Here is a 144179-nt window from a genome sequence, read left to right on the forward strand (position 1 = left end):
GAGGTATCTTTATCAACCAAGAGTGACTGGCTCACAGAAAGGTTCAAATTATGACAGTACACAAGGAAGAAGCGATTTGATATACTTAGCTTAGGGAAGCAGGATCTATTTTTTGTTTTGTTTGTTTTGGTTTGTATTTTGGGTTCTTTTTTTATACAGACTGGAAAATTGAAGGTTTAAAATAATGATCAGGCAGAAGAAACCAAATTGGAGGGCCCAAGATAGATCAGGTCCTAGGAGGGAGAAAGATTCCCAACCTTTGTATTTCATTTGGCATCAGATCAGATAAGTATTTCCATACTTCTCTGTAGTCATATTTGTCATTTCTCAGAGTAAAGAAATATGACTTTACAGTCATGTAGCACAATTTGTTTAGTCATTCCACTATGACTGGTGGACATTTATGTTGTTTCTAGTTGTTTGCTACCACAAAAAGTGAAGCTAAAACATTTTGGTTTGTATGGGGCCTTTCTTTTTATCAATGATCTCCTTGGGGGGTACATCCCTAATAGTTCAACCTCTAGTTCAAAGGATATGAACCTAGTTACTTTATTTAAATAATTCCAAATTGCTTTCCAAAAATGGTTGTACTAATTCACAAGTTCCACCAACAATGAATTAGTATGCCTATCCCCACTTTTTTACTGACGGGCTAACTATGTTGAATTGTCATGCCAGTCCCCCAAGAAGATAATTCTTGATCCCAAATCAGCTCCGTTGGCCTCCCATTATTTCCTCTCTCTCATGAATTCCTTCCTTTGTTGTCAACCCTTTTTCACCTGAGTTCTGAAGTCATAGATTCAAAGTATAACTAGAAGTTTTTGTATTTGGGGAATATTAAGTTGGGAGAGGGTGCAAAGAGTGGTGCAAAGAAAAGTTCACATGAAAATTCAGGTGCACTAGAAAAAGGGTATATAGAGAATATAGCTTCTGCATCTGTATGGGTTGAGATACACATAGGCCTTCAGAGAATGGAGTCAGGATGACTAGACACTAAAAGAGGTGGTCTGAAGGTAGTTACATTGTGTGGTATAGACCAGAGGAAGACTACAAGGTGAGGTTCTTGGATGACATTCATTATACGAGGAATCATGTCGCTCTCACCTTTGCCTCTCCCCAACCCCAGATGTTAACACCTTAGGATAATGCCCTAGTCAGCCCATACTAGTTACAGCTTTACACAGAATCACAGGATGCAGAACTAAAAAGGAATCTTAGAGATGCTTTAGTTCTACCCTCTCATTCTATAGAGGAAGAAAATGCAGTCCAGAATGATTAGATGCTTTGCCTAAGGTCACATAAGAGATCATTAGCAGATCATGAATCTGAATCCAAGTCCTTTGATGTCAAATTCTTTCCACTATACCACCCTCTGTATGGAAAAAGACAAAAGTTTCCATCTTTCCCCCTATTCTGAAACAAGCACATAACTTTTCCCAAAGTTTTCTCAGTATTTTTTTGTAATAGAAACAATAGCGATCAGATGAGGATAATTCAAATTCAAGCCACTCAATCTATTAGCTGAGGTTAAATGGAAGTAGAGTTAATTCACTAATAATCCCTGTACGTGCTTAGACCAAAACTCTGGCCACACCTACTTGTATTGTATTCTTCTGATGGAATGTAAACTTCTTGAAGTCAGAAACTATCTACCTGTCCTCAGCTAGTAGTGGTAGTAAGTGCTTAAAAGATTCAAGTTAATTGATCAGCTTTCAGTCTCAGTGAAACAATGGCTTACGAATTAAGAATCAGAATTTCTCTCCACTTAGCAGATCAAAAGGTTGAGGTGGCAGGTGTTCAAATTTTCTAGGAGGAAATAGATACAGATCAAGTACCAGGGGTAGCTAGGTGGTAGATAGAGTGCCAGGCCTGGAGTCAGGAAAGCCTGAAGTCAAATCTGGCCTGTCTGTGTGACCCTGGGCAAGTCACTTAACCTCTGTTCACCTCAGTTTCCTCATCTGTAAAATGGGACAATAATAACACCTACCTTCCAAGATTGTTGTGAGGGTAAAATGAGATAATAATTATAAAAGGCCTATCACAGTGCCTGACATATAGTAAGTACTATATAAATGTTATTTTTATTACTATTATTGTTATTATTCATTCACCCAATACACAACACATTCATAACAAAGCAAAGCTATTTTTTTTTTTGCAGGCTATACATTGACTCCAGGCTTCTCAAGGAATGAGTACTTAGACTGCCATGAGAATTACTGAAGTTTTTCCTACAGGGCTTACCAATTTTGCAGCTTCACTATAAAATATGCTTATGTATTTTGTGTTCATCCAAAACTGTAGGGGGGAGTGATATTATTTAAATATCTAGTTTGCAAACTACTATTTACATATCACAAGAGATATGTATTACCTCATTATTGCTGAGATTGGACAGACCATTTGCAAAAATCCTACTACTGATCCTTTACAATGTCCCCTCCAAAAAAATCCAAAGAAGACAATTGTATGTGATTGGAACCATCTAGGAAATGACTCAAGTTAGTAAAAAGGTCATTGTTGTGGTTGGGTTGTTTTTAAATGGTTAGTTCATTTTTGAAGGGGAATTTGTATTGTTGTTTGATTTCAGTTTTAAATCCTCCTTCAATACTTCATCATGGCAGAGGAATGACTTGGCTCTCAAAGCCCATCTCAGAGGAGATCAAGCTCTGGAAGATCTGGTCAAAGCTCTGGCTTATTGGCCCAGAGTCTGTTGTCCAAGAACTAGCCCAGCTAAGCTCAGAAAGCTTCATTGTGAGGTTGGCTCCAGGTTGATAACATTTGTAGCCTTAGTAATTTTCCTAGACTGTCTACTAAGGTGTAGGGGGAGATAGGTAGGGGCTGAAACCTGTTTCAGTGAACAAAAGACTCACATAGTGATAAATTGCAAATCTTTGATATAAATCAAAATAATGGGTTCCGGAACTGAACACAGTACCCCAGATGAATGAGGCCTAAAAGGGAAGAATCCAAAGAAACAATTCTCTTTTTTTAATCACTTTTTTAGCAGCCCAAGATCACATTTGCCTTGCTGGCTGTGGCAACACATGGCTGACTCATACTGAGCTTGCAATCCATTAAAACCCTCAAAACTCTTTTAGACAATCTGCCAGCTAACCATGCTTCCTCATCTTAATCTTGGGAAGTTGATTTTTTTGAACCCAAGTATAGAACTCTACATTTATCTCCTGAACATCATCTAACTAGATTTATCCCAAGGCTCTAATGGCTTCTCAGGATATGTTTGGATCCTAATTCTGTCATCCAATGTGTTGACTGTCCCTCCAAGCTTAGTATCTCTCCTTAGGTACAGCCAACTGATGAATTAACATTCCCCACTTCCCTGATCTGCTTTTCCTAATAATTGCCAAAGGTCCTTTTTTCTTTTCTCTCCCTGCCTTCCCCAACTCCTTTTTTTCTTTCTTTCTTTTCTTTTGCAGTTCGCAGACATGCTCCTTTGAGCTCCTTTGAGGTGTTCACTATCCCTTGATTAAATCAGCACAGCCTTCTGGAGTCTATCTGCAACATATGCAAGATGTGTTCTTTCCTCCACATATCTGGAGCCACAGTACCATGGCTGCTTTACAAAAAGGGAGTCAATAATAAAGATGAAACCAGCAATCCATTTGGTTCATTACTTCTCAACTGAGTGTCCAAGTGGTAAAGGAAAAAAAGGCTAGATTTAGAGTCACAGGACAGTCAGTGTGGGGAGATCTCAATACATATACCAATGGTTGTGCAGTGAGCTGTAGCCCTGACAATGAGGGCCAACAGCAACAGTGTGACAAGTTCGATTCATAGCAGGGCTTCATGCCCAGAACTTGGGTATTTGTCTAAGCTTGTCCAAGCTCAGAGAACACCTGGTGCGGATGAAAGCAATATAGTAATTATGTGATTTTGCCAGAGGGTGAGATCATTCAGAGGGTAAGTGCAAAGGACTGCTGTTATGCTAAACTCAGGGCACAGCTTACTTGCTTGCCCTTAACTCTGGAAAATTGAGTGTCTCCTAATATCTTGACATTGGCTTAAATCCCCAGTTGGTTCATCCACCAGCCCACCAATGCCTTTCTGCCTTGGCCATTAATAAACTCCTTTTTATCTTTCTCTTGCTGAGTTTTGGCTCTTAAATCAACATAGAATGTTCCTTTTAACAATAGCTTCTGGTACTTCCTCTTAAATCTAGGGTACTGGGCCTATTAGACATAATTGCTAGCATTCACATAGTGCTTTGGGGCTGCTAAGTAGGGCAGTGGATACCACACTAGGGCTGGAGTCAGGAAAACCTGAGTTCAAATTCAGCCTTAGATACTTACTAGCTGTGTGACCCTGGGCAAGTCACTTAACTCTGGCTGAGTTTCTTCATCTGTAAAATGAGCTGGAGAAGGAAATGGCAGACCACTCCAATATTTGTGCCAAGAATACCCCAAATGGGGTCAAAAAGAGTTGGAAACAACTGAATGACAACAATAAGTCTTGATTCTAATATTCCATTCTAGTTCTAGGGGCATAGATTTGTATGATCAGAGCTTCCTTTCTCTCTAGAATCTGCTTCTCCATTACTTTGGTCATAGAGTTCAGGAGTGTGGAGCTCAGGCAGTACTTTTCACTTACCCCAACTTTCACCCCCCACAAATTCTTTCTGTGAGATTTCTTATCCTGTCTTGACTAAGACCAGAGAAGGATCAAATGCCCTATAAAAGTGCCATTAGGAGAGGACCCTTCCTTTCCAAAGCTACCTTCAGTGGTGATAGAGTCCACACCACAGGCAAGTAAGTACTTCTTGCTCACATTTTCAACATCCTCACACCAATCTTACTTTTCTTTGGGATTCTTTGACCAAATTAAGTAGTCTGGAGGCTTTGAGAGATATATTTTTTCAGTTATCATCATTTTCCAGGTGAAGGTTTTCCACATTGGTCCTTTTAAAAGCCTTTCTCTGTTGCTTAAACCAGTCTTTTCTTATTTCAAGTTACCTTTTTACTTAACCCTCTTAAACAGACTTTGCTAACTGGACCTTTCTAGCGAGGGCTGCCCTTGTTAAGGATGGGCCTGCTTCAGGGTGGTAGCTGTTAATTCAAGTTCAATGTTGAAAAGAAATAAGGCACTCATAGGTCTTTAAACAGTCAACAAAGGGAGGTTTACTTGGATATGGAATTTTTAAAAAGGATATTCAACAAGGATGCTCCACACCTAGCTTAGATGGTTCAGACCTTCTTTTACTCACCTTGTCTCTATATGAAAATGCATCTGGTAAGCAGGACAAGGTGTGAAACTCCAGTGGTCCTGGCACATCTGCCAAGTCTGAAGGGCCCAGACTCTACATAGGTGGATCTTTTTATGCCCTTAGATGACCAGGAAGCTATGGTCAATACAGTCAGAGGCTACTAGGAAGCTAAATCAAGAGAGGTCCTAGTCCAGTCAAGTACTAGGGATAGCTTTTCAGGGAAAAACTAGCCCAACTATGCTGTGGGGGAAGTACTAGCTCCCACTGAGTGTGCTAGGGAGCAATTAGAATGGCTGCCCCTTAGTGGTTGACCAGGTGTTGCTGTTACTCCACCTTTGATATAGAATCTACATTTTAGTGAATTCCCACGAATGGGGATATGTCAACCAATATTCAACAGCACCCTAGGACTGGGTATTACCCCTATCATTGTGTTCCCGGGGAGGAAAATGGCTATTTCCAAATAGACTTTCTCTCAACTTCTATCCTATTCACAACTTCTCCTAAAGTAATCCCTTTTGGCCTCTTCAGGCCATGCCTATGGGATTGCTTTCCCTTTTAACCCCTGCCCCCAAATCTCTCTCCTGTCTGGGTGAGTAAATACAAAGTAAAGATAACATATTTTTGTGAGGGGGAGGAACCACCAGCTGAGGTAGGAGTGGAGAATCCTCATGTTGATTTTTGGAGAAAAGTAGAAATACTACAAGGTAGAGATGAGGACAGAGTACAAAGACACTGAGGGGAGAGTGGAGAGAGATGGGATGTTGCATGTGGTGGGTGACCAGCAACCAGGCCTGAGTGTAGAGCATATAAAGGGGAGTTATGTGTGTGATAGTTTTAAAGTTAAGTGGAAGCCAGATTGCAAAGGCCAAATGAATAGGAGGCCTGAATTTAGGGCAGCTGATATTTACTCTCCATCCTGTTCACAAAGGCTTGCTCTCTGCATGCAGCCCTCGGCCCATCTGTGTTAACGGTAACCAGAGGGAAGCAAGAACCTGCCTTTGACTCATGCAAAGACAGAGCTGCTGGGATTACTTCACAAATATTCTGGTAACTTGATAATAGGCAATAGCCACAAGGGCATAAAAATACCAAATGTTAGTGCAAGCAGGCAACTGTAACCAGATGGGAAGGAATGACCTGAGAATACTGGGCAGGGGAAGAGCAAGTAAGAGGTATGTGTAAGTCACAGAAGAAAGGGCCATGCTATTACTAGAGTTCAGGGGAAAGTAACATTTCACAAAAATGGGCAGCAAAGGGAACACCAGTAAGCAGGATGCTGAGGTCACCTTCATCAACACTAGCCCAAGGATGATCTTTGTATGTGCTTCCCTTGGATGTGGATTTAGAGGCCATCTAGTCCAGGGGTTCTTAATATATATAAAATATTATTAATATAACATATATGAGAGAGAGAGAGAGACAGAGAAAGAGGGAGATGTATTCCAATATAATAGAGTACCAGGCCTGGAGTCAGGAAGACCTGAGTTCAAATCTAATCTCAGACACTTACCAGCTGTATGATCCTGGACAAGTCACTTAACCCCTGTTTGCTTCAGTCTACTTATCTATAAAATGGGGATAATAACAACATCTACCTTCCAGGGTTGTTGTAAGGACCAAATAAGATAATAATCATAAAGTTCCTAGCATAGCGCTTGGCACATAGTAAGCACTATATAAATGTTAGCTATTATTATTATTCTTTTATAATACTATGTATTTTATTTTATGCATTTTAAAGCTTTATTCTGAGAAGAGGTCCATAGACTTACTAGAGTGCCAAAGGGGTCTATGACACCAAAAAAAGGCTAAGAATCCTTGATCTAGTTCATACTCCTCATTTTACGGTTAGGGGGCTCAGAGAAGTTAAGGAATGACTTACTCAAGATTAGCCAGGTCCTAAGTGACAGACGCAGGATGTGAACCCCTATCGTCACCAGGACTGCAAATCTAGGGCCTTTTCCACTGTTCCACTCTGTCTCCAGAGTCTGCAGGTGAGAGCAAGAAGGTAAGTGAATCTGCCTGGAAAATGAGAGCTAGGAGGTTAAAAACTGAAGGCCTTACTCATTCTACTCTGGGAGACAGTTGTCCACTATGGGTGTGGTTGGTAAATCAAAGGAAAGAGCTCTGGAGAAACAAACACAGCTGATGGAAAAAGGAGGGAAAGCATCATTTAATCATTATATTCAAAACCTGCTGCAGTTTGAGAACACAACCTTATTGTCTTATTGTTTATTAGCATCACACTGCTGGTGTTATTTGAGGATTTTATTAATGTTTTGAATAATCCATAAATTATTCTTTATATATTCTCATATGTAAAGTACAACCTTAAAGAACTATATAAATGCTAGCTATTAGTAGCAGTTAACAGTAATAATAAGATAGAACTGGAAAAGACCTTAGCTTAAAAAGGCCAAGATCTCCCACTGCATCCTGGGCGAGAAGGCCCAGAAGGCTCAGAAGGCCCACAGTCATCCTGATCCACATCAGACCTGCAGATGACTCTGGAGGAGAAAGTGAGGCTGGTGACTTTGCACAGTTCTCCCTCACTCAAATCCAATGCAATTGTAAGTCATGGCTTCACCTTCCTGATGTCACAGTCCTCTTTGAGAACAAAGGATAAACCATAGCATTATTCTTCATTGGTAGCTATTAGTAGCATTAATAGTAATAACAATTAGGTAGTGGGCAGATAGTAGCAAAATCCTGACTTCCAAAGAGGAGAAAAGGTTTTTTTGTTTGTTTGTTTATTTGCTTGATTTGTTTTGTTTTGTTTTGTTTTTGCCACACTAGGATATAATTTGGACCAAAGGGTATGGTGGGTTCTTGGCTCAAAATAGAACATGCCATTTTTATTAACCCAGCCATCATAACAAAAATGATAGTAAATCTTCGATGGAGTGGGAAAGAAAATGCCGCATAATAACAATAACAGTTGGCTTTATTAAAATGCTTGAAAGTTGACAATATTATTTGACCTGTGAACCCCAAAAATTCCACAAACCCCAATTTTGAAATAAAGTCAGCTCTAAGAAAGACACAACAAAATTGAGGTGTGTATATCCACTATTTTAGTTCTCTCAAGCTGGCTTGATATGCATTGCATGGGAGTTCAGTCCAAAATGGGGTATCCCTAAGGGAACCAGTTCAGAACTGGCTGGAATTGGGATTTTAGGGGTTCAGCCTTATATGCCCTTCGAAGAGTAGGTGTTCCCAAGGGATGCCAATCCACTCGGGGAGGTGGGCCATGTTAACATGAGGGTCTTTCAGTGCTTGACCCAGGTCACTCAATCCTGGTCAAAGAGACATCAATTTCCGTATCACCTGTCCTGACATTAGGGAAAAATCAACATTCTCCCAGACCTGTCTAGGCAACATAATGAGCAGGAACAGACCCATTTACATTACATATTAACATCCTTCTTCAGAAGGACTGAACTTTGAAAGAAAGGAGGATGGGGAATCTCTGAGTTTCCAAAATAATGATTACTAAGAAAAATCATCTTTCACAGAGCCTTACAACAGCCCTGTGAAATAGATAGTATTGTTATTACCATTTTGCAGATAAGAACCACAAGTTGAGAGCTATGAAGTGACTTGCCAGAGTCATAAATATGTGAGGTTACATTCAAACCCATTTCCTCCTGAATCAAATCTATTGCTTCATCCAAGCACCATGATGCTCTGTTGTTAATGCAGAGCCACTGAGCTTAGCTTCTTATTGACTACAATTTAATATGTAAGTGGGGAAAGATGCTTTCAAATTGATTGTGTCATCTTACTGCAGCTTCACTAAAAAAATCATTCCAGTTTCATAGGCTTACCTGAGGATAACAGAGTCCTTTCCTAGCCAATTATAGATTTTTTTCTGAGGAACAGAATTAGTGTCATAATGAATCCTCCTTCCTGTTTCCTTTTTGATTCAAACCATAAACCAGACTATTTTTCAGAACAGATAAACAGTATTGCTAAAGAGATTTTTTTTTGAAAAGGTGAACCATCACCAAGAAATTATACATAATCTTGCCATGACAGTCATGATGCAACTTTTAATTTTACTTTTGCCCGGAATTGTGTTCAAAAGTAACTTTTAAGGAGTATTTGGAGAGAATTGTGGCCTGGTGTCTTCTTTGAAGAAGAATCATCTTTTTGTGGTGAAGAATGTGGAGGTTTTAGAATGGTCTCAAACTCCCAGCAACAGAATAGTGAGACTGAAGAGTGGGTGCCAGTTAACAAAGACTGTTGTCCCCCTTTCTAATGAGGTAGAAGTAATAGATGTTAATTTTTGTATCCCCCACACTTAGCATGGTGGCTGACCCATACTAGGCACTTAATAAATGTTTATTGATTGATATGCAACTGACAAATCATAGGATTTAGAAATTGAAAGGATCTTGGAGATCATCTAGGACAAACCCTTCATTTTACAGAGGTTTAGAAGAAGTGAGGTGACTTACCAAATGGTCACACATGTAGTAAGTAGGACATTGTTAGCAACAGAGAAGAAAATAATTTTCTGAAAGATGAGAGAATCATTTGGCTTTTTTGTTGTTGTTCAGACATTTCCAACTCTTCTTGATCCCATTTGGGGTTTTCTTGGCAAAGACACTGGAGTGGTTTACCATTTCCTTCTCCAGCTCATTTTACAGATGGAGAAACTGAGGCTAACAGGGTTAAGTGACTTACCCAGAATCACTCAGCCGGTAAATATCTGAGACTGGATTTGAACTCAGGGAGATAAGTTTTTCTGACTCCAGGCCCTGTGCTCTATCCACTGTCTGCCACCTCCAGCTGCCTCCTATGATTATTCATTTCACTGTTAGGTCACAATGCCACACTTTGAGGAGTTCCTAAAACTATGTATTTTTACTTCACCATTATGAGAAAATGTTAAATGACCAAAAGGCAAGTAGATATTGAGGCTATTTTTCAAGAAAGTGAGTTTTAGGGTATTTTCTGTGGTTGTTAGGGGGTATAGGCCCTATAAACCCCTCCCCCCTGAACTTCCCCTGAACTCTTTCACATGGCCCTGGCATTTGCCTGAAGCTCATTTCGGTATAATCCTTTCGATTGTCCTTGCATTGTGACTTTGACCCAGCCTCAATCTCCAATTCTCTTTTACCTCTAACCCAGCCCAGCCCTCATTATCTGCACCTGGCCCCATCCTAGACCACCACTCCTTCATTCCATCTAGACCCTTCCCAAGCGACCCAGGTCCCTGGTATTTGCCTGGGGCATCTGGCCCTTCTAAGTCCTTCTCTGTTACCTGACAGTCACCCTGAAATGGACGGGCCGAGAGTAACCAGACACACGCCAAATTAGAAAATAGAGAGCATTTACTGGAGCCGGCCGGCGACTGTCCCCTGGATGCAATCCTAGGAGAGCAGTCCCAAGCAAGGGAAATAACAAAACTTTATACCCAGCAGTTTACAGTTGTGGATTTAGCAATCCTTTGAGGTAGGGGAATTTACAATTGTAGATTAGCGATCCTTTGAGGTAGAGCAGTTTACAATTGGGATTAGCGATCCTTTGAAGTAGAAACTGAGGAGGTTAGGCTAGGGGGTTGTTTTTTTTTTTTGTGACAACTCAGTCCACTTCACAGACTACTTGGTCACTCCTAAGTCACATCCAGATCTTCCCATAGTCTTTCTGTATATATGTCCATCTTGCCCCCATTAAATTGCTCAGATTCCTTAAGAGTCTGGCCCAGTTGTATTCTCTTTACAAAACTCCTATTCTTAAAATCTGGCCAATAACATGGATTCTTAAAATTTTGCCCACCTCAACCCATGTTTTAATAAGCCTTGTCTCTAACTGAAAGAAGGCTTGAGTCAAATTCATTCAAGGTGGGACTCGTGTCTTCTGCCCTTGACTTTTGGGATTCCCAGCATCTATACCCCCATCAATTGGTATCCATTGTGAACCCCAAGAACAACACAAACCCCATGAACCCCAATTTAAAGACAGTCTTCTCTAAGAAAGAGACAGACAAAATCAGGGTGCGTGTGTCCATGGAGGTGTAGATGCTAGAGGTGATGGGACCCCAAAATCACAACATGTAGGTCCTGCCACAATGAATTCGACCGAAGTCTTCTTGATTAGAGATGAACCATACAGGCCAGACTCTTAAGGAATCTGAACATTTGTGATGCTGGTAAGGACAAGTGGGCACAAGAAAGTCTCAGCCCTTAAATGCAGGCCAGGATAGATTTTATATACAGCCAAGTAATTTGAGGTGACCAGAGGAAGGGCTGAGAGGAGAATCTTGAAGCTGGGGTGACTGGGGGAGGAGTTTAGGGAGAATCCTGATGAGAGTGTCTGGGAGGTTGAATAGAGTAGAATAGACAATGGAGGGCTAGGCTTTATTAGAGTAACAAAGAACTGGAAGATAGGGAAGAAAGAGGATGAATGGGCTCCTGGGTGGGAAATAAAACCCAGGGCTATAGACAAAGAGGACTAGGCTTTATTAGGGTATCAAAGGGAGAAAAGGCCTAGGATATCCCTAGATAAGGGAGAGATTGTTGCTTAGGAATAACAATCAGGAGACTGCTAGACTTCCTTGACCAGGTAAGTGAGTTCAAAGAAAATTTAAGGGTTTTCTGGGGCCCATAGACAAATGTGATCCAAATTCTTTTTGGGGTGAGGGGCAAAGGTCTCAGCTTGGGCCCATACCCCATCATGTCCACAGTTTAATATCTCTCAAGCTGACTTGACATGCATTGCATGAGAGTTCAGTCCCAAACTGAGCCCCCTAAGGGAGCCAGTTCAGAAGTGGTTCAAATTGAGATTTTGGGGGTATAGTCTTATATGTCCTTCAAGGAGTCAATGTTCCCAAGGGATGCCAATCAACTCGGGGAGGTAGGCTATATTAAAATGAGGGTCTTTCAGTATAGGACCCAGGTCATTCAATCCTGGTCAAAGAGACATCAATTTCCATATTGCCTGTCTTGACAATAGGGAGAAATCAACATTCTCCTAGACCTATCTAGGCAAAATAATGAGCAGGAATAGATCCATTTAGATTATATCTTAATGTCCTTCTGAAGAAGCACTGAACTTTGAAAGAAAAGGGGATGGGGAAGCTCTGAGTTTCCAAGATAATGATTACTAAGAAAAATCATTTTTCACACCATTCATTCACAAAGTCTTTTACAGCCACATCCACAGAACTACATTGTAAATGCATTTCACATTGATGACTTTGAATCATTCAGAAAAGATTTATCTATGATACACCGCATTCAAGTATCAAAATATGTTTTAGAAAGAAAAATAGTTATAATAAATGGACAGCAAGCAGAATGACAGTGAAAATACTACTAGATATAGAGTTAGAGGACTTGGGTTAGAATCCCACTTCTGAAGAGTATTATCTATATGACCTCGAGCAAATCATTAACCTCCTTTGACCTTAGTTTCTTCATCGATAAATATTTGGGGTTGCATTAGACGGCCTCTGAGGTGCTTTCTTCCTCTAGATCTATAATCCTGTTCTAACTGCTGGGGGGACCTTGCAAAAGTCATTTAACTTCCCCTAGCCTATGTTTCCTCATCTGTAAAATAATGATGTTGGCCTCAATGGCCTCTGGGATTTCTTTCAACTGAAAGAGTTCTGAAAAGTTCCCTTAATCTGAACATCTCCTTTCTCAATGTTTTCTGATAACTAATACTGTGGTTGGCAAAGTTAACTTCTGTCCTCTATCTGCTCAACATAATCAGGTCTCTAAGTGTCAGTTATAGCTCTATGAGGATAAGGTCACAAAGGAAAACTAGCTGTAGAGGAAGGAGAAGAAAGTTCACTCAAATTTCTGTTCCTCTCTGGGATTGAAATGGCTGAGCCTTGTCCTGACACCCTGGCTAATAATCAATGTATATGCAGGTTTGCTCTCATTTTTCATTTCCCCGCAATCCCAATATCTTCCTTGGTCAACATTTCTTTTATTTTTTTTTCTTGTCTTCCCCTATCACAGGCTTAATAAGAGCTCAAAATATGATTAAAATCTTCACCAAGGTTGGGTCTGGTGGTCCAGGCATGTGAAATCTTCCCAGAACACTCTCCTTCCTCAATGCTACTTTTATTGATTTCCCTGGCTTTCTTTAGGTCCCAACTAAAGCCTATATTTTCAGGAAGCATTTCTCAGCCCCTCTTAATTCTAGTACCCTCCCTCCCTTATTAATTATTTCCTATTTATCCTATTATATAACTTGGTTTGTATATATTTATTTGTATGTTGTCTTCCCCCATTACAAGGTAAGATCCTCGAGAGCAGGGGACTGTCTTTGTCAATTTTTGTAATTCCAATACAGTGTAATACCTGACATATAGTAGATGCTTAATAAATGTTGACTAATTGGTCTCTACTAGTGGGGAGTATGAGGTTGGCAGATTGTTTGAGTTAGAAATACTTTGAGGTAGGTGGGATTTGGTGCTCAGCACTAATTGAAATGATTCTCACTCTTCTTTCCCCTTGATTTGATTGTGCTTTAGGAAAAAAAGAAGAGGAGTTGGAAGAATTTAAATGATTCCAAAGTACAAGAGCTGTTTTACTATGTTTGGAACTAGAATTCAGGGAAGTTGGTGAGAGATCTGAAGAGGCTGGGACAGCAGCAGCCATCCATCTTCATAATACCTTATCCCCACTTGCCAATATCCCTACTTTGGCCAAATTCCAGAAGACTGGACAAGCTCTAGGTCTATATTTCTTTGGCTGTGGGACTATGACATTCTGGCAGACAGCACTGTTTCTGGCTACAGTGACAATTGCAGTGAAAGCCAAGAATATCTTGACAAATTATCAGGATATCTTAAAGACAAAGAACCACAGGCACTAAATTTTGCCATGAATAAATACAACCAGGCAAATAACCAAAAAGACTCCTTCAAGGTGGTAAAGGTCATAAAAGCTCAGGAAAAGGCCCATCTACAGTTCCCTCCTCTATATTCACTTCTGCTACCAAAGTAAAGATGGGAGGAATCTTTTTCTATTGATAGTCATTGACCCTCCCCACTCCTCTGTCCCCAACTCTCTCCCATACACTCAACAAATTAATTGAGAGTTATATTCAGATGAAAAGCAACTTAATGGACTTGGTTGGAGAATAAAAATACAAAGTTCAATTCATTTGATTTTAAAATTAAGAATTAGCAAAAGATATCAAGCTGAGGGTCAGGTTAGATCTGTCGCTAGCAGGAAAGTTCTCTACTCTTTTACTAAAGGGAAGTTATAGGACTATATGGCCTCCTATATGGCCTCCCTTAGAAATACTTCTGGACTAGATTCCTTAACCCACATTTTTTCTAAGAGCCTCAAAGCTTGGACCTATTTCCCTTAGTCCACTTACACTTTCTTCCTTTCCTTCTTAGTTATTTTCTATGCACATGCCTTATGGAAAGAAAGATCAGTTTCCAGATGTACCATTTCCTTGTTGTATCTAAAACCATTCAGTCAACAGTCATTTGTTAAATATCTACTATGCCAGTCACTGTGCTGAGTACTAAGGATACAAAGGTAAAAATGAAACACTTCTCCTTCTTTATATAAGTGTTTTTACTTTTAGAAACTATAGGGAAACTGTAATGAAACTATGAAGTATATCGATAAGATGCATTTTTATTTCAAAGAAATGATGGGGAGATAGGGAGGAAGCAATAGAGTAACCCTAAACTAGCCCCTTAAGTGACTCATTATTGACTCAAGGATCAAATATATATTCCTCTGTTTGGCATTCAAAACTCTTCACAATAATTCAGAGTAAATGAATTCTCTCATTGGGAAAAAGATAACTTTACTTAACCAAGAGAGAGTTTCACATCTCACCCAAGGGGAAATTCCCCCAAGTCTCTAGTATAGTATGTTGGAGATAGAAATTGCCAGTTCCTTTACATGTTGGCTTCTTCCCATTGTTTCTCCCTCCAAAGTGCTGAAGAAAGGTTGGAAAGGCACATCTCTTGATGCTAAAATCCAGAAGGGCTTGGATCTCTCTCTTTTTCTGCCCTCATCAACTCTGCACATTCTTGATACAGGCTCAGGATATTGAGTAATCAATCTCTGTCAACAAGGAAAGAGTCCCATAAAATTGGCCCTTTGAGCCAAGTGCTACAAATTTACATATATTTTGTAGACATATATGTATGTGTTATATTTCCCTCTATAGAATGTAAGCTCCTTGAGGTTAGGGACTTTTCAGTTTTGTCTTATATCTACAATGCTTGTCACATAGGAGGTACTTAATAAATGCCTATTGATTTATTCTTCTCCTACAACACCCAACTCATTGCTTTCCTTCACTTTAAGCACATACCGTCAAGTTCCCTTGAAATTTCCTCACTAGGAGGGGTGAAAGGTGAAAAAAAAAAAGATGAAAGGTATTGAAGCCCTGCTAAGGGGAACTCCCAGGATGAAGAGTTTTATACCTCTCTCAAAGAGGCATCAAGCAGAGTACCCTAAATTGAACTCCATTTTGGACTAACATGATTACTGACTTCAACCTGGGTATCAGATGATAAATGCACCTCATTTGGTTTCTACTTTCTATCACAACTCAGCTAGCACCTTCTAAAGTCATCTAAACTCTGTGTAACAGGGTAGTAGACCAGAAAGGACACATAACTTCCTTTCTGAGTGCTCAAAATGATCTATTAAATAATCCATTTGGGGAATTTGTTCCTGGAAATATCAACTTCATTAATCTATTGTTTCTAAAATCCAAATTTCTCCCCTTTTTCTTCTTAAATAGTATTTTTTCTAATTACATGTAAAGACAATTTTTGACATTTATTTTTTAATGAAATTTTGAGTTCCAAATTTTTTCCTTTCCTCCCTCCACTCACCCCTTTCTAAGATAGTAAGCAATTTGATACAGATTATATATGTGTAGTCATATAAAACACATTTCTATATTAGTCATGTTGTGAAAGAAGAGAAAGAACAAAAGGTAAAAACTATGAAAAAATAAAGAAAGTGGAAATAGTATGCTTTGATCTACATTCAGACTCCATCAGTTCTTTCTCTGGTTGTTCCCCCCCCCCCTTTTTTTTTTTAAACTTAGATATTTGCCTGCCAAAAATCTTTCAACATTTCTCCCATTCTTCATAGTTGACATATCTGTGACAGTGGTCTGATAATTACACTGGAAAGTTCTTTACATACCTTGATATGAAATTTGCCTAAGCCAAGAGACTTGAATTCTTTTAAGGTCAGGTTCTCCCTTATAATCTCCTCACCTATCTTGGGTTTAAATTCCATGCTAAACAAGGTTATGAGAAGCAGCTTGGCATAATGGATAGAGAGAGCTGACCTCAGAGTTGGGAAAACTTGAACTCAAGTCCTATCTATGACCCACACAGGCTATATGACCCTGGGCAAATCACTTAACCTCTAGGTAACTAAGATTAAAAGATATTGACCTGAATTGCTAGAGGAAATTTTTTTCATTGGAAAGGTCCCTATAATCAATGCAGTCCTAGGTCCATTCCCTATTCTTTAATTCTATTTAATCATGTCTGACCTTTTGTTACCCTATTTGGGGTTTTCTTGACAGATATGCTGGAGTGATTTGCCTTTGCCTTCTCCAAGACATTTTACCAATGAGGAAACCGAGGCAAGCAGGGTTAAATGACTTGCCTAGGGTCACACAGATAGTGTCTGAGGCTAGATTTTAACTCAGGAATATGTCTTCCTGACTCTGGGCTCAATACCCTATCCACTGTACCACCTAGTTGTCCTGTCCCTCTTAACTATCCTTATTTCTGTTATTGTTATAGCTTTGAAGACAGTACTCTTTGATATGGAAGATTGCTGAAAATCGGGTGTTGAATAATTCCATTTTTTTTTCTTGGTTGGCTACTAAGATCAACAGCTCTGTGCAGATCCAGGCTAATTGTTTTAGATGCCTCTCTTTGTTTTCTCCTTACTGCCATGATTCAAAATTGTTTTGTTAAAATTTAACTTTTAAAAACCTCCTGTTGATGGCAAAACCAAGATATAGGAGAAAAGGCAATGATTCTCCTGAGCTCTTCCCCAAACTCCCTTGAACACCTTTACACAATGCCTTAAAACAATTTCTGGAGCAGCAGAACCCACAAAAGGATGATGTGAAATTATTTTTCGGGCAAAAACAACTTAGAAGATCAGCAGGAAATGTCTGTCATACCTGAGTGAGAGTGGAGCATAGTTCAGTACAGGCAGTACTAGCACAGACCAAGCCCTAGTAAACCAGGAGCAGCCAATGGAAAGCACTGAATCAGCAGCAGCTGCAGCTACTTCTATAGCCCACACCAGGGTTGAACAACTGATCAGAAGAAGATTACAGGGGTCTCTTTTCTGGCACCAGGGGCAGGACTCTGTTGTTTTGTCCATGCTCAGATGTGGGTCACAGTCCTGGATGGCAATCCCAGCATGAGGAGGCGCACCAGCACACCAGGGCTTGTAACCACAGCAGAGCAGGGACCCTCATCATATTTCCAGGACAGAAAAGAGTGCAGGCCAGGAGAGTAGCAAACACCTCTCCTTAGATCATACCACCTTGGAAGAACTGAAAACTTATAGGTCCCTAGAAGCAGCTCTGAAAACAGCTGCACAAAACCCCTGAAGCTTAGGAGTGTGCACTCTCTGCCTCGGAAGCAGAGACCCACTTTAATGAAGAGCTAAAAGTCAAGAAATGGACTAGAAAAATGAGCAAATAGCAGAAAAAATTCTGACCATAGAAAGTTACTATGGTGACAAGAAAAATTAAAACACAAACTCATAAGAAGATAACAAAGTCAAAGCTACAATATCCAAAACCTGCAAGAAAAAATGAAGTGGACTTAGGCCATGAAAGAGCTCAAAAAGGATTTTAAAAATCAAGTGAGGTATAGGAAAAATTTGGAAGAAAAATGAGAGTGATGCAAGAAAATCATGAAAGAAGAGTCAACAGCTTTCACACACATACACACACACACACACACACACACACACACACCTAAAGAAAATAACACCTTAAAAAACAGAATAGGCCAAATGGTAAAAGAGGTACAAAAAGCCAATGAGGAGAAGAATGCCTTAAAAAGTAGAATTCCACATAGAAAAGGAGGTACAAAAGCTCACTGAAGAAAATAATTCCTTAAAAATTAGAATGGAGCAAATGGAAGCTAATGACTTTATGAGAAATCAAGAAACAATAAAATAAAACAAAAAGAATGAAAAAATAGATGACAACATGAAAAATCTCATTGGAAAAACAACTGACCTGGAAAATAGATCCAAGAGAGGTAATTTTAAAATTACTGGACTACCTAAAAGTCATGTTTTGTGTAAATACATATATATACATATATAAAATAAAAGGCTCCCCCCAAAAACCAAACTAGATGGTATCCTTTACCTGAATCACCAGGAACAGTGATTCATTCTCATTCTTCGTTACTATTTGCCACTTAGGCTTTTAGTTTCTCAGGTAAAGCAGTCATGCCTCTGTTGTTTTCCTCTTTTTCCAATGTGGGGATGAGGTTTTTTAGTCCATATTTAACTTGATTTACAACTTTCGGATCAGGGCTTTGGCAGAGATAAGAAAGAATAATAACACCCTGATTAATTCCTGCCCAGATCTTCAATTTCTTGACATCAACATGCTCTACCAATGTTTTTGCAAAAGAACCTTCTTTTCCATTTTCTTTCCTTTTTTCATCTTGTTCTACTAACCATTTCAGAACCAGATGTCCAGTTGGATATTCTGCCATGTGGAGCTCTCCATCCTTGCCACCAGAAATCATTTCAGGAGCAGCTAATTTGGCAATGGTATTCATATCGGGCTGAATATCCACGAGACCAGATCCCAGAACATTAATAACAAATGCACATGTCAATTTGTCTGTCACCAATTTCTGGACATGCTCCTGCACGTAGCTTAACAGGATTGGGGAAATAGATTCCAAGAACTTACAGCGGATTGTACTGTCTTTCTCACTATGTGCATTTCCATCACCCCTCTGTAGAACTTCAATGATTTCAGGTACAAGGTGTGCAGGACCTCTAGGGCTTAGTAAATACAACAGAACTTTTCTTCCATATTTATTATTCACTTTATTTGGCAGGGAATTAATGACTTCTGACATAACGGTTTGTTTCAAAAGCTTAATATCATCAACACAATCAAAAGCTGCCAGCAAAACCAAATGAGAATATTCGCCATTGGCTACTTTTTCAACATAAGTCTTCATTGTTTTAATAATAACTTTTCTGTCCTTTGGTGCACCATGCCACAGACAGTCCATGGCTACTCTAGCCCTGTCATGTGTATGTGCAAGGCATATTACAGCTTCTCTGATTGCTTCAATCATTTCTGATCTGAGTTTGGGGAGTGCTTAGGTAAAAAAGTCCAAGAATGCTTTATATACCAGTGAATGTTTAATTACAGGGTTGTTGTTGTTGTTGTTGTTTTTTTTTGAGCCATTGGTGTAAGAATCTGTTTCATTTCATCCATAATAGCCTCTTGCTTATCAGGCTGTACCTCTAACACTTTTTCCAGAGTTAGGTGAATTGCAGACTTATAAAACTGGAATGTACTCCCATAGAGCTCTTCTATGAGCATATTCCGCTGTTTCAAAATCACTTTATTGTGGTAAGCATATTCCACAACTGCTAATGCTTCTACATGGCACAACATCTTCCACACTTGGCCTTTAAAACTTTTTATTATTTCTGCAATTTGTGATTTATTTCTATACATGAAAAATTTCTTAAAAACATTTCTGCAATATTTGGCCTTACTCAATTCAACCCAATTCTCTTTTAATTCTTCAAATGCCTTTTTCCTTTGTTCCTTATTACCACGTTGAATGTAACACTGAATAATACAGGTTGAATCATGTGCAAATGCAATACTTTTAATCTCGTCCTGAATCAACTTCTGTAATTTACTCATCAACTTGGTTCTTTCTTCTGTCACAATTTTTTCTTCTTAGGTATTCCAAAATTTGCTTTGCCTTGAAAATGGTGTCATAGTTGCTTTTATCTTTGAGTTGTCTGCTCTGCCTTAGTTCTTTCTTTTTCTTTTTCAAGTCATCCCACTTAGGTTTCTTAACTGCTGTCTCTTCACCTCTGCCCTCAGGTTGGAACTTTCTTTTCTTCTGCAAAATGTTTCCTTCTTGTTTATTCTTAAACTGTTTCTGGCTAGTTTTCTAGGGTAACAAGTCCCCCTCCTGTTTATTCTTTTTTTTTTTCGTTAGGCAATTGGGGTTAAGTGACTTGCCCAGGGTCACACAGCTGGTAAGTGTCAAGTGTTTGGTCTTAGGTCGAATTTGAGCTCAGGTCCTCCTGACTTCATAGCCGGTGCTCTATCCACTGCTTCACCTTGCTGCCCACTCCTCCTGTTTATTCTTGAACTGTTTTGCACCATTTTTCTTGGGTGACATGTCTCACTTTTGTTTGCTCTTCAACTGTTTTGTGCCAGTTTTCTTGGGCAACATGCCCCCCCCCCGTTTATTCTTTAGCTGTTTCAGGCCAGTTTTCTTGGGCAACACGTCTCCTTCCTGCTTATTCTTGAACTGTTTTGTACCAGTTTTCTTTGGCAACATGTCCCCTTGCTGCTTACTCTTGAATTGTTTTAGGCCTATTTTACCAAGCTTGGTGTTGTTTTTCTCAAACTTCTTGGAGCTGCATTTAGGTCCTACTCCTTTATCACCTTTACTCGGAAACTTCTTTGGAGATTTAGAATCATTGTCCTTTTTAAATCTTGTGATGTCTTTCCACCCCTTCCTGTGAATTTTTTTTTACCTTTGACTTCCATAGTAGCAATTCGCTCATGTGCCACCACCACCACTAGTACTAATTACTCTTGTTGATTAGAATTAAGCAAAGTTGTTTTCTTCAATCTCCCTCTCCCTTCTAAGAAATGTAGTTGTCTAAAAGGCAAGCCAAGAATTTATCAGATATTTTACTCCTAGAAATTTGACTTAAACAGTTGTCTGCAGGGTTGAAAGCTCTCCCTTTGCCTTCTCATACCATGTCTATACCTTACTTTTCTAACAGCTTTTAGAATTGTAAAAGAAAAGCATCATCCATATTCTCTATCTGGTCAAGCAGGTTGTATAATACTGGCACAAAATAGATCTAGAGATGAAATGGACCCCAGAGGCCATCTAGTCCAAGACTCTTGTTTTATAGATGAGGAAACTAAAGCTTAAAAAAGTCTAGTGTCTTGCCTGAGATCATACAACTAATAAGTAGCAGAGCTGGAATTTGAATGTAGATTTTCTTACTTCATATCCAGTGCTTTCCCCACCTCAGCACAGTGCATTAATATTTCTATTTCTCTCTGTTTTTATCTTCACTCAATTTCTCTTCCTCATGCTCCCAGTTTTATATTCATGACTTTCTTATAAATGTTTTTATATACACCACTACTCTGTCATGCCTTCTATTAAAAAAATAGCTTTGCTTTGTTCTATTTGCACAAGGCACGTGTTAAACTAATTAGTGAAACCTTGATTTAGTTGGAAAAGTTGTGGAAGAGACTGTTTTCAGTGTAAATTTTGTAGAAAAGGCCCCATTGGGCCCCCATGAGACATATGCCCCACCAATGTTTCCCCTATAGCACTTAACAATTTGACATATTTGACTTTTCCACTATGAAGTAGGCCTAAAGACTTTGAAGACCTAAAACTACAATAGGATACTTTTATTTTTAATCTAACTGTAATTTCTCATTAACAGAATATGAGTAGCTTATATTATTTTATTACTCTCAAGATTGGTCTTACCATTTGCAAAAAGCCTGTTATTGACCTTGAAAACTGTCCCCTCCAAGAAAAGTCTAAGAGGAAAATGTTATGTGACTGAAACCAGATAAAGGGATGCTTTTAATGGATGAGTTCTCTTGGTTTTTTGACTATGAAAAGCTGTTGTCTGTGTACACTACCCTATTCTCCAACTGGAAATTTACCTGATGTAATGCTAAATGATTTTAAGATATCTTTCCCATCCAAGGGAGAAAAGGGCTGCTTTTAATCAGCCATAGATTTACAAAGTGGAGGCATGGGGAGCCTGTCCTTTGTTTCTCTCTTTTTCTGAAGGGCTCTGGGGAGAGGTTTACTTTCCTCTTCTCTCACATTCTCCCCTCCCTTCCTCCCACTCACCTCATTCACTCATTTTTAAGGGAGGGCTTTATAATTGTCTGCTGAGAAGGTGTAATTCTGTCCTCAGGTGGATATGTTCAGCATCATCTGACCATCCCCTACTTATCGTTTTGGGGAGCCCAGAAAAGTGTCTCTGTACTCTCAGTCCAGGGACTATAAGGGGAAAGATGGTTGAGGACAGAGATGCCATCCCCAGCGGGGTACCTCGATATGCAATTATAATTGGCTCCACTCTGAAGTCGAGCTATGCAGTGGGAGGAAGAGGCTAAAACCCCTGCAGTGCAGCTGCTCCCACCCTCCCAAACTTTAGCTTTGCTGGAGGTAGCAATTTCTAGCAGGCAGAGTTTAGAGCTGCTAACTCCATGTTACACAGTCTAAATAATTCCTGGGTGAATTCCTTTTGAGAAAATAAAAGCATAACCCCCAAATTACCGAGATTGGTTGAAGTGGGTGGTAATTTGCAAAGGCTACCACTAATTAATAGGTGATTCAAACCCAGGCTCCGGAGAGGAAAGTCACTATAGCAAAACTAGGCAATGACAACCTTGAATCATGGTCTCATCTTAATATGTACCAAAGAGTAGTTGTTGTTTTCTCCCTCTGTCTTTTCCCCTCAACACACTGATTGTTCTTTTTCCTTCCAATAGCTGATCCTGTGCTCCTTTGAAGTGTCTGCTGTTCCTTGATTAAACCAGTACACCAGTACACCTTCCTGAAAACTGACTGCAACAGTTCTCAAGTGGGCTTCCACACATATTTGCAGTCCCAGTAGCACTGGTTCCTTATTAAAAGATCAATAATGTAGGACATTAATATACAGTTGATAGAATTGTAAACTGATCCAACCATTTTGGAGAGCAATCTGGGATTATGCCCAAAGAATTATAAAACTGTGTATACTTTTTGACCCAGCAATACCACTATTAGATCTGTTTCCCAAGGCGAGCAGGACAAAAAGAAAAGAGTCTATATATTCTAAAATATTTACAGCAATATTTTTGTGGTGGTAAAGAACTAGAATTTGAGGGGATGTCCATCAACAGGGGAAGGGCCAAATAAGTTATGGTATATGGTTATGATGGAATAATACTGTGCTATAAGAAATGATGAGCTGATTTATTTTAGAAAAAATGGAAAGATTTGCATGAAATAATGAAGAGTAAAATGAGCAAAACCAAAAGAAAGTTGCATATAATAACAGCAACATTGTTCAAACGAGAACTGTGAACAACTAGGTTATTTTGAGAAATACTCAAATCAACTACAAAGGACCCATGAAGGAACCTCCAGAGAAAGACCTGATAAATAGATGTATAGTATGTATGTATGTATGTATATATGTACATATGCATGTATGTATGTATTATATACACACACGCACCTGTGTCTAATGGTGGCCTTCTTTAGTGCAAAGTGGAGAGGGAAGGAGAAAAAAAGTGCACAGCAGAGAACAAAACAAAAAAGCAACTTAGAAGAAAGCACAGAAAAGCAGGGTAGCTTTGAAAATGATGTGTAGTATTTGTTACACAGTTTTTCAAAAAAGTTTTTAAAAAATGGAGATTCATGGTTTTATATTGAATCCTCTTTTTGTATTGTGTTGTGTATATGGAAATGGTTTTTTGTCTTTTTTATTTAAGTTCAAAATGAATAAAAATATTTTTAAAAATTCTTGGTTAAAAAATTATGAACTTAATCATCAATAAACACAAAATATTTCAATACACAAAGGAAAAAAGATCAATAATGAAGGCAATATAAATAATTGATCCATTTGTCTTATTACTTCTTAACCCTGATTTATCTTTATCATGCTACACAGGACAATTATGAAATTTCTTCTGATTAATCTAGAATATCACTTTCCCAATAAAAAAGTACCTACTAGGTACCCTGGGAGTACTTGCAATCTCTTCCATCAAGGCCCTAGGGACAATGCTCCTGTCTTCACTTAAGCTGATCCCTGGGCTCCTGGCTATACTTGGGATGTCAGTTGGCTGGCTAGGTCAGTCAACAAGTCATTTATTGGCATTTATTATTTTGCAGGCACATTGCTAAGTGTAGATGATGAAAAGAAAGGTTAAAACAATAGCTGCCTTTCAGGACATTATATTATTTTTTTAAATTAATTTATTTTGAATTATCGACAATCACTTCCATAAGCTTTTGAGTTTTTAATTTTTCTCCCCCTACCTCCCCACCTCCCTCCCTAAGATGGCGTGCAATCTGATATAGGCTATATATATACATTCCTATTAAACATATTTTCACATTAGTGATGTTGTGAGAATTAGAAGCAATATGAGAAACCACCAGAAAGAGGAAACAAAACACAGTAGAAGAAAAATAATAGCAAATAGTATGCTTCGATCTGCATTCAAACTCCATAGTTCTTTCCTCGGATGTGGATAGCATTTTCCATTGTGAGGCCTTTGGAGATGCAGGACATTACATTCTAACAGGAGAGATAACATGTAAATAAATAGATACATGAATGATATATGCAGAGTAGGTAATCAGAGTACAGCAAACTGCAGCCCATAGGCTAGATAATGTCTGGTTTTTTGTTTTTTTTGTTTTTTGTAGACCACAAGGTAAGAATGGGATGGAACTCTGTAGAGCAAACTGAGGTAGTCTAGAAAATGGGAGTCTATAATTAAAGGAGGTACTGAGATGTGTATGAGTGTAAGCCATAAGGCAAAAGCAGAAAAATTATCAGGGAACACCAAGATTTCTGCTGAATCACTACTAGGTCTATTTCCAAAGGTGATTAGAGAAAAAGGAAAAGAACCTATATGTTCTAAAATATTTACAGCAGCTCTCCTTGTGATGGTAAGAATTTCTTGTAATTCATCAAAAACAATGCAGGCCACCAATGTCCTTTGGAAATGGGCATTTAAATATATATATATATATACATATATATTTATATATACGTATATATATATTTATATATATGTATATATATATTTATATATATATGTGTGTGTATACACACACACACACACATACATGGATGAGAAAATGTAGAACCCTTGGTCGATTCACCATTGAAAGTTTGCAATGTATAGGAATCTCAGTACCACCTGGATGTTGGTAGGCCATAGTGCACATTCAGAAATAGCAGTTCCCTCAGGGCCCCACCTTTAGTATGTGAAAGGAGATATAATATAGCTGAAAAATTCAGGTTTTTCTCAGCAAACATACAGTTGTCTAATTTTATGTAGAGACAGTATTCTCAGAAGCATTTGAGGATTAAACAAACATGGGTATGCTCTGCCAGTTTCATGGATGAGATCAAGATGCTCTCTAGCTAGGCAACCACAAAATGACTGGGAAATCCTGAAGCATGCTGTTAAAATTTATTGAACGGTGTTGCCACAGATTGAAAATACTGTACCAGGTTTTACAGGGCTACTTTCATTTTGAGCTCATCTAGACCCTGAATTTTCCAGTTAACCTAAGCATCCCATGGTCAGTCTATACCCACAATCTGACCATTGAATGGAAACAGAACGTGGTCCTTCATGATTCAAAGTCATTTACCCATAAATAAAAGACAAATGGTTCAGAGAAAGTGGCCCTAAAATAGAAAGTCTGAGATACAAAAGCAAGGATCCATCAGTTCCTTCTACCAAAGGTCATCCTGTGTTTTCTGTGTTTGTCCTCCACTCAAACCCTCACTAGTTCACATATCTGAAGCATATCTAATTTTATAAGCAGCAGAGCACCGTAAAGAAAGCAGGATTCTATTTAATCTCTTTCAACAAGACTTGAGCAGCTCTTAAGCTGAAGGAGACTTACATGATCTATGCAATTCCGAATGTCTGAAATTGAATGTGAACCTGGATGCAATATGGTCAATAAGCAGTATCATTTGCCTATAGCCAGTGTGTGTGTGTGTGTGTGTGTGTGTGTGTGTGTGTGTATGTGTGTGTGTGTGTGTGTGTGTGAGAGAGAGAGAGAGAGAGAGAGAGAGAAAATGCTTGTACATACTTTGGGCAAATCCATCAATTTGACCTAGCCTGGTCAAGCTAAATACAGACATGCCTATCTAGGTGAACTTGTCCTTTCCAGACATGAAAATTCTGTGTTTTTCTGTTCCCCAGGGTATTTGCACCATGACAGTGAAATTGAACTGCATTTTGGCAACCAGGCACCTTTCCTGAATGACTTGCAGGAATAGATTCTTGTGTTCAAGAACAGAAAACAGGTTATTAATAGAAGAACTTTATTTAATAATCTTTTATCACAACAAAGCTGTTATGTTTTAGTTCCCTTCCAGAAATTATTACAGCATACTGTAGGAATCTCCAAAAAGCAAAACATTGAAAAGACCACAAGAGGAATAAAACCATTAATACTGCACCCTTCCTTAATCTGCACTTCCATTACAAAACATTATGCCTTTCTGTAAGTGAAGTATACTAGCTCACCAGTCCCCCATTACATTAGATTAGAGGATTTATATTGAGAAAGGATGCAAAATAAAGTTGGATAGGTAGGGTAAAAACAGATTATGTAAAGACTTCAAAGACTACAGAAGGTTTAGATAGGGAAAAAGAGATTATGAAGGGTGGGAGGGGATATTTCAGGTAAAGGGTATCAGCATGAGTAAAGGCCCAGAGTTAGAAATGAGTTTGCAATATGTTGGGAGCATTGAGTAAACTGTCTTTCCTAGAATAGTGATTCTAGACTTCTGGGGACAGAGCCAAGATGGCAGATTAGAGAAAGCACTCAGCTGAGGTCTCCTAGGTGGCACAGTGGATAAAGTACTGGGCCTGGAATCAGGAAGAATCCTATTCCTAAATTCAAATCCAGCCTCACTTACTAGCTATGTCACCCTGGGCAAGTCACTTAACTCTGTTTGCCTCAGTCTGTATGAGCAGGAAAGGGAAATGGAAAACTACTCTAGAATCTGTGCCAAGAAAATTCCAAAAAGGGTCACAAAGAGTTGGCCACGACTGAAAAATGACCAGATAAGATTTTCCCAACATTCTCTTGCAAACAACTTTAAAATAACACTTCCAATCAAACTCTGGAGTGGCAGAAATAACAGAAGATCAAAGTGAGACATTCTTCCAGCCTAAGACAGTATAGGAGGTCAGACAGAGATATCTGTAGTGGTAGAGGAGTGGGGGGGCAGCTGACCAAGAGCCCACATGGTGGAGGGACTAAATGGTGGTGACAAAAGCAGCAGTAGCAGCTTTGGGAGCTCTCAAGCCAGAGACTGTAAGGGGACCTGGTCACTTGTCAAAAAGAGATTACAAAGTACCCAGGGCTAGCACTGGACAGAGACCCAGATTCTGTGTGGCAACTCAAAAAAAAGCATTTTCAGTCAAGAGGAAATGGAAACAATATTGCTTCCAGTCTTAAGGGACAGGAGGCCCTGAGGAGCAGTATCAAGTGCAATTCCAAGGGATAGGGGCCCTTCCTGGGTAAAAACCAGAGTGCAGACCAAGAGAGTAGTGACCACACCTCTCCCCAAATTACACCACCTTGGAAGCACTGAAAACTTCCAAACCCCCAGAACTGGCTCTAAAAGCAGCAGTGCAAAAAAGCCTGAAGCTGAATTTTAAAAATTAACTTCAAAATACAAGACTCAAGCATAAAATGGTAAACACAAAAGAGAAATCATAAGGGACTCAATAAGGTTAAACTGTTTATCTTTTTACGTACTTAAGATGATACATGTATCTTCCAAGAACTCATTATTATTATTATTAGTTAGAAGGATTCTACATAGAAAGAGGGTGCAGGAATGAGTCAATTATGTTGGAATATTTTTTTTAAAATGGATAGGTGAGAAAGAGGGACGTCCTGGGAGAAGGAGGAAGAGAGAGGAAGAATGGGAAAATTATCTCACATAAAGAGGTGTGCAAAGAAGAACTTTTACAATGGAGGAGAAAATGGGGGCAGGGGTAGAGGCAAGGCTTGATCCTCACTCACATCTAAATTAGTTCAAAGAGGGAAAATATATATACATAGAAATCTAACTTACCCAATAGGAAAGTAGGAGGGAAAGGAGACAAAAGAAGGGGGAGGGGTGATAAAAGGGAAGGCAGACAAAAAAAGAGCAGTGGTCAGAAGCAAAACAGATTTTAGAGGAGGAGCAAGACATAAAGAGGATAAGCAGATAAAAAAAGGATAAGCAGAAGACAATAGGATGGAGGGAAATACACAGTTAGTAATCATAAAAGTGAATGTGAAAGAGATGAATTCATACCTAAAATGGAAGTGAATAGCAGAATGGCTTAAAAACCAGAATCCAACAATATATTGTTACAATAAACACACTTGAAATGGAGAGATATATACAAAGTAAAAATAAGGGGCTGGAAAAAAATTTTTTTTAAATAAAAAATTAAAAAAAGGGGCAGCTAGATGGCGCAGTAGATAGAGCACCGGCCTTACCGTCAGGAGGACCTGAGTTCAAATCCGGCCTCAGACACATAACACTCACTAGCTATATGACCCTGGGCAAGTCACTTAACCCCATCGCCTGGCCAAAAAAAGGGGGGGGAGGGGCTGGACCAGATGCTATTATTCTTTAGCTGAGGTTAAAAAAAGACAGGGGTAGCAATCATGATCTCAGAAAAAGCAAAAGCAAAAATAAGCCTAATTAAAAGAGATAAGCGGAGAAACTATATTTTGCTAAAAGGTACCTTAGACTAAACATATATGCACCAAATGGCATAGAATCCAAATTCTTGAAGGAAAAGTTAAATGAGATAAAGGAGGAAATAGACAGTAAAACTATGCTAGTAGGGAACCTCAACTTCCCCTTCTCAGAACTAGATAAATCTAACCATAAAATAAATAATAAAGATGTTAAAAGATAAAAAAAAATAAGAAAAGTTAGATATTATAGACCACTGGACAAAATTGAATGGAAATAGAAAAAAAATATTCCTTTTTCTCAACTGTACATGGCACCTTCACAAAAATGGACTGCATATTAGGGCATCAAAAACATCACAAACAAATGCAGAAAAGCAGAAACATTAAATGCAGCATTTTCATACCATTATTGCATTATGGGCTGAAACATAAATTAAAAATTAATTGGAAACTAAATAATCTAATTCTAAAGAATTAGTATGCTAAAGAACAAATCATAGAAACAATAAATAATTTCAGTAAGGAAAATGACAACAATGGAACAATATGACAAAATTTATGGGATACAGCCAAAGCAGTACTTAAGGGAAAACATGTATCTCTAAATGCTTACATAAATAAAATAGAGAAAGAGAAGATCAATGAATTGGGAATGCAACTAAAAAAAATCTAGAAAAAGAGCAAATAAAAAATCCCCAATTAAACATCAAGTAAGAAGTCCTGAAAATGAAAGGAGAGATTAATAAAATTGAAAGAAAACCATTGAACTGATAATCAAAACTAAAAACTGGTTTTATGAAAAAAAAATGATAAAACAAACCATTAGTTATTTTGATGTTTAAAAACAAAGGAAACCAAATTACCAGTATCAAAAATGAAAAAGGTGAATTCACCACAAATGAAGAGGAAATTAAAGCACTTATTAGAAGCTATTTTGCCCAACTATCCGCCAATAAATCTGACAATCTAAGTAAAATGGAAGAATATTTACAAAAATATAAATTGTCCAGATTAACAAAAGAAGAGATACAATACTTAAGTAACCCTATCTTAGGAAAAGAAATTGAATGAGTCATAAATGAGTTCCCTAAGAAAAAATCCCCCAGGACCAGATGGATTTATGAGTGAATTCTAACAAACATTTAAAGAACCATTAATTCCATTGCTATATAAACTATTTGCAAGATAGGCAAAGAAGGAGTACTACCAAATTTCTTTGATGACACAAATATGATTTTGATACCTAAACCAAGGAAAGCAAAAACAAAGAAAGAAAACCATAGACTAATTTCATCAATGAATATCAATGCAAAAATTTTAAATAAGGATATTATGTCAATATATCACAAAGATTATACACTATGAGTAAGTGGGATTTATACCAGTAATGCAGAGATGGTTCAATACTAGGAAAACTATCAGAATAATCATATCAATAACAAAATAGCTCCTAATAATTGCTTTAATTTCTTCTTCATTTGTGATGAATTCACCTTTTTCATTTTTGATACTAGTAATTTGGTTTTGTTCTTTTTTTAAAATCAAAGTAACCAATAGTTTATCTATTTTATTGTTTTTTTTCATAAAATTAGTTCCTAGTTTTATTTATTAGTTCAATGGCTTACTTACTTTCAATTTTATTAATCTCTCCTTTGATTTTCAGGATTTCCAGTTCCAAACAACAAAAATCATAGAACAGTGATTCTCTTGCCTTATTCTCCCAGAATGAGGTCAACTATGTCTCTCACTCAGGGTTGTAGAGGTATGCTTGAGTTTTGAGTTGGAGTTGTCTCTTCTTTAATACTATCTGCTCAAACCTCCAATTTTGGTGTGTTCTGCCACTATTAATCAGCAATGATTAGCACTCTAGTTTCATTACCCAATTAGCATCAATTGGCTTTTACAAAGGGAAATATACTTTGAAGATCTAACAAGAACATAAGTACAAATATTCCCCTCCAACTCCCCACAACATCTAGGAACATATTATTCTCTTGATCCCTGAGAAGAGTGAGATCAATCAACATTTATTAAACACCTCTGTGTACCAGGCATTGTGCTAAGACTTAATACTTTTTTCTACATAACATTGGTCCCACTAAGTCCACACCTTGCAGCATAGGGGTTGAATGAATACAGCTCTCAGCTACTGCTGAGACAGATCTCAAAAATCATTCCTTGGGGCATTGATACTGGACAGGCTAGCCAGTAAACCCAGCATAGACTTCATTTCTGATCTTCTTGGTAGCTTGCTTCTTAGATAATATAAAAGCTGACAAGATCATGGCAATCTCCAATCTCCTTCATCTAAAAGAAAGAATGGACACAGCAGAGACAGAAACCCCAGCAGAGTCATGAATTCTCAACTCATGTTGGTTTTGAGAAAGGGCACAAGGCTTCTTCCCCACCTGGAGACTTTTAGCATCTCATCGTTCTTATCCAACGCCACGAAGTATGAAAGAGCCTTTGCCAAGAAAATGAGCTCTGGCTAACGAGTGTCTTTTTTTTTTTTTTTTTTTAATACATCCTAAGTCCTATTCCATAGTCACCCAATCAAAGAGCCTTCTCATCATAACATGGTTAACAGACTCGTACCAGTTACAGAATATAACTGCTCCAAATTTCTCCAAGGCACTTAAACTACATATCAGCATGTCTTTCTGGAAGCTAAGCACTCTTGCTTACCAATTCCCCATCAAATTAGAATAGAGGATTTATATTAAGGAAGAAGGCAAAAATAAAGTTGAATAGGTAGAGTGAAACTAAATTATGGAAACAATTGAATGCCAAGAAGGGAAGTCTAGGCAATAGAGTGCTATTATAGATTCTTGTCAGAGTAGTGACAGTAAAAGTGGTATTACAGGAAAATAATTTAGCAGTTACATGACTGCAAGATATGGAATTCAACAGCTCAAGGAATGAGAAAATAATACCATTTGAGGGCAATGATGAGATTTATGGTGTGTCTGAGCAGGCTACATCATAATAAATAAGGAACTTTGAAAAGCTAGAATAAATTTATTGATTTATCAGGGAATTTATGATCAAAAAGAGGTGATCATGTGGTGAAAGAGACGAGAAGTGGACTACCTGACTGCTCTACTGGTATCCTTATGATAACAAGATAAAATAAGAATGTCTCCCAGCAAGTTGGGTAGACCCCTCCTCTCTTTCTTCATAACCCCTCCCTTCAATTTATAAGGACATAGATAAGAGTAGCAAAAGGTAGCTAAGCAGGCATGAGATTGGCATTGTTATAGGGAATATCCAAATTGATGAGTGCAATAATCCATTTGAATATTTTAATATAATCTGGCAGTGATGTGAGAGGTTGGGGCATGAAAATCAGAGGATTCTTACACTAATTTAAACATCTATGAAAGGTACTGGGATAGAGTTATTAGGACTGAAGAGAAAGGGATAGATACAAGAAACATTTTTTTTAAATTTTCTTATTCCAAAACCTTTTTTCCCCTATCTTTTGGGTCTTCTTGACCTTTAATTCTCTCCCTATACACTATGATCCAGCCACATTGACCTTTTTGGTGGTTCCTCACACATGACTCTTTGCCTTTTCACTGATTGTCCCCCATGCCTAGAATTCTCCCACTCTTCATTTCTGCCTCATCCTGCTGGCTTCATTCAAGACCTATTCCACATTTTACCTTCTGCAAGAAAACTTTCCCAGTCTCCTTTTTCCTTTTTTTGGGGGGGGGCAATTGGGGTTAAGTGACTTGCCCAGGGTCACACAGCTAGTAAGTGTCAAGTGTTTGGTCTGAGGCCAGATTTGAACTCACGTCCTCCTGACTTCAAGGCTGGTGCTCCACCCACTGTGCCACCTAGCTGCCCCGGGTCCCCTTTTTTCTATACCAATTCTGGCCACTGATAATGTGTCTCTCTAAGTTTATCTTTCACTTACTTTCAGTTATCTTATACGTACAGAGTTATTTGTTATCTCCTCTATTAGAATATGAGCTCCTTGAGGGCAGAGACCATCTTTTTGCCTTTATTTTTATCTCCAGAACTTAATATAGTTCTTCAAACATAGTAAGTGCTAAATAAATGCTTGGTGACTGATTTTTGGTTTCTTGGTTGATTTTCTTTTTTAACCAGTTTTATCCTTTGCTCATTTTCTTATTTTATTTTATATATTTTTATTCTATTTTATATCATGTTCTCATTTTTATCTCTATTTTCATGTTTTCCTTCTATGTGTAAAAAAGGATAATTGTGAACAAATTTTATTTGGCATTCCAGAAACATAATACAGGCACATTTCAGAATGACTTTTGATTTTAATGTCAACATATCTGATATTAAAGTATGGGATTAAGAACAGCTGCTTATATACAATCCTGATGTGCAATATGGAGAGTTATTTTGAGTTGAGTCCAGTTCTGCTGACACAAAACTACTAAGCTAAAAGCATTTTTTTTAAAATAGAGGATAATCTGAAGTATCAAGAATAGTTAGCCTTGAAAGATATTTCCCAGTGTGATCTTTATATCCACAATAGCAAGCTTTTCCTATGTCATCTATCTTCTGAGGGTCTTTCTCCCTCAAAATAGCAGATCTGATACTCTGCCATTTTCCTATTCCCTTCCTCTCTGCCCTCAATTTAAAATTCTATGTCTGTGTTTCAGATGTCTCAATCCTACAGGAATGGAGGATTAAAGTTTAAATTCTAATATACATTTAAATTTTCCTGGAAAGTGCCAAAACAGAAAAAAAAAATAGACGCAGTTAAATCAGAAAAGAGAATAAATATTTCACCCTCAGAGCACTGTTTCATAACCAGAAAGCTTCCTATGTCATATCAAATTAGCATCGAAATTCCAGATCTTTTTGGGCTCTTGGCATCAGGGATGAGTTATTCATCTGCTCAGGAAAAACACAATTGATTATTTTGCATTTGCTTCTTCATACTTAGCAACCCTTTATTAACTCTAATTTCAGTCCTAGTGGTAGCTAAATCCTGTTTTCATATCACATTATTTTTAGAGTGCAATAAAACCCTTTTCTCCATACTTTTGTCTAATTAAATAATGTATACTTTCTGAAAGGCCATTTTATAACATTAAAAAGATGAATTTCCCCCTCCCATTCAACATGTAGCCTTTCTTCCTAACAAAATAAATAAGATTTAATTAAGGTCAGGAGTGTTCCTACAATGAAGGGATTGTATTTCACAATTTTTCCAAGTCAAATATCTGACAGAATGCAAGCTCCTTGAGGGCAGAGATTGTTTCATTTTTGTTTTTGTATTCCCCAAGCCTAGCACATGTGGAACATGATACAGCAGAAGTTTAATATAAATACTTGTTGATTGAGTGATTGGAATATTGTTTTAAAGAGCTTCTATTCTTCACTTCTGGATCATAGGAAATATATTTTGTGATTATAATTTGGCAGGGAGGGAGTGAGGGGCACATGTCTTCAGTTGGCCCTAGAGCACAAAAAATATGGATCCCACATCAGAGCTCCTCAGTTACTGTGGAGTGATTCAGGGAGGCAGCACATGGGGAAGAAGTGATGAAGGAGATAGATTCTCCATCTGGTGCTAAAAAATACCAGAGGTATATGAATACTTCTGAATATGAATACAATAATAATCATAGCTATAATAATAGGTAACCTTCATTAAGTCAGTCAATCAATAAGCATCTATTAAATGCCTAACATGTGTCAAAACACTGTGTTAAATTCTAAGGATACAAAGAAAGGCAAAAGACAGTCCCTGCCCTCAAGAACCTCATAATCTAAAGGGGAAGACAACAAGCAAACAAATGTGTACAAACAGGCTATACAGTGAATAAATAGGAAACAATGAACAAAAGAAGACAATAAAATTAAGAGAGATTAGAAAAGACTTCCCGTAGAAGATGGGATTTTAGTTAGGACTTGAAAAAAAGCCAGGGAAGTCAGGAGGTAGAGATGAGGAGGGAGAGCATTCCAGGCTTGGGGGACAGCCAGAAAAAATGCCCAGAGCTGAGAGATGAAGGTCTTATTCATGGAATAGCAAGAAGGTCAGTGTCACTGAATCAGAGTATGTTGAGGGATGGAGGGATGTAAGATGTAAGAAGACTGGAAAGGTAGAGGCTGTGGAGTTTTGAACACCAAACAAAAGATTTTATATTTGATCCTGTAAGTGATAGGAAGTTTATTAAGTATGGGGGAGACATGATCAGACTTGCAGTTTAGAAAAATCACTTTGGTGACTGAATGGAGGATGAAGGTTTGTGACCTACAGACCAAACAGCAGCCTATTACAGTAGTCCAGGCATGAGGTGATGAGAGTCTGCATGAGGATGGTGGCAGAATCAAAGGACAAAGAGGGGCATATGCTGCAAAGGTGAAACTGATTGGCCTTGGCGACAGATTGGATATGGGGGGCAAGAGTTAGTGAGGAGTTGAGAATAATAACTAGATTGAGAGCCTGTGCAACTGGGAGGATGGTGGCACTCTCACCAGTAATAAAGAAGTTTGGAAGCAGGGAGGGCTTAGGGGGGGCAAATAGCAAGTTCAGTTTGTATATGGAGATGCCTACTGGATATCCAGTCTGAAATCTGAAAGGCAGTTGAAAATATGAGTCTAGAGGTCAGCAGAGAGGTTAAGACTGGATAGATAAATTTGAGAATCATAAGTATAGAGATTATAACAAAATCCATGGGAGCTGATGAGATCACCAAGTGAAGTAGTACAGAGGGAGAAGAGAAAAGGGCCTAGGACGGAATCCCATAGCATATCCATGGTTAGTAAGCATGACCTGGATAAAGATCCAGTAAAAGAGGCTGAGAAGAGATCAAGTAGGTACTAAGAAAACAAGAAGAGAGAAATGTCCAAAAATCTATTAAGAATAGAGTATTAAGCCAAGTGGGTGATTAACAATGTCAATGAAGACTGAGAAAAAGCCATTGGATTTGGCAGATAAGAAATCATTGGTAACTTTGGAGAGAGTAGGTTTTTTGGAATGATGAGATCAGAAGCAATATTGGAGGGAGTTAAGAAGAGAATGAGAGGAAAGAAAATGAAGTAATATGACCTGAGTAAAAGGGGAAAAGAGGGAGCTCTTGGACAATAACCTCATTTTTTTCTGTAAAATATCAAGCAAGTTTCACAACTAAGAGGTTAGGGAAAGGGGCAGCCATGGGAAATTTGAGGAAGGATAAAAAGGTTTGGAAAAGCCACTGTGAGGAGTGGAATAATGAATTGATAAGGGAGGTGTAGAAGGATTGCCTAGCAATCCTGAGGGCCCAATTTAGGTTGTGCAAGATTAATTTGTAGTGAACCCAGTTCGCTACATACAAACCAGAATGGTTGTATGATTTTTCTCCACCTTTGTTCAGTAGTACATTTATAGGACTGAAGCCTGAAGACAGTGAAAGTGATCCAAGGCCAAGGCTTGGCAGGGGACAATCAACAATATGATAAGGGACTCAAGAAAATAGGATAGTGTAACGTTAAACTGATTCACTAGAGGGTCAAGATGGTGGTAAATGAGAGAGTATGTAGCCTGAGAGAGAACTGAGAGGTAGAGAGATTGGAGAACATAATGTGAATAGAGGGAGAAGTAGAAATCCAATAGATTGTGGTCAGATAAAAGGATTTCAGAGTTCTTGAATATGGAGGTAGGGCATTTGTGGATGATGACAAGATTAAGGGTTTGAGCATCTTTGTGTGTAGTTGAGGTAAGGCAGAGGAGTTTGTCACTGTAAGTGACTAGGTTGAGAAACCAAAGGGTTAGGGTATTTGAGGGAGTGCCAATATGTATCTTTAAGTCCCCTAGTATGTAGTCAGGAGTTAGGGAAAAGACAAAGATTGCAAGCCGGGTCCTGAACTTAGTGAGGAAGGAAAGAAAATATCTTGGAGGTCTGTAGACAATGGATATCAGAATTTTAGTTGGGTAGAATCAAAAAGAACACTGTAATGTTTATAAAACACTCTATATACATCATCTAATTAATCCTACAACAATCCAGTGAGGTAGGTGCTAATCTATTTATAAGTCCCTGGACTATGTTCCAAGTTAAAGAGAATGGTACTGACCTTTCCCTATACTCCCTTCAGTCACCTTTCTGACATTGTATGCCTTCTTTTTCTTTTCAAGACCATTGCAATTATATATACATATGTGTGCGTTGTGTATGTATGTATATGTGTATACACACAATACACATATACATACAATCTATTATACAAAAAGCAAACATGTATGTATACATGCACATACATACAAGTGTGTATATACATATGTGCATATACATGTATGAATATGTGTATATATCTATACATATATGTGTGTATATGTACATTGATATATACTCATGTAAACTTGTTAGTACAACAGCCAAATTTCTGAGCATAAATTTTGTGTGTGTGTATATGTGTGTGTGAGAGACTTGCCCCTGGTTGGAGTCAGGACTTAAACTCATGTCTTCTTGAAATCCAAAGTTGACCTTTTGTTCAGTATGCAATGCTGTCTCTCTCCAACAAGATCTTACTCACATAACAATGTTAGGGAATGGGGGGTGGGTGAGGGGAAAACACACATACACACACACACACAGAGTCCCCAAGGAAAAAGGAGAAATTCCCTGAATTTTTTAGTATGGTAAGGTGGGGATAGGGACATGATCCTGGTGCTGGCTTCTTTACATGTAGCTTCTTCCCACTCTTTCTTTTCCTTTAAGGACCTCTCTTTAAAGACAATTTGGAACCATATGCCTTCTCTTTCAAAGTTGGAAGCCAAAAGATGAGGATCTCTCTTCTCCCAAGCCCTTGCCAACTCTGTTACTCATGCAGGTTTGGAGCATTTTTGGAGCATTCTAATCAGTTTCCATCAATGAGGAGAGTCTTATGACACCATATTTTGAGCCAGGGATTATATCTCTACAACACATTGGGGTTGGGGGGGGGAATAGCTAGGTGGCACAGTGGATAGAGCTCTGGCTTTGGAGTCAGGAGGACCTGAGTTCCAATCCGGCCTCAGTCACATAACACTCACTAACTGTGTGACCCTGGGCAAGTCATTTAACCTCATTACTTCATCAAATATATATATATATATATATGCATATATATGCATATATACACATATGTATATATATATGTATTATATATGTGTATATATACATATGTATATATATATGTATTATATATATAAAACACATTAGGTTTTATAAAATGTGCTCACAAAAACCCTAGGAGGTAGGAAAATGATGCTCTACTGGTTAAAAGGGGACTCAGTTAACTCAACTATAAAATAAGAGAGGTTGGACTAGATAAACTCTGAGGTCCCTTCTAGATGTAAACCTATGGGCCTGATGTGGTTTAGGGGTTCTGGGGTGCTGGCACCCCAAAATCACAACACCTGGGTCCTGCCCAAAAGAATTCAACCCAAGCCTTCTTTCAGCCAAAGACAAGGTTTATTAGAACATCCATCATATTGGGCAGACTCTTAAGAAGTCTGAGCATGGGTAAGCAGTGGCTAGATTCTGAGAATCTGACCAGTGGCTAGATTTTAAGAATCTGAGCATCTTAATGGAGACAAGATAGACGTTATATACAGAAAGACCGTGGGAGAGTGGCCAAGTAGTCCATGAGGTAATAGAATTTTCAAGGGTGGGAAATGGAGCCTAGGTGGGACCAAGGGTGGGAAATGGCCTGAGGCCATAGGGAGGCAAGACAATAGAAGGGAGATTGGGTGTAGTCACAATGAAAGACAAGGTGATGGGACCATAGCCACCAGAGATTTGGCCAAGTGGGAAAGTACAGAGTCCATGAGGTAATAGAATTACCAAGGGTGGGAAATGTTCTGGGGCCAGAGTTTTTCCTTTCTGGGGCTCAGATTCTAATTCCATCAGGGCCAGAGTTTTTTTCCTTTCTGGGGCTCAGATTCTAATTCCATCAGGGCCAGAGTTTTTCCTTTCTGGGGCTCAGATTCCAGCCCCATCAGGCCCAAGACTTTCCAAATGTAGTCAAGGCAGAATTCAAATACAAGGTTTCTGACCCCAAGTCTAGCTCCCCGTCTGTTGTAACAGCTGCTTCTTATATAATGATGACCCTGTCTCATATGGTAATAAAATTCATTCATTCATTCATTCATTCATTCAACAAACCTACATTTCATATTTGCTGAGTGCAGAGCATAATATCAGATATTGGACTTTTGCCACGAAAGGGGGAAATACCCCTATTTTAAACCAATTTAGACTACTATTTCCTTTAGTCCTCCTTGCTTTTTGTGCTAATCATATCTTGTTTTTCTCTAAATCAAAAGGCTTTAAACTTTCTGCTGCTCTAGACTTATCTGGGAAAGGAATCAAATCTATTTAAAACTATCTTGCTGCAAGGTTTCAGCTTATTGTATTCTGCAATCTATCCTTCCCTAGGAAGCTGCAATCAACAACCTATAAGCCTGTTTCCCCTTTGGGTAGTCTCCCAGACATAGGCCAGACTGCAGAATAGAATGCCAATGTAATCATCCTGTGATTTCACATCCTGGCTGCTGCAAGAGAACAGCTTGGCTGACCTTGAGATGAGGTGCCCTTTTTGGCTCAAGAGAGCTGTCCAGCATCAGTGACACTGAATGATAAAATAGACAAAGTTCTGCCTTGGAATATTCCTCCAATACACCCTTTTTCTAGGTTTTAAGGGTTGAATAATAGGCTGAAATCTTGTTATATTTGAGTACATGAGAAAATTTGTTATAAAACCTTGTATTTGCTTAGGGTGGTTATGTGTTTAAAGACTCTCACATCTATCATTTTACCTTTACAAAACACCTATATAACCTAATTCAAGAAGTCATCCACATTTTACACATGACAAAATTGAGGTTCATGACTACTGTCATGATGAAAGGAACACACTGAACTAGTAACAAGACAATATAGAATTTGGGTGTTTCGACCCTGGTACAGAATATAGAACTCCTTCAGACACTTTTCATTATACTATATTGCTTCACAAGTCCATTCAATTTGAAAAGCCTTCAAATTTTACTTAAAAGATAAATAAAAGAGTTTACTCTAGGGTAATGTTCACCTTAGTTTTTTTTTTTTTTAAAGCTATACATGCTTATACATTGTGGATGACAAACTAGGAGACTGGGAACAGACAAATAGAAATTAGTGTTAAAAAACAATAGCTCAGGGTCCCAAAAATCCTGTACCAGGATTCAATCTACAATGTTTGCTTAGTGTGAGACAGCCTTTACTTCACCTCACCAGAACAAAAAAACAAAACAACAACAACAAAAAAAAAAACATAAGACACTAAGGACTCAAAGAAATCCATAAACAAATAAGGAACTAAAAAATACTAGAATAGCCTATCAGCCTGTCATCTCTTCCATAGAGGAACAGAAGTTGGTTGCTGTCAGGGTTACCGTTTGTTATGACAGTGAATTCCTCTTTCCTAATACCGCCCATCAGGACCTGAAATATCACTTTGTGGTTTAGAATTCCCAAAAAGCAAACATGTTTTGGAGTATGCTGTACAAGCTGATCCCCTTCTCATCAGACTTCTTCTGTACAAGTAACTCATTGACTTTGTTCTCCAATTAGGAGACTGTGTAGGATCTTCTTCCTTCTCCAAGGCACAGGATGTACCAAGAAATCATAACTCTCTAGAAGATCTAGTTCCCAAACTCTCAAAATCAGGAAGTCTTGAACTTGGAGTTGTTCACAAAGCAACTCTAAAAGCTGGTGCTTGCCAGGATATCTCCTATGTGACAGTTGGCTTTGCTTAACTGTTTTTGAAGCAGTTGATGATACAATGGATAGAACACTGTGCCTGGAGTCAGTTCAAATCTGACACTAGCTCTGTGACCCTGGACAAGTCACTTAACTTTTGTTTGCCTCAGTTTCCTCATCCATAAAATGGGGATAATAATAGCACCTACCTCCCAGGGTTATTGTGAGAATCAAAGGAGATAATAATTGTAAAGCACTTTGTACAGTGCCTGGCACATAGTACTATATAAATGTTAGCTATTATTATTTTTTATTATTATTATATCCTACCTTAGACACTTACTAGCTGTATAACTCTGGGCAAGTCACTTAATCTCCATTTGGCTCAGTTTCCTCACCTACAAAATGGGGATAATAATAACACCTCCCTGCATTTTGTGAAGATCAAATGAGATCATATTTGTGAAAAAAAAAAGCAGTAGAACAGTGCTGGCACTTAGTAGATGCTATATAAATGCTTATTTCCTACTCTTTCCCTTCTGTTGTTGATACTACTGCTATTGTTGTTCTTGCAAGGCAAAGGTGGAGACAGAAATAGGGAAAAGTACCTATAATAATTAAAGGCATCAATTTAATTTTAAAGAGAGAAAAGAGAGTGAGCACAAGAGATGTATTTTGATCTTTAAATCTTAGGAGGGGAGATATCTTTCTTCCCTGGTCAACATAAATTCTCAGGTTATAGTGCTGACAAGTATGAAACTCTTCTTACTAAATGAAATGCTATTGTCTTTTTAAAAAGTATATTCTCCAATAAATGAATGAAAGATGCAGTGGCTGGTCACATAATATAAATAAGGGAAAAAATAGACCTGGTGTTATATTCATACTTAAAAAATACTAAGAGATGGAGGAAGACTTCTAGTAGACTGAGTAGATACTACACATAGGTCTTATAGGAGTGCACAATCAAGAACTGGGAAGGATGAGAAGGCATGGATGGGTTGTGACTGGCATAGATATAGGAAATACTCACAGTGGATGGCATCACTGGTTCACTGAAGACCTGAAGAAAGGTTGGTATAGGGAGATACCCCACAAAATATCCCTCTTTGGGACTGTAGACACTGGCATGATGGTACTAGCCATGTGATGTGGCAGAGGAAAGAGGGTATCAAGAGCTTCTTGATAGGTTCTTTATCCCACAAATCAGTTTGTACATTATCAGGAAAGTATATATATATATATAGTTTTATTTATTGCCTGAGTATGGGGCTCTCTCTCTGTTCCTAAAAGTTCTAGACTGATCTGGCAAAGTGCCATTCTGATTTTGCCATAACCTTTTTAAAAAATAAGTTTTATTGATGCTTTTTATTTTTATATTACAGTGATATCTGGAAATCTCCCTCCACACCAAGCAAAAAGACCCTCTACAATAATCGTGTATGATAAAGCACACGATATTGTGCTGAAATGGTTCCCTGTCTCTCCTCTGAAAAGAGGAAAATATATTCTATTATCTGTTCCCCAGAATAATTATCATCTTTTAATTACTCAGGGGTCAAATTAATTTTTATTGTTTTTATCATTTACATTGTTGTAGTCATTGTGTATATTGTTTTCATGATTCAACTTATTTCACTCTACAACAGTCCATATGCCTTCCCATGATTCTCTAAGTTCCTCATATTTGCCACTTTTTCCTGAACAATAATAATATTCAATTACATTCATGAACCACAGTTTATTTAGCCATTCCCCAGTTGATGGATGCCAACTTTATTTTTAATTCTTTGCAAGAAAAAATGCTATTAATAATTTGGTATATATTAGACCTTTGTTTTAGCATTTTGATTTCCTTGGAAGGTATATGGCCAGTAACAGGATCACTGGGTCAAAGGATTTGGATGGTTTAGTCACTTTTCTTCCTTAATTATAAATTGTTACCCAGAATGGAGGGACCAATTTCTAGCTCGGCCTATGATACATTAGTTCTCTTTCCATGACTCCTCCAACATTGACTATTTCTATTTAAAAAAAATTTTTTTTGCCAACTTACAGGGTGTGATAATATTCCGTCAATAACATTTAAGTGCCTTCTCTGTGCCAGAGACTGTGCTAAGCTTAATATTAAGTCAGTCAATAAGCATTTATTAAGTGCCTCCTATGTGCCAGGCATTGTGCTAGGCTCTGGGGATACAAAAAGGGGCAAAAGACAGTTCTTGCCCTCAAGGAATTCACAATCTTATAGAAGAGACAACAAGCAAATAAATATCTATGAACAAGATAGAGATGTATAGATATCTATAGCTATATATGTTAAATAGGAAATAACGAAAAGAGGGAAGGCACAAAAATTAAGAGAGATTAGGAAAGGCTTCCTATAGAAGAGACCTGCACAATATATGTCCTGCAGGCCTCTTGCAGCCTGACAAAGGATTTTGGGAGGCCTGCAAAAAATGTAGAGGATGTAAAAGAAAGTAAAGATGTAATGAGTGCTTTGTCTGTGCCCCACTTAACCTGCCTTCCACTAGTCATTACTGTGCCCATCATGTAACTTGTTGCGTGGGTTGCCACTGTGCACATTCTCCTGTTTGTCATGTGACCCATGGCAACCGACCATTGTCAGTCTGTCTCTAGTCTGAGAGGAGCAAGAGTCATATCTTTTTGCTGTGTTTTCAGTTGTGACTAAATGTAAACAGCAAGAAAACCCCCAAAATGTATTAAAACTTGTACTGTTTAGCGAAGTAATTTTTTAACATAAATGTCATTTCATGATAAATAAAAATCTTAAGGAATAAGTATAATTAATTGATATTAATTGAAATTTTCCTTTTTAATATGATTTATTTGCAAAATAGTTTAATCATCAATTATACCTTTACTTGGAAAGTGAGCCACTAAAAACCTATCTGTGGCCTAAAGAAGTTTAGTCTATTTTAATTTAGGCCCCTACATACTGCCAAGTTGTGTAGGTATGCTGTAGAAGATAAAATTTTAATTGGAACTTAAAGGAATCCAGAGAAGCCAGGAGGCAGAAATGAGGAGGAAGAACATTCCAAATTTTGTGGACAGCCAGAGGAAATGCCCAGAGCAGAGGGATGGAGTGTCTTGTTTGTGGAACAGCCAGAAAGCCAGGGGGCCAGGGTCACTGGAACAAAGAATACTGGGGAGGAGGCAGGGAGGAGGATAGGTAAGATGACTGCAAAGGTAAGAAAGAAAGGATAGTATAGCCTCAGAAATTTTACAATTTGCATTTTTTAAATTACACCTTGGGTATCTTGGGACTCTTGCCACCCATCCTGCTGTAAATCAGTCCTCTCACAAATCACTTCACTTTCCTGAGTCTTAGGTTTTCCACTTGCAAAATGGAGATATGTACATATAACATACCTCACTGTGCTATTGTGCAGATCGTGTGAAACAATATATATTAATGTATTTAGTGAACTGAAAGTTCAGTATATCAACAACAATTCAGCTAAGCTTTACTGGTTACCTTGCTGATCAATTTATTCCAAGGAGTTTGGCCACTCTCATATCTAATTGAAAGGTCTTATTTTCATAATCTGTGGAGCTGAGTATGTGTGCCAGCATCTCAGGAATATTAATAGTTGTTGCAAATTCTCTTTTGACATTAATTTACATATTTGCTTCACCAAATGGACTTTAGCATTGCCAAGTGGAAGTAATCCTTAAGCAGCATTCAAAAATGACTCCCTGTAAAATAGGCCTAGAAATGCCCTGAAATGAGGAACAATAGACTTTTGGATATCTCACTCAGATAAATGGGATTTCCCCTGGCAGAAAGCTCAAAGCTGAAGCACCATAAGAGATATATTCATTTAGCATCAATCAGCAGCCAAGAGTGGTTGTAATTTTTTAACATGTACAGCGATGACTGCACTAATGCTGATAAGCAGCTGTTAGCCAGAGACATAGTAGTAGGAATGCTAGATGACCCTGAGCTGGTCTTCTTCTTCTGCCTGATCCAACATAACAGAAAAATCTGTGGCATTACTCTGAGGGGAAAACCCAGGGGCAGACATATGAATATTATTTTTCTAATCACCATTTAAATAACTGGTTATGGGGTTGGGGAGTGAACAGAGAGATTTCCAGTCGGGGGCCTAGGCATTGCCAAATGGAGAAATGCCCTGATGAAATGATAATATATACACACAACATATGTATGTGTGTGTGTGTGATGTTGAATCAGGTAGTGTGTGTAGTGCAGTTTTAAGTCTTAATAGCATCAAACTGCACTAAGACTTGTGGGACATCTTGTATAGTCACGTTTATACAGTGCATTAAGATTTATAAAGTGATTTCCTCACAAGGACCCTGTGAGTTCAGTATCAAGTCAAATCAAGGAAACAAGCATTTATTAGGTTCTTATTATATGCCAGGCACTGTGTTAAATGCTGGCAATATAAATAGGCAGAGAGAGAGAAAGAGAGAGAGACAGAGAGAGAGAGAGACAGAGACAGAGACAGAGAGACAGAGGGAGACAGAGAGACACAAAGAGAGACAGAGAGAGAGAGACAGAGAGAGACAAAGAGAGAGACAGAGAGAGAGAGTTCCTGCCCTCCAGGAGCATACATATTAATTGGGGGAAGACACATAAAACGGAATTGAAAAGCAGGGGTTCAGGAGGTATGGGGGTGAACTTCCAATATGAAAAGACTTCTGTGGCAAAGAAAGTCTGTATAGAATCAGGAGCCTCTATTTTGCAGATATGGAAACCACGTCATAAATCTAGAGCTAGGAAAGACTTTAAGGGTGATTCACTTCAACAGTCTCGTTTTTATAGATGAGGAAACTGAGTCCTAGAGAGACTGAGATCACGCAGGTGAGTGAAGTTGCTCTTCAGTCTCAGTGCTGTCAACGCGGAGCTGCATAGGGTCACAAAGGTAGTGTCACACCGGGGATTTGACACCTCGCGTCTCCTGACTGCAGGATTTTCTCTTTTGCACCTTGCAGCCATCCCCACCCCAACCTGTGATTAACGACCTGTCAATGACGATTACTAACAGAATCCCGCGATTTCGTGGAAGCCTTAGGAACATATTCTAGGGACTCTGAAGAGAAAATAAAGCCTGGTGTTTGTGAACCCAGGGAGGTATCATTGGTGTCCTATTATCTGCGTATTTGTCTTGTTTCCCCCGCCCCGTGAGACTTCAAGCTTCGTGAGGGGAACTACCTTATTTAAATTTGTTATTTTGTCTGGTGCCTTAGTACAGGGCTCTATATCAAAGTGGGCCCTTAATAAAGGTTTGGTGAAGGGACTAAATCGCTAATCAAAATGTGGCCCTTATCCTTCCCACCCTCTGGCGACTCCTTAACTCACATCCTCCCAACCAATCCCTCTTACGTTGGGTCACACCCCGCCAAATGCAGCATCTCTCGCTTACAGGTTTAACCCACCAGGGGGCGGAAGGGAGCGAGTCCGCACACTGCACCGGTCCAGCTCTCTTCTGGGAAATGTAGTTTCCACCTCTCCTGACTCCGAGATCGAAGCGGGGAGGATGGACTACAAATCCCGAAATGCTTTGCGATTCAGGCCTGAGCTTCGTCCCCTTCACTGCCCCCGCCCCTCCGCTGTGGGGAAACTCTAGAGGCGCGTTCACCGGCTAGCAGCTCAGGGTGCCGTTAGGCTGAGTCGTCGTGCTCCCCCGCCGTTACTCCGTTATTCTCCACCCGGAATCCGAAGAGTGTGAAGGCGACAGGCATGGACAACGCGGGAAAGGAACGGGAGGCAGTCCAGCTGATGGCGGAGGCCGAGAAGCGCGTGAAGTCCTCCCACTCGTTCTTGAGAGGGTTGTTTGGGTGAGCGCCAGCCCTGCGGGGTAGCTCCCTTCTCCCCCCGCCCCCCACCGCGCTCCTCCGGGGGCTCCGCCGCAGTCCGCCCCCTTTCTCCCTCATGTCCCGGGGCCTCGGAGTGGGCCTGGCGCCCGCATTGTGGGGCAGGAGGGATAACACGCACCCCAGCCTCCACCTCCCCACGGGACTGAGCTGGAGGCTGGTCGGTGGGGATAGGGAGGCTTCCTGCCTCCCACAGCTCCTCGACCTCCCTCAGGGAGGAAGTTGCAGGCCCCGCAGGAGGCTCGCAGATTCCTCGAGAGGAATCCCTGGGCCTCCAGGTAACTGTCACCTCTGTAGGGTGGATAAGGACAAATGACTCGTCCACCCCCTCATCCGTCTTTCCATTTACTAAGCCAGCCATCCACCCTCCCATCCATCCATCCGTCCATCTGCCCAGCCTACCGCTCATCTAGCATTTACTATTTAGGGAGCGGGGTTACGGGGACCTAGCCACCTGCAGAAGGACTCACGCCCCCCGCCCCCCAAACACACAGACGCGTACAGACAAGCAACAGATTGTCATTTCCCCACCTGCCATATGCTAACTGCTGAACACCTATGCCTGAGTTTATTTCTTGGTTGTTTGGAAGATCCCAGGTGGATGTTAATTTGAGGATTATTTTGACTTTTGTTTTGAAGTAAAGAAGTCTTTAAATAGCCATTTGGGAACCCAGATTAAAAACGAGTTACCTTGTCTTCCAGTGTCTGAGGAGAATGGTAGGAGTTTTAAAGAATGTAATCCAGAATGAGTGTGATGCGGAGATTTAGCTATTGTTAATCCTTTGGCTCTGGCTTGTGGCCATATTATCACTAGAGATTTATGCAGGAGGAATGGATGAATTCTCCTTTTGCGTTTTTCTGTTTCTGCCAGCAGACGTTGGGCCCTGTAAGATTTCCTCCTGGATTTTAGGTATTTGCCTAGTGCCTGTTTGCTACAGTTTACTGCATAAACACAGAGCCATTCGAAGGCACTCAGTTTTGATGAATGAATAAATTGCTTAAATAGGTTCATTTTTTTCGTCAAAGATCTGTTCTGCAGCCAAAAGTAGCTCATTTCTTTAGTAATAGTAAATCTTTAAAGCCAGTATCAGAAATTCATTTTGTCTCTTAATACATTCTCAGTAGCTTCTGGTGTGAAATTTAATTTGGCACACTTCATAAGAGCTAGAAGAGTAGCAATGTTTGCTGCTTCCTGAATTCGACTGCTTTTGAATGATTCAGCTATTTAAAATGGAAAAACGGTGACATTTCCTCACTCCCATTAAAAGTGAAAACTCACCTCGCTTTAGTCAAGACGGGAAGACATCAGTGTCTTTTAATTCTAGCAAATCCTTTTCAAAATTCTGCTTCTTTAAAGGGTATATTTTATAGCGCTCTATTGTTATACAGTTTTCTTTCTGTAGTTTTAGTTTGGAATCTTAGTAAAGAAAATACATGTAACAGGTTTACTTTTTGTTGAGCCAACTTTTTATTTTTTTTAATTGGTCATTCTACATTAATATGGTCATAGAATTTCAATGATGAAAGGGACCTAGGAGAGTGAGCATTTGGAAGAAACCAAATTGACTTATACTCTGCTCTTGCCTCTGGGAGTTTACTCTTCTGTAGTGGATTTATCATTTACTGTCTTTTTTTTTTCTCTTTAGTTAATGTTAAATGTTCTTTATTAATTTTTACACAGAATTTTAAATTCTAATTACTATAGGGTTTTCTTTTAAATATTGATATTTAGCAAGCATTGATAGCATATTTGAAAAGCAGCATAGTGTAATAGAAGCAGCATTAGAATAGAGCTAGAACTTTAAGCAGTTTCCTCATCTATAAAATGAAGATAATACTTTCCTTGTCTACCAAGTAGGTCTTGTGAGATTTACATGATATAATATACAATGTATACAAATGTACATTTGCATGTACAAATACTTTATAAATATAGAGTGCCTTGTAATCTATAATTATTCTTGTATCATGTAAGATCAACCCATTTTTCAGGCCCCCAGATTAATTTTATTTAATTAATGTAATAAAATTTATTCAAAAGAAATACTAAGATCATTTTCAATTTCATATATCACCCTATATTGGAGTAATCATTTTTACAATATATTAAATTTGTATCTCTCTGTTTTTAAAGTCAAAAGTATTCTCTTTGAGGAAAGTATTCAGTGTTATTATTAAGTTTTTTTAAGAATATTTTTTCCTAATATACATTTTTTTTTCCCAAAAGAACTAGGCTAACTCTTGATCAATATATAAAACATAATCCTAAAAGAACTTTTGGAGATCCCTTTTGTTTTTTTTTTCTAAATATATTTTTATTCATATCTTTCGGCTTTTGCTACATTTCTCAATATATCTCTCCCAAAATAGAGGGATTCTTTTTGTTTTAAGGAAAGAATAGATTAACATTTTTTCCTTTTATCATATTATATTTACCCTACTTAATTCACCTTTTTAGAAGACCATAAATCTCACAAGGAGAAAAATAAAACAATTCTCAATCTTCCTAAAGTTCCCTCTGTCAGTAAACATTAGGATCATATATCTGAGTTGAAAGAAATCCCAAGAGTGCATAGACTCTTGGGGCAGCTAGGTGGTGCAGTGGATATAGCTCCAGCGTTGGAGTCAGGAGGGCCTGAGTTCAAATTTGACCTCAGACACTTGACACTTACTAGCTGTGTGACCCTGGGCAAGTCACTTAACCCCAATTGCCTCACCAAAAAAAGAAAAAAAAAAGAGTGCATAGAGTCTGATCCAGTTCCTTTAGGCAAGTAAGATAACTATTTTACAGAGGAGGTAAATGAAGACCAGAGTGGTTAGGGTGACCTTCCTGAGGTTACCCAATTAAGTGAACATGTTGTATTTAGGATTAAACCACTAGTTTTCTTTAAAAACATATGGTATGTCAATAATTCTTACTTTAAGACATTAGCATGCAAATTTAGAAGAACTCAAAAGATTGAAGGTTGAAGCAATGGGGCTAACTCTAGTAAGATGACATTAAATAGGAATGCAAAGTACTATACTTATGCAGTTGTTTTTTTGTTTTGTTTTGTTTGTTTGTTTTTTAACCCAAGTAGAGATTTGGGGAAATGTAAGTTAACAGCAGTTCATGTGAAAAATATTTTGGGTGTTTTTATTGACTATATAACCTCAATATAAATCAGCAGAATCACTTGACTTCTAAAATAACCTAATACAACTTTAGCCATTATTAATCCATAAGGAGGAAAGTGTCCCATTATATTCTCTACAAAGACCACTTCTGGAATATTATGTTTAGTTCCTGGATTTACATTTTGAGGGACATTGATAAGTTGGATCATACCTAGAGCATAATCACTTGTCTAGTGAGGGGACTCATCTGTCATGAGGAATGGTTTTGAGTATTTTTCTTTGCATGTAATAAGTTATTGCTAAAAATGTTTGGGTTCAGTTGCCGAATTTGAATAATTGGAGACACTGGGAATATTTGATTTGAAAAAGAGAAGATTTGGAGGAGGTGACAAGCTTAATAGCTGGCTTCTCTGTTGAATTATCTGAAAAGTTGAAGAGACAATCATTCTGTGTAGATCCAAAAGGCAAAAATAGATTTAGCAGAGTCACATTACAGGGAAGCAGGTTTTAATTCATTATAAAAAAAAGAACTTAATTAGAACTATCGAACAACAAAAAACAAACAAACAGACCATAATGTTCTATACCATGAGTTTGTGTGATTACTCATGGGAATTTTGAAATACAGTTTGTATGGCAACATAGTAACTATGAAAGGGATTTTTTTTCCCCACGGAATGGAGAGTTGGATTAGATTACCTGTTTAGCCCCTTCTAGAATGCCACCAATTTCTTCATTTCTTATTGCCACCATGCTAGTACATACAGACCCTCACTCTGAATAATGTAACAGCTTCCTAATTGGCCTTACTGCCTACAGTCTTTGCCTTCTGCAATTCGTTCTTTACTAGTAGATTAATCTTTCTTGTAAATCTGATCATGTAAACTAATCCTTCTGATTCAAGTTCAGACTCAAGGTTTTCCACACCTGGTACTTCTTTAGACTTTGTTATAGCTGTTTATTACATGTGGTGTACTTAAACCGAATTAGACTACTTTGCTGTTATTTGTACAATCTGATGGTTTTGTTTTTGTTTTTGCCTTTGCTTATGAAAAAATTCTTTCTTCTCCCATTCTTCATTCCTGTTACTGCTAGCCATCCTTCAGAATGCAGCTCAGGTGACACCTGTTCCATGAAACTTTCTTTGATTCTGTCTCTCTTATCACTTCAGAAATGTTTCTTTTCTTCATCCTTGCATATTAGTTTGTACCTCTCTTATCATATCCTGTTATATTTCATTTATTATATATTTATGTTTTATATCCTTTAATAACTCATACATAGTTCCTGCCAGATTTTTAGTTTGATAAAGGTCAGTAACAGTGCCATAATTCTCTATTTTCCGTAATACTTAGGACTGAACTTTGCACATAGTAAGCACTTAATAAGGGCTGCTGAATGGCTTTAAGGTGCTATTCATAATTGTGTAAATTTTGCTGTGTAGCTCCTAGCCTACCAACAACTAAAGATGGATAATTTCTTTAATGAGGATATTTTTTTCCTTTGGCACAGATTGTAAACCACTTGCCCACCATGACTTAGTAGATAGTTTCATGGGATGCTATGAGCTGCCTCCCCTCACTACCCCAATCGACCCCTTTGTGGCGAGCTTTCTAGAAGTAAATATCTCTTCAGATTATAGATACACACTTCATACTGGGCCTGTACTTGCACCCTGTATTCAAACTGAGTCAGATCTGTCGAATCTGCCCATGGACAGAGCCAGGTTTCTCACACCACCACACCATATTATGAGGAGTCTGAGTAAGACCATAGTAAAGGTAATTAATATTACATGATAACACACTTAATGACTTAAAAGAATCTGCTGTCTTATTGATGTGTATACTCACTTCAGAGATGCAGATTGTAAACCATCCATGCATGCCTTTTTGTTCTGTGCTACTCTTATCCTTATAAATCCTTCATAGAGGGTTCACCAAGTATGCTGGAACTTCATTCCAAATCTCTTGGCATTATGTGGATATCAGTAGAGCATGTGGGGGTGTCAATTAGTATCTTCCACTTACCACATGCCTAACACACCTTTTTAAGTCTTATATCTCTCTGATGATGTCTTTTATGCCATTTCTCTTTTTTAATACACACGGAATTACACTGTTGAATATTTCAGTTACATAATAGCTATTAAAATATGGACACTGAGTAAAGTTAGCTCAAGACTTTAATAACTTACTAGTTAATGGAAAAATTCATTTTCATGCAATGTGAATACAGAGAAGATAGTATTTTGAGCTTCTTTAAGATTGTGACAGTCTCTACTTGATATTGACAAAATGAAAACTCTGTGTGACAAAGAATTTTTTCTTGTCTTTTTGTTTTTGTTTAAGCCTCTGAAAAATACTGGCTGCGTGATCCTGGGTGTGTTGCTTAACTTCTCAGTTCTCTATGTTATGTAAGACTAGAATTGCAGAAAAAGTGTTAATCTGCATTGGTGAAGAGAGTTTCAATTATTGATAGTTCTGTAAACTCATTAAATCACCTGTCCCATTCCATTAAGTTAAACAAGGTAGTAACAGTCTGGTTTGTGTCCCCTTCTGAATTAGAATTATTTTTATGATCAATCAGACGTTCATTAAGCACTTAATATATACCAGGCATTGTACTAGGCCCTGGCACATAGTGCCAAAAGGCAAATGAATTGATCCTTGCTCCTAAGGAGCCTATTTTCAAATAGGGGAGACAAGTACGTATATAAGTACAGGGTGTTTTAAAAGTCTTTAATAGATTAAAACTGCGCAAAGACTTTTGATTCACTGTATACACAGAATAAATAGAAAGAGAATAAGTACATAGAAGATGGTTAGGAAGAGAGGGCACCCCTTCCTCATATATCCTTATTATTATTAAAGGCTATCGCTATCCTGCTTATCCAAATTTAAAACAAAGAGAATCCTTAATTCTCTTTCATTCCTTCACGTCCCTCTCACCTCCTTATGCAGTCATTTGCCAACTCTCAATTCTGCCTCTGCAACATATCTTATCTCCTCTTTACTCACGTGAATGCCATCCTTATCATCTCTTTCCTGGCCTATTGCAGCAGTATACTAATTGTACTGTTTACCGACTGCCAGTTTTTACCTTCTCTGATTCATCTGACATTGTACATCTGCAAAAATAATCTTATTAAAGCACAAGTCTGATCATGTCACTTAAGCATCTTCAGTGACTCCCTGTTCAGTTCATCAGATATTAAAGATAAACTCCTCAGCCCTTCACAATCTATCTCCAGCTTGCCTCCTCAGGCTAATTTCATATTACTTCTCTCCACATAGTCTATTACAGCGCAACTGGCTTGCTTACTATTCCCCAAATTTGGCATTCCTGTTTCCAGCTTCTGTGGCCTTCCACAAACTCATGGGTGGAATGGATGATTCCCTCCTCATTGTGCTTCGTAGAATCTATTTTTAACTTGAAGGTTGAGTTCATACCACCTTCTGTGTACACATTATTGCTATCTTTCTTTTCAAATAATCAAGAATATATTGACATATTTACATGTACCATACCAGAAGAATGTAACCTGCTGAAGGGCAGGCACAGTTCTTCATTTTGTCATCATATTTTATTCCCAGCTCTTTGTACCTTGCATGAAATAGATGTTTAATGAATACTTGTTGGATTGGATTTATATTAAATCATTGCTATTATTGTAGTGTTTCTCAGACTGAATTCCAGTGTAAAGAGTTACATATTGATTTAATTGTGGAATTTTTTACAGTAAGTTACATTTCTTAACTGTATCATAATTATAATACATATCCATATGTATGTGTGTATATACGTGTGTATATATACATATATATGTACACACAATTATCTATGTGAAGTGCATTTAAAGTACATTTAGATTATTATAAGTAACTTTAGAATGTGTTTTTAAAATTCCCTTTTAAAGTTAGCAAGTTTGGCTTATAAGCAGGCTCTGTTTATTGTAGTGGATTTTGAGCCATCTAGATTTCTCTCCATAGCTATTCTGTTGCATTGCTAGGATACCAAAACTGCACTTTGTACAAACACAATACGCTCCAAGTAAGTTACTTTTTAAAAATTACAATAAAATAATAATGTTCTTGATAGTTAAATGTATCCCTGTGCTGTTTCATTAGGTTCTCTAAGCCTAGAAAAGCAACAAATCTAGCAGTTTCAACATAGGAATGATAAAACAATAAATTTGGCTTTTAACAATAAATTATTAATTTGCAGTTTATTAACTCTTTGTGAACATATGTAATATTTCAAATATTGTAGCTAGTTCAAAGAAAATTATATTGACCGGAGAAATAATACAACATGGTGGATAGAGGGCTTGCCTTGGAGTCAGGAATACTCCCAAGACTCAGCTCTTGGGACTGAAGTATACTAGGTGTCTGACCAAGAGCAAGTAGTCACTTTTTAGTGGCCCAGGCAAACAATCAAGTGCAAGTCACAAACTAGTCACTGAATTGTAGTACTGGAGGGAATTGTCTACACTGAAGAAAGCACAGGTGTGGCTCCCTCCCAAAAATCCTTCACCTGAACACTTGAGCCAGCTGGTCTTTTTTTTTTCTTCAGAAAGATTAATAAACATTTTTGCATCTGTTTGGCAAAGCGTTTTCATTTTCTAGGACCAAAGAAATATTTACATAAGACATACAATTTTAGAGCTAGAAATGAGAAAACTAGATCCAGAAATGCTAAGGGATTTACTAAATTAGTTTTTTTGTTTTTTAAATCAAGAGATTCAGTTGGGAAAACATCTAGGTGACTAAAATGTTAGAAGATTATTCCAAATGGTCACAGATAGCTAATATGTTATTAATTTTTCTTTTCTTTTCTTTGTTTCTTTCTTTCTTTATTTGATTTCATTGGTGTAGGTAATTCCTTATAAGGAATTTCCTCAACTAATGTAAATTAACACCTCCTTAGACTAATAGTTTTAGAGAGTAGATTGAGGACATTGAGAGAGATTTAGTGATTTACTTATGGTCACATAGCTAGTGTCAGAGGTGATGTCTGAACTCAGGAAATCTTAACTCAGACCATCTCTCTATTTATTCAGTTTGCTTCATGTTTATTCTTTAGATATGCAAATGTAAAAGGAAGAGGTGTATTCAGTTTTCTAATTAATTTATTCATTAAAAAAAGAATTTATTAATACCATCCTTGCCTACGACTGGGCTAAATATTGGAGATGCAAAGATAAAAATGAAACAGTTCCTATGTTCATGGAACTTAAGTTCTTTTGGGGGAAACATGCACATATATAAGGAATGAATGAATAAAAAAGCATTTATTAAGTGCTTACTATGTGCCACGCTTTCACATTGTGGTGCTGGAGTAGACTTTCCAGAGTTCCTTAGACAGCAAGGAGATCAAATCAGCCAAATACTTAAAGAAATTAACTCTGACCATTTATTGGAAGAATGGATACTGAAGTTGAAGCTTAAATTCTTTGGCCACATAATGAGAAGACAGGACTCCTTGGAAAAGACTTTAATGCTGAGAAAGATTGAAGGCAAAAGGAGAAGGGGATGGCAGAGGATGAGATGAATAGAAACAACAAACATGAACTTGGACAGACTTTGGGAGATAGTGGAGGACAGAAGGGCGTGGTGTGCGCATTTAGGGTTAAGATTAGGGTTATGGGAACACAAAGAATGACTGAACAACAACATGTGCTAAGCACTGTGCTTACTTATGTTCAGGGGGCACAGTTTCTCCTTTCAAGGAGCTTGCATTCTTATGGGTGAGACAATGCCTATGGGGTGGCCAAGGAAGGGAGTTTTTATTTGGGGAGCCACAGGAATTGTGAGTGGAGCCAAAGAGCAGCCAAGTGTCTTGTTCATTTTTGGAAGCCATGGTAGTTTTGGTTCCCAGGACAAGAAGTCAAAAGGGAATGTTTTGTTGCTTTGGTGCAGTGTGTAGTGTGAATAATGCCCTGAACTTGGAGTTGAGAAGACCTGGGTTCTTCTGCCTCTGGTACTATCGGTGTGACCTTGGGAAACTTACTTAATCTGAGTGGGGGTGATACTTGCAGCACCTGTACCTTTAATTTTATTAAAGAAAAAAATTATAAGAGAACTAGACCAAGTACCTTTCACAACTATGACAGGGAGTGAATTTTTAACCAAATAAAAGGTAGAGGAGGTTACAAAAGATAAAATAGATAATTTTGATTATATAAAATTGAAAAGCTTGTGCACAAATAAAGTTAATGCAACTAAGATAAAAAGAGACTTACTCATTGGGGAAAAAAATCTTTGTATCAAATATCTACAAAAAGGGGCTCAATCCAGGATATATAGTGTAATAATAGAACTATATAAGAACAAAAACCTTTCCTGAGCCAGTGTGGATTTTGACTATTAACTAGGTTGCCAATTTCCTAGGAGTCTTCTTTCTTTTCACTCCTCCAACTAGCATGAATCAGCACCAGCCCCCAGATCCAGATTCCTTATTCCCTTTCCCCAGTGCCAGGTCCTGCTTGATTCAGATAAGAAACCTATAAAAACCCACCAGTCTTTCCTGTTTTTGGTGCCAAGTTCCATCCAGTGCTCCAATGTAGTACCCACTTTCACCAGGCCCATGTTTATATCCTCCCTGACTACCCTTCCCTATTGTGTGTCCCCTCAATAAAGCTGGCTTGAATTTTTTTGTCTTGATGTGTGCTTTGTTTCCTTGTTCTGAACGTTGGTATCCTGAATCTTAATAAATGTGTAATAAGACAGCATAGTGTTATGGATAGGAACTGAACCTGTTGACCCAGAGATTCCATTACTAGGTATTTATACTCCAAGGTCAATGATAAAAAATACAGGTCCACGTATATGCCAAAATATTTATAAAAGCACAGAACTTGAAGCAAAGTAGGTGGCAATGGATAGGGAATTGCTAAGCAAGTTGTGATACATGAATTAATGGGATATTACAGTGCATTACGCAGATATGATGAATATAGAAAAGCATGGGAAGACATATAAACTCAAGAAAAACCGGGAAAACAAGGTACACAATGATTACTAAGAAGTAACAACAACAGTAAAACAATCAAAACGAAATGCTATTTTTTGTGACAGTAGATGTCCATTGATTGGGTAATGGCCAAACCAATTATGGTACATGAATGTAATGGAATATTAATATACCTTAGGAAATGATGAGTTTGATTAATACAACAAAAAAGAGCTATAAGAACTGATACAGAATGAAGTAAACAGAGCCAAGAAAACAATATACATAATGACTATAACAATGTAAGTGAAAAGAACAACCACAAAAAACATCAGAAGTGAATGTTGCAAAATTACAAAGAACAAGCATGGCATGACTCCAGGGTGTGGAACACTGCACTTTTAAGACTTTTGTTGTGCTAGTTTTGTTGAACCACTGTTTTTTTCTTTCTTCTTCTATTATAAGGAAGATGGAGTACATTGGGAAATGTAGAAAATATAAAAAAGGTATCAATAAAAATGTATATAAAAAACAGCCAGGTGCAATGTGTAGTGTGAATAGTGCTCTGAGCTTGGAGTTGGGAATACCTGGGTTCTTCTGCCTCTGGTACTATCGGTGTGACCTTAGAAAGCTTACTTAATCTGAGTGGGGGTGATAACTTGCAGCACCTGTACCTTAGAGTTATGTCAAATGATATAATGTTATGTAAAGTACTATAAAACATTAGCTATTATTTAGACAGATGATGCCTTCTGAAAGGAAATACATGTTGTTTATTCACTTTTGTATCTGAATATTTAATCTAGGAGCTGCAATTACATCTTGTGAGGATTAATGACCTATTGGTCATTCATACCTTAATGTCATTTGCTTTAATCAGATCAGCAACTATCTGAGATAACCTCTGGTGAATGAAGTTGAGGGAGGAGGTGTGGGAAGAAAGAATAATTTTGGAGCTTGGTCCTGACTGAATGTGTTGGAGGAGGAGCAGGGGAAATGAACCTGGATAAGGAAGAACTTTACCAACTGAAATTTTATCTGGTGCCCAGAGGCAGTTCTGTCCTTTGAAAAATCATTTTTCTGCTTCCATTTTTAGAGATATAGTTGGTTTGTTAGGACTTCTTTGAAAGGTTATAAACTTTAATCTGTAGTGGTTCATCTTAATCTTCCCAATTGAGAGTGTTCTAGTCTGTTCTATTTTTACCTTCTCTAGATTAGTCCATTCTTTTAACATTTTATTCTACTCCCTCTTGCGAGAAGAAATGGGGCACCTGTGTGACCCACATGTGCCAGCTACCTGCCTCTGAGGAACAAGTATAAGTTCTCCATTTTACTCTCCCTTACTTTCTTCATTTCCATCTTTAACAGTTGGACTCAGTTTCTTTTACTCACAGGAACCTCTAGGGGCCTTGAGAATTTGGAGAGTTTATACAGGTATTCACAATAGTAACAGTAACTGTAGAATGGAATTGCTTATAATCTGAGTGTATCTTATAACATGAAATTGCAGATTTATCCAGAGGCCTTCAGTATAAGTTAGGCTTCTTCCCCATGGGTATCTTCGTGTGTTCCAACACACTTATTACTTCTTATTTATTAGAGAAACATTGATATATGTTTTAAGGGATATTAGTTCATTAAAATGAATAATAATGGAATATTAATAAATCTTTGATAAACTCCTTACTTTTCTACAAAAATCTGTCTTCTAATCAGGTCAAGAGTTTTTTTTTTTCTTTTTGGTGAGGCAGTCTAGGTTAAGTGACTTGCTCAGGGTCACAAAGCTCATAAGTGTCAAGTGTCTGAGGCTGGATTTGAACTTAGGTCCTCCTGACTCCAAGGCCAGAGCTCTATCCACTGGGCCATCTAGCTGCCCCATAAGAATTCTTGTTTTTTTTTTTTTTTTTTTTTGTGAGGCAGTTGGGGTTAAGTGACTTACTCAGGGTCACACAGCTAGTAAGTGTCAAGTGTCTGAAGCCAGATTTGAACTCAGGTCCTCCTGATTACAAGGTGGGAGCTCTATCCACTGCACCACCTAGCTGCCCAGGTCAAGAGTTTTAACAATAAAAATATATAGTCATGAAAAACAGAATGTTTGGTTCTATAACACTTTGTGACTTAGAAAACAAGTTCTGAAACATTAATTTGGAACACTAAGAACTGTATTTAAGAATATTTGCTAAGTTCTATATATACCTTCCAAGTGCTAGTTATACATTTATTGATAAGATTTATAAATCTAGATTATATGGATTTTTCCCCTTATAATCATATCTCTTTTTCTGATTTTGGAGGGTGTTTAGCATCTTTTTTTTTTCATTTGATAATGTTAAAATGTTAAATGACTGTTTATTGAACAAAGATCTATTGACTTCAATAAAAGTATGCCGAACTCTTACATCCTTCTCATACCAGTACTTTTTTTGTCAACTGTGCCTCTCCTTTTTTCCTTTTAATTAATTAGTTTATTTATTTATTTTGCTTTAAATAGTGTTTTATTTCCCCCACAATTACATATTAAGAAAATTTTTAGCATTCATTTTTACAAGATTTTGAGTTCCAAATTTTACCCCCACTTTTTCTCCCCTCCTGTCTTCTGAATATGGTAGGCAGTTTGATATAGTTTATGCATATGCTATCATGTAAAACATATTTCCATATTCATCATGGTTGTGGAAGAAGAAACAGATTAAAAGGAAAAAAAATGAGAAAGAATGAAGTGGAAAAAATATGCTTCAATCTGCATTCAGAGTCCATCAGTTTTTTTAATCTGGATATGTATAGTCTTTTCCTTCATGAGTCCTTTGTATTTGTCTTGGATCATTGTGTTGCTGAGAAAAACCGAGTTATTCATAGTTGATCATCACATTATGTTGCTGATACTGTGAACAATATTTTCCTGGTTCTGCTCATTTCACTTTGCATCAGTTTGTACAAGTCTTTTCAGGTTTTCCTGAAATGTGCCTGTTCATTATTTCTTATTGCACAATAGTATTCCATTACATTCATATAAGCTGAACACAGCTTGTTCAACCATTCCCCAGTTGATGGGTATCCCCTCAATTTCCAGTTCTTCGCCACCACAAAAAGAGCTGCTATAAATATTTTTGCAGATGTAGGTTCTTTTCCCATTTTTATGATCTCTTTGGAATACAGACCTAGTAATGGTATTCCTGGATCAAAGGGTATGCACAGTTTGGTTGCCCCTTGGGCATAGTTCCAAGTTGCTCTCTAGAATGGTTGGATCAGTTCTTAACTCCACAAACAATGCATTAGTGTCCTAATTTTCCCACATCCTTTTCAACATTTATCATTTTCCTTTTTCATCATATTATCCAATCTGATTGGTGTGAGGTGGTATTTCAGAGTTCTTTTAATTTGCGTTTCTCTAATCAAAAGTGATTTAGAGCACTTCTTCATATGCCGATAGATAGCTTTGATTTTTTTTTCATCTGAAAACTACCTGTTCATATTCTTTGATCGTTTATCAGTTGGGGAATGGCTTGTATTCCCATAAATTTGACTCAATTCTCTATGTATTTGAGAAATGAGGCCTTTATCAGAGACACTTACTGTAAAGATTGATCCCCGGCTTTCTGTTTTCCTCCTAATCTTGGTTTCATTGGCTTTGTTTGCACAGAAGCCTTTCAATTTAATATGATCAAAATTATCTATTCTACATTTTCTAATGCTCTCTATCTCTTGTTTGGTCATAAATTCTTTCCCTCCCCATAGATCTGACAGGTAAACTATTTCTTCCTCTTCTAATTGTATTGCTTCATTGTCTATGTTACCTTTTAGCAAGATGCCATTTCCTTCCTTATCTCTTAATTAGGTCAATTTTTGCTTTTACTTTGTCTAAGATCAGGATTGCTACCACTGCTTTTTTTTTTTTACTTCGACTGAAACTAATAGAATCTGCTATAGCCCCTTACCTTTACTCTGTGTATGTCTCTTTGCTTCAGGTGTGTTTCTTGTAAGTGACATATTGTAGGATTCTAGTTTTTGATCCATTCTGCTATCTGTTTCCATTTTATGGGAGAGTTCATTCCATTCACATTCACAGTTATGATTATTACCTGTGTATTTTCCTCCATCCTATTTTTCCTTTTGTGTTCTCTTTCTTTTCACCATTTCCTACCTCATCAGTGTTTTGCTTTTGTCTACTACCTCTTCTGATCTGTCCTCCCTTCTGTTAGTGCCCCACCCCTTTACTTAATCTCCTCCCCTCCTGCTTCCCTGTTGGGTAAGATAGATTTCTATATTCATCTAATTGTGTATATTATTCCCTCTTTGAGCCTGTACTGATGAGAGTACGGTTCAAGCAATGACCATTATTGCCCCCCCCATCTTCCCCTCCACTGTAATAAATCTTTCTTGACTCTTCATGTGAGATAATTTACCCCCTTCTACCTCTCCCTTCTTTCGGCAGTCATTGTACTCCCTTTTTCATCCCTTATTTTTTTTTTTAATGTCATTCCCTCAAATACACCTTATGCCTGTACCCTCTGTATATGTATATTCCTTCTATTTGTACTGTTAGTGATACAATTTTTAAGAGTTACAAGTATCATCTTCCTGTGAAGGGATGTAAACAGTTTAACTCTGTTGAATCTTTTATGTTTTCCTTTCCCTTTTTACCTGTTTATGTTTCTCTTGAGTCTTGATATTGGAGGTCAAATTTTTGGTTAAGTTCTGGTCTTCTCCTTTTGAAGGCTTGAAATCCTTCTATTTCGTTGAATTTTCCCCCTTGTTGTATTATGCCTAATTTTGCCAGGTAAGTGATTTTTGGTTGTAATCCTAGCTCCTTTGCCCTCCAGAATATCATGTTCCATGACCTCCTATCTTTAATGTTGCAGCTGCCAAGTCCTGTTTGATCCTGATTGTGACTCCCTGATATTTGAATTGTTTCTTTCTGGCCATTTTTAGTATTTTTTCCTTTTCTTGATAGTTTTGAAATTTGGCTACAAATGTTCCTTGGGGTTTTTATTTTAGGATCTCTTTCCTGAGGTGATCAGTGGATTCTTTCAATGCCTGTTTTGCCCTCTGGTTCCAGGACATCAGGGAAGTTTTCCTTGATAATTTCTTGAAAGATGCTATCCATGTCATCCTTTTGATTATGACTTTCAAGTAGTCCAATGATTCTGATATTGTCTCTCCTGGATCTATTTTCCAGGTCACTTGTTTTTCCCATCAGGTATTTTACATTTTCTTCCATTTTTTCATTCTTTTGAATTTGATTGATTCATCATGTCTCATAGAGTCATTAGCTTCCACTTGCCCAATTCTAACTTTTAAGATGTTGTTTTCCTCAATTAGCTTTTGTACTTTCTTTTCCATTTGGCTAGTTGTACTCCTTAAGCAGTTGCTTTTCTTAGTGGATTTTTGTATCTCCTTTTCCATTTGGCCAACTCTACTTTTTAAGCAGTTTTCCAAGCTGTTGAGTCTTTTTTTTCCCCCATAATTCTCTTGCATCACTCTCATTTCTTTTCCCAATTTTTCTTGTACCTCCTTTATATGATTTTCAAGTTCCTTTTTGAACTCTTCCGTGAATTCTTTCTGGGCTTGAGATGACTTCCTGTTTTTCTTTGGGGTTTTGCCCATAGGTATTTTGACATTGTTGTCCTCTTCTGAGTTTGTGTCTTGGTCTTTCCTGTTACTGTAATAACTTTCTATGGTCAGATTCTTTTTTGTTATTTTTTGCTCATCTTTTTTTTTTTTGACCATTTTCCTTTCTTTTAAATTTGCTCTCTGCTCCCGGGGTAGAAGGGGCTCTGTCTCAGGCTGCTTGTGCCTAATACTGTGTTGATGCTGCCCTGAGACCCATAGAGGACCCATAGAGGACCCTTGTGTCTGATGTTGTGTTGAGGGTGTGTGTGGGGGGTGGCTGGTGCTGCGGGAGGTTATAGGGGCTCTGGCAGCTTACCTAGTGCTGAGTTGGGGTTCTACTGGTGGTGTCTGGCATGTGCTGAAACCTGGTGGGGTTTTTCTGCATTTCCCTGGGGCTACACTGAAGCATGTGGTGGTCCAGCTGCTGGAGGATGTCTGCCCACCTGGAGTCTACCTGAAGTATGTGGAAATCCAGCTGCTGTAGGATGCCCACCCAGGGCAATGCTAAAGCCCACAGAAGTCTGGCAGCTGGAGGATGCCTCCCTACCTGGAGCTGTGCTAGAGCACGTAGTAGTTCTATGGCTGGAGTCTGCCAGTTCCCCTAGCTATACTAAGGCATGTGGGAGTCCTGGTATTGGCGTTTGTCTGCTCCTCTATACTGAAGCTCAGGTTATCCCACTGGTTTGCTGAGGTAAGGCTTGCTGTGATGCTTCTTATCCTGGAATGCTTCCTGTTCTGGAATGCACTTCGCTTTTATATAAGTGAAATGGATCTTTCTTGCTAATCCTCTAAGTTTCTAGGCTATAAGACTGCTCCACCTTGTCTTTCTACTGGCTCCACTGTTCCAGGATTTGTTCTGGGGCACTATTTTATGGTTGTCTGGTTGTTTGAATGTGGGAGAGCTATGGCGATTTACTGCTTACTCCACCATCTTGGCTCATGGAAATTTTCCTCTTCCTGTATTCAAGGCTCAGCTCAGTTGTATCTCCTCAAGTCTTCTCTGACATATACCTTTCTCTTCTCCTTAAGTAGTTAGTTCTTCTTCCCTCCTCAAATTACCTGTATTATTAAATTATTTGTATATATGTTATAACTCTCTTACCTCCTTCCCCCATTAGCAATACATTCCTGAGAATCAGGGATCATGAATTAAGTTTTTAATATCCTACATATGCCATAAAATTATAAATTCATGATTTGGGGTATCTGAGAGAGTACCTTCAAAATATTCCTAAGTCTGTGTTGCTATTTAGGCAGGAAATGAATAGTAATCTAGTACAGAACTTGTTTTGGTAAATTTGGTAGCATAAATGTAGGCCTTTCTGTACACTTGAGCTTTAGATTTTTTCGGTGACTATCAGTGCTACTCAGCCCCTTTTTGTCTCCTTCCACACTGTAAGATCCCTTGCTTGACCAGTTCCTTTACTCATGAATATCACAATTGGTTTTGAGCAAAGGAAGGTAAAACATCCAAGTAATTTCATTACTTGATTGTTATGGTAAAGTACTAGTGTTCTTTACAATTCTGAATTGTCAGAAATTAGTTCATTTTCAGTTGAATGAGCCAGTCTTCCCTTTTGAAGCTTGCCTTCTATTGGCACAGCCTTTAACAGCTTGCATCACTTCACAGTAAGATTTCTAAGATTTTATAAATAAAACATAATTTTATGAACATTTTATACATATCATGTTTTATCTTAAAAAGTGAATTTCCAAATACAGTAAATATCATAACTTTAAAAATCATCCCCTTTAAGTCTGCTAGAATTTTATGCCCATTCTTATTTACTTTTTTTTTCACATGCTGATTATTAATGTGTACTCATAATATTCCTCAAACTTTTTGGTCTTTAATTGAAATCTCTTTATTTTGGAACAGGAGCAAAATTATTTCAGGCAAGTTAAATGACTTACCCAAGGTCACACAGGTAAGAAGTAGGAAAGCTGGAATTTTAACCAAGATTTGACTGACTTAAGTGTCTTTTGTTTTCTATTGCATTAGTTATTTCTCTACCTGTAATTTTCCTTCTTTTCTGGTTCAGCACTATCAATATTATTTTTATAACATTTTCAGCTTCTGGCTAAATATTAGTAATTTTAATGGCAGTTTGAGTTCTGCTTCATTTGTTGTCACCTGTCTGGTGAATATCTATTATGTGTTAATATAAAATTAATATGCAATATGTTGGGGATATCAGGACTTTTCCAATATTTAGAAATAGGTTGAATTCAAGAAAGGAATGACTAATCTGCTTACAGATGTTATCAAAACTATTTGAATTTATGTGAATCACACTGATTCCTCTAAGTAGTGTGAAAATGTGTAGATCATTAGTCATAACGCAGCAAGAAGAATGAGTTTGCATTAAGCTCTTAGAATCTAGTAAGTTTTCCATTTTCAGTTTTAGCTTTTCTATGAGACATGCTGACACTGTCTTCATTGTAGTTGAGACTTTCTTTTCCTCAATGTAGGACTGCAAATATTAAGAAATCAAAGCTATCTATAGTCATATGAAAAAATTGTTATAAATTACTATGAGAGAAATGCAAATTAAAACAACTCTGAGGTACTACCGTACACATCAGATTGGCTAATATGACAAAAAAGGAAAATATGGATGTTGGAGGGGATGTGGGAAAACTGGGAGAGTAATACACTGTTGGTGGAATTGTGAACTGATCCAACCATTCTGGAGAACAATTTGGAACTAGGCCCAAAGGGCTATAAAACTTTGCATACCCTTTGATCCAGCAACACCACTGCTAGGTCTGTATCCCAAAGATGTCGAAAAAAGGGAAAGGACCTATTTGTACAAAAATATTTCTAGCAGCTCTTTTTGTGGTGCCTAAGAATTGGAAATCGCAGGGATGCCCATCAATTGTGGAATGGCTAAAAAAGCTATGGTATATGATTGTAAAGGAATGTTATAAGAAATGACAAGCAGGATGATTTCAGAAAAACCTGGAAAGACTTACATGAACTAATGCAAAGTGAAGTGAACAGAACCAGGAGTACGTTATACACAGTAACAGCTGTATTGTTCGATAAAGAGCTGTGAATGACTTAGCTGTTCTTAGCAATGTAGTGATCCAAGAAAATGCTAAAAAACTGATGAAGTATACTATCCCTCTTCCAGAGAAAGAACTGATATTGTTTGAATACAGACTGAAGCATGCTGTTTTCACTTTCTTTCATTCTTTTTTCCTGTACATTTGTCTTCCCATACAAAATGACTAATATGGAAATGTTTTACATGATTGCACATATATAATCTATATCTAATTGTTTACTGTCTCAGAGAGGGGGCAGGGGAGAGAGGAAGGGAGGTATTGAATTTGGAACTCAAATTTTGTAAAAAAATTTTGAAAAATTGTTTTAATGTGTAATTGGGGGGGAATAAAATATTAAAAAAAAATGAGGAAACTGAGGTCCCAAGAGGTAAGGTGACTTGCCCAAGATCCTACAACTACAGGTAGAGGCAGGGTTTGATTGCAGATCTTTTGACTTCAGTAACATTGTGTTTTCCACTGTATCACCATGCCCAAGCTAAGTGTTTTTGAGGTTTACAAAGATAACTAAGAGACATTGCTTGACCTCAAGAGGTTCAGAGTCTAGTAGTGGAAATGGTACTGGATTTAAAGTTGGGAAAACTTTGGTTCAAATCTTTTTCCTGATAGGTGCTAATTTTGGGATAATGGTCATAGGGACAGTCACTTAACTATTCTGAGCCCTGGTTTTCTTATTTATAAGATGGACAATAGTAATACTACCTGTGGTACTTACCTTACAAGGTTGTTGTGAGGTTCAGATGAGGAAATGGATATAAAGCACTTTGCAAACCTTAAAGTGTTACATAAATGCCAGTTATTATTTTTTTTAAAAGATAATACTGCAAAACTGGAGACCCATAAACCTGAAATAGCATGTAATTTTATAGGGACATTCATTGTCAGTAGGGATGCTTCATAATCTAGAGATTCATATTAATAATTCTTTTTTTTTTTGCTTAGGCAGTTGGGGTTAAGTGACTTGCCCAGGGTCACACAGCTAGTAAGTGTCAAGTGTTTGGTCTGAGGCCAGATTTGAACTCAGGTCCTCTTGACTTCAGGGCTGGTGCTCTGTCCACTGAGCCACCTAGCTGTCCCGATTCATGTTAATAATTCTGCCAAAATTTTTGTGCCTCTAGCTACCAGATTATTTCTTTAAAGTTACAATTTTAGGAAAAGAAAATGTCTTTTTAACAAGTCTTTGTAAAGGAATATTCTTTTGTCCTCATTTGGGAATGAGAAATACAATAAATGGTACACATACTCTAGACACAAAGACTGAGTTAAATTATGTATAATGAATTTATTGATAGTGAATTCCTAAGAACTGGCTCCAGAATATACTTGTGAGTTTTACTTTTTGATTTTCACATAGTAGCAACCTTTAGGTAGTTTTGAGAGTTGGAATATAATCAGGGTTCATTTTTAGTGTAAGACTTTACTTCATTTTTGTTAAAACTTGCTGTATCAGTGTTTGATTTAGATAAGAATTCTTCTTAGGGATAACTTTAGAGCTGGAAGACACATTAAAATCTAGTCCAGCACTCTCATTTTACAGTTGAAGAAATTGAGGCACAGAGAGGTGAAGTGACTTGCCCAAGGTCACACACAGGACTTTGGAAAATTATAGATACTTAGACGTCTACCACCAAGTATGGGTCTGTTCCAGAAGTGGGTCATTCTCACAGGGCAGAAATAGGCATGGTAGAGACATCATGTCACTGGGGACAGGCATCAACATAAATTGAGAAGGAGCATACCTGCCACAGTCAGTTGCTGGAAAAGGTTCTAAGATAGGGGATCCTGGAACAGGGTCTGGCAGACCACAACCAATAACCCTAAAGATCCCTGGCACATGACACTAGATCTTGTTTTTTAGGCAAGGTCAAAGAGCCTTTTGGTATGTGATGCTAGAATTTAGAGTCAAGACTTCCATTCAAATCCTTCCCTAAACACTAGTTGTATGGACCTGGGCACACAATTAACGTTTCTCAGCCTTTGTTTCCTCATCTGCAAAATGAGGATAACAATGGCACTTATCTCACAGAATTGTTGTGAAGATTAAATGAATTATTATTTCTAATGTCCTTTTCAAACCTTAAAGTGCTATATAAATTTCATGTATTGTTATTTTACTAGGGGGAGCATTCATGCTTTACTACTATATTTTTGGGGGAAATTTGGCAGAGCCATAATTCAGTTCTATCATTCTTCTTTTTCACTATCATGAAGTCTCCCCTAGGTTAAAAAAATTTTTTTTTTGGTAAACTGTGCATTGTGATGGAAGAAAAAGAATGTCAGTTATGAGTATTCTGGGTGCTTTTTTTTTGTTATTGTGTTGGTTTTGGTGTTGGTAGGTGTTCACTTTTATCTTGTTTTTATTGTTCACTTTACATCACATTTTTTCCATGAGTGAGAGGGGAAAAAAACCAAAAAAAAACAGTTCAGCCAAACCAAGCAGTACATCAGCTTTGCTTGAGAGTATATTCTGTAATCATTGTTCTGTCATGTCCAACTCTTCATGACCCAGTGGACTATACTCTCCATAGAGTTTTCTTGGCAAAGATACTGGAGTGGTTTCTACTTCCTTCTCCAGTTGATTAAGGCAAATAGAGGTTAAGTGACTTGCCCAGGGTCATACAGGTAGTAAAGTGTCTGAGGCAGGATTTGAACTTAGGTCTTTCAGACTTCAGGCTCAGCTTTCTATCCTCTGAGCCATCTAGTTTCCTCTCTGTTACTATAGCCCCCAGCTTCTACAGTGTTCTTAGCTTTTCTCTAGGGTCAAGCTTGGTCAGTGTAATTATAATTAATTCAGTTTTATATTATTGTGTTTTCCATTTATATTGTAATTTATGTATATTGTTTTCTTGGTTCTGCTTACTTCACTATGCATCAATTCATGTAAATTTTCCATGATTTTCTGAATTCTTCATAATAATTTCATAAAACATAGTAATCTTCCATTATATTCATGTACCACATTTTGTTTAGACATTTCTCAATTAATATACATCTACTTTGCTTCTAATTCTTTACTACCATGAAAAGCCCTGTTAAATATTTTGTTGCATATGAGATCCTTATTTATGTATTTTACTTTCTTAGGGTATATATTTAAAAGTGGCATCTCTGGGTCAAAAATAACATTTTAGTCCCTTTTTAACATAATTAATTCTAAATTGCTTTTTAGAATAATTGAACTAATTTTTATAGGTTGACCAACAGTGTGATTGCCTTTCCATAGCTCTTCCTTCTTTTGTTATCTCTGTCAATTTGCAAAGTATATGGTGAAATCTCAAAATTGTTATTTCTGTTATTGATTTAGAGCAGTGTTTTAAATTGGTTGTCACAAGTGAAGTTTGCCAGATAGGTAAACCAAAGCACATTTTTTCTAAGCAAAATAACAGTTTATCAATAGGGTTCCTTCTTAATAAAGGAGCATCAATGGATGCCTCAGTTTCTAGCCAAAGATTTTGAGCAAAAGAGTAGCTTCCCTTTTACAGGTTTTGGGGAGCACAGAACAAAGAACAGGACAGGGTAGGTGACATCACAGGGTTGAGGGTGACATGATTGGTTACATAACCAGAGGAATGGGGAACAATATAATTAGAAGGAGAGAATGAAGGGCTAGCAACAAACTACCTCATTACCTTCTGTGACTAAGAAATGTTTATTGTTTGAGTCTACCTGCAAGGTTAAAAGATAGTGGGCTAAATTTCTTCGGATAGCAAGCCAAGCATCCTTTTTTATATTTATTTTTTATTTTTTTCTACTTAATAGTGTTTTTTTCCAATTACATGTAAGTGTAGTTTTCAACATTCTTTTTTGTAAGATTTTGAGTTCCAAATTTTTTCCTTCCCTCCTCCCTCCTCAAGAGCAGTCTAATATGGGTTATACATGTATAGTCATGTTAAACATGTTTCCAACTTAGTCATGTTGTGAAAGAAAAATCAGAACAAAAGGAAAAAACCATGAAGAAAAAAAAAGTGAAAATAGTATGCTTCAATCTGCATTCAGACTCCATGGTTCTTTCTCAGGATGTGGTTAGCATTTTCTATCACAAGTCTTTTAAGCCAGAAATCCTTGAAGAATAGCTTGTTTGTATAAAGATATAAGATCTAACTCCCTTATGTACACCGTGTAGGATAGCAAAATTTCTTGAGGCAAGAATAGAAGAGTGATTAGCAAGAGAACTGGATTTCTAAACTTAACCCATTATAGACCAGTTAAATTCTGAACTAAGTTCAGAGACAGAACCATGGCTTAAGCAGTTATAAGACAAAATCAGTTAATTATGAATACGATAAATAAAAAATGATAAAGAATTTAATCTTCTCAGTTGTAAATAGTTTGCATTTATTTTTCTGAGAACTCTTTCTTCTTCTCCTTTGACCACTTGTCCATTGAGGAATAGTTCTTGGTCATATATTTCTGTTAATTCCCATATGTGTCTTGGACATTGGAGCCTTTTCACAGATATTTGATACAGAGGTTCTTTTTTTTAACCATTTGGAAGTTCACCTTGTTATCCTACCAGCATTGATTTTTGTGCAACAATATCAATTCCCTGTCATAGAAATTATCTATTTTATCTTATTTTCATTATTACCCGAGATTTAATGTTTTTGTTCCTCCAAATAAGGAATTATTATTTTTTCTAGCTATATGCAAAGTACCCCTTTGATAGTTAGATTGGTAAAGCAGTAAATTTGTAAGTTAGTTTTAGATAATGCTGGGTTTTTTGTTGTTGTTGTTGTTTTTAGCATGGCCCAGTTGTTAGAAATGAATATCCCTTCAATTACTGAAGTTTTTTTTTTCCCAAAGGATTTTTCAGAAACCACATCTATGATATCAATGCTATAAAGAATTTCTAGTGTTGAACTACCTCTTGTACAAACAGATTGTCACCTTCTCTGAATCAGCTTTAAAAAGTTACTTGAGAGCACTGAGAAGTTTAGTGACTGGCCCAGAGTCAAATAGCCACGTGTTGCAGAGGTAGGACTTGATCCCAAGACTTCCTGTCTCATAGACATTATGGCATGCTGCCTCTACTTTAATCCTTTAAAGAGTACTTTGTATTTATATATAATGTATTAGGTATATCTTGATACATTGAATCTCAGGTATTTTATACATTTCATAGTTATTTTGACTGGATTTTCCTGTCTTTTATATGTTGTATTCTGTGCTGTATGGAATATTACCTGATCATTAGCATTTTCTTTCACATAGTTTTTCATTCTTTTTTTTTCTTTTTCTTGTCATTTTTCATGATATGATTATTAAAGACTCCATTTAGGCCTTTTGTCTTTTGTTTGTGTTCCCTGTATTAATTACTATTTTCATCAAATTATTGTTTGTAAAGGATGTTTGAAATTCCTGCTTTTGTACATTTATTGTTTCTTTGTTCTCTAGCTTATGGTCTGTTTTTGTAATCCATGTGGTACTGAGAAATATGTGTGTTCTTTAATGTTCCATTTATCAAATATCATGTCTTTCATATTTAACTTCTCCAAGTTTTCTTTTTTCCTTTTTGTTTATCATTCTATTAGAATTTTCCAGCATTAAGAAAGTAACATTAAAATTAAAGTTTTATTCTGTTCCTATTAATATCTTTTTATAGGTCAGTTAGCCTTCCTATTTAGATGCTATAATTATTTTCATATATATATGATTAGTATTGTTATTGTCTCCATCTCCTTAATTTAAGCATAATATACTTTCCTTGTTTATCTTTCTTGATAATTGTGAACTTTGATTTTATTTGATTGGAACATCTGATTTTTAAAAATTACCTTATGAATAGTACTAAAATTTGTTCCAGTGTCTGATTTTCATTCTGAATGTATTTTTATTTTTTTAGATGTATTTTTTGAAAAACAGCAGGTTGTTTACTTTTTCATTCTGGAACTGTCTTGTCTCTTGTTTAGTCTATTCATATTTAAGGTTATGAAAGCTAGGCTTCTGTTCTACTAGATTTGTTTCTTTTATATTGATTTCTATCCCTTTTCCCTTTAAAGAGTGTTTTTTTTTCCTCAGTGTTCAGTTTTCATTATATACTACTCTTGGGTCAGTCTATTTTCAAAGCTCACCTCATGTTCAGAATTACTTAGCCTATTTTAAGTACTTTGAATTGACTTAAATTGTTCATTTCTCTTTCATTCTTTTTATTTACTCATCTTTTTGTCCCACTCTTTTGACCTTTGTTTTCACTACCAAGATAAGCATGTGGTTTAAATGCTTTTCTACCCGAACCTCACCTTTTTACAAGTAATATTCTTTAACTGTACCCTTTCCCAAGTTTTCTTTTCTTTTGTCATTATTATTCTCTTCCCTTCTAGCCTAACCTGAATTCCACCTTCCAGTTCATGGGCTATATGCATACTTGTCCCTTCTCTGTGTCCCTCTTAAGATCACTTCTTGCAGCAATTTGAATGAGAAGTATTTCTGTGAATTCTACACATTTTAAAATGGGCTTGATCAGTTTTTTCTACTTATTTGAATGCCTATATTTAGTGGTACAGATCTCTCCAAAGAGTGATTATGTTTTAAATCAACATTTCCAGTAGGGAGAGAGAGAAAGGAGAAAACTCACTCAGAAAACTTGAATGTCCAAATTAGATATCCTTTATAGCTAGCTAGAGGTAACAAATATACTATGATCTTCCAAGTTTTTATCTAGATTGAGGTGATAATAAGTCTAGTTCAAATATGCCTTCTTAGCTTTCTCTTTTTGTACAGGAAAAGTTCCATTTCTGACATGTACTTGGGATAATCCTTTGCTTTTGAGTGGCTTTAAAGCAGTGATTGTTAAGGAATCAAGGTGTTATCTCTTCCTACATCTATATGGGGAATCATGTAATTGGTTGGGAGAAATGAGAAAGTGTTGCCTATAATCTAAGGTACCATAATGATACCCTTTAGGGACAGATGGTCACATTTCCATTAAGTTATTAATTGTGAGGACAAAAATTTTCATTGGTTGGGGTTAGGAATGTAAGCAAAAAAAATGGTGAGAAGTAATTAAAGCAATGTATACAAGTCAGTAAACAATATTGAAATGAGTATTCTTAAGATAGTCTACATTTCTTAATTGCTTAACCCTTGACAAGGTTAGTGCTGCAGTGGTTTTCTTATTTAAAAGGATAAATGTCTTTTATTAGAGGTTCTTACAGCTTTCTCCTTGGGATTTTAGATTTGCATGCTAACTCTGATTCTTTTAGGGGAGGGAATAAACTTAGACAAGAATTTTCTTCGGATGGCGGAGTAAAAGCAGTGACTTGCTTGAGGTCTCCCTCAAACCCCTCCAAATACCTATAAATATACCTATAAATATACCTATAAATACCTATAAATACCTCCAAATACCTATAAAAAAATGGCTCTAAACAAATTCTAAAGCAGCAGAACCCACAGAAAGACAGGGCAAAACAAATTTCCAGCCCAAGACAGTTTGGATGGTTGATCGGAAAGGCATATCGCACTGGGTCGACCCTGGAGCAGGCCTCAGAGGACTGAATGGTGAGCAGCTATGGCAGTTTCCAGACTTCTCAACCCATGAACGCCAAAGACAACTTAGAAAGTCAGTGGAAAAAGTCTGTGTCTGCTGTGAGAGAGAGAAACCAGTGGTCTCAGCTCCAGTCCCCAAGCTCGGCCCGGGGCAGCAGTTGCCTCCTGAGTTTCAGGCCCACAGACTGAGGGGGAATCTAGTGGCTGATCAGAGGGGGATTGCAGGGATCTCTCTGCTGATGCAGGATTGTCTTGCTTTGCTTGTGCTTGGATCTGGGTCACAGTTCTGGGTGGCGGTCCTGGGCAAGGAGGAGCGCTGGCGTGGTGGAGCTTGTAGAGACTGTGGAGAGGAAACCCTCCTCACAGTTCCAAGAGAGAAAAGAGTGCTCATAGACCAGAGCACAGGCCAGGAAAGGAGTAAACACTTTGCCCTTGATCATAGCACCTTGGAAGAACTGAAAATTTATAGGTCCCTAGAAGTATCTCTGAAAACAGCTGCACAAAACCCCTGAAGCTTGTGACATTACATACTCCACACTGGAAACAGACTCCTACTTTAATAAAGAGTCTATAATTCAAGTAAGTGACTGGGATCATGAGCAAGCAGCACAAAAAGAGTCAGACTATGTTATCTTACTTTGATGGGAAAGAAGATCAAAACATACAACCAGAAAAAGACAATGAAGCCAAAGCTCCTACATCCAAAGCCTCCAAGAAAAATATGAATTGGTCCCAGGCCATCAAAGAGCTCAAAAAGGATTTTGAGAAGCAAGTAAGAGAAGTAGAGGAAAAATTGAGAGTGATGCTAAAGGAGACCCAAAAAAATACTGAAGAAAATAACACCTTAAAAAATAGCCTAACCCAAATGGCAAAAGAAGTCCAAAAAGCCAATGAGGAGAAGAATGCCCTAAAAAGCAAAATTGGACAAATGGAAAAGGAAAGAAAGAAAATATTTCTTTAAAAATTAGAATGGAGAAATTGAAAGCTAGGGACAATTTGAGAAATCAAGGCACTGTAAAACTAATCTAAAATAATGAAAAAATAGAAGAGAATGTGAAATATCTCATTGGAAAAACAACTGACCTGGAAAATAGATCCAGGAGAGAGAACTTAAAAATTATTGGACTATCTGAAAGCCATGATCAAAATAAGAGCCTCGACATCATCTTTCAAGAAATTATCAAGGAAAACTGTCCTGATATTTTAGAACCAGAGGGCAAAATAGAAACTGAAAGAATCCACTGATCACCTCCTGAAAGAGATTTCCCAAAGGAAAACTCCTAGGAATGTTGTAGCCAAATTCCAGAATTCCCAGGTCAAGAAGATATTGCAGGCAGCCAGAAGGAAACAATTCAAGTATTGTGGAAACACAATCAGGATAACGCAAGATTTAGCAACTTCTACATTAAGGGTCAGGAGGGCATGGAGTATGATATTCCAGAGGGCAAAGGAGTTAGGACTACAATCTAGAATCACCTACCCAGGAAAACTGAGTATAATCCTGCAGGGGAAAAAATGGTCATTCAGTGAAATAGGGGACTTTCAAGCATTCCTGTGGAAAAGACCAGAGCTGAATAGAAAATTTGACCTTCAAATATAAGACTCAAGTGAAATATGGAAGAGGTAAACAGGAAAGAGAAATCATAAGAGACTTATTAAGGTTGAACTGTTTACATTCCTGCATGGAAAGATGATATTTGTAACTCATGAGTCCTTTGTCAGTATTAGGGTAGTGGGAGGGAAAAAAATTATATGTTTGTATAGATAGATAGATGGAGGGCACAGGGTGAGTTGAAGATGAAGGGGTGATATCTGGAAAATAAAATTTTTTTTATTTTTTTCTTTTTTTTTAAAATGGTATTTATTTATTTATTTATTTTTTGTTTTCAGCATTTACTTCCACAAGATTTTGAGTTCCAAATTTTCACCCCATCTCGCCCCTCCCCCCACCCCAAGATGGCATGCATTCTGAAAACCCCTTCCCCTAGTCTGCCTTCACTTCTATCTCCCCCCCCTTCTCTTATCCCCTTCCTCTTCTATTTTCCTGTAGGGCAGGATAGATTTCTGAACCCCATTTCCTATATTTCTTATTTCCCAGTTGCATGTGAAAACATTTTTTTTAAACATTTGTTTTTAAAACTTTGGGTTCCAAATTTTCTCCTTTCCTCCCTCCCCACCCACCCTCATTGAAAAGGCAAGCAACTCAATATAGGTTATACATGTGCAGTTATGCAAAACACTTCCATAGTAGACATGCTGTGAAAATCTAACTCTTTCCCTTAATCCTATCCTGCCCCCCCCATTTACTCTATTCTTTCTTTTGACCCTGTCCCTCCTCAGAAGTATTTGCTTCTGATTACCCCTTTTCCCAATCTGCCCTCTTCTCTATCACCCCCTTACTCTCTTGTCCCCTTTCCCCCCTATTTTCCTGTAGGGTAAGACATATTTCCATACCCAATTGAGTGTGTATGTTATTCTCTCCTTAAGTCAAATCTTATGAGAATAAGATTCACTCATTCCCTCTCACCTTCCCCCTGTTTCCCCTCCACTGTAAGAGACTTTTCTTTTCTGTTTTTTTTTGTGTGAGATAATTTACCCCATTCTACCTCTCTCCTCCTCCTAGTATAATCCTCTCTCACCCCTTAATTTTATTCTCCAGATATGACCCCTTCATTTTCAACTCACCCTGTGCCCTCTATCTATCTATCTATCTATCTATCTATCTATCTATCTATCTATCTATCTATCTATCTATCTATCTATCTATCTATATCTATATATATGTACATATAATTTTTTCCCCTCCAACTATCCTAATACTGACAAAGGTCTCATGAGTTACAAATATCATCTTTCCATGTAGGAATGTAAACAGTTCAACCTTAATAAGTCTCTCATGATTTTCTCTTTCCTGTTTACCTCTTCATGTTCCACTTGAGTCTTGTATTTGAAAATCAAATTTTCTATTCAGCTCTGGTCTTTTCATCAAGAATGCTTAAAAGTCCTCTATTTCACTGAAGGACCATTTTTTTTCCCCTGCAGGATTATACTTAGTTTTGCTGGGTAGGTGATTCTTGGTTGTAATCCTATCTCCTTTGCCCTCCAGAATATTATATTCCGTGCCCTGCAGTCCCTTAATGGAGAAGCAGCTAAATCTTGTGTTATCCTGATTGTGTTTCCACCATACTTGAATTGTTTCTTTCTGGCTGCTTGTAATATTTTCCCCTTGACCTGGGGAACTCTGAAATTTGGCTACAATATTCCTAGGAGTTTTCCTTTGGGAATCTCTTTCAGGAGGAGATCAGTGGATTCTTTCAATTTCTATTTTGCCCTCTGGTTCTAAAATATCAGGACAGTTTTCCTTGATAATTTCTTGAAAGATGATGTCTAGGCTCTTTCTTTGATCATGGCTTTCAGATAGTCCAATAATTTTTAAATTCTTTCTCCTGGATCTGTTTTCCAGGTCCAGAGAAGTAGAGTTGTTTTTCCAATGATATATTTCACATTGTTTTCTAATTTTTCATTCTTTTGGATTTGTTTTACAGTGTCTTGATTTCTCATAAAGTCACTAGCTTCCAATTGCTCTATTCTAATTTTTAAGGAAGTATTTTCTTCAGTAATCTTTTGGACTTCCTTTTCCATTTGTCCAATTTTGCTTTTTAGGGCATTCTTCTCCTCATTGGCTTTTTGGACCTCTTTTTGCCATTTGGGTTAGGCTATTTTTTAAGGTGTTATTTTCTTCTGTATTTTTTTGGGTCTCCTTTAGCAAGCTGTTGACTTGTTTTTCATGATTTTCTTGCATCACTCTCAGTTTTTCTTCTACTTGTCTTACTTGCTTCTCAAAATCCCTTTTGAGCTCTTCCAAGGCCTGGGACTGATTCATATTTTTCTTGGAGGCTTTGGATGTAGGAGCTTTGGCTTCGTTGTCTTCTGGTTGTATGTTTTGATCTTCTTTGTCACTAAAATAAGATAATATAGTCTGACTGTTTTTGTGCTGCTTACTCATGATCCTGGCCAATTACTTGAGTTTTAAACTCTTTGTTAAGGTAAAAGTCTGCTTCCAATGCGATGAGTGTACTGTCCCAAGCTTCAGGGGTTTGTACAACTGTTTTCAGAGATACTTCTAGGGACCTGAAAAGTGTTGGTTCTTCCAAGGTGCTATGATAAGGAGAGAGAAAACACACAACAGACTACTATGGAAGTGTTTTGCATGACTGCACATCTATTACCTGTATCGAGATGCTTGCCTTTTCAATGAGGGTGGGTGGGGAGGGAGGAAGGGCGAAAATTTGTAACCCAAAGTTTTAAAAACACATGTTAAAAAAAAAAACTAATCAATCAAAAAAAAAGAATTCTCTTCTAGGTCAGGCCTAGCTCAGGCAAGTACAGTAATTCAGGCTCAGTACTGGAACACAAGGAAATGCTTGTGGACCATCAAATTCAGTAAAAACAAAAACAAAAAAAATTTACTTACAAGAAAAGATTTAAAAGGATTTATTTACTAATTATAGGACTGTGTGAATTACTTGGGACTAGCAATATTTTTGATGTTTTTTCATTTTGATTTGTACATGCATACTTCTGCCATCAATAGGCTAACTCAGAGTATTGATCTTAATAATACAAAACCAAATTGAGCTGCTTTATCTTTAGTTAGTTCTTTGTCATCTGAATGCTGAATTTTGTGTCATGCATACATTTTATTAGTCTCTTTTGTGGTGCTTTTAATTTTGAGTTTTTAGGAATGGACATTATTCCAAGGAAAGTGCAAAAATTTAGCTCTTAAAGAGCACCCTTGAATGACCATTAGAAATGTTGCAGGGTACAGATGTTGTGGGATAGTCAGGCATTTCAAGGATCATTTGTATCTATGATGAAATAGGATCAGGCACACTAAAAAGCAAATGAAAGTGCAGCTGAAAACAAAAACACCAAGAATAATCTATTGCTTGCAGAGTAGCCAAATTAATCCCCAGAAAACTACCAAACTCCTTCAGAGAGACCAAGGAGCTGGAGGGATTATTATGGTTCCTCTACATAGGCTTTTTGAAATTGAAAGAACAAGAAGGTCAGTTTAAAAAAAAAAAAGCTGCTGACCATAGCCAGGAATAAAAATATTCTTATTATTGTCATGATAGTACAAACACTGGAATACTGAAGACTAAAAATAGATAATCTTCACTGACAAAAACTCACTTTTTCATTCAAAGTATACCAAAACTATTGTCAGAAGAAATCCAAGTAAACCTTTAATGTTTGAGCATATTTATCAAACTGTAAAACATCCCCCTAAAAAAACATCTTTTGGGGATTTTCACTTCTGGTAGGTCTGCTAGTCTTGCTCTCATCAGGGAATGTTGAACACTGATTAATATGTTCGTATACTGAGAAGCAAAATTGTTCTGGAATTAAATTCACAAATGGAGAGGGAATACTGCAACATGACATTGCATTATTGCTGCATATCTGAAGGTTTAAGAAATGTGCGCAAGTGACAGAGATAAAAATGCTTTAATGGTCTAGGAGCTCATCTGATTTAATTTCCATTGAATAATCAAGGCTAGTCTTGGGAAAATGGATATTCACCAGAGATGCTCCAATTGATGAAAGTATTGTTTCATGATGAATTAAAGAATGTGTCAAAGTCTTATGAACACAATGTCAAATAATGTATAATAAAGTGATTACAGAAAAGTGAGGACAGAGGGAATTATGGAAAGATGGTGAATTAAGGCAGGAAGTACCAGGCTCTCCCAAATTTCCCCACAAGTAACTTAAAATAATGCCTCAAAGTAAATTTTAGAGCAGCAGAAATAATTACAAGTTGGGGTAAAGCAGTCATCCACCCTAAGACAGCTTGGGAAGGAGGAAAGATCTGATCTCCCAGGGTGATGATCTTGCCTAATTGAAGTGCAAATACCTCCAGCAGTCCCGGTTAACAAACAGCAAGCCCTTGGAGGCAGCTGTGTAAGTGGCAGCCTTAGTTTGGGGAGTTTTCACCTCACAAATAGTATGGGGGTTCAGCAGCTGGTCAGAGAAAGATTAATGAAGCCTCCACTGGTATGGGACTGGAGGCCCAAGCACTGTGGTTCCAGGCTGTGGCTGCTTCCAAGGAAGAGTTAACACATACTGGTGAATGCAGGGGCCCTTGCTGTTGTGGTCATTGGCAGGAAAGCAGATTCCCTGGTTTTCATTCCAGGGCAGAGGGGCCAACTGATGCTTAAAGCTTCCTGAGGAGCCGAAGGGAGCAAGAATGTTTGTTGTAGCAGCAGCCCTGATCATGGCTGAAGTGGAGAGGAGTGCCTGAAGTCACTTAGAAACCAAGGTGTGAATCAGAGAAGCAGTGACCACACCAGGCCTTGGATTACGAAAGATTGAAAGAAACAAGAGGTCAAAAGCCCCCAGATAGAGCTCTGATAAGCCTGAAACATTATCCTACATTCTGGGATCAGAGCCCTACTCTATCATAAAATTAACATCATCAGCCAAGAAATAGGTAGTTTAAAAAAAATGAGCAAAAAACAGAGAAAGAACCCATAATTACTTTGGTGATAGAGATGATCAGGTTTCAAACTCAGAAGATAAAACAACTTCCCATAAAACTTCAAAGAAGAGTGTAAAATGGTCACAAGCCCAAAAAGAGTTCTTGGAAGACCTTTAAAAAGACTTTAAAATCAAATAAGAGAGGTTGAGGAAAAAGGAAAAACTGGGAAAAGAAATGAATAATGCAAGAAAAGCAAGAAAATTATGAAAAGAGAGTCAACCAAATGCAAAAAGAGATAAAAGAACTTACCAAAGAAAGTAACTCCTTGAAATTTAGAATTGAACAAGGGAAAGCTAATGACTTCATAAGATGTCAAGCAATAATAAAACAAAATCAAAACGAACGAAAAATAGAAGAGAATGTGAAATCTCATTAGAAAAACAACTGGTCTAGACTCTTTTTTTGAATATTAGAAAACCACTGACTTAATAAATAAAACTAGGAATTGGTTTTATGGGAAAAAACAATAAAATAGATAAAGCATTGGTAAATATCTTAAAAAGAGAGAAGAAAATTAAATAACTAGTATTAAAAATTTAAAAGGTAGATACACCACTAATGAAGATAAAATTAAAGCAAATATTAGGAATTATTTTGCCCAATTATATGCTAACAAATTTAACAGTTTAAGTGTCAAAAACATAAACTGCTCAGATTAACAGAAGAGGAAATAGAATATCTAAGCAACTCTATCTTAGAAAAAAGAAATTGAACAGGCCATAAATGAACTTCTTAAGAAAAATGTGTCAGAACCAGATGGATTTACAAGTGAATTCTACTATTTAAAGATCAGCTAATTCCAATATTAAATTATTTGGAATAATAGGCAAAGAAGGAGTCCTACCAATCTCCTTTTATGAAACAAATATGGTGTTGATAACTAAACCAGGAAGAGCAAAAACAGAGAAAGAAAATTATAGACCAATTTCATTAATGAATATTGACATAAAAATCCTAAATAAAACACTGGCTAGTCATAGCACAAAGATTATGCATTATGACAGGGGGTTGGGGGTGGGGGAGAGAGGAGATATACTTGCACCAAAAATGCAGGGTTGGTTCAATATAAGGAAAACTATTAACATAATCAATAACAAAAGTAACAAAATCACATGATTATATCAATAGATGCATAAAATCTTTTGACAAAATATATTGCTTATGCCTATTAAAAACAAGGCATAGGTATAAATGGATTTTTCCTTAAAATGATAAGAAGCATCTACCAGAAACCATCAGGAGGTATTATCTGTAACAGAGATAAGCTAGAATAAGATAAGAATAAGATGGAACAAAGATGCCTGTTATCACCAATTTATTCAGTATTGTAGTAGAATTGCTAGCAATGGCAGTAAGAGAAGAAAAAGAAATTGAAGAAATCAAAATAGTCAATAAGGGGGGCAGGTAGGTGATACAGTGGATAGAGCACTGGCCCTGGAGTCAGGAGGACCTGAGTTCAAATCCAACACTCACTAGCTGTGTGACTCTGGGCAAGTCACTTAACCCCAATTTCCTCAGCAAAAAAAAAAAAAAGTCAATAAGGTAATAAAACTATCTCTTTTTTGCAGATGATATGATAGTATACTAGGAAAATTCTAGATATTTAAGTAAAAATCTAGTTGAAACAATAATTTTTAGCAAAGTAGCAGGATATAAAATAAATCAGCAGAAGTCATCAGCATTTCTATATATATCACCAACAAAGCCTTACAAGGAGATATACTAAGAGATAGTTCATTTAAAATAACTGTAGAAACAGTATAAAGTACTTGGGAGTATACCTGCCAAGACAAATCCAGGAACTGTATGAATATAATTATAAAACACCTTTTTTACAAATAAAGTCAGATTTACATAATTGGAGAAATATCAATTGTCCATGGGTGAGCAGAGCCAATATAAATATCAATTGTCCATGGGTGAGCAGAGCCAATATAATAAAAATTACAGTTCTACCTAAATTAATCTAATTATTCAGTGCCATCCCAATTAAATTGCCAAAGTTATTTTGTTGATCTAGAAAAAATAGTAATAGAAGTCATTTGGAATAATGAAAGAGCAAGAATATCCAAGGAATTAATGAAAAAAAAAAAGTGAAGTAAGGATGTCTAGCAGTGCCAGATCCTAAACTATATTATGTCAGTAATTATCAAAACTGTGTGGTACTGGCTGAGGAACAGAATGGTGGATTAGATTAGTGGAATAGGTTAGATATACAATAGACAGTAGTAAGTGATTATAGTAACCTTGTGTTTGATAAATTAAAGCTTTGAGGATAAGAATTCATTGTCTGGTAAAAATTGCTGGGAAAAATGGAAAGTAGTCTGGCAGAAACTAGGTATAAACTAAAATCTTACACCATTTACCAAGATAAGGTCAAAATGGATACATGACCTAGTCATAAAGGGAGATATCATAAGTAGATTAAAAGAACATGAAACATGTTACCAATTAGATTTATGGATAGAACGATTTATGAATAAAGAGATAAAGAGCTTTGTGAGATGTGAAATGAATAATTTTGATTACATTAAATTAAAAAGGTTTTGTACAAATAAAACCAATATACCCAAGATTAGAAGGAAAGCAAAAAAAATTTGGGAAAACATTTTTATAGACAATTTCTTGGATAAAGGCCTCATATCTCAAATATAGAGAGAACTTTGTCAAATTTATAAGAATATGAGTCATTCTCAGTTGATAAATGGTCAAAAGATATGAACACGCAGTTTTTGGAGGACCCATTACACAAATTCTACTTTACTTAAAGAATTCTGAAAGAAATTCTCATTTCGAAAAACCCCAACTGTTAACTTTACTGTATAGTACTGTGCTCTCTCTCTGTCTCTCCCTTTCTTTCCCCCTCACTCTCCCTCCCTTTCTCCTCTTGCCCCACTGTGTCCCCACCTACCCAAAAAAGCCTAAAAAAAAAAAACCCTGCAAGTGAAAACAGAAGAATGGAAGAGAGATTGCCACCACCTGCTGAATTGTGGGGCTTTGCCCAGCTCTGCCCACCCGTGTGTCTACCTGCATATCTGTCTTCCTGTCTGTGCTTGGGTACCCCATATCTGTCCCTGGCATCTGCATGTCACCCATCCTCTTTGCTTCCCAGATGTTCTTCCTCTCGGTTCAGGTCAGGCCCCAAAATGGCTGGCCCCATTCATGTTCTTCCTCCTGTTCTCACTTCTCTGTCCCTACCCCACAGTGGCCTTGAACCATGTGCTGGCCTCTTCCCTCCACCAGCATGAAGCCACTTTCCTCCCTCCCTCCCTGCTTTCCTTCATGACAGGCAAATTCTCATTAGGTAAAAATTGCTTTCTTTAGGGGTCTGTCCCTAAAGTGAGAACTGTCTGTATTCTCTATTCCCACTGCTAGGTGAGAAATTGCTTGCTATACAGTTGGCCCCTTCAGGGAGCTTTTGGCTCCAAAAACCTAGCTATTATTTAATCTCACCATCCCAAGTGCCTGCCAAAGCTTTTTCAGGGAACTCCAAAAACTTAAGCCCCACAGTGTTATAAGGAACCCCAGGGAGAGATGGCAAGATGGCTTAATATACCTCTTCCAGAGCTCAACCCTATCCTAGGCCTGTCTCAAAAGAGGTGGACTTTCATGTGACTTAGTGAACAGAGTCCATCAGGCTACCTAGGTGATAAATGTGGGCTCTTTATAACTCATCATTAAGCCTCTGAGTTTCCTTTTTAGATTGTGGGGAAGCAAGTGGTGGTAGCTTAATATGTATTACATGTGGAATCATCTGAGTTTTCTCCATCCAGTGTGTTTATTAAAACTAAACTGAGCATGTTGGACCCTGGATTTTTGTAGGTTTGATCTTCCTTTAGGACCTCTATCATCATGGCCCTGTCCAGTGAAGTCAGCCCTTATCAATCCGAAGCATAGCTCAGATCAGTCCAGGGATTCACACTTGGGATAGGACACTGTGAAACATTTGTGGACCATAAAAGTCAACAAAAAAATCAATTTACTTACAGTAAGTCATTTCAAAAGGTGTAGTTACTAATTAAAATTGATGCTGCTCCTTTTTTCATCACTACCTCCACCTTTACTAGGGTAGCAGTGCTAAGTCAGAGAGCCATGCCAATGGTTCAAATCATAGTTCTCTAGACCAGGGCTTCTTAAAGTTTTTCCACTCATGACTCCTTCACCACTTCTTAAACTGTGGGTTGCAACCCCATATGGGGTAGCAACCAACCAACCAAGTCCTTTTGGTCAGTCTCCTTGCTTCCCTTAAAGGAAAAATAGCCTCACCTGCATAGTACAGATGCTACTCCTACCACAGAGTATGGGGAAAATGCCTCTTGTTATTAATATGGCAATATATAATTTGTATATTCATGTATATTTACTAGCAAGCAATATCAATTCATTTATATTTCCAGAGGAAGGATGACACTTGGAGTTACAGCATACATATCCTTATGTGATTCATAAGGATCATAGTAACTGAAATGAAAGACTATGAAATAAATTGCAGCATTCTTCGTTGAGTGAACCTTACAATGTTCTCTTGAGGGTAGACCTTTAGATGTACCAAACTTTTTCCTTTTACTTTTCCCATATGAACTTGGAGATATGTCTCTAGCTCTACTTTGTTTCTTACTTTCCCTCTCTCTATTCACCTGACTTCCCACTTTATTTTCCTTTACACACACACAAAAAATATTGATTCACTCATAGGAGGTCATGGGATTTAATCCATTAATTCAGTTCTTCACTTCTTCAGATTCTTTAAATTGCCCCTTAAATCTTTAGTCTCTTAAACCCTTTTCTGCATTGATGATGATTCTTTATTATTCTTTTACCCAAGTTCTTTTTTTTTTTTTGTTCAGTTGTTTTTGGTCATGTCTGACTCTTGGTGATTCCATTTAGGGTTTTCTTGGCAAAGATACTGGAATGGTTTGCCATTTCTTCTCCAGCTCATTTTATAGATGAGGAAACTGAGGCAAACAGGGTGAAGTGATTTGCCTAGGGTCACACAGGTAGTAAGTGTCTGAGGCCAGATTTGAACTCAGGAAGATGAATCTTCCGGACTCCAGGCTCAGCAGTTGATGTTCACTGTGCTACCTAGCTGCAGTGTTGTTGTTACTTTTGCTAACAATAACTTTGGTAGTGGTGGTGGTGGTCCTTTGTTCTCAAAGAGGACCAGTGACATCCCTAGGGTGATGTCTTGACTTGCTAAAAGCATGAAGGAGTTAATTCCATTGGTATTTTCTTGATAATTGTATTTATCTTCAATTTTTTTGTGTTTCTGTTGTTTTGGGGTATTTGCAAGTCAGATATTCTGTTCATGTCTTTTGTTGATGAGTTGAGGTGAGTATTTCAAAGGTTGCCTCTATTTTCTTGAATGTAATTTTCATTAATTATTAGGCTTATTTTTGCAGGATATGTTAATTTTGGGTTGTGGTTTAACTTCTTTTGTTTTTTGGATTATACTGTTATTCCGTTCTCTTCTCCAATTTCATGCCTGCATGACATTAACCCATATCTGAGTTATTGGAGTTGTAGTTCATTCATATTTCTCTGGGCTGCTTGCAATTTTTGTTTTTTATTGAAATTGAGAATTTTAGCTACAGTATAATTTGGTAATGATCTATGGATTTGATACAGAGGTGCTTTATCATCTGTATTCAAAAGTTCTGTACAGCTTTCTTCTGTTTATTTCCTACAGTATTATTTTCAGGTTTTTTAATTTGTTCTTCTGGGATGTCTATGTTCCTTCAGCAAGCTCTGTACACTCTTTCCTCAAGGTCAGTCATTTTGGCTTGTGTAGGATTATTATGTAGGATTAATGCATTCTTTTAATATTTTTGTTTTTCTGTTACCGTTTTTCTTTTGCATTCCCAACCTGTTATTCTCTTTCTCGTGGTCACTGCTTCTCTAGCTACAGTGTCATATCTAAGTTCTGTACTCTGCTATTACTGTGGTTTTCAGTTCTATATCAAAATTTCTGATTTCTGACCTAATTCCATTCCTAATTTTTAAGTTGTTTTATTTCTCTTTTGAACCATTTTGTAGTTTCTTGCTGGCTTATCTGTTTCTCTGATTATAACTTCCCTAGAGATCTATATCTGTATTTATACATACACACATATATATATGTGTATCTTATACTGCTTTGCATAGATAGGTCATCATTGGACATGTTATAATCCAAATGCGTGTACTACAAATCTCTGTTTTGGCATTTATAACTTTGATTCTTCAGAAATTGTGACATTCTGAGATTTGAAACCACATATCAGTCATAGAACATTTATATTGAATAAGATGTTTTTTGTGTGCCAGGGAACAACTTGGAATCATTGAAAACACTATGAAATTTCCCAAATGATGTGTAGCCCACACTCTTCTTCCTGTTCAGTTATAGACCCAACTTATTGTCCATCTGCTGTGCCTGTTATAAACATGTGAATTATTTTAACAACTCAGTGGATTGGCTATCCAATAATTTTGTCATAGGTTGGTCGTGTACCCCATAAGATTTTTTTTTCAAAAATTTAGTTTGTACTCTCAATATAGGGAGTATTTACTTATTTATAAATTATTCAGTTGTACTACTGTACTAATAATTACAAATACTATAAAATGATCTTAAAATAGAAATTAGAGGGTAAGATAAAGATGAAATAATGTAATATTTGATCCAGGAGTTAATAGTAATGGAGTTTGAGTAGGGAAGTGACATGTTAAAAAACAAAAAAACAAAAAACCTACACTTTAGGAAAATCATTTTGACAGTTTTGTCTAAGATGGATTAGAGAGGGAGAGTCAGTGAGACCAATAAGGAAGCTCTTGCAACAATCTGAGAGGTAATAATGGCCTTAACTAGTATAAGTAGAGAGGAAAGGATAAATGGGAGAAATATTGTGTTGTTAGAAATGACAAGATTTGGCACCTGGTCATATATGTGAGGTGAGGGAAAATGAGGAGTCAAGGTTATAATGCCAAAGTTATTAACCTGGATGACTAGAAGAATGGTGATACTCTTAATATAAATAGGAAAGTTCGAAAGAGGAGTGAGTTTGGGAGAAAGGTAATGAGTTTTGTTTTGGAAATGTTAAGTTTGAGATGTTTATAGTATTTAGTATGTCTAATAGTTGGTGATATTGGACTAAAGATCAGGGGAGTGATTAGGGATGGATATGTAAATCTGGGAATTATCTTTGCAAAGAGATGATGATTAAACTCATAGGAGCCAATGAAGTTACCAAGTAAAAGAGTGTTCAGAGAGAAGAGATCTTAGGACAGAGCTTTTTGTGTATACTCATAGTTACAGGGCATGATGTAGATGATAATATGGAAAAAGGGACTAAGAAGGAATGGTCACAGGGGTAGGGGAACCAAGAGAATAGTCTCACAAGTCAAGAGAGAGTCGTTATCTAGGAAAATAGAGTAATAAACAGAACAGAATTCTGCGGGGTGCTTAAAAATGATGAAGATTGAGAAAAAGTGATCTGATGTATCAATAAAGATATCATGAGTAACTTTGAGAGACAGGCTTTTCAGTTGAGTGAGGAGTCAAGGGTAATACTGTGAACCCAAGAGACTGGATGGTCAGTGGTATGCTCAGTAGAAGTAGGAAAATTTGGAAGAAACAGTAGTTTACGGGAAAAAAAAAAGAATATTATGTCATACCCAACCATACCTGCTCATCCTCTACTATTCAGTTTTTCCCAAAATGAAAGTATGTTAGGGACAGAGTGGGGAGGAAGGAAAGTGTCAGGAAAGACTTACTTTTGCAAGAATGATGGTTTTAATTACAGTGGCAAGAGTGACCTTGTTTTTTTTTTTTTTTAATTTTCCTTAGAGGAAATACAAGAATAGAAGAGGCTTGTGAAATGTATACGAGAGCTGCAAACATGTTCAAGATGGCCAAAAACTGGAGTGGTATGTATGGGCTTTTTGTTTTTAGACAGTAGATCAGTATTTTCAAAACAAGAAATGACACCACTGCCTTAAGTTCTATTTAGAGAAAAGGACTATGCCCACCTAAATCCCACATTGTAAGTGCCATGAAAGTACATAGATGGTTAATTGTCATATACAAGTATGACTACCAAAGACCTGTCCTAGTGAAGTAATAAACATAAGCAAAAAGTAACCTACTTTATTTTTTTAAGGCCTGGAAACTGCAACTACTTTGTTTTCTCCAAACTGTTTACTACAGTGGGCATTCAGTAAATGTTAATTGATAATTATAATAAAAATTAAGTTAAGATTAAGAAAGAATAACCATCATCATAATTGCATTCACATTGTATCAGAAAAGGGCGAGAACAGAGATAATCAAAAAAGTATACTTTTAAGAAATTTAAACATTTATGTTACCAATGAAAAGAATGTCTAATTACTTTATGTGAACCAGATGGCAATGGTCTTTGATCACTATCAATTCCTGTTAGGACAAGTATTTCTTTAGGAATTATAATAGTGATAAAGTTGACTAAATATAAACATCAGCCCTCATTTTTTTTATTAAACCAGTAAAGTTAATAAAATCAACTTTCATTTGCCGAAAATGAGATATTCTTTCTGAGTAAATGACTATTTTTCTAAGTTAGTTTTAGGGGGAAATAGTGGTAAGGAACCCTAATTTTTCCCTCTTAAAACAGGTTTTACTGTCTTCATATTAAGGGCAGGTCAGTATTTTTTTTTTAATAGAAATAAAATGGTTACTATTTTTGAGCAAGATACTACTATGACTTTTTCTTAAATGTGGTTTACCCTAAATCATATCATTTTGTATTTAAGAAGGCTTTTAGATTCAGTCCACATATTCTATGTGCCTTATTTTCCTATGCTGTCAAAGCATATGGATTTAGGTGAAAGCAAGCTATTTAATTTTATTTGTCCACCGAATTAATTTTATTTTTTAAATTTGAAACTTTAAAAAAAATTTAACTGAAATTATTTTTAATTAAATTACTAACATTTGACCTACATTACATATTTTGGTGATTGCAGTGTCCACTTACCTAGCTCCTGATACTTATTTGGACAACTGCCTCCAAGAAGAGATAGACTTTTTGAGATAATAAAAGTATACATATTATGCATTGCTCATTTCATAATATAATGCATCATGAACCTGAAAAGATCATAACATGTTGAGAGAAAATAAAGTTCATTAGTTTTAAAGCCTATGTTTATTTTAAAGAAACTAGACAAGCTAATTAACTGTGAGTTCCATATGTGCCTGTGACTTCAGAATTTCTATAGTGATGATTACAAATAATAAACAAAATTTAATACATCTTTTTTAAAGGTAGAAAGGCAAATATGCAGAATTTAGAGTCAATATATTATTGGTTTTTTTTTTTTGGAGAAACAGAGAAAGATGGAAAAATCCCAGATGTTGGGCTGTAGTCAGACATCTGTAATTGATCATATTACTCATAGTTTGAGAACATTCTGTAGGTTTTTGTCATTAGTGCATTTAATTGTGTAAGTTCTTTTATTTGAATGTCTTTCTTTGTTATCCTTCATGAGAGAGCCTGTTTTAAATATAAATTGGATGGCCAAGTATTAAATAACTACATGAAGAAATATAAGGTTTAAAATACAACTTTCTTGAAGGAAGCAGATATCTTCCTTTGCATTCCCATATAATTCATACATATATAATCCAGGTACCCTTTTCATTGTTCCTTGACTAGGTCCATTTTTTTCAATCTGCACAAATTTATGATATTTTTTGCCTTCTGTAGGAAGTGCCTTTCTTAACTCTTCTTGTATGTATAAATCTTACTCATCCTCCCAGACCAATCTCAAATTCCACCTTTCTCCTGAAGCCTTTCCTAGCAATTTCTGTATGTAGTGAACTTAAACCTCTCCTTCCTATTGTCTCAAAGCACCTGGATGGTATTTCTACTACATATTGGGGCACATAAATATGTCCTTCCTTGTTCTCTTCTTGAGTAGTGTCATAGATTGTGAGTCCTATCACCTGTGCTGTAGTCATGAAGTCACCTAAAAATACTTCTTGAGGACAGGAATTATAAATATCTTGTACTACTTTTATATCCTCTCTAGTGCCTGGGCTCTCTAGTACTATATTATTTTTAAAATAAGTTGAATTCAAGGGACTTGAGCTATATTAGGTACTAATTTTTTTTTTTAATGAAGGTGGTTACTTGTGAACTGCCATACTTAAAGGAACATGGCCTTCGAAACTGTAAAAATTCATATAGGCGTACCCTTATGGCATGGCAACAAACAATAAATATGTTTTACAGCAATGCCATTAGGTCTTATAGTAATCATAAGATTATAGATGCAGAACTGAAAGAAACCTTGCAAGTCTCCCTACCTCCTTCACCCACTTTTTTTTTTCAGACAACCCCTTACTTTTATAGACAATGAACGTGAGAACAGAGGTTACCTGTCTATGTTCATACAGGTGGTAAGTAAATGGCCAAGCAAGGATTCAAACCCATGATCTCTGACTCCAAATTCAGTCCTCTTTCCACCATACCATAATAACTAACATTTTATAGTATTTTAAAGTTAATAACGCACTTTGGATGCATTATATTTCATTTTGTTGCTTAATCCTCACAACAGCTATGTGAAATTATTTGTAATCAAACCCAACTATTACATTCAGTATAGGTAGGCTATTCTTCTGAGACCAGCTTCACGTGCCCTCTGGTCCAGTTCCCCTACCCCATGATTTCTTTTATACTCCAGAACAGAGGTGGAGAACATGTGGCCTTCTAGGTCCTTGGGTGCGGCCTTTTGACTGAGTCCAAGTTTTACAGAACAAGTTCTTTTATTAGGGGATTTGTTCTGTGAAGTTTGGAATCAGTCAACAGGCCGCACCTGAGGACGTAGAAGGCCACATGTGGCCTCATGGCTTCAGGTTCCCCACCCCTGCCCCAGAATATCACCTCCTGAGACATGGAGAAATCCTGGCTTTCCCTTTCTAGTCATTTCTGCACTTTCCCCACCATAAGAACGTCTGCCCCTACTCCAGCTAGCAGTGTTCCTATAGAACTAACTGCCCCACTAAAACATTATTTTCGATTCATTTAACATTCTTCAGTGTGAGGAATCAGGTAATTCTTCAATCTATTTGTTTTTGACTTGGAATACTACGTTTCAGTGAAATCCTGATTTTAAAAAAAAGTAGATCAAGCTGCTGAAGATTATACTTTGATGCAACTCTAGACCTCTGGGTATTTAGTAGACCTAGAGAAATGCAACTTTTCTTTTCTTTTCTTTTCTTTTCTAGCTGCAGGAAATGCCTTTTGTCAGGCTGCCAAGTTACATATGCAGCTACAGAGCAAACATGATTCTGCTACAAGTTTTGTGGATGCTGGAAATGCTTACAAAAAGGCTGATCCACAAGGTAAGATCCAGAATACTATGTATTAAACAGTATCTAACTCTGTAAATGTTTACATATTTTCGGATTTTTAGGTAGAACATTAGCAAAGTCTTTCATAGGCTACTGGAATATTTTATTTTGATCCTTTTAACAAAAATAACTACTATAACCTAATTTAGAATATTTGAGTTGTTTTTCATAGTTTGGGTTTAGGGGACCCTTATTTACTTATACAAGTATGTGTAAGTAGTATATGGACAAAAAGTAAATGATTTTGACTGTGTAGTTGTGAACATAGTTGCTGCAACTATCCATATTTATTGGTTATATTGATTGTATACATACTTCGTATGTTCTTACTGTCTTTTTATAGAAGCTTTAGTCTGTTTACATATTGAGTATGTTGGTAGCTGGTTTGAGGCTTTAACTCCATCCTAAAGTTATCCTCTCTTCTAGAGGATTATATCTTATGTAAGATTGAAATATATTTTAAAATTCATTTGTAACTCTTGTAGAAATCCTCTCAGTGACAGAATGAGGTTGTGAGACTTGGAAGAATGTATGGTACACATAGTTATTATATATCAGTTTTGAAAAGAATTTTTCAGGATATTTTGATTTTTCTATTTGATGTACATGGTGAAAATTTTTTTAAATGAATATGCTTCTAAAATAAGAAAGGTCTTTGTAAAAGTTACTAATGTATTTACATAAATGCACTTGACAAATAAAAGTAGTAATTGCTATTACTCTTAGTTGTCCTCTTATCATGTAATAATATGAATAACTTTAACTTATAAGATGCTTTAAAGTTTTCATAGTGCTTTTAATGGATGTAATTTCCTTTACTTCTCTAGAGTATTGCTTTCCAAACTATTTTCCACATGAAATAACTAGAGATTTAATGAGAATATTTTTAATGATAGTTGTAGTTTCCCCCTCTAAAATATTAAATAAGAAAGAATATGTACAGGGTATCCCAAAAGTTTTAATAACATACACATAGTGCATATGTATACTCCTACACATATGTACATGTATAAATATATTTTACCTGTACAAACACACATGTGTATATATATACATGCATGTACTATATAATCAAAGGTACTTGTTAACATGTGGCAGTTTTAAAAATTTCACATATGCTTAATTTCCTCCATTTTTCTTCAAAAGTTCTCTGATTCCACTTTTTTCTCTTGTATGAAATGTCTCCCAGTATGCCCTCTAAACCACCATTTATGCATTCCATCAATATACTTGAAGTAAAAAAAAATGTCATTGACAAATTAGTTTGGGAAATTATCTAGTGTTTCAGTCAGAAATGTTCACTTTTAGATTACTAAAATAAGACCCTAGAATGGAGTTAACTTTTTACTCTTAGTGTATTTTATGATGTTGAACTACTTTTTTGCTACAGTAGAGTTTTTGATAACTTTTACTGGTGAAGTTGTATATTTTTTAGGCAAATTTTTATAGTTTATTCATGCAGGTCTGTTTAATAGAATAATAGTCATGCACTTTCTTGAGCATTCTAGAAAATGTTAACTTGACTTGCCTAAGGAATTTCATCAAAATCTATTTGAGTTGAACTGTAAGAAGAATAGAATTTGTAGCACTGACCTTTCTTGTATTTCAGTGGCAGGAATGATGCTATGTCTTCTAGTTATGACTCATATGAGACCAAAAGAGGACAGCTTTTCATTCTACTCTGCTTATGGTTTTAAATTATAACTCACCCAAGTTAATATTAATGAGCCCATGCTTTTGTTTTCTTTGTGATGCAGTCTTTCATGTGGATGGAATCCTCATTTAAAGGTTATAAGTAAATAAGCCAAATACTGGTAGCACAAGCTGTAATTCCCTAATTTACTTTGTAGCAGCTGGGAACAAAGCCAAGCTGTTATTACAATTGGACTTTTGCATGATTGTGTTTGCTTTTTACTAACTTCCCTGTCTACCTTCCATCCACAAATTATACCTAATTAATATTCTAATAAGAGCCGTGAAGAAAATTTCACTTTAATCTTATTTGACTGAATGGATCTCTCATTGTTTTTCTTAAATGCCTACGCTTCAGAGGCTATCAACTGCTTAAATGCAGCCATCGATATTTACACAGACATGGTAAGAAATTGCATTGCTTGAGCGGCTGTGGGGTGGAATCAATGAGATGTCTTGGAGTATTATTCTTTTTTCACTTTTTTCCCAAACTGATTTGGTAGAAAACAAATGAATATGATAGATGAACCTCTGCTTTTGTTTCTTTTATTCCCAGGGAAGATTTACAATTGCAGCCAAGCATCATATTACAATTGCTGAGATATATGAAACTGAGCTGGTAGATATTGAAAAGGTAAGTTTGCAATAGGTGTTCTTGCAAAATTTTGATCTAAAGAATGGTAGATAAAATTAAACTTTTTTAAGAGAGCATTTTACTAGCCAGTTAAATTTTTGCTAAAGGAAGCCAGCATTCTTGAAACTGACTTACATTTTCGTAGTAACTAATTATTTGTTCTTCATTAGGTCTTTCACTGATCACTGCTACAAATATCTCTTTATCTTTTAATGTGAAGTCATCTAAGTGATAATTTGTTGAATTTTATCCTGTAGTCTGCCAGTAATCTCTTGCAACTCATTTTATCAGTGAAAATGAAAAATGTTGCAAAAAGATCCTGAATGTACGTGACTGTCTTATCAATGTATCTGTTTTTGATTGAAAACCCCTGTAGGAAAGAACTTTTTATCTTATTAACTTCTATCGATTTTTCTTCAAGAAGGTATCACATAGCCAAATTCCCAGGAGGTACTTGATGATGGAACATTCAGACTTAGAATTAACTACTTCATTAAAGATTCTATAAAGATGGGAAAGCAGTGTGCAGGGTGGTGCTTTCAAGGATAGCTAGGTTGCGAGCTCCATTCTAGCTCTCTTTGAAAATGCCATTTTAGCCTAGGTAATCATTTGAATGTGAGACTAATATTGGGGATCGTCTTAACTTTCAGAGCTAATTAAAGAGAAAACCACTTCATTTTACTTCTGTCTTCTCTATTAAACAACATGATCTTCACAATGAAAGGTTATAGAAGCTATGGTTAAGAGGAAATTGAAATATGTAGGGAATACTTAACTGTTGAAATTTTTTTTCTATTCTTTAGGTCTAGATGATTCATATCTGATTTTTACACATTTTCATGTATAAGAATTTGAAGACTGCATAAAGAATCATTTTCTTTGAGAAATCATAGTGAATGGGAAAGTTGCCAGAAGACTAGAAGTGGGTAGAGATTGTTTCTGCGTTTGATAGGGAAGAGACAGTAGATTACAGAAACTAAAAATAAGCAGAATTCTAGAATATATTATTAAATGTGTTTTGTGAACACTTGAAGTCATTATTACTAGGAACTGTCTTGAATTTGCTAAAAACCAGTTATGTCAAACTAACTTAATTCTTTTTCCTTAGAATTTCTAGATAAACAGATCAAGTGACTATCACAGATACTGTATTCATAGTGTCAGAACAGCATTTGACAAAATCTATCCTTATATTTTTGTGTTCATGTTAGGTGCTCCCCAAATGATACTGTGGTTAAGCAATGCTGGCTACAAATCATTGCTAGGCTAGAGGGCGAGCTCCAGTGGTGTGCCACAGTATTCTACCCCTTGGTAACATTCTGTTCCACATCTTTATTAATAATTTTGGGGATTATATAGAAGGCATGTTTATCAAATTTGTGGGTGACACAAAGCTTGAAGAGAGCTAATACGTTGAATGACAGGATTCAAAAAGATCATTACACTGGAGAGATACATCAAAATTAACATAGTGTAATTTTATAACGATAAATGTAAAGTCCTATGCTTGGATTTGGAATAATTAATTATAAGAGATTGGGAACATATTTGACAATATTTTATGTGAAAAAAATCTAGAAGCTTTAAATGATTATGAGGTCAATATGAATCAACATTTTGATAATGTCTTCAAAAAAGTTAATTCAATTTTTGACTATCTTAATAAAAGAATAAATTAAAAATGATGGTAGAACTGTTGATCTTGAATATTCACTGTCGACAATGGCATAGACTGCTACGGAATGGGCAAGATCCTAGAAATCGTATCTGTGGGGTCATGGAATGGAGGCAGGAGGAAGCAGCACAAACAAATGACATCAGGACAGGACAATAGTAGGCAAAAGGCAGATATCCTGGATGAAGAAAAGATCATGGGGTCAGGAGGCTTTATTTACATGCAGAGGTCTAGAGAGGCAGTTGGCATTAGTTCTAGTACAGCAAGTACTAGAAATACTCAGGTCTCAAAGGAACTTCAGTCCTGGGCATCAGACAGTGATGCAATTTTGAAATGAGTACAAGCACTTATAAAAAATAAGGCAACAGGTCCATTCTTAGAAGTGGACCATAGGATCACAGTAGAACTAGCACAGACTGTGTTAATGATCCACCAACACAAGAAGCAAATATTTGCATGCTCTAAGCAAGTTTTGAAAATTGTGCTCTTGTTTTCACTGTTCACTAGAACCAGAATCAGTCTAACCAAATTTACTTATCACAAGATACTTTTGTACCTTGGAAGTTGAAATCTTTCGACATTAAATATATGTATTTATTAAAAAGTATGACTCATCTTCCCACATGTCTTGGTCTAGGTAGCTAACTGCTTTGCTCGTGGTATTCCTTAAATACCTTCTTCTCCTACCTATCTAACCATTTTTTTTCTCTGTCTCCTTTGCTATGTTTTTATCCAGGTCACATCTGCTAACTGCATATCTCACAGGGCTCTGTCTTGGGCCCTATTCTTTTCTCCCTCTGTACTCTTTTACTTGGTGTGATCCCTTTAGCTCCTCTGGATTTCATTATCATCTCTATGCTGATCATTCTCAGATCCATTTATTCTTCCCTAACCCCTCTCCTGAATGCTAGTCTTACCTGCCTATTGAATTTTCAAACTGTATGTCCTGTAGTCATATTAAACTCAACCTGTCCAAAATTGAATTCATTATCTTTCACCCAAAACCCTTCCATCTTCTAACTTCCCTAAGCATCCCCCTCATTTTACAGATAGTGAGGTACAGATTGCCCCTTCTCCCATCTTGACCTCAAAAGAGTATAACCATAATGAGGATAATGAGAGCAATATATAGCTTACAAACAGCTTAACATATAGGAGTAGGGCCTAGACTGTGATTCTGTTGGCTTAGGGAACTTTGCCTGGTGAAGAAATGCCTTCTACCAATGCAGTGAGGCACCTTCTCAGCATCTCAAAGTTACACAGGGTTACTGAGGGGATTAATGACTTGCCCGGTGTCACAGCCAGTTTGTGTCACAGCTGGGATTTGGACCTAGATTTTATTGGCTTCAAGTTTGACCTATTCTCTTTGCTGCACTGCCTCTATCTTTATATATAGTATTATTTAATTCTCATTGCAGTTCTGTCAGGTAGGTAGATAAGAATCGTTACAGCCTTTCTGCATATGGGAAAATGCATTTCAGAGAGGTTGAGTGCTTTACCTTAGACACGAGGAAGTTAGTGCAGGAGCTGGGACTCAAGTCCAGTTCTTTTGACTCCAGGTCCAGGTTTTTTCCCACTAAAACTTTTTGTCTCTGGACTTTGGAATGCTCATATGTAGTAGTACTCTATATAATTGAACAAGACTTCTAGGATTACATTGATCAATTTATTTTATATCTTGAAATCTGGGATATCTATAGTGATGCAGAGTAGGAATATCAAGCTTTTTATGTTGTTTTTGGTTGTGGTTTATTGCTTTGATTTAGATTTTAGAATAATCTATTTTATTGTATAGTTTTCTATATATTTGTTACTTATTAACTCTAGTCTGTATGTAGTATTTAAAACCAGTAAGATAGAAAATATTTACTCACTAGTTTGTACAGTTGTATTTATGACAGATACTTACAATTTTCAATAAATTTTTAAATTATGAGTTGCAGACACTTGACTAAAGGGTAATACTACACATTAGAAAGTCAGCCAAGTATGTTCTCTGAAATTTTTGCTATTTGATAGTGAAATCTCAAACTGTTACAGCTGAGACAATTGAGATCATCTAATTCAACCCCTATATTTTGCTTTAATGTAAAAATATGAATTGTTGTTATAGATGAGAATATATGCTTATGCTCCACTTCTGACCTATAGTAAAATTTTTCTAAAGCCAAGTTTTTATTGTTAAACAAAATTTTTAAAGAAAGAAATATTTTTAAAGTTTCTTATTAATTTTTCCTTTGGTGTAAGATTCCAAAGGAATGAAAAGATATTTTTTTGGAGATCATTAAAATAAGCAATGAATTAGTTGATCATATTTTTAAAATGAAGGGAAAGAATAACAAAGTAATTAAAAAAAAGAAGATATTCACAAAGAATGGAGAAATAAAAACTTGTCAGAAAATATATCCAATTATATGGCAGCAAAATTGAAAATGTAAGCTATACAGATGCATTTTTCAAAAATATGTAATACCCAGGTTAACAAAAGAGGAAATATAGAATGTATAAACAATGTGATCTCAGAGAAATTGAGTAAGCCATGAATAAATTTCTCCCCCCCCAATAATCCAGATGCATGTATAAAAAAATTCTATCAAATATTTAAAGAAAAAATAAACATAAACCATTCACAAAAATAGAACATTTGGCACCTTTGTTCTTTATTTTGCCATATGGCCCTTATGAGCTCATGGTTATGGTCCTGCACAGGAGTAAACCCCTTGGACTGTGGGAAGTTTCTCTGACTTTAGCCAAGGTCACGAGAGCAAATTGTTGTTTATGTGGGGGGGAAAGGTTCAGTAAATCTGCCAATTTAGTGATAGGGGTAAGCAAACTCTTTTCCTCACCTCTTTCCCCATTCTCTTACCTCTCCTTCATTCCCTCAACTAGTTAAAATACTCGAAGATTTTACAATATAACTGGAGTGTAAACAACAGATAAAAAAAGTTTTATCTTCTAATAACTCCCCTAGAACTCTTGAGAAATGAGGAAAATTGATGAAATACCAGTGACATATCAAGGGATGGAACTCCACTGTATAAAAAGCCCTATCTTTGCTACTGCTTCCTTCTCTCCTCACCCCACTCCCTACTTAGATAACAGATTTTTTACCCATTTGCTCAGAAAATTAATGGCTACCAAAGAATTTGCAGAATTCTGTCTTCAGCTTTTCTAAGGCTTCAATTAGCCTTAAGTATAATAAATCTAAAATCTAAGTGTTTTGCAGGAGTTTCCTTTTTCCTTGCCTACCTTGGATAAAATTTTACCATAAAAATCAATCTTTTGGAGAGATGTTTACCACCAAATGTAGGAAGTAAAATGGAGAGAACTTTTCATTTAAGAAGGAATCTCCTGAGTTAGTCTTTAGATGCCAAAGCATGCCACACACAAACACCCCCCGCCCCATGTATGCTCAGGCCAGCAAGCCATTTCCACTTACTAGAATTGACTCTAACACAAGCTGGAAATATTTGTTTGAACTGATGCATATGAAGAAAGCAGAACTAAAAGAATAATGTTCACAGTAACCATAATGTTGTAATCGAAAACAACACTTAAATTCAGATGAAATGTAATGACTGTTCCTGGTTCCAGAGGCCTACAATGAAACACTTTAGCATCTCAGAAGAGAATTTTGCATGCATTCTGTATTTCTTTTGCTTACCTGTTTTTCTTGGATAAGAGGATTATTTATAGGGATGGTAAGGGAATAATCATTAAGAAATAATAGTGGTGTTAAAGCAAAAAGCAGCGATGTAACATTTTTTTTTTCAAATGTTCACAAAATATACATTCCTTTCTGGAAAATGTAGTGTTGACATGATAACATTTACTTTGTTTGTTTGTTTGTTTTTTCTTAATGGGAACAGAATATATTACTTATTTCACTGATGGTATTACGAGATAATGCCAGAAGAGATTTGATATTGGAGAAATCTTAAGGTTATGAAAAGTAAAGTAGGGGGAGATAGAATGTTAAATGAAAATGTCACAATTAAACATTGATCTTTAAGAGGAAAGTTTATTTGTTTTGCTTTCAGGCTATTGCACATTATGAGCAATCAGCTGACTATTATAAAGGAGAAGAATCAAACAGGCAAGTTTTCTTTTAAAAATTAACAATTCATTTTTGATGCATGTCCCAAAACTGACAGATGCTCAGGTTTTGGTCAGTTTTATAAATTGAAATAAACATTTTCTTAGGAAAAATCACTTTTGCTTATTTCTTTTTGGAATGTTATCTATTTTTAACTCTATGATTCTTGATTTTCAGTTCAGCCAACAAGTGTCTTCTGAAGGTGGCGGCATATGCTGCTCAACTAGAACAGTACCAGAAAGCAATTGAGATCTATGAGCAGGTTAGTCCATTTAATAGGCATCACTTTACACTATAAACCTTTTTCGATCATTTTAAAATTAATTGTAGGTTCTTACACTTAGAGAATGCTTATTGATTTACATGAAATTTCATTGATTATTTTCTATAATTATAATTGTAATTTGCTAAAAATCAATGATATTGGTTTCTGTGTCTAGTAATATTTCTTCATACTAGACTAGGGAGCAAAGGTTACCTGGCTGGAAAGTTTTCAAAACTTAATATAGGCCATTGTCATTAGATTTTGTGATTTTGGGCAAGTCACTTAATCTTTATGGGACTCTTATTTCCTCATTTGTGAAATGAATTAGGTTTCTGAAGTTCTTTCCTGCTGTAGAGTTATGATCCTATTAATGTTGTATATTTGTTAATGTAAAACATAGACACATTTTTTTCACTTGCATGGGTTATGGTAGTATCAACATTACTAACCCAACAATTTCTGTTACTAGGTTGGGGCAAATACTATGGACAATCCTTTGTTGAAGTACAGTGCAAAAGATTACTTCTTTAAAGCAGCTCTTTGTCACTTCATAGTTGATGAATTGAATGCTAAGGTTGGTAGTTTTAAAGGGACATTTTTCTAATATGTTATAACAACTGAAACAAACTTTTGCAATTGTCAACCTTGTTAATATCATTGTTGTTATTAGTGTAGGTAATCTTTATTCCTGTGAACAAATTACAAATAAAAAGCTACTAAAATTGAATTTCATAAGTTATCCCATTTTAGTCTTGACTATTAAAAAATAAAGCAAGGTTTTATTATGTCCAAACCAGGACTTTAGTAGAGAACAAGAAGGAGCTAGAATAGATCCCTGCCTCATGAATCCTGATCAGGATCCATAACTGCTTAAACATAATGTTTGAATTTTGTAGAGAGTGAAAAATGGGGGCAAGTTGAAGAGGGGAATCAGTAAGAAATAGAAGGAATTGGTTGAGAACAGAGTATCAGAAGAACAATTTTAGACAAGTTTGTACCAGCTCAGATTTGGGAAGCAAAAGTAAATAAGCTACATGAGAAGTATCCCTGTCTTCTAAACCCACATACCACTCTAAATTAAGTTCATTTTGATCATGTACTGCAGAGATGTACTCTCAAGTGGAACAAGAACCGGATTAAAAAGTAATTGGGAAAGGTTTAACAAAATAAAAATACAGTATAACATTGTAAAATACAGTGTAATATCAGTAGTGTTAATTTGTGGTTTTCTAAGTCAACATGAAGCCCACAGAGTTCTGTTCTATTTGAGTTTGATGCCACTACTGTACTGTGAGAAGGAAGCTTTTGTGTTTTCTCTTTTCACAGTCAAAGCCAAAAGAGTAGAGAAGGACAAATGTTGCAGCAAGGCAGTTCCACTTCAGTTTTATATGTCTAAGAAAGGAGAGCAAAAATGATTTAGCTTGAGAACTTCCAAGTTAACTTTGTATTAGCTCACATTTCATCCTTCTTGCAGGACTTTTTATTTTTGTATGTTTTCATTGTAAAAGAAAAACAAATAAAAGGTTTTGTGATGTTTCTTAAATGTTTATGTAAAGAGTGAAAAATGTTATTAATGGTATTAAATTTTATAGTAAAATGAAAATTTTCATGACTGAAGCATAAAATAGTCTTTCTATTTTAGCTTGCTCTCGAAAAATATGAAGAAATGTTTCCAGCGTTTACTGATTCAAGGGAATGCAAATTATTAAAAGTAAGTAAAATTGGTACTATTACAATAATAATAGCTGGCCTCATATATCACTTTAAGGAATTCAAAGCACTTTATTTCATTTGATCCTCAAAGCAACCCTATAATCATTCTAGATACTTAATATCTATTATTATTTTACAGATGAGGTATCAGGCTCAAGGATATTAAGTGATTTGCCCAGAATTACATAGCTTGTAATTGTTGAGGCTGAGATTTGAACTCAGGTTTTGTCTGAGTCTGAGTTTAGAATTCTCTTTACTGTAGTATATCCTTGCCAAGTAAATAACCTCTAAGATGTGTTGCATGATGCATACTTTGGAAGATATACATTTTCTTTTTGAGATAGCACGTACATTGATTTAGTGTCAGATGGCTCTAACTTGTAGAGAGTGGAATTCTCTGGATTATTAAGAGACCTAGCATTTTGCTACTTTCATAGTCTTTTTTGCTGGCCATAATGTAGTGAAGCAAAAACATCATAGACTCCTAAGACATTAGAAAATGAAAATACTAGAAACAAGATTATAGTCGAATATTGACCCAAGTGGATTTTTTGGGGGTTTTTTTGGTGAGGCAGTTGGAGTTATGTGGCTTGCCTAGGGTCACACAGCTAGTATCAAGTGTCTGAGGCTGGATTTGAAGTCAGGTCCTCCTGATTCCAAAGCTGGAGCTCTATCCACTGTGCCACCTAGCTACCCCCAAATGTTTGTTTGTTTTTTGCAGATTTACTGAAAAACTATTTTCAGATTTATGGAGATGTTGACATTTTCTGAAAGTAATTCAGAAATGGCAAGTAGCATTAAGTAGTTTAGATACTCCAACTGAAGAAACAAAGCTGTATCTTTATGATTTGATCACAAAGACAGGAGTTTTAGGCTGCCATATATAGAATGTTGGCATATATAAAATCTCTTAAGAAGCAACCTCTAAGATTACTTAGTACTGTCCTTTCATTTCATAGATGAAAGAATGAGCCCCAGAAAGGTTGCCCAAGGTTACTGGGCAAGCACCAGCCTAGAACCCAAATCTCCTACTTTTCTACTCTGGGATAACACCGTACTTTTTGTCCATATTTTTATGTTGTCAGAAACTGCTAGAAGCTCATGAGGAACAGAACAGTGAAGCTTATACTGAAGCGGTAAGTGGCATGTGGCTTTTTACATTTACATAACTGTAATAGAGTTTTCAAAGATTTGACTTGCAGTATTTTTTTTTCATGTTTCCAGGTTATAAATGTGTCCATGTTTTCCCAAACAGCATTCTCAGAGTATGTGTATTATATGTACCAAATGTGATATTAGTAGAAAAAGCCAGTTAGGTTCTATGGAACCTAATGTCATATTTATGGCATGGAAATGACCCATGGTTCTTTAGGGTGATGCTAACAGAGTGTAACAGTCTGGTTTTACCAAAGTTCTACCAACCTAAAAAGGCTTAAAATACAGTCTTAGTGCCAGACTAGGTCTGCTTTTTGAAGACAGCCTGACTTAAAAGGGAGAGGCTCTTCACCACTAGGGTAACTTCTAGGTGATGAATTCTTTGACCATGGCAACCCATGAAAATTGAAGAAAAAAATTGTACTTAGTCTTTTTTAACCCCTTTCTATTTTTGCAGTAAAAATGGCAGAATGGCAAAGAATGCTAAGAAAAACACAGTTTTTAGTATCTTTATAAATATTAACCTGAGTGTTGCTACTCTAACTTATGATTCTTACCCAGTAACTGGCCAGTGAATGTACTGCCAAAGGAATTGAATCATGTCAGTGCTGATATTCTTGCTATAAATGAAATTGAGAGATATAAGGAAGTTTCAGCTAAACGGAAAAATGTTCCCCAAGTTCTTAACAAGGTATTTAAAGAAATTGGTAGCATTGGTTTTACTGTGTTTCTAAAAGGACCAGAAAACATCATTTCATTTGACATTTGCTCATCTCTCATTGAAGTGCTCATAATGAGGAGCAAAAAAACCACCATGATAATAATTACAGCTTATATACTATCTACTGGAGAGGATGAGGATGTAGAGAAATTCCATGAAGAGCTTGATAACACCATCCAAATTAAATCCACATATTCTTTAACACTTGATGTCTTCAATGCAAAGGTGGATAGAAGGGAGGACAATGAAAATTAAGTCGAAAGCTGTTACTTGGGGTTCAAGAAGCCTTACATCTGTTTATCATGAGTACCTTCTTCAAAAGGAGAGCTGGCACAAAAATCATCAATATTCCCTTATACTATTAATTTTTAAAAGGAAGAAATGAGATAGAAAAATACCATTCAAAATAGCTACAAAATTTATAGCATATCTAGGGGTTAATTAATGAAGACATACTTATAAACATATAAATATAAGTACAAAACACTCTACTGAAATAAGGAAGATTTAAGTCATTGTGGAGATAGTAATTTTTTATGGTTGGATCATGTCATTGTAATAAAAATGATACTAAATTAATTTATAACGTTAGTGGTATAACAGACTATTACCAAGTGTTACTTTATGGGTCTAGACAAAATAATAGCTAAACTCATTTAGAGGAACAAAAGGCAAAAAATCATTTTTTTAAAGCTATGAAGGGGATCTGACATTACTACTGTAAAGCAATAGTCATCAGAACTATATGGTACTAGTCAGAAAATAGAGCAGCAGATTAGTGGAAGAGACTAGTTAAGAAAAACCTGGAAACCAGGTTTTTTAGCGTTCAGTAAACCTATGAGAAACTAATAGGAAAAGGATTTCCTATTTGACAAGAACTACTGGGACAACTGGAAAGCATTTTGGCATAAAATAGCTTTAGACTAGCAAGTTATATCATATACCAAAGTAAATCCCAAATGAATAAGAAAATAACTTTGGCTAAGAGGAAAATCTATAAACCAATCAAAGGATGGAAAAGAAAAGGCAAAATAAAGAGTTTTGATTATATAAAATGAAAATCCTTCTGTATGAACAAAAAAGTACAATTAAAATAAAAATATTTAGTACCCCCCCCATACATTCAGGGCCACTTGAATTGTTAACCCCAGGTTTAAAGTACATCCTGGGTCCTCCAAAACAATTCTTGAACTCCCACTAGTGTGTTTGTTTTTTCTACACTTAAAGAACACAATTAGTTAGAAGCAGGGGCATTTAATGAAATAATAGTAAAAAAAAGTTGCAGCATCACATTCTTCACTCATCCCCTACCAGGGCATATTCTTCCATGATTGCACACGCCATAAGTAGGAAGAATTAACATGTATAGCAATTACACAGAAACACCTATAGAGAGGGGCAGATGGATCACTGATGTTTCTTGGTAACATCTGTAGGTCCCCACTAATTTTGTGCCTTTGTTTCCTTGGTCTTATGGTGGCTGTTCAGTTGATCAGTCTCTGCTGGTCTCCTGTTCCATTGTTTTCCTACCTATTTTGGTGACTGGTAGCTACTGTCACTTAATTTGGGGGTATTGTTTTTCTTCCCTCTAGCTAGCTTCTGGGCTTCTCTCTTCAGGGCCTCCTGCCCACTAACTCTAGCCTGCTAGGATTTAACAGATAGAGCCTTACCCAGAGAAGGCCAGGCAGAATGCCACTTTAAGATTGTCTTTTTCAACCCTATGTCTAGGTAGATATTTCAGCTCTCGGTTAGAATTAAAGATCTGACCTAGGGTTAGATTCCTTTCTTTCAAAACAAAAAGTAAGCCAAAAAGGTAGGGCCATTTTTCTCTATTACCTAACTCATTTATAACATCATAGATTACTGGATCATAAATCTAGAGCTGAAAAGGATTTTAAACCCTCTAGTCCAACCCACTCATTTTAGAGATAAGGAAATTGAAGCAGCATCAGGAACTTTAACAGTTCCTGCTTTTATTCTTCATGTATGTCAGCAGCAAAGCCCCATTGCTTTGGTGCAATGTTTTGACCAATTTCACTGCCTCCCAAAAAGAAAAGAAGCTGTCAATTAGGGAGTAAAACCTCTACCTCAAATGTCTATGATAAAAGTATGATGTGTATATATATATATATATGTATATATATGTGTGTGTGTGTGTGTGTGTGTGTGTGTGTATATATATATATGTGTGTGTGTGTATAGGGAATAGACCTAGATATGTAACTGAGAGCCATTCCCCAATAAGCAAGGGTTCTGAGAACATGAATAGTTAGCAAAAGTTTAAGTTATTGTTAACCATATGAAAAATGCTCCAAATCACTAAAAATAAAAAGAAATGTAAATGTATCAATCAGGAAACATTTATTGAGCACCTACTATACTAAGTTCTGGGGATACAAAGACAAAAACAAAACAGTGCTTCCAAGGAGCTCACATTCTTTTGGGGGAAATAACACATGCATAAATATATTAAAAAATACATGAAAATACACACAATCAGATAGGGACCAAACCTGTAATTTCATTGATATAAGGATCTCTTGAATAAGCGAACTCCCTCTACTAATACAAGTCAACACCCTCTCTGGAACTTAGAGTCTTAGAGTTGCCTAGAAAACTGAGACATTAAATGATGTGCCTTGGGTCACACAACCAGTATATTGTTAGAGGTGGAATTTTAAGCCAGGTCTTCCTGGCTCAGAGGCCAGACCTCTATGCATTATGTTGGAGGTTCCCCTCCAAACAAAATAAATACAGGGTAAATCTGGGGGAATGCTGGTGCTACAAATAGGAAAACCAGAAAAGATTTCCCATGGAAGGTGATGCTTAAACAAAGTTTTTTAAAAATACAAAAAATGAATTCTAAATCAGAACAATTCTTGAGTTTTCACCTCATGTCTACCAAATTGGCAAAGACATTATGTCAGAAATGTTTATTGTCTTTACTGTCTCTGGCGCTCTAATACACTGTTGTTGGAGTCAGTTTAGAAAATAATTTGGAATTTTGTGGGGAAACTATTAAATGGTTCATATCCTTTGACCCAATAATAGCAAGACTGGGAACTCTTCTAAGGAAGTTAGTGACAGAAAATATCTGGCATATAGTGTGTGTTGAATAAATGTTCGTTGATTGAAGGAAAAGACCCATATCTATATCTGTATATTTATATCTATATGTATATATATAATGTATATCCAGATATTCATCGTAGTACTTTTTGTAGTAGCAAAATAAACTCAAGGAAAGGAACGCTCTCGAATTGCAGAGTAGCTGAACAGATTCTGTCATGTGAATACGATGAAATATTATCTTGTCTTAATATATGAATATTACGAATTCAAAAAAGCATGGGGAGATGTGTATGAACTAAGGGAGAGTAAGAAACCAAAACTAGGAGAATGATATCAGAATTCAGAGTAAATATAATGCCCAATCTTGGCTCATGGGATGATGGTGAGACATACTTCCCTTGTCTTAGAAGAGAGGTAGTGGACGAGAGGTGTGAAGTATTGTGGATTGTAATCAACATCATTTGATATGCCCCTGTTGACTATATTATGGATTCATCAACTATTCTGTTAAGCTAGAAAACAAATAGATTTCATCAAATATTAGAGTGTTTTGTAATACTCTGATCACCCCGAGATAATTAGCATGTACTTCTATGTTTCAGTAATTCAAAACCCCTCAATTTTATTTCTTAAGTGATCCCTTCACCAAAAAATTGCAAGTTTACCTTGCTTTGGTAAATGGCTTCTGTGACCAAAAATATTTAAAACTTGGTCTCAACAATTCTGATTTGCCTCTCTAAAATTCATAGGCTGGTCTTCAGATTGCAGGAATAGTCTGCTGTCAGATCCATACACAAAAGCCTTTCCAGTGTAGTGGGATCTACCAGAATATGCTTTCTGCAGTGTTAGTCTTCAAACAACTCGGAGCCACCTTCATGACATGAAGAGGAATGGGAATAGGGACACATTATAAGGCTTTTTATGAAGCCAAGACCAGTTGTCAGAAATGTACCCTTTTTTCCTTTTTAATGGCAGAATGCATTTTATGATTTATTTGATCCATCCTTAGAAGGATTTATGATCCTAGTCTAAAAATGCCTATTCATTTTGTGTGATTCTCGTATCCTCCACTGGAGGTCCACTCACTGTACTGAAGACCTTCTCCTAGATCTGTTGCTATTGGGTGGGTATTAGTGGAACATATAATTTTGTATCTGTGAGCCTTTGTTCTTACTATTTGATAGCACCACTTCCTTTTCCAGTCATAGTTCCAAAAATCTTAGTTCAATTTTAAGCTATTAAAATACAAGAAACCATGTATTTCTTTGCTTTTGGATTCATTGATAGTAAGAATGTGACTATTGATATGTTTCAGTTCTTCCATTAGTATGTCCACTTATTGATCATTAGATGTTGGATCTCACATTTGGAATACCAGTATTTAAGTTAATGTTTATAGACAATCTAAAATAGGTAACACCCTCTAAATAAATAAATTAGAACCCTCTGTACCAGTTTAGCTGCTATCATTGTGGAAGTAGAAGGAGCCAAACAGGACGGAGGTTTATTTTTTGCTTTTATTTAATAGATTATCTATTCAGAGAGTTCATCACTTAATGGGTAGCCTCTAGTGACTTGCTTTTTCATTAAGACTGTACCTGAAACTTTCTAGCATGGTAGAACTTGACAGAGATGGCACTCTTCTAGCATGGCATTTGAGAACCTCATCTGTCTGGTTCTTTTGCAAATGCATTCCTTGTGGACGCTTCTCCAAATGGATAGATTAAGTACACTATGTATTAAAATGCTTTATAGAATGTATATCTTATGTCTTCATTTTTATTTTCATCAATCTAATTTTTTCTTTTATCTCTCATAAACTAGGTTAAAGAATTTGACTCAATATCTCGCCTGGATCAGTGGCTTACTACTATGTTACTTCGTATCAAAAAGTCAATTCAAGGGGATGGAGAAGTGGATGGTGACCTGAAGTGAATTGCCTATAATCTTTGTGGCATGCAGCCTAACTCCTATTTATATATATGTTAATGGCCAGTGACCATTACGGGATACCCCATTTCCCATTAATGGCTTCATTTTTGTTGCATATAAACCAGATGACTGCATATTGTTTAACATCCCTGTGTCTATGTTATGATGAAGTGGATGAATAAGGGTCCTCTAATGTTGTTTGTATGTGATGTGGAAATAGTATATATTTGTCAGATTTCTAAGATCTCTGGAAAAAGATACTTCATGAAATAATATATTTTTCATTCATCTTCAGTGTTTAAAGAACCCAGGTTTTATTTTTGCTTGATGTTTCTGTATGGTGCCTTAGGCTTTAGCACCAACTTAATCATGTAAATATATGCTTTGTGCATATGGAATACACATATTAGCATTTTAATCTGTACTAGCTTTAAACATGTGTATGTAATGGACAGTTGTTGGGAATGAGTTTATCCTTTCGTTTTTAGTTATTACAAAACTATCTTACTGGTGCTAGTGATTAGCTCCTTTGCTTTGTTTTTTTAATACCCTGTTTATGGGCATAAAAAAAGATTATGTAGTGATCTGGGTCTGTTGGTATTACTTGTTGTCATGAGTATAGGGACAGCCAACAGTTTATTTTTCTCATGCCAGGAAATTAAAATCAGATTCAGTCATCATCACATACACATATACATACACATTGCTGAAAAACATGAGGAACAGAACATGAAGTTGGTCCATGCAAAGATTTTTAGAGACCTTGGCATTGTGGCTAGAGTGCTAAATTTAAAAGTCAGAAAATTTCAGTTCAAACCCAGTTTCTGATACCTATTATTATCTGTGTGACTATGGGCAAGTCACTTAGTAATATGTTTGAGCTTGTTTCCTTACCTATAAAGTGGTGATACTACCTATGGTACCTACCTCACACTGTTGTTGTGAGGCCTTAAATGAGATAATGTATATGAATTATTTTGCAAACTTTTAATTACTATTTAAACATCAGTTATTATTATTATGCCCATGTAACTTTAATAGGTGTTTGAAAATTTGTTACAGCATATTTTTCCTTTTTTTGTTTGAAGTGTTAGAACATTTTTCAAATAATAAAAAAAGTTAGTGCACTGTAGTGACCATGTGATAGACACAGAAAAAAAAATTCACACTCCTACCTGTTATTTGTTGTACAAATTACTATATGTAGATAGTATAATAAGATTTCCATTTCCTCACTGTGTGTACACATAAAGTATATGTGTATTCTATATAAAATGGTTGTTTTATTCGGAAATTTTTCTCATTTTTGACTTATGGTAGAAATTGATTCCATCTCCAGAATCACCAAAAAAAAATAGTTTTTCTGACTTTTTCAATGCCGCTGAACTCTGCTAAGATGTTGTGCTCTTTTCTATACATTTGTGGTATGTCAGGGAAAGGTAGGCTTTTAGGATTGTTGGCAATGAGTTAGATGCATTTATTTGGTTTAATTAATGAGTCGGGTGTTGCTCTTTTTTTCTCATGCTTATCCTTTTGTTTGGGAAGTCAAATAAATTTGCTAGAGGACCATCATGAATCTCTCAGCAGATGATTGCATATTGGAAATGTTTCAATGTTTGAAGCTATTTGGGTTATCTGTATTTTCAAGTCTTCATATACGAATCTATCCTAGCTGTGAGGTTATGAAACAGATGCTGTATGTAGACATAGTAATGTTTCTAGCCTATCACTGTGCTGCTGTTAATATTTCTTAGGCTGAAATGGCCATGTTGAAATTTTTAGATTGCCTGTTTTAAACTATATTTCCCTATTAAAGACATAAATGTTTTGGGTGACAATGGAGCAATCACAAGTACTAATGATGTGGAATTTGAATGTATGGTATGTTGTTTTGTGGACATTCCCAATTTAAAAGATCTCTTTATAATCACTGTTTGTTTTCTTAAAAGTTAACAGAATAATTTTCCTTGGATTAAAATAATGGTATATTTTAGAGACCAAGAAAGACCAAAAAATGGATATTATTGGAGATGTAAGAGCAAATGGAATTGATTATCAATCTTGGTGGTGAACAGGTGACTCTTCTACACATAGCAATACTGAGTTTTTTTACTTTGTATACTTTTTCCTGCCTATTTTTAGCCACTTGGTAATTAAATAAAGAACAAGGTTAGTTGATTTTGCCATGATTTTAGCTTTACGTAATTGTATATAATTTCTGGGCTTTTCATTCTAGTTTGTGTAAGCCTTTAGTCCCCACCTGTAACTGCGTGCATATCACAGGGAATCCATAGCCAGAAAGTCTAGTGGACTGCCCTTTGCAAAATACAGTGGAGAAGAGAAAGTGAGGAAAATAAACCTGATTTGGCAGCTTTTCAAATATTATTTTGGCAGTTCTTTTTCAGTTTTTAGAAAACTAAAAAATGTCATCATAAAATGTCTGTGTAATGATTGTTGAAATTACATGCTCAGAGGCATCAGGAGATTTATTTACAGGTTACTGTGAGAATTTGGTTTAATACCATTTCTGACTTTGGAAAGAAACACTTCTCACTAAATTTATACACTGATTTCATCTGCCTGCTTCTCTTCTGCAAATGTATTTATTGATTGTGATAAATGTAAAGAATGACAATTAGTTTTGTCCCTTTTATACTTCTGAGGTTAGTGAGAAATAGTGAATTGTCCTGACACCTTTAGGTATAATTAAAGGAGACAGTGTGGTAAAGTGGAAAGATCATTAGGTGTGCCGATTTGCTTAAGTTAATTGTACTTTTTTGCTATAGGAGAGGATTGTGTTTTGGTGAAGTAGTGCTAGGAAATACATGGTGTTAAAAAAAATATCAATAAAACTATTTTTTTTTTAAAAAAAAGTATTAGACTGAGAATTGAGGAAGAGGCTTGGGTTGTGCTTTGGTTCATTTATCCAAGAAATAATTATGGGGAGCACCTTCTTTGTGCAATACATTGTGATAGGCACTGTTCTGTAGGACTCTGCCTTTTTTCTCAAGGTAGATAAAATCTGTTGGGGGATGCTTACATTAAATGTAAGGAAAAATGTTATAGTTCTGTGAGAGTGATTCAAAGTTCAGAGATTGACAAGATTCTCTTGGACTGAAGTGATCATGGACGAATGCTTGGAGAATGTGGTATTTGAACTGGAACTTGAAGGATGAGTATGATGTTGGCTGAAGATAATGGAAAAAAAAGGAAGAAGTAAAGGGCACATAATGAGCAATGATAGGGCAGGGCAAGGCAAGTCATATTCAAGAAGTGACAAACAGTCCATTTTGGTTGGATTGTGGAGTATGTGTAGGAGGATAAGAAGAGAGAAGGTTGAAGAGGTAGACTGAGGTCAGACCGTAGAGTGCCCTAAATACCAGACAGAGGCATTTGCACTGTACTCAATAAGCAGTGGGGAGCTATGAAAAGTTTTTGAACTTATTAAAGAATAATGATGAAAGTAGTAATACTTTAGTATTTGTTTGGCAGGGGCTTGTAGAATTGGAAGATAAAGAGACTAGAGTCAGGGATACCTGTTAGGAGGCTGTTATAGTAATCTAGGCTGGTAATACAGATATTGAAAAAGGAGAATGGGATAGGAAGGAAGAAGTCACAACTGGGCTGACCAATGAACCTTGAAGGAACCTTCCAGTTCTAAAATTCTACAAAATATAATTATCAGTTAAATCTCAAATCAGCATTTACTAAGTACCTTCTCTGTGGGCAGAACATTGTAGTATGTGCTGTGGCTATGGCAGATAAGTATAATATGCAATGTTACATGATAAGTACATTGTAGTTGCAAAACAAAATGCTTTGTGAGGTCTGAGAAGGGTGGATTTTTACTCGGGCTATGAAACCAGAAATTTTTTTAGAACACCATAATATAAATTAGAAATTGAAATGGAGCACAACACACTATTTCAAGAAACTACTGTTGCTTTCCTTTGAAATAACTTAAAAAAAAAATGATCTTTCCTCAAACCACATTGGGCTAAAGGCAAGATAACCGAAGAATAAAATCAGGTTTTTGTAATACTCGGTTGTACAGAAAAAATATACTTTTAATCTCAGACAATATACATAAACACTTTTATGTGATGATCTGATAGTATGGTACTTGCCAGAAAATTATCAGGATTGGAGGGCTGTTATTCATTTGCCAGTGTAGTTGACTTTCTTCTCCTTACTTATGGAATTTTATTAAAGGCACTGTGGGCTTCCATTCCTCTTGTGTGCTAACATGCATTTTCTCCAAGCTTCTGTTTTGCAAGATATGGTAAAGATAATTTTAATCACTGATTTTTTTCTTCTAAGTAAGCTCTGTTTATTCTCCTTTATCAACACCCGACACTGTCAGTTCACCACAGACTAATAAGTGACATGACACTTTGTTTTAAGGATTCATGTATGTTAAGGGGTCACTATCACAATCTGTGTTGCAACAAATGTTGTTTCAGTACAGTATCAATGCTTATTAAGAGCTAATAGCTATTTGTAGCCCAGAAGCATAGGAAAATAATTCTTATTGATGGAACGAACTAGCCAAAGGATAAAGATATATATTCATCCAAAAATATAAACAAACAAAACAATCCCAAACTAGAATAGTGAATATAAATTTAATTGCATTGAATTACTATCCCAATATAATGGAATAGTGCCATATTTCTTTCAATAAGCTAAGAAGTTGGATTTTCAAGACTCATAAGATTTTCTTTACAAACAATAGTAATAATTATGGGATTATGTTAAAGTTTTTGTATTTTAGCAAGTCTGACTCTCATTTATGGTAAATATTTTTCCATGGATCAACCAAGTTATTTGAAAAAGCTTACACTTGGTTATTCATGGTCAAAGATGATAGTCACAGGTAAAATTTCTTACAGAAAAGCATTGCTTTTGTGGAAATGTTTTTACAACCTGTCTCTTGATTTCCTTTTTTGTGGTTACTTTTTTATTTATCATATGATATGAAAACAGTATTTTTGCACAATTGTGATATGCATAAATGATCTCTGATAGTATAGCCAACTATATGCACTAGCTTTTGTGGTGTTTAACAGTGCGTTTTCTCTGCTGTTGTGCACATATTTGTCTAAATGTAAAACATGATTTTTGTAGATTTGGCAGTCTAGCATGTCAATTATAATGTAATTACCCTGTGTTATAAATGGTGATAACAGCAGTTTTCATATCTTGTAAAGTACAGAGAATAAAGCTGCTGATATTCCTCCTATCACTTTCTAATAGGTCAGAAAACTTATCATGAAAACCATTTAATAACAACTCTGCCTTAGCAGGAACAGATTGTGTATGTTTTGTGTGAACTTGTATAGTAATAAAGTCAAAATTATGATTAATGTTATGATTAGTATTTTTTACTATTACTTATTAAAAGAGAAAATTTCTTTACCAAACATGATCTACCCATTATGTTGAAAACCTGAAATTATAAGTTAAGGTGCCAAGTTGATCTCTTATAAGGTAGTTAGGTGACTGAGCTTTCAGTGGTAATTTAACATAGCGAAAGTTCTATTATCTAAAATGCTATAACTAATCTAATTGTTTAACTGAGGGTTTACACGGACAGATGTATCTCTAGAATCTTTCTAAAATTTTTCCCTTTTTAGGAAATCATAAGAAACAAAAAATATTTAAAAAAAAAGTTTTAAGAAAATACAGCTCTTCCCTACTTTTCCCCAATTTATCATTTGTAGTTTTGCACATTTGATATGTTGAAACCTTCACAGATCATTTTGAGATAACTCTAATTTCTATATAATGAGCTCAAATATTCTGCCTTTTAACTTCGAGATTAGTTGAAGTTTACTATCATATTGCTCATTTAGCCTAAGAACATCAATCATTTTCCTTCCCTCTTCAAACTAAATGTGCCACATCCAAGGTTTTTTTTTTATTTTGTTTTGTTTTGTTTTTGTTTTTCTTTGGTGACTTGCCTAGGGTCACACAGCTAGTGTCAAATTTAAACTCCGGTTCTCCTGATTCTAGAGCCGTTGCTGTATCCACTGTGCCTTCTAGCTGCCCCACATCCAAGTGTCACTGAGGTTTTAGAGTATACTCTGTTTTATACTTACATTATGAACATGATTTTTAAAAATAACCCTGAAATCATCATCTTCTGAGCAAATAATTTTAGCTTGAATCAGGGAGAGAAGCAATACTTATGTAAATTAGTTCATGTGTATAGTGTTTTATGGTTTATAATTCATCTTTTCAGAGGGCTTTAGGGCTTGCAAAGCACTTTCTCCATAAAACTGAGGTACGTAATGTAAATGTCATTTTACAAATGAGAAACCTTTCGAAATACTGTAGTCACTTATCTAATGTCACACAGCTAGTCCTAAAACATGTTTAAGGTGGCATTTGTCTTTACTATTAGATTGTGTCCCTTTTTCACTACCACATCAGGGCTATAAAGTAAACTCAAGTACAATGGATAGGTTTTGCCCCCTCAAAAAAAAATTTGGTTTAAGCATCCAAGTTTTCAAATTACAAAACATTTCCTTCAGACCTATTCCACTAGGGATCTGTAATGGCCTATTAGTATGGGGATAGTCTGATTTTTTTTGAATGCTATAACTCACGCCAGGTAGTTATGGAAGTACCTTATTCCTTCTAGGTACCTGTATACATTTAGGGTACTATAATAGTCACAAAACGTTATCACAAAACTGGTATCAATTGCTTTCTAGTATTTGTTTTCAGTGTGTACTGCCAACCAAAATTTTAGGCCAAATATATCTGGCTTGTTCGACATATTGAATAAATTTGCAAGGTAGCAATTACTCATCAGCCATCATATGGAATGAATGTCTTCTGACAATTTTCAATGAAAGAATTCCCCAATGAGAATGCTGGACAAAATTCATCCGGAGATTTTGCTTCCTTTCAGTTTTCAGGTCAAAATGAAGGTACCTCCTATCTAGGAATTGATTACATGACAGTTTTGTTAAACAAAGGACGGCTTCTCCTCCTCCTCGCCCCCCCCCCCTTCCTCCTGGAACTATTCTACATGGTTTTTAAGGATAGGTATCTTCCACAGAAAACACCATGGGTAATAATTAGATCAACGAACTTTTTTAATTAATCTAATATAATGGACCAGTTACATCATTGTGTGTTACACCTTGGCCCTCAGTAGCAATACATTTCTTGATATTTCTAAACATCTGTTTACCTAAAAATAATGAAAAAAAATGGGACTTTTTTTGATGACATGGGTCGTAGAATATGTAATAGAGCCAGACTGGAGTATAATGTTTAGCTGTTCCAAGTGTTCTTACACTCTTTGAGAGGCTTCAGCCCATTGCCAAGAACCATCTTTACTTTCAGAAACATTGTGGGTCTTTATCTCTTTTGTTCCGAACTTTGGTCCCGAGAACCAAACTGCTCATTACCTTAGATTGTCATTTCAAAGAGTAACTTCACTGATGGATTTATCATTGCTGGAATCAGATGAGGAATACATTTTCTCTGCCTCACATTGCAGTTGTAACATTGACTACAACTGAATTCACTATCTGCAAGTTAACCATCAGATGGTTTGGATGGGATATTTCTTATTGGGTCTAAAATCTGTTCACCAGAGAATATCTTGGACATTTTATCAGTAAGGATGTAAGCAATACTATATTGTGACAACCAAAGTATAAATTCTGGAAATTAGAAAAATCATTAAAAAATAAGTAAAATGGTGGAAACTACATGCAAAAATAAATTTTTATTTTACTCTGTAAATACATTTTTCACAGGGTTCTATCAGCATTTGAGGAATTCTTCTGATGCTTCAAGTGGAAAAGATTAATATAGGCAAAGATATGACACAATAAAAATAAATGTAGGATCAGTTCTTTTTTACAGCCAAAATCTGAAGCATCTAATCATAGACACAATTTAATGCATCTGATTCTGATAGGTGCTACGCACATGTTCTCTTTTATTTGAAGTTTTTAGAATGCTAAGGAATGTTAATAACAAATATAGAAAAGTATTCATAAAGTATGAAATAGAAATACCTAAATTGTTTTCAAGTGCCCCCCAAAATTGCATCAATTGATGTGCCTAGTCCTTCTAGTATTAAAACAAAATTCACTAAAGCAATATTAAAAAGTATGTAACAAAATGCTTTTAGTCATTCTATGGCAGCTAAATGGCATACTGGATAAAGCACTGGGCCTAGAATCAGGAAGTCCTGAGTTCCAGTGTGACCTCAGACACCTATTTGTATGACCCTGGGCAGGGCACTTAACCTCTTTCAATTATAATAGCAGCACCTACTTCCCAGGGTGGTTGTGAGGATCAAATGAGATATTTGTGAAATGTTTAGCTCAGCATAAATGCTTATTCCCTTCTCCCTCTTTCCCTATGGGAGTTTGGTATAAAAGTATTATTTGGAATTCTGGTGACGTGAAAGAGCTCTTGTACATTTTAATGATCTCAGTTGGTAAAGTTTTGTTGTTGTTTAGTTGTGTCCAACTTTGTGACCCCATTTGGGTTTTTCTTGGCAAAAATAACTGGAATGGTTTGCCATTTCCAGCTCATTTTACAGGAGAGGAAACTGAAGTAATTAGGATTGTGTTGAATTTGAACTCCAGTCTTTTTGACTCCAGGTCCAGCAATCTATCCACTGTGCCACCTAGTTGCCCCAGCTAGAAGCTGCCTCTGGCCATTTGGTCCAAACCATGCTTGACCAAACATACTCAACAGACTTTGCTTAGTGAGGGGTACACCTACCACCATTCTCAAGGTAGCCCAGAATCCCTTTTGGATAGTTCTAATTGATCCAAAGTCTAACCTTTTCAAATACTTGAATATAGTTACAATGCCCTTACTGTTCCTGTCTTCTCCTCTCTGGGCTAAACATCCCCATTTTCTTCATTGATAGTCATATCACACAGTCTCAAAGGTCTTCCTAAAGTTAGCATGCCCATAACTGTTGGTTGGTTACTTAGGATTCTGTTTTCTTTAAAGATCCTAAAAAGAATTTAGTCTTTAAGCTCTCTTCCCTAAAGTTCACATTCTAAACTGTTTACAATCAACCCAGGCGGCTATTTTGGAAACATCTCAAATAATCAGTGGTACAGGGCAAATTAGTAAACACTTAAGCATTTACTACAAATACAAAATCTAGAGTTTCCATTCTGTAGGGATAGGACGGGCGAGTGGGGGGGGCATATGGCATATGTATGAATAATAATATAAGGTAGCAAAAGAGATCCACATCATTTCAAAGATTTTGAGTATGACAACACAACTAGCTGTGGAGAATGGACTGAACAGAGATGGTTGGTGGCACCTTTCCATAAAGACCAGGAAATTTGAAAGGAGTTTGAAGAGAAAGGGAGTACATTCCAGGTAAGAGGGCTAGCTTGAGAGAATGCATGGAATGGTCATTTGAACAGAACATACACTGAGTAATGTGAAATGAGACTTTAAGTTAGGTTGAAGGCAGATTCTGGAGGACCTTAAAGAACAAGGTGCATATGTTTTCTCTCAAAGGTACTAAGCCACTCAAAGTCGGTTTGTTTTTTTTTTCCCCCTTTAAGTCATGGTATGACTGTAATTTTAAGATTTTGGCTGTTGCATTAAGATGAATTCATGAAGGGAAAGACTAGAAGTAGAAAGGCTAGAATGCGTAAACAAAAGCAAAATTATTATGATAGTCCAGATGAGTAGTGGTAGTGTAAAAGGGGAGGGATGCAAGAGATGTGAAAGTTGAGGGGAGTTGACAACTAAATTCTTTTTCTCACTTATCACATCCAATAATCATACCCAGGTTTTGACCTTGGACAAATGGAAGACAATGAGTGGTGCCCTGATGAAAAATGGCAAGGGGTAATGTTGAGGTGAGGGAAAGTGATGACATCTCTTTTGGAAATCCTGAGTTTGAGATGCCCATAGGATACTAAAGATTCTTCAATTCTCTTATTAACTATATCCCCGCAGAACAGAAGAAAACTCTTGTTATTAGAATGTTAAATTACAATGTAAGCAGATACAGTACTCTCCTTGCTTTTCTTTACAATTCCCACAAAGTTCTTCAGTTAACAATGATGTCATTATTAATGGGGTAAAGGTGTCATTCTACAAATTTAGCATTTTCCATACTTATGATGGTTATAACCAGCAAGATTTCTATAGAACTCAATATTAGATGTACTATCATGATAAAATGTTCTAACTTTAATGTTGCATCTAAGACACTGCAGTATATTTAACTTTTACATAACAGAATTAAATGTACAAATTATTTCTATAGGAGTTTCAAAAAAAATTCTCTATGCTGTCCCTACAATACTATGATTATCAGTACTGAAATAGGATTAAAAATTTACAGACAATTGAGGAATCCAAAGTTATAAAAAAACACTTTTAACATTTTAATACATATTTTAAAAGTATTTTAATTTTAACAGTATACCATAAAATAGCTTACAGATCCTTGCTTTTAAAATTTGTTTACACAATTAAAGATAGTTGATTGTGCTTTAGTCACAATAACTACTCAAGTTTTATCTGAGTCTAGATTTACTCAGGTTTTATCTGAGTCTAGATTTCATTAAGTTCTGGATATAAAGAACTTAATAGCTACAGCACAGTTAACTTAAACATCCATTCATCAAAAGATTGAACAGGTAAAATTTTATTGTTCCTTGAAAAATTACAAAAATTTAAGACCACCAAACTATCATTAAATAAAAATCTAGTATCCAAATTCCTTGAGTGACTGGTTTTTTCAAGAAAAAGCAAGTTAGTGTTAGGTTTTTCCCTCTCTCCAAGAAATTAAAAAAAAAAAAAGTTGAAACCCGAGGAGGGGGAAACAGCCTGCAAATTTTTTATTCTGGATACAGATCTAGAATGCAGTTTTTAAAATTGTAGTTGTGGTGGTGAAACTCTTTATGTCACTTAATATTTTACTAAAAATAGCTTAAACGTGTGACACTAATATATGAAATGATCAAATTACTGCAAGAAGAGCAGAACACTTTCTCCAAAGAAACCTACATGTTTAAAGTACTTTCCGGTGGTTTCATGAAAACAAAAGAAAATACTACTATCCCATACAATTTTTGTTCATAGAAAATTCAGCAAAATAAAACTTAAAAGGAAACACAAGTGATAGGCTAAAATATTTTGTGGTTCTATAAAATTCTTGACATGAACACATGGATTTACACCAAGGACCATATCCAAACCAAAGTACTTCACCAAAATATAGCCAATTCAAAAACTGGAACACTTGTATTAGTACTGTAGAGCTCAAACTTGACAAAGTACATCTTTGATTTGTTAGTTAAAAGAGCACCAGCAGCAAGTACAACAAAAGAGATTCTCAAGGAATACTGCAAAAAGAAAAACAGGAGCATCTGTGAAGTGCAATGAAATGATTATACTAGGAGTTTTAAATACCTGCTAAAATCTTTTAGTTATTAAAATACAACTCAGTACTAAAAATTTGAGTTGGGGGCATTTGCAACACCTCAAGTAAATGTATATTTGGAATTCTATAGTGTTACATGTTTGTCATAAAAAATTCTGGTCTTAAATAAGAAAATCTGGATAATTATGTCATCAACAAGTGGCAACAAATCAAGTCAGGACAATTTATCTAAGCCAAAATCACTACAATGAATTCCAAATATTCCCACAATCACTACATCTTGCCGGATGAATCAAACTGCTTCAGCCCTTAACAAATTCTCAAGTTCTTGTATAATTTTTAAGCACCTTGCAACAAAAAACTGCTCTACTGCTGGATTCTTTGGTAACAATTACACTTGGAATTTCAGAAATGACGTTACTTGTGGTCTTATTTGTAGAGCTAGTGAAGAGACTACTATTGGGTTTATAATTAAAAATTCCTAATTGGTCCTTTTTTGTGCCCAAGTGATGTTAAAAATGAGCTCAACAATACACTTTTTCAATATGAAAAAGGCTCGCATTGCAATGATCCCAAAGCTCCAATTACTTGGCTTGATTTATCAGGGAAGACACTTTGCAAAATATGGTCCCAATATTCTTTCATCAAGGAATCAACTCAACTGGAAAAATATCCTTAGGTATTTTTATCACATAAATACATCCACACAGAAGCTTAGGTGGATTCAGACAATGAGAAGATTGTGGAGGACCTGTTCACGGAAAATTAAGAAACTGAACTGGTAACTGATGGGTAAAAACTAGGTTCAAAAGAGCTTATCTGAACTTTTTTTAAAAAATAAGAATAATCAAGCCTTCGCATAAATACATCAGATCTCTCAAAGTAGAATCGTAACTGTTGAGGAAAAGTATATTTGAGATCATGCAGATCAGGGTTTGGAAAATGAGATTTTAAAAAATGTTTTGATAAAGATGTGCAACTACTAGGGATTTCAGGAAAATCTGGGGATGTCACTCACAAAAGCCCATCTTTTCTTTGTGTGCCCACTGGAAATTCTGTATCTATGCTATTGGCATGGTTTTGAGTACAGGCAACGTGTATGCAAAGTCTCTCCTACGTTGGATTTTCTTGGCAAACTTGAAGCAATCATGCTATGTTTGACAAAGCATGAAGTGACGACTGAATTGAGTCCGTCTGTGTATGTAGTACTGTAAGATCACTTAGTGTGGTAGCTATGAGGGCTTCCTGGGGGACTGCAGGATCATCTGATTTACAGTCTGGATCTGTGGGAGGACTGTTTTCATGTGAAGCAGTCAGAGTTCCTTGGACTGCAGTCAAGCTTTCAAAGGGGCCACTTTCTGCCAACGAGATCAGCTTTTCTGATATTCTGGGAGATGGATAGTCCTCATCCATTTGTTCAGTTTTATGGCTGTCTTCATTCTTGGGTGAACCTTCAACAATAACAAGGAAAGATTTCCATGGTGTGTTCTTATCATGTATCTACAAAGAAAACACACAAACATCATCATTAAGTAATTCAAGGAATAACACCAATAAATTTGATGTCTGATATTTATTTCTTTAAGGGTCTAGCCTTTCTTTTTTTTATTTTTTGGCTAGGCAATGGGGTTAAATGACTTGTGCAGGGTCACACAGCTAGCGCATGTTATGTGTCGGAGGCTGGATTTGAACTCAGGTCCTCCTGACTCCAGGGCTGGTATTCTATCCACTGTGCCATCTGGCTGCCCCCAAGGGTCTATCCTTTCAAACGAGTAGTGTGTCTTCTGTTTAAACTGGGGTTATGTGCACTTTAGTTTTTATCTCTACAAAATTGGATCTAGTACTAAAATAATTGGAAAATGCTCAGGAATCCTTAAAAAGAAAATAGTTAACTTGTTTGGGCAAATTTAAAACTAGTTGTTCCAGGCCACACAGGAAATGAGATGAAATCAATTATCCAAACTCATCTGTCCTACAAAAGAAAGGGGAAAGAGGGGGGAGAGTATAAATGAAATTACCTTAAAAATACAAGCCAAGAACCATAACCATAAACTTAAGAGATTTATACCAACCTATTAACATCATTATCATCTTCATTAAAAAGTTTTCAGTGGGCCAATGATAATGAATGTTACCCACCTCCTAACAGAGAGGTAAGAGACTAAATGTTCAGAATGATATACGCTTTTTGGACATGGCCAATGTGGGAATTTGTTTTGCTTAAGGTTGTTGTTTTTTTATTTTTCCCCTAGTGGGGATGTAAGAGGGAAAGAAAAAAAAATGCTTGATCTTTGAAAACAATAAAAAAAAAAACTTTAAGTGACTAATCATGCATTATGCTTTGCTTAATTCTGTATAAAGAAAACTACTCTATTCGTCCAAATATAGGTAATATTCCTTCCCTCCCCTGGAAATTTTGCTAATAAAAATCCTGAGTAAAGCTTGCAATGAAGCTGTTAATGTCAGAGATGCAACTTAAACTTTACTCTTTTCCCAACAGCAGCAGAAGTGTTAGCATGTTTTTCCCCTCACAATCTTGAACACATGCTAGAGGAACTTATGCTGGATGATCACGAAACAGAGAAGACAATTAACTTCTGCTTGCACACAGCCAGTGATGAACTATATCTAAGACCCAAGCCCCTAATCAATAGGAATCTCATTGTAATGACCACAAAATCTTTTTGCCTTATGTTCCTGAAACTAGAAGCAAAAAAATTAGGGAAGGATGATGGGAGGAGACCTCTGGAATACTCTTATCCAAAAAAGCTATAGTTCCTTTTCCACTTACAGATGGTCCTAAAGCTATTGCAAGAAGCTTGAATAGGTAAGGAAATGAAATTCATTCTCACAGAGCACACAAAGAGAGGCAGAGGTGATACGAGGGAGAAGGGGCAAGTGAGAATGACATATTTGTGCTTGGCCTCTTTGAAAGTTCTGAGGTCCAAGTAATCTTGATCAGAAAGTTGTTAGTTAGGGATAGACTTCAGAAAGCCTGCATTCCAGCTCAATGTGGGGGAGAGGAGAGAGGAAGAAGTTCGCACTAATTCCCAGAACGGAAGTATGTTCTAAACCTATAGCCAATACAACATGGTGAAAACAGATGAATAGAATGAAAGGATGGAATGGGATTGCAGAAGGGATTTCGAGGGGGGAGAGAGGGGAAAGGAAGAAGACAGTATCATTTGTTTATTTCATTGCTATCACATGTGGGGCCATCAGTGAGGGAAAAAAACTGGCATGATACTTCTTTCCAAAAGTTCATGACACTAGCATCCCCTGGCTTGATGAGAAATAATTGTTACACTTAATCTGAACAGAATGTTCCTGAGGTAGAACTTTGATCAAAATAGGGTAGAAGATAACAGAATTTAGAAAACCTCAAAATGCCATCTTTTGCTAGTTGCTAAGGCTCTCATTTGAAATATAAATGGGAAATAGAAGAATTTTGTTTGTCCTTTGTTCTTGAAGAGGATTGTGACATCAGGAGGTGATGCCATAACATGCAAGTGAGTAGGATTTAAGTGAGGGAGGGCTGTGCAATGTCACCAGTCTCACTTTCTCCTCTGGAGCCATCTGGGTCCAGAGGCCAGATGCAATGAGAGACTTTGGCCTTTTTAAGCTACGGTCTTTAACAGGTCTCAGTTTGACTGAGGCAACTCCCAATTAGTGATTAAGGCTAGGTAAGAAATGAGGCAGGGAAGGGCCTTTTTAACCTACAAAAAAAAAAATGAATCTGGGTTTCTGGCCAAAATATAAACAATTGCTATGTGTATTTACTCTGAGCCGATCAAGTAAGGCTTAGCATGGGATCGACCTTTGGCCAATCAATGACAGCCAGAGTGATATGGGTTTAAAGCATGGTCCTTAAGAAAGAAATCTAGCCAGCAAACCCCAAGATATCTTGTAAAGCTTCAGTGATCAAAATTTATATTCCTTTGGGAAGAGTACTGGCAAGTAAGGGTATGATACCCTATGTTTACAGAGGAATCTGACAGTTACATATTTCATGAAACTGCATTAAATATATTTGAGCAACTTAAAAACTCTTTACATAAAGTAAGTTGATTTGTTTTAAATGTTTCAGGACTTTTTCTCATACTTTCACACTCAATTTCTGATGTTCACTATTCTAAATTTCCATATATTTCAGTACAATAGCTCATTTATATATTTTTAGAAAAACAAAAGCTCAAATAGGCCAATATTTTAATGTGGTGCTTTTATGTAATTATTTTTAAGTTTTTTTTTCTTTCAAAGAGCTTTCATTTCTGGGATGCAGTTTATACTGGACCAATTCTTGGCCTTGAAGTTATCACACCACTATTGTTCTTCTCCTTAAAAAAATAAGAGAACTGAAAAAGACTATCTAGTAGCTAAGAGAGCTTACACAAAATTATGAGACTTTAATTATAGTTATAATGCACTGGTTCACTGAATTGAAAAAATATATTTAAGAGGAGAAGGAAGTAGATGAAAGGGAACACAGAAATCATATATTATATATTCCTCCTTACTGAAGTATGCCGCCGTAGAGTGGACTTGTCTGTGAATGTCCGTCCACATGCATTGCACATGAATGGCTTCTCTCCTGTGTGGATTCGATGATGACGCTGCAAGGCATTAAGCTGCGTGAATTGCTTACCACACTGATCACAACAATATGGACGTTCACCTGAAAAAAGAAATACTATTTATTGGTGAGATCTCTAATGTCAAATATAGACACAATTTACTAAGCACACTCTTAAAGGTCTACTTTCAAACTATGATGTTCTCTGGGACATAATTAGGCAAGAGAAAGGACAAGTGAGAGCTATCTATTTGTGTTTGCCTCCTCAGTCACAAAAGTCCCAAGCTCTGAGATCCAAGCAATCTTGGTCAGAAAGTTGTCAGTTCAGGCTAGGCTTCAGAAACCCTGCATTCCAGTTCAAGGTGGTGGAGAGGGGAGAAGGGAGAAGTTTGCACTTAATTTCCAGAACAGAAGTGTCTTCTAAACTTATAGCCAACACAACATGGTGAAGGTAGATGAACGGAATGAAAAGATGCTATGGGATTGCAGAAGTGACAATGAATAAAGACAGGACTTTCGTCAATTCCAATTTAATTTCTAAATAACATTATACCAAACATCTTGAACCAAGGCCACAAGTGCCAGAGGGTGGCACACCTGCAAGTAACATTAGCTCTATCAACCAAATCTATGTTAAAGTTTGCAGCAGAAAGGAACCCAAATCTTGTAGGGTCTAAAGCCAGCTCTATGGATGTTCGTACATGTAGCAAAAGAAACCCAGTTACTTGATAGTTTTTTTTTTTAACTTAATTTTTAAATTTAAATCCCATCCCTCTCACCCATACTAGCTGTGTGACTCTGGGGAAGTCACTAAACCTCTCGGAGCTCTAGGCAATGCCCTAGGACTTTGTACCAACCTGCATTGGTAGAGGAAGTTACTCATCATGGGGTTGCCTGGTAAAATCACAGGTTTAAACCCTAGATAGACAGATGGATGGAAGGATAGGCAGACAGAGATATGATAGATGGAAAAACCTGTAACTTGAGCACAAATCATAACTTTAACATTTTCTTGTCCATATGCCCATGCCCACTCAAAAAAATCCCACACTTGGGGATTTACTTGGTAAAAAATCTCGAACACATAAAAAACAAAGTCTTTCACCATGATACCTAGAAAAAGAGAAGTCTAACTTACTATCTCCAGACTGAATTAATTACTACTCTGATGCCTCCATTTCCAGCCACACTAGAAGCCAGGAAATATTAAATGTAAAAAATGGCATTTGTCCTTACTGAATAGAGAGCCAACTTTGGAGTCAGGAAGACATAGATTAAAGTCTTGTCTCTGAGACATACAAGCTGTGTGAGTCTGACCAGAGCCACAACCTCTCAGTGCCCCCAAGCAACACTTGAAGACTTCCAGTTTCTGGTGAGATGCTGATCTGTAATAGGTAGAGGGAGCTTTCACACTGGGACTTCTTTACATTGATGAAATCACTGGTCTACACCAAAACCATGATTAATATTCCCACTGAAACAGTACAGCTTTTTTTTTTTCAGGTTACAAATTGGATAGCCCATTCCATTACCTGAGGACTCACACAAACCTGATTTATAAACATTCAGTATGATTGACAAGCCTGGCTATGGCAATGGTCATAGGAACTCTCCTCCTCATTCCCCTTTTCTCTAGATCCCACCACTATCCCCAGAAAATTCCACTCTTCATGCAGAGTTACTGATTTTGTAATAAATCAAATTGCTTTTGCAATAGTAAAGGATCAACATCTTTGATAGGTCAGTAAAACCCAAGAGACATCATTTTCCAACTCTGCCCAGATGAAATAAATAGTGATAGTGACAAAAGAAACCAGTGCATGAGGAACAGCATCGGCGGAGCAAAAAGGAGAATCTTTGAAGATTTACCAATCCCTGCCTTCCCACAACCTTACACTGAGTCTTAAACTGGTTCTAGAAGGTAAGAAGGGCTAAAGGAAAGGGAATGTCTGTCCCTACTGAAGGGAAAAGGAAAGAAGTGTGCTTACAACCTTGAGTTCTAAATGTATTCCTCCACTCCATCCCCCAAAGTGATCACATATGGTAGTTAGGTTTTATGCTTCTGGTACTATACAAATAGATTGGCAGCTAGATTGAGAACCATACCACAACAGAGAACATTATTTTCTGTGGGAAAAAATGTTCCAAGGTACAAAAATAAAGATTTACATTTACATTTTGGGATTGAACCTATTTGTAAACTGAGGACACTTTTCCTGCAAAATAATTCCCTTCTCTATATAGTTCAAGTCATACCTGTATGGACTTTAATATGCTGGTAAAGTGAATTCCTCTGTGCAAATGTCCTGAAGCAAACTTCACATTTAAAGGGTTTGGATCCTGTGTGAATCCGATTGTGATGTTTCAAATACTCCTTGGAAGCAAAACTTTTGCCACATGTTTCACACATGAAAGGTCTTTCCCCTAAATGAAATATGAAAACAGATTTAAACAAAAACTTCTAATAACATACATAAAACAGAGATAGATAGAACCAACATGTATTTTGGTAAGTCATCATTGTTAATAACACATACCATTCAATAATAACTATCAATAACTGAGCCGATGCTTGGTAAAGCTAGAGTATAAGAGTTACCCAAAACTAATCGAGATTTTACAAGCAAGGGCCTTTAACCTTTTAATAGACTCTTTTAGCAGTTTGAAGACTTATGGGCTCCTTCTCCAAATGTTTTAGAATGAATAAAACATATCAAAATACAAAGGAAACCAATTACATTGAAATTCAAGTATCAAGTATTAAAGAAAAAAAATTCATAGACCTTGGGTTAAGAACTCCTGCACTAAAGGTATAAGTACTGCCTAGATGGTTGTAGTTTCTGAATTTTTTTAGGTATTCCCTCAAATAAAAGAATTATAAGAGAGGATTCTGGGAAGATGGCAGAATAAGGCAGGAAATTACCTGGCTATCCCAAATTCTCCTACAAATAATTCAAAATAATGCCACAAAGTGAACTTTAGAGCACAGTGGCAGAAATAATTAAAAGTTAAGGTAGAGCAGCTGTCCAGCCTAAGACAACTTGGGAGGAAGTTAGGAAACACCTGACCACCTAGAATGGTGGTCTGGCCTGACTGAAAGCGCAGACACCCCTTATCAACAAACAAAGGGGAAAGAGGGGATAGCTGTGTAGGTGGCGCCTCTGCTTCAGGAACTTTCGACTCACAGACTGTGTAGGGGTCAGATGGTTGATGAGGGCAAGAATGAAGGGCTAGGAGTGGCCTCAGGGCCCAGGTACACTGATCACATGTGGTCTCAGGCTATGGCTATGAGCAAGGAGTGAATACATACTGATGAGTGAGGTTGCAGAGGGGCAAGGGCCCTGCTGGCTGTGGTCATTCTCAAGAGAGCAGAGTCCCTATTCCCAGGGCAGAGGGGTGAGCTGAAGCTTGCAGCCCCTGGTGGGACTGTAGGGAGTAAAGGCATTTGGGGTGACAGTATTGCTGGGGGCCTTGGTCACAGCTAAAGAAGAGTACGTGAGGTCAGGTGCCCAGAGAGAGTTCAGAAAACAATAGTATGAAAAACCTGAAGCCTGAGATAACACCTCAGGACTAGAGCCTTATTCTAACATAAAGTTAACAGCCAAGAAATAAGCCACTTTAAAAAATCAGCAAGCAAAAGCAAGAGAGAGCCCAACCACAGATAGCTACTATGGCAATAAAGATCAGTGTTCAAACTCAGAAAATGACAGTGAAGTCAAAACAGCTACTTCTAAAGCTACAAAGGAAAAAAGCCAATTGTGCGCCATCTTGGGGAGGGTGGTAGGGAGGAAGGGAGAGAAAAATTTTAAACTCAAAAGCATATGGAAGTGATTGCTGATAAATCAAAATAAATTAATTTTAAAAGAAAGAAAGAAAGAAAGAAAGCCCAAAAAGCATTCTTGGAAGAGCTTAAAAAAGATTTTTAAAATCAAGTAAGAAAGGTTGAGAAAAAATAGGGAAAAAAGTAAGAGTAATATAAGAAAAATCAAGAAAATAAAGTCAACCAACTAGAAAAAGAGATCCAAAAACTTACCAAAGAAAATAACTCCTTAAAACTTAGAATTGGGCAAGGGGAAGCTAATGACTTCACAAGATACCAAGGAATAAAACAAAATCAAAAGAATGAAAAAAATAGAAGAGAATGTGAAATATCTCATTAGAAAAACTGACCTGGAAAACAGATTGAGGAGAGACAAAATAAGATTGTTGGACTACTTCAAAGTTATGATAAAAAGAATCTAGACATTATACTTCAAGAAATTATTAAAGAAAATTGCCCCGAAGTTTTATAACTAGAGGATAAAATAGAAATTGAAGAAAATCCACTGATCACCACCTAAAAGAGAGATCTTAAAAATGAAAATTCACAGGAACATTACAGCAACATTTCAAAGCTCTCAGGTCAAGGAGAAAATACTACAAGCAACTAGAAAGAAACAATTTATTTAGTGTCATGCTAGAGTCAGTATAACACAAAATTTAGCAGCTTCTACATTAAAAGACTTAAGGGCATGGAACACGATATTCTAAAGAGCACAGGAGCTGGGTTTGCAACCAAGAATAACTTACCCAGCAAAGCTGAGTGTAATTCAAAAAAAAAAAAAAAAAAAAAAAAAAAAGGATATTTAATGAATTACAAGACTTTCAGGTATTCTTGAGTAAAAGACCAGAACTGAACAAAAACTCTGACCTATAAGAATCAGAAGAAACATAAGAAGGTAAACATGAAAGACTAATTATAAGGGATTTAATAAAGTCAAACTGTTTATTTCTTATATGGTAAAACATTATCTGTAACTCTGTAAGTCTTACATATCTGTAAGAATGTTATCATTACTAGGATGGTTTAAGAGTATACATAGATAGAAGACTCAGGGTTCAGTTGAGTATGATGGGACTATCCTAAAAAATAAAAATTGCTGGGAGGAGGTAAAATGAAACAATGGAAGAACTGTTACAGTAGACAGTAGGAGAGGGTAGAGGGCTGGTAGTGCTAGAACCTTATTTTCATTAAAACTGGGCTTAAAAGGGAGTAACATATACATCTAGAAGGGTATAAAAGTCTTCTTAATTTACCAAGAAATAGGAGGGTGAGGGGACAGGATAAGGGAGGGACTCTTAGAAGAGTGTGAAGATTAAGAAATAGAAGGGTAAAAGGAAAGAATAAGAGAAGGATTATTAGAAAGGGTGCAGATTAGGCAGGCAGTGGTCAAAAGCAAATTAGACCTCTGAGAGGGATAGGGGAAGAAGAGAAGGATAAACAGTGAGGAGAACAGCATGGAAGGAAATACACAACTAGTAAAGTAATTCAACTACAAAGAACCTATGAAGGAAGATGCTACCCACCTTCAGAGAAGGAATGGATATACAACACTCACTCACTCTCTCTCACTCACTTTCTCTCTCTCTCATCAAATGGTGGTCTCTTCTAGTGTGTGGTGGGGAGGGAAGGAGGGAGGGACTTATATCAGAACTTAAAATGTAATTAAAAAAATTAATTTAATTTAAAAAAAAGAATTATAAACTTCTGATATAATGAGTTGCTTGATTATTCCCAAACAAGAATGTCTATGGGGGCAAGTAGGTGGCGCAGTGGATAGAGTTCCAGCCTTAGAGTCAGGAGGACCTGAGTTCAGGTCTGGCCTCAGACACATGACATTTACTGGCTGTGTGACCCTGCACAAGTCACTTGGCCCTCACTGCCTCACCAAAAAAAGACCAAAAAAAAAAAAATGTCCACGGATCTTTCTCAGAAACATAAAAATAGATTTGGGAAGAGGAAAACTACTGCAAAGCATATATGAACAATTCTTTAAAAAAAAAAAGGGGGGGGGGGTGGAGGAATGTCCAAGATAAAGATCACTTTAGTCATCCTGGACTGTGTGTACTCATGAAAGCAACACTATTCCACATAAATACTGTGTTAAAATATTTATTTTCTTCTCAGGGCATTCTGGTGAATGATTAAGTGTTCATCCTTTCATCCATTATGATCACTATTATTTCATATAGTTTCAGAAAAGCTAGCTACAGTGATACAAGAAGAAAAAGAAATCAACAGAAGCATAGCGGGGGGGAAAACCTCACTTTTGCAGATAATATTATATGTCCTATCTTAAGAACCCAGAAAATTTGTAAACTAAAAAAGTAAATGGAATAATTATTTCAACAATGCTGAAAGATGTAAAATAAATCCACAAAAAAGCCTGCATTTCTGTATACCCCAACAAAATACAGCTGGAAAAAGACAGAAAAATTCCATCACAAATAACTTCAAAATACATAAAATATTTGGGAATTTACCAAGACACACTTTTCTGTGTTGATAAATGCAACTACAAACCACCCTTTACACAAATGAAGACAGAAGAAAATAACTGGAGATTCAATAGGCCACAACAATATAATAAAAATTAAAATACTGCCAAAATTACTCATTTTGCTATGTCAATCAAACCACCAGAAGATACCAGACTTAGGGAAAATAACAACAAAATTCATCTGAACAAAAAGTCAAAAATCTCAAGAGAAATAATAATGAAAAAAAAGTGGGAAGTACCAAATATTAAATTATCAAAAATTGTAATCCCATGTTTGATAAACCCAAAGACCCCAAATGCTGAGGTAAGGACTCACTATTTGACAAAAATGTATGAGAAACCTGGAAGGCAATTTGATAGAGGTTAGTCATAGAATATCTCATACCATATATCAAGATAAGCTTCAAATATATATGTGTAACTTAGTCATAAATGATGATTATCATAAGCAAATTAAAGGAGCAAAGAAGAAAATGCTTCTCACAACTATGGACAGAAGAAAAATTCATGATGAAATGATAAGAATCACTGAAGATAAAATGGGCATTTTAGATTATATAAAATTTATTTCATTACATCAAATTACATAAAAATGATAAGTGGGGAAATATCTTTGCAGCCAATTTCTCTGCTAAAGGTATCACATCCAAGATATATAAGGAACTGATTCAAATTTATAAAAACAAAAGCCATTCCTCCAACTGATAAATGATCAAAGGATAAGAACAAGGAGTTTTCAAAGGAAGTAATCCAAAAAATCAACAGCCACATTGGAAAAAATGCTCCAAATCACTACTAATTAGGGAAATGAGAATTAAAACAACCTAAGGTTCCATTTCACACCCATCAGACTGGCAAAGATGACAAAAAAGGAAAATGACTTAAGAATTTAAATTGATTTCCTGTCATTTTTAGTTGATCCTATTTAGAGTTAATTGATTTTGTCCGATAATTGCCTAAGTCATGGTTCTTTGTCTCTGAATTTAATTCAGAAATTCAGCTGGCCTGTAATAAGTTAAGTTTTGAAATTCAGTTCTCCTACTAATCACTTTCATTCTTGTCTCAAAGAAATCTGCTATCCTTAAGGAATGCAGGTGGACACCAGAGAGTCTAGTCCACTATCTCTAAGCACGAAAGTGTCCTCAAACAATAAAAATATTTTAGTTACAGGAGTTCAGCTTTCCTCTAAATTACTTCAAAGTTTATAATTAATGGGAAAAACTACTATCACCATACCTTCAGCTCCTAGGAAAATATCAAGACATCTGGTGTTATCTCTGAGCACTGAAGCTAGCTGTAAGAGATGTATGACGTCCATGCTTGCCTGTACAATTAAGGAGGGTTCTATCTGCCCCCAGGAGCCAGGGAGTCAGCTATCTCTCTTCTGCTATCAATTGTCTCAGGATGCAGGTGAGTCCCATAAATCAATCAAGGATCCCTCCAAAACAGAAAGGAGGGTCACTAGCCCACTCTTCTTAATATAACCAATCATGTTGTCCTCACCTCCATGATGCTGCCAAATGTATAACTAACTGTATTATTTTTCTCACCTACTCAGTTCTGTTCTTTATTCTATGCATATAAAAAGGAGCTGTGTCTCCTTGTCTGAGTCTTTTGACCTAACTGAGGTAGCCATTTGACCTACTTTATTAATAGGTTAGTGCTGAAAACACTTGACAGCAGAATCTGGCAAAAAAAAAGGCTTAGACCAACACCTAATACTATATATACCAAAATAAATTACAAGAGGATATATAAAAAGGCCACAACACCAACAAATTAGAGGAGCAAGGAAGAAATTGCCTTTCAGATCTATGGATAAGGGGAGAGCTCACGACTAACCAAGCAAAAGGATCAAATAAGAGGGCCAATTTTGATTATATAAAATTTAAGTTTTTTTTGCATAAATAAAAGCAACTTAACTAAAATTAGAAGGCAAACAGGTAACTAGGGGAAAAAATTACTTGTGGTAAGTTTATTTGATAAAATTTGATAAAATATTCAACATATACAAGGAACTGGTTATGAGATTAAGAGCCATTCTCCAATAGATAGTCAAATAAGCAGTTTTCAAAGAAAGAAATTCAGGTTATCAACAACATTCTGAAAAAGTGCTCTAAATCACTAATGATTACAGAAATGCAAATTAAAAGCAACTTTAAGATTCCACCTTAAACCTAGTAGACTGGCAAAGATGACAAGACAAAAGAGGGAAATGAAAAACATTGAAGGGCAATGTTGGTGGAACTGTGAAATGGTATAGATCTTCTGGAAAGTTAACTTGGAACTACACCTATAAATCTATTATACTGTGCATACGCCTTTGACTCAGAAATAGCACTACTAGGCCTATACTTCGAAGAAATCAAAGAAAGAGGAAAAACCTACATGTACAAAAATATTTAAAGAGCTTTTTGGTAGCCCAAAACTGGAGACCAAGGAAGTGCCCCATTTGGGAATGGCTAAAATTATTTGTAATATATGAATAAAATGAAAAAGCATTGTGTCAAAATAAATGATGAAAGTTTAAGAGGAAACTAGGAATGTTTCTACATACCGATATAGAATAAAGTAAGCAGAACTAGGCAACATATCTAAAAAAACTAAAAAACTAAATAGTAAAAACTAAACTAGTAAGAACTAGGAAAACAATCTATACAAAACAATATTGTACAAAAAAACAAGTATAGACCACTTTTTTAGAACTCTGATTAGCGCAATAATAAACCATGAGTCCAAAAGAATGAAGAAACACCACTCTTTTCCTGCCAGAAAGGTTCTAAACTTAAAATACAAAAAGAAGCATACATTTTCAGAAGTGGAGAATGTGGAGATTTGGTTTGCAAATATCTATGGAGGGTTTTGCCCTCATTTCTCAATTGGAGGGGCGAAAGGGAGAGGCAGATTAAGAAAAAGAGACTGCTTGAAAAAGAATTATAAGTAGCAGTGTCAAAGACACCCTATTTTAAGAAACCTTCAAAATTAACAAAAAAAGTCCAACATATTATTACAAGGAAGCTAGGTTGTGCAACAGATAGACATGGAGTCAGAAAGACCTGAGTTCAAATTCTCTTTCAAAAACTTACTACTGGTATGACTGACCAAGCCACTTAAGCTCTCTCTGTTTCCTCATTTGTAAAAAGGAGGATCTATTAGCATTATCTCACAGGGTTACTGTGAGGATCAAATGACATAACATATGTAAAGCACTTTACAAACCTCAATGCACTATGCAAATGCTAGCTATTATATTTGTTGCTATATTAATTATGTATGCTACATTATTTTAGTTTATATTTAGGATATTTACATTGGTGTATATGTTAATGAAAGTATAATAAATTTTAAAAGAGGAAAGGAAGGAAAAAGTGGAGATGGGGAGAAAAGGGAGAAAGAAGGAATTTTTCTTTTATTCCTCAATTTGTGGGTTGGGAGTGGGATAGAGAGTGAGGAGTTAAAGATAGGGTTGCATCCACACATCCCTCAAAATAAAGAAGGGGGGGGCAGAAATATTTTTAAAACATAAGCGTCTGCATTTCTGTGTATTACCAACAAAATCTAGCTGGAAAAGATAGAAAAATTCCAACACAAAACTTCAGAGTACATAAAATATTTGGAAATTTATTGAGAACAGAAGGAAGGCTAAAAGAAAGCACAAGCAAACATGCTGAATTTATTGTAATTCCAAAAGCAAGCTATACATAAAAAAAAAAATACTTTGAACTAAGAGTTTATCCTTCAACTCAACTCATTTTTATAGCCAAGGAAAGACAGGTATCACAAAGCAAATGAAATTCCCAAACAATACCAAACATGTCTAACAAGGGAGACCTGTTTTTTAAAATTATAAGTCATTAAAATAGAAATTAAATCTGAACACGTACACTTGGTATTTAAGTCTCTGATAAAAGACTGGTATCTCTACCTCTAAGCTGTGTCTAACTGAACTTTTGACACTTTTAACTAGGGATTCATGATGTGAAATTACCAGGTAGAAAAATCAAGTCACTTGTTTTTATAAACTGAATATTATGTCAATTGACATCTCAGTTATCTTTCTTTTAATTTCATTTTTACTTAGGTTTATATAAGACAGAGATAATTTTACAAGCAAGGAAATGAACAATTTCACAGATGATCACTGGAGTAATTTTTAAAGATTCTTAATTAAATTCTCTATTTTATATACTTCAAATTGCCTGGAAAAGGTTCTCAATTATTTGAAATTATCGTGCTAAATCAGCAAGATAGATGTAAACTCCTAAATAAGTGGGGGCAGCTGTAGCATAATGGAAAGAACACTTGAAATCAGAAGACCTGGGTCTGAATCTTGGTGCTCATCTACATAATGTTAGGCAATTCATTTAATTATTTTGGCCCCGTTTGGCCATTTTAAAACTAAGGGATGTTCCAGACATTTCTAAATTCCTTCTCAGTCCTAGCATTCAGTGATTCTGTGACTTTTTCTCTTACACGTATGACAACAGCACACTTACCTGTATGACACCTTTTATGATATATCAGCATGTGGTTTTGAGTGAATCTTGCACCACATTCATCACAGACAAAAGGTTTTTCACCAGTATGAATTCTGAAATTACAACATTCCAGTATAGTTCAGAGTGCTTTTTACTTCAAAGTTCACCCCTGTCTCTCTCCAACTAAAGTACCCCACATTCCAATCTTCTTGAAATAAATCTCGATAAAAGCCATCTTTAGCAGACTAATGAAAAGTTCAAAGTAAATGGAGCTATCATCTTCACAAAACAAAATCTCAGATACTAAAATGATTATCTAATAATTTTATGAACATTACTCTATGAATTTTCATTTATATCTGTTGATTCCTCTTAAAAGACATCTGTAAAGAGACATCTTCATATATTTCTAGTTTGGCAAAGTTTTAATAAACTTCCATAAACTGGAAAATAATCACCACTATCTCAAGCTATACTCATTAAAAATCCCCATGTAGCATAATTAACCACAAGTTTCTAAGGAACCAATTTTTAACTGCCACAAGATTTCTAATTCTCAAAAAAATATTAGGATAGTATTCATTTTCTAAGGAATCACTTTTTGATTAACTGTAACATATCTTCGAACTTTTTTTTTTGCTTTTTGATGAGGCAATCAGGGTTAAGTGACTTGTCCATGGTCACACAGCTAGTAAATGTCAAGTGTCTGAAGTCAGATTTGAACTCAGGTCCTCCTGACTCCAAGGCCGGAACTCTATTCACTGCACCACCTAGCTGCCCCTACTTTTCAACTTTTAAGAAATTCATGATAGTACCTTATTTTTATGTGCTATAGAACCAATCAAAAATGGGAAAATGACCTTAAAAAGATATATAAACCTAATATTAGAAAGCAAATATGTATGGATTATGAGATTTTAACTACCACACTTCTGCCTCCTACCACCCTCCCCACTTCAAAAGGCTGAGATAAATAGTATTCCTCATCCTACCGACTTTAAAAGTCAATTCTTTCTGTCTCAGAGATAGATTCATGAAGACATGGTAATTACAAGGGTTTTGTTTGTCACTGACTTACCTTCAGATGCGGGGAATTAGAAAAACTCCAAATCATTGTTTAAAAATGCTTAAAGAGACTGTTATGGAAATTTGTTAAAATTCTTTAACCCAAGGTCAACTAGGTGATACCAAAAAAATAAACGAAAACCTATCACATTTTCCCTAGAGATTGCATAATTAAGCAAGCAACAAGTCTTTATTAATCACTTCCTAAGTGCCAGGCATAATATTAGTATTTCAAAATTCAAAGATGGAATTAATGCAAATATGTACTCAAGTTATCAAGTACTGACTGGGGCCTCCTTGTGGCTGAGGAGCCCTAATGCAGTCTCTAACCCTTGATTCCAGTTAATATTTACAGAAGAATAAATTCCAACTCTTCCTTAGAAAACATATGGGGAGAACAGACCTTTAAGCCACTATGGATCTTCTAGTTATGCAGTACAGGGCTATGGATAAGTGTTCTGAGAACTACACATGCCCTCTCCTGGAGCCTGTGGTCTCTATGTCTCAACACTGATAAGTTTTCCAGGTCAGATGGCAGAAGATCGTGTAAATTTAGCCAGATGGATCAGGAGTTCTTAACCTTATTTGTCATGAACCATTTTGGCAGTTTGGTTAAGTCAATGGACCCCTTTCTCAGAATAATGTTTTAAATGAATAAAATAAAATATGCAATATTACAAAGGAAACTAGTTACACTGAAAGTTTCATCAAAATATTTTTTAAAAATTCATGGATCCTAGATTAAAAAATTCTGCTTTACATTAAGCTTGTGGAAATGACAGTTACTTTCTGCAATTCCTAGGCAAAGAAAAGGTATACCCTCCACAGACTCTCCAATCCAGAAACCACAAATTAACCATTCTTTCAGTCTTTAAAAGGCCTTAATTCAAATAAGCAAAAAACTCTGGCCAAAGTCATAGCTCAGCTTTGCTTTCTTTAAGCATAAAAATATTATCTGGAAATAAAAAATACTGCATTTTATAAGGATGCTTCCTTCCGATGTCACAAAGTGTTGTCTGAGTCCCCAACCCATAACTTTTTCCACAAGTACAGTGAATACTATTCATACCTCATGTGTGTTTTCAGTGCAGAAGGCTGAGAAAACTTAGCTTCACACTCAGTGCACCCGTATGGTTTGTCCCCTGTATGAGTCCGTTCATGAAGCCTCAGAGCTGTTTTGGAGCTCAAGCCCTTGCCACATTGCTGGCACTGATGGCGCTCCCCCCCACCTTCATGAACCTGAAGAATATGCCTTTTAACATCTTTCTTCCTCTTGAATTTTTTTCCACAGAGTTCACAGGGGAAATGGCGCTCACTGCTATGAACATGGCGCTGATGGCTCTTCAAATTACATCGGTTTGCAAATGTTTGGCTGCAGGTATCACAGCGATAAATTATTTCAGCAGCAATGCCATGGTTATGTTTGATATGTTTCAGGAAACTCTTCTCATACAGAAACTCTTTTTCACAGGTGGTGCACTTAAAATTGCTCTTTTTCTTATCATCGTCTTCCTCAGCTTTTTTCAAAGCTTCCTCTAACTCAAAACTGGCATCACATTCCTCATTCTTTGGCTCCACGTTTTTTGTCACTGGCTCTATCACCATCTCCACATCAAGTATGCTTTGGTCTTCTGGAGATTTGTTCTCCCCAATATCATCTGCAGCATTTTTTTGCTGTTCTCTGAGTCTCCTTGTGTACTTCTTCTTAGGGATTTCAACAAATACCTTCCTACCAGCCAGCCTTCCACTAGCTCTTCTAATTTTAGGATAGGGAGGTTTCATAACTTCTTTTTTCTTATCTACTTTGTCCTTTGACTTTCTCAGTGGTGTCTGTGGTATTAAACCATTGCTATTTCTTTCTCCAGGGTAATCTGAAGAACCTGAAAGGTTATCAGCATTAGGGACTTCTACCATTATACTCGACTTAGAATCAAGTAGAACATCATTTGTTTGAGAGTTATTATTCTCTCCTGGCTCCTGAGACTCTGAAAAGTTCTGAAGCTCTAAAAGTACTGATTCTAACATCTGTTTCTTTAACTGAAAACAAGTTTCAGATAAGTCTAAACACTTCAGTTTTTCAGCCATTTCCAACATTCTCTGCACACGGTCTTCTTCTACCTGGACCTTTGCAGTATAGACAAACTCAAGAAAAGAAGCAAAGTCAACAACCTGTACTTCATTTAAATATACATTTGTCCTTGTTCCATCCATAGTCGTCTCATTAAGGAACATCTCCTTAAAAAACTTGCTTGTGGCTGCCAGTACAGCTTTATGAGCCACAAATTCTTCTCGTACGCCTTGATATTCCACACTAACAGTGACATCACACAAGTGACCAAGAAGACGTAATTGATGCATTTCATTCAAAAGATTAATTGGCGATGATTTAGACTGTAGCAGAACTGCACCACTTTCCATCTTTCTTTCTGAAAACAGCTTTGAAAAGAAAAAAATAGTTAAAATAGGATCAATTATTGACAATAAAATATTAAAAAAATAAATGTATTGTTTTAATTTTATAAAGGCTATAAAAGGTTCAAGGGTCCTTCCACCTCCTCCAACCTTAAATATAGGCATAACTCAAAACCTAGTCACTAGCCCCCTCTACTCTTCTATTCTCTCTGAGAGCTCATCTAAAAGATTTCAATTATCAACTAAATGTGGATGACTCCCATGGACTTCAACCCCAATAAAAATTTCATCTCCACCTCTGGAACTATACTGTACTCTGAGAGGTGGACTTCTGTTTTATCTTGATCCAGGCCTTCACTCCACTGGCAATCTCTCGAGCATGCCATAACTCCTGCATTTGTTCCCCTGCTTTCTATCACCTGTTTATGTGTTATCTTTCCCTATCACAATGTAAATTTCTTGAAGGACTGGCACCCTCTGCTTGACAACAGTAAGTACTTAATAAATGTTACAGCTACTTTTCTATCAATGATACTGAACATAAATTCCAATTATGTATTTTTCTATCTTCTTGCTAGGCACTTCTACTCAAATACCCTGAAAAAATAATATTTCATTTCTCCAAATTAATCTCCACCTTCAGTTACTAAGAAACCATTTTCCTAGTTATCCACAACTTTATTATACGTCCTCATCCTCAATCCTTGGCTACATCAACAGTCTCCCAACTGTTTTTCAAACAATGCTGAATTAATCTTCCTAAAACAATCTTCACTGGTTTCCTAACATTAAGGAACAAAATTTAAAATCCTTAACCTGGCATTAATGGTCATCCATAATTCAGTAATTCACAAATATGTTGTCAACATTTAGTTTCTTTATCTCCTATTACTTCCCTAATAGAAACGCTCTGCTGCACCCAAGGTGGCCTATTTCCCCTAACATGCTACAACATTCCTCTCTGCTCTTTGTAGAATACTCCCCTAATTCTTTTCCAGTTCTCTATGTGTTACTATGCCTTCAATTCCAGTTCAAGTCTCACACCTTCAAGGATGTATTCCCAGATTGCTCAATAGAGAATACGGTCACTTAGCTGAGAGCACTTCATTGTTATGTATATTTATACACACACACACACACACACACATTTACATTTCTCTCTCCCCAGTAAAACTGGAAGTTCCTTGAAGGCAGGGACCTCCTTTTACCTATCTTTGTATCACGTTACACATATGAGGTACTCAAATAAATGGTATTGGTTGATGTTAAGTATGAAAACCTGGTGGAGCTAATGGAAACACTGCAAATGGCATGAAATACGCATAGCTAAGGCTTGGCTGGGCCATCAGACTTCAAGATTTTTCACCGCGTCATTAGAATAACTTCGAAGAGACCAAATCCATCCCATATGTACCTGTCTCCTGGCTACGAGATGTGCCCTGTCACCTTGGCTTAGGAGCCCCGCTTCCACAAAGTTGGAGGGCTGCAAGATCGCCTGGTTCCGCACCCTTACCTAGGGACAGGTTTGGCACCTGCACTACCCAAGGGGGCCGGGCGTCGGACTCAGATCCCCGACCACGTGAAGCCCAGGATGGGCCACAGGGGCAGCCCAGCCCAGGCCGGCTGGGAGCGCGGTAGCCGCTGAGCAGGGCGAGGGGAGGGCACTGCCCCAATCCCCGGTAATTTCTCCACACTCGGGGCCACGCGTCCTTACCAGGGCCCCTCCCGTCCCCGCCCGGCGGCTTCCCTCGCCGGCTCCTGGTCTGCGGAGCCCCCAAGCCCCGCGCCCCTTCACCTAGGCCCGCGGGGGCGCCCCCACGACATAGGCGGGCCAAGGAGGACCAGGGGCAGCCGCAGCTGCGGGGACGGAGGGGCTTGGAACCGGCCGGGACACTGCTCTGGGGGCCGGGGCCGGGACACTCACCCGGCGCTGAACATCCGCCTGGACGAGGTCCGGGGAGGAGGGATATGGGGAGGAGAAGGCAAACGGGAAGAAGAAGGAGGCGGCCGCCCGGGCAGCTCAGCTCCCTTCTGCTCGCAGCTCATTGGCTGCCAGGGCGCTCCCTCCCCCCGCTCCACAGCACGCGCCTCTCCCTCACCGGCCGTTGCCCCTGCCTCTCCCCGCTCCCCTCCGGGAGGAGGGGATTGAGGGGCGTGCTTCACAGTTCCTTTCCTACGGCACCCGCCCACAGCAACTACCAGAGCGACTTCGGGAACGCCATCTTGGGTCATACGGCACGACCACGCTGGGGTCACGTGGCGGACGTGCGCTTCATGATTACGTCATGAGCGCCCTCCAGAGCCGCTAGCTCCGCTTTTCTGGCTGCCTCGGGTGGCTCCCAGAGTGAACGCTGCTCCGCTGCCCGCGGGCGCTGCCCTTACGGCTCCCCTCCCGCCACCCCGGAGGCAGGTGCAGGGCGCCTGTAACGGACGAGGTGCGAGGGGCTTCCTTTCCCACGGCCGCACAGCTCCCATCAGCCGGGGCTCAAACCGCGATCCTGGGGCGGGGGCGGCTCCCCCGTGCCCAGACCCAGGATCTTAGGAGTGTCTTTGCTGTAAACCGCACTCCTCTTTCCTGCAGCGCCCGGCGGGGCCGCCAGTCACTAGGTGACAACCCAGACCCAAATGAAAAGTCTGGGCTTCCAAGATAATGGTAGCTCCGCTCACTGAGCCCAGAATCTCCATGCCACCACACCTTGCCCCTGCAGAGACCCCAAATACCCATGCGGGCGCTCAGTCTCCAGAATAGATTATAGACCAACTTGAAAACCTTCCTGAGCGTCCTACAAACATCACAGGTACCATGTCCTTTTTAATACCTGTTCTAATCCACCCTTTATTCAGCACCCACAGTGTAAGTGTGGGGCATCTTGGGAAAGTGAGAGTGCTGGCTGGCTTCTGGAAAACCTAGGTTAAAATTCAGCTTTAGATATTTAAAGGTTTCTCTCTGCATGTGAAGACTTTTCCCTAATCAGAGGGAGTCTCGGATTCATTCATTCAAAGGCAACAAGGAAATGCAAAATGATTAAAGATAAGTCAAAATAACCGACAGCTGGAGTGTAGATAGAAAATGCTAAAAGGCCTCTGGGGCATAGGAGTAGAACCCAAGAGTGAAGTAAGGGAGGAACACTGACAATTCATCAATGTTTGTGCAAAGCACTGTGCTAGGTTCTTGGGATACAAAGTAAAAAATGGTACAGTGCCCTGACCTCTAGCAATGGATTGAGATCAGGAGGCACCATAATCCATACTGTTTCCATTTAATCCCATGCCTTGTTATTTCAATGCCAGTAGGATGTGCCATTGCATTTAGTTGTGATGATTCAAGTAAGTATTTTTTTCAATCGAAAAAAGTTGTATAAATTAGGCCCATGTCTTTGTCAATAAAAGCAGCTAAGTGGTGGTGCAATGGATAGACTGCAGGGCCTGAAGTCATCCTCCTAAATTCAAACCTGGCCTCAGACACTTTGCCCAGTGACCCTGGGCAAATCACTTAACTTAATCACTTAATGCCTCAGTTTCCTCATCTGTAAAATGAGCTGGAGAAGGAAATGGTAAACCACTCCAGTGTCTTTGCCAAGAAAATCCCAAATGAGGTCATGAATCCACAGGACTGAAATGACTCAAGAAACTTTGTCAATGGCTTTGCATCTTATCTAGATGTTTTATTTGTTTTAAACACTGATTCCTATAGCTAACTGTTCACAGCTTAGAAAAGTTATTGTTCAAAGTTAAGCAGTGAATTAGTCTTACCTGTTTAAAAGGATGAAACTCATTTTGCTTAAAGTTTTTCCTCTGAACACAAGCAGTAACTGTCATTTGTTTGATCCTCTGGCTCTAGTGGTAGTGCAGTTAGCAGTAAATCTTCAAGAAATGTTTATCACCTAGCTAAAAAATGAAGGCATTTGCTACTGTAATGTTGTCCTAAAGGCATATTATATACAAAGAATGCTACTTTCTTGTAGCTTTAAAGAAAAACTTCCTACTCTTTAAAGAAGAGAAAGGTCATTCTATAAGCTCTAGAACAGCTAGTCAATCAGAATACAATGATTCCATAAAAATAAATGAACACCATTAGCAGTCTTCCTTTCAAATATGATAGACACAAATACTGAGAACATAATGTTTGTAGATTATATATGTGTTTCTAAGTTCTGTGACCTTTGGCCTGTGACCTTAGTTTCCCTATTGAAATTAGATGAACCAGGTTATATTAAACATGGTAAAATACAAACATGACACTAAAATTGTATTTTCACTTGTGGTTCTTTGTGATTTCCTAAACTGCTGGAAAGTTTATACAAAATTATAAATTCATGAATAATTTTCTATCGTATAATATCATTTTGCATTGTAAGAGCTATTCTGTCAATATACATCATAATTCAACCATACTGTTTGCTTAAAGATTCAAGTAAGATGTTTACAAAATCTAAGACAACCACATCAATATTAGTCAAGCAAAAGGTAAAATTTCACTTTCCATTTTTATTCATTTCTAAAAATCCCTAAATCCTACCATTGCACGACTGATTTCATGTTTTTATTCTCAGAAAGCTTCTAAAATGCATTCTATACATATATACAAATAAATTAGTCACTAAGTAACTGATACCATATCACTTTCCCTAGAATTAGCTTAATATAAATATAAACATAAATGTAATCGTTTATACAAATGGTATGTAGAATTTAATATAAAAGATTATTAGTGGCATAATACATTTTATAATATGTGAATAAAAGTTCCAGGAACTAAAATCTATTAAAAGAAACTTTTTTTTTTCTTTACTGATGAGAGTCTTATATCACTTCTAAAAAAACTCAAATGACTTACCATAGCATCAAAATGAAACATCTACAGCTGAACTACGATTTAAAAATTCCTGATCATGTTTCATTATGTGATTGCAGTTTATCAGTACAGATCTTATTGTTACATATATACCAAGGAATGATTATTGGTACTAGTAGTAACACTGGTGGCTATGACATTAGCAGTTTTCACAACTGCATTCTCTGGTTTATACAATCTACCTTGGTCAACTGACCAAATTTCAGGTGTTGGCTCCTCATCCATACACACATCTGATAAGGTCTCAATTTTTGACCAATTGTGGTCTTTTTTAGTAGTAAGATCTATCAGGAAACTTCTCCAATGTGCATTTCGATCATGGATCTAATGAAAATGGGAGAAAAAAAAGAGCACTGGTTAAAAATGCTCTTGAGAAATGCCAGTGTGTAGAAATCGTAAGTATTCTAAATCATGATAATGGACATTTCTAATTAGCAGTTAGCAGTGACTTATTAATATCAAAATGTTGACTAAAATTCTGTCCATGATATGAAATAGAAGGCTGATTTCACTATTCACTACTGCTGACTCTCATGAGCTGATGCCCACTTCAGTTGCCTCAAATATTAAGTTCTGAGAATTGTTGAATATAGCCTGGGTAAAGCTTTATAATTTGGTTATTTTAGTTAGAATATTTCAAAAAATCATTTGAATTAGGTTTTATTACAATGTACTGGACTAAAAGTAAGGAGGCCTAGTCTTATCTCTTACATTAGCCCTGTGATTTTGGTAAATCATTTAACTCTTCTTGGCAACAATTTCATCATGTCAAATCTTTGTCTTCCCTTCTTATACTTTGAAGAGTGTCACTATGGTCCTATCATAATAAGCAAAGTTATGAAAATAATATTTGACATTGTCAAGCCCTTCTACGAACAATGGCATTTGGCAATACTACTTATTCAAAAATATTTGGTAAGTAGTATCCCTCATGATATAGCTCATATCTTTTAAACAAAAAACTTAGGACACAGGTGGGGAACCAGCAACCTCTAGGCCACATGTGGCCCTCTAGATCGTCAAGTGCTGCCTCTGACTGAATCCAAACTTCACAGAACAAATCCCCTTAATAGAAGGATTTGTTCTGTAAAACTTAGACTCAGTCAAAAGGCCGAACCCAAAGACCTAGAAGGCCACATATGGCCTGGAGGCCATAGGTTCCCCACCCCTGACTTAGGACATACCTGTGCATATAATATTTAGCACCCATCTATAGAATTCTAAAGAATTCTACATTTTATATAATCATTCTATGTAATCAGCAATCCAGAATTAGCTTTGGAGTAATAGAAATATTTGTGCCTTTTATGCTTAACATTGCCAGGGAAAGATCACTGAAATGCAAGTCAATGAAATACCAAAGTCTACATAGTAAAATGTACCTACTGTTTAATAAAAACATATGAAACATCAAAAATAATTGACTGTAAAGC

General features: G+C 36.6%; 4 protein-coding genes across 11 annotated transcripts in view; 1 reads left to right on the forward strand and 3 right to left on the reverse strand.

The window, feature by feature from the left end:
* Positions 1-18647: 18647 nt before the first annotated feature.
* On the reverse strand, positions 18648-20998 carry LOC114037008 (pumilio homolog 3-like). Its single transcript, XM_027853789.1, is given in 5 exon segments — positions 18648-19625; positions 19628-20153; positions 20155-20339; positions 20733-20944; positions 20947-20998. Coding segments are annotated over 5 exon segments (1953 nt in total).
* Positions 20999-46288: 25290 nt separating this feature from the next.
* On the forward strand, positions 46289-113002 carry LOC114036997 (beta-soluble NSF attachment protein). 2 transcript variants are annotated; one of them, XM_027853781.1, is made up of 11 exons: positions 46289-46486; positions 87130-87209; positions 90556-90672; positions 92732-92778; positions 92930-93007; positions 98723-98778; positions 98956-99040; positions 99513-99617; positions 100686-100754; positions 101842-101892; positions 107529-113002. In XM_027853781.1, the coding sequence occupies exons 1-11, from the start codon at positions 46389-46391 to the stop codon at positions 107637-107639; spliced, it is 897 nt and encodes a 298-aa protein (XP_027709582.1). In that variant the 5' UTR covers positions 46289-46388; the 3' UTR covers positions 107640-113002. The 2 variants fall into 2 exon arrangements, with proteins under 2 accessions (XP_027709582.1, XP_027709581.1); XM_027853780.1 differs by lacking the exons at positions 46289-46486; positions 87130-87209; positions 92732-92778 and having other exon boundaries at positions 90613-90672.
* A 5016-nt stretch (positions 113003-118018) lies between these two features.
* GZF1 (GDNF inducible zinc finger protein 1) lies at positions 118019-143027 on the reverse strand. 5 transcript variants are annotated; one of them, XM_027853877.1, is made up of 7 exons: positions 142943-143027; positions 141645-141779; positions 136549-137915; positions 134433-134527; positions 125873-126040; positions 123561-123718; positions 118019-120543 (listed from the first exon to the last, which is right to left on the reverse strand). In XM_027853877.1, exons 2-7 carry the CDS (start codon positions 141708-141710, stop codon positions 120190-120192), a joined length of 2208 nt encoding a protein of 735 aa, XP_027709678.1. In that variant the 5' UTR covers positions 141711-141779; positions 142943-143027; the 3' UTR covers positions 118019-120189. The 5 variants fall into 5 exon arrangements, with proteins under 5 accessions (XP_027709678.1, XP_027709681.1, XP_027709679.1 ...); XM_027853880.1 differs by lacking the exons at positions 141645-141779; positions 142943-143027 and adding an exon at positions 139991-140082; XM_027853878.1 differs by lacking the exons at positions 141645-141779; positions 142943-143027 and adding an exon at positions 139816-139926.
* LOC114037075 (GDNF-inducible zinc finger protein 1-like) overlaps positions 142405-144179 on the reverse strand; it is a 37660-nt gene continuing 35885 nt past the window's right edge. For all 3 annotated transcript variants that reach the window (XM_027853874.1, XM_027853876.1, XM_027853873.1), the window contains one exon: positions 142405-143070. In XM_027853874.1, coding sequence (XP_027709675.1) covers positions 142828-143070 — 243 coding nt within the window. In that variant the 3' untranslated portion in view covers positions 142405-142827. The remainder of the gene's footprint in view (positions 143071-144179) is intronic.

The sequence above is a fragment of the Vombatus ursinus genome, unplaced genomic scaffold, assembly GCF_900497805.2.
Source record: "Vombatus ursinus unplaced genomic scaffold, bare-nosed wombat genome assembly UNPS02010219.1, whole genome shotgun sequence".
Lineage (NCBI taxonomy): Eukaryota > Metazoa > Chordata > Mammalia > Diprotodontia > Vombatidae > Vombatus > Vombatus ursinus.

Coding starts and splice junctions, on each gene's coding strand:
- LOC114036997 (XM_027853781.1), top strand. CDS start 46,389: ATGGACAACGCGGGAAAGGAACGGGAGGCAGTCCAGCTGATGGCGGAG. Junction 92,779..92,929: donor TCGATATTTACACAGACATG/GTAAGAAATTGC, acceptor TTTTATTCCCAG/GGAAGATTTACAATTGCAGC. Junction 100,755..101,841: donor GGGAATGCAAATTATTAAAA/GTAAGTAAAATT, acceptor TTATGTTGTCAG/AAACTGCTAGAAGCTCATGA.
- GZF1 (XM_027853877.1), bottom strand. CDS start 141,710: ATGACAGTTACTGCTTGTGTTCAGAGGAAAAACTTTAAGCAAAATGAG. Junction 134,528..136,548: donor GCACTGAAAACACACATGAG/GTATGAATAGTA, acceptor TTGTAATTTCAG/AATTCATACTGGTGAAAAAC. Junction 123,719..125,872: donor GCATATTAAAGTCCATACAG/GTATGACTTGAA, acceptor TTCTTTTTTCAG/GTGAACGTCCATATTGTTGT.